The sequence below is a fragment of the Lolium rigidum genome, chromosome 1, assembly GCF_022539505.1.
Source record: "Lolium rigidum isolate FL_2022 chromosome 1, APGP_CSIRO_Lrig_0.1, whole genome shotgun sequence".
NCBI lineage: Eukaryota > Viridiplantae > Streptophyta > Magnoliopsida > Poales > Poaceae > Lolium > Lolium rigidum.
Genome location: NC_061508.1, coordinates 354061873 through 354206051, shown reverse-complemented (window position 1 = coordinate 354206051; position 144179 = coordinate 354061873). Strand labels below are relative to the sequence as shown.

At 43.0% G+C, this 144179-nt stretch overlaps 7 protein-coding genes across 10 annotated transcripts; 3 read left to right on the top strand and 4 right to left on the bottom strand.

The window, feature by feature from the left end:
* The first annotated feature begins 29607 nt into the window (after positions 1-29607).
* Positions 29608-31438, top strand: LOC124702186. Of its 2 annotated transcripts, none has more exons than XM_047234314.1 (2): positions 29608-29739; positions 29862-31438. In XM_047234314.1, exon 2 carries the CDS (start codon positions 29946-29948, stop codon positions 31104-31106), a length of 1161 nt encoding a protein of 386 aa, XP_047090270.1. In that variant the 5' UTR covers positions 29608-29739; positions 29862-29945; the 3' UTR covers positions 31107-31438. The 2 variants fall into 2 exon arrangements, with proteins under 2 accessions (XP_047090270.1, XP_047090263.1); XM_047234307.1 differs by having other exon boundaries at positions 29856-31438.
* A 41495-nt stretch (positions 31439-72933) lies between these two features.
* On the bottom strand, positions 72934-92341 carry LOC124702177. The gene is made up of 25 exons (XM_047234300.1): positions 92226-92341; positions 92009-92150; positions 91834-91905; positions 90895-90996; positions 90647-90815; positions 90414-90512; positions 88505-88654; positions 87180-87219; positions 85642-85699; positions 84745-84833; positions 84200-84298; positions 84011-84126; positions 82974-83092; positions 81268-81338; positions 80695-80797; positions 80153-80292; positions 79501-79659; positions 79304-79407; positions 79015-79190; positions 77430-77619; positions 75289-75388; positions 74731-74899; positions 74172-74254; positions 74012-74088; positions 72934-73743 (listed from the first exon to the last, which is right to left on the bottom strand). The coding sequence occupies exons 1-25, from the start codon at positions 92283-92285 to the stop codon at positions 73572-73574; spliced, it is 2859 nt and encodes a 952-aa protein (XP_047090256.1). The 5' UTR covers positions 92286-92341; the 3' UTR covers positions 72934-73571.
* Positions 92342-109592: 17251 nt separating this feature from the next.
* On the top strand, positions 109593-112207 carry LOC124684650 (transport and Golgi organization 2 homolog). Its single transcript, XM_047218921.1, has 5 exons — positions 109593-109749; positions 110012-110201; positions 110843-111049; positions 111502-111696; positions 111860-112207. Exons 1-5 carry the CDS (start codon positions 109667-109669, stop codon positions 111983-111985), a joined length of 801 nt encoding a protein of 266 aa, XP_047074877.1. The 5' UTR covers positions 109593-109666; the 3' UTR covers positions 111986-112207.
* Positions 112208-112617: 410 nt separating this feature from the next.
* On the bottom strand, positions 112618-114190 carry LOC124665457 (probable tRNA-splicing endonuclease subunit Sen2). The gene is made up of 2 exons (XM_047202877.1): positions 113889-114190; positions 112618-113573 (listed from the first exon to the last, which is right to left on the bottom strand). The coding sequence occupies exons 1-2, from the start codon at positions 114188-114190 to the stop codon at positions 112694-112696; spliced, it is 1182 nt and encodes a 393-aa protein (XP_047058833.1). The 3' UTR covers positions 112618-112693.
* Positions 114191-114284: 94 nt separating this feature from the next.
* On the top strand, positions 114285-117596 carry LOC124684649 (uncharacterized CRM domain-containing protein At3g25440, chloroplastic-like). 3 transcript variants are annotated; one of them, XR_006997093.1, is made up of 4 exons: positions 114285-114704; positions 114808-115212; positions 115295-115861; positions 117178-117596. XR_006997093.1 is itself a non-coding variant. In XM_047218919.1 (3 exons), exons 1-3 carry the CDS (start codon positions 114285-114287, stop codon positions 115484-115486), a joined length of 1017 nt encoding a protein of 338 aa, XP_047074875.1. In that variant the 3' UTR covers positions 115487-115981. The 3 variants fall into 3 exon arrangements, 1 of the variants encoding a protein (XP_047074875.1); XR_006997094.1 differs by having other exon boundaries at positions 117171-117596; XM_047218919.1 differs by lacking the exon at positions 117178-117596 and having other exon boundaries at positions 115295-115981.
* Positions 117597-123858: 6262 nt separating this feature from the next.
* On the bottom strand, positions 123859-127605 carry LOC124665447 (disease resistance protein RGA2-like). Its single transcript, XM_047202866.1, has one exon. The coding sequence runs from the start codon at positions 127603-127605 to the stop codon at positions 123859-123861; it is 3747 nt and encodes a 1248-aa protein (XP_047058822.1).
* Positions 127606-132460: 4855 nt separating this feature from the next.
* On the bottom strand, positions 132461-135819 carry LOC124684648. The gene is made up of 13 exons (XM_047218918.1): positions 135628-135819; positions 135354-135518; positions 135144-135260; positions 134908-134988; positions 134694-134809; positions 134364-134465; positions 134148-134264; positions 133914-133967; positions 133683-133749; positions 133537-133590; positions 133366-133440; positions 133231-133263; positions 132461-132755 (listed from the first exon to the last, which is right to left on the bottom strand). Exons 1-13 carry the CDS (start codon positions 135724-135726, stop codon positions 132657-132659), a joined length of 1179 nt encoding a protein of 392 aa, XP_047074874.1. The 5' UTR covers positions 135727-135819; the 3' UTR covers positions 132461-132656.
* Positions 135820-144179: the final 8360 nt, after the last annotated feature.

Here is a 144179-nt window from a genome sequence, read left to right as displayed (position 1 = left end):
GGCGCGACGCCGCCGCCGTCCTATCGCCAGAGCACAGGATGCTGAAGAGGGTGAGAGCAAGGATCGAGGCCATGTCCCCGAAGAAGACCAAGTTAAGCGGCTCCTCTTCGCCGGTGTCAAGCAGAGGAGGAAGGGTCTGGAGCTCACCGCCGGCGGATGCAGGTCACGCATCATCCTTGTCAGGCATCGGCTCTGACGACGAGGAGGAGAGCTGCTGCAAGGGTGGTCGGCAACGGCTGATGACGAGGCTGTGGAATGCACATGGCCCGGCGCGTATGAACGCAGACACCGGCACCAACGTCGTGGTGTCGCCGTCGCCATCGCCGCGGGCGCTTGTCAGGTCGTTTTCCGCGCCGGCGTCGTCGGGGATTTCAAGCGGAGCAGAGGTGAAGCTGAGCAGGAGCAGAAGCTTCAGTCTGTTCAGAGGGACGATGGCCAGCGGCATCAGTCTGGGCGGGAAGCTGTTGACGACGGTGATGCATCTTTCCAAGAAAAAGCCATTTACGACGACGATGGATTGTCCATCGCCTCCTCAGGATTCCGGCCATTTGATCGCCGGTGCACAGGCAAGCGCTACACCGATCTCTATTTCCGGTACAACAGTGATCACAGTCGTGCCATGATCTGTTGTTGATCCTAAGAATTCGATAGTTTTGTTTACTGAAGATATGCATCGCTGATGTTGTTGCTGTCATGGCAGGGTGATTTCCTGGCCGGACTGGCGCCTCCGAGCCCGGTGTCGCCGTTGGAGGTTCATGGCCGCAGCCCCCGCCATTTCGCAGGTAGGAGCCTGAACTCAACTTTCCCAAACACCTGTTACATCAGGCAGTACTGATGTCTGTACCGATTTTGCTCTGCGTGTTTGCAGAGTCGAGCCCGAGACGGAGTCCCAGGTGTTCGTCAGAATTCGAGGCATCAGTGGTTGGCGGCGAGTCGCCATGGCGATGGAAGATTGACGCTGCATCAGAGAGTGACGACGACCCAGACAAAGCGTACGTCAGGGAGCTGCTGATCGCTGCCGGTCTGTTCGACGACAACGAGGACGGCGTCGGCAGACCATGGGAGGACACTGCAGCTGTTAGTACGGACTCGATGGCGGGGCCGATGATCATGTCCGACGACGTGTTCGACGAGGTCGAGGACGCGTACTACTACCGCCGCCGCGAGGACGAGGACTACTCCAGGGAAGAAGAGGACGAATGGCTGGGCCGTCGCAGGCTGCTGTTCGACATGGCCAACGAGGCGCTGCAGGCCCTGCAAGCGGGCCCGTCCTCGTCCTCGTTGTTGCTGTGCCGGTGGATCGTCGAAAGCGGCAGCGGCGTATCGTCGTCGCGCTTGTGGTTGCGGGGGAGCGAGCTCGAAGAACACGTGTGGCGGCGGGTGGCGAGGGCAATGACGGGGGACGAAGACGCTCCGGCGCCGGCGACGATGGTGGACGGCATAGTGGAGCGCGAGGTCGGGAGGTTGCCGTGGATGGCGCTGCGCGAGGACGTGTGCGCCGTCGGGAGGAAGGTCGAGCGCGCCATCTTCGACGAGCTGGTCGGCGAGGTGCTCCGTCAGGTGTTCGTCCGAACCTGATCGGCAGCTCAGGTTTATTGATTCAATATTTTGTACTGACAAAGAACGCATTTTTTTGTGTACAAGAGACGGCTTTATTGATTCAACGGTGCATTTGGTGCGACAAAACTCGTCGACTTTTATTTTGGAAAAGAAAGGTCATGTCCTAACCTCTACATCCGTCGATGCATACATAATTTTTATTAATTTATTCAGTAAAAATCTTCAAAATCTTAGACCATCTTAGACAGGACACCTTTTGTGTTCGATTTTATCCGTTTGGGTGACCGCCTAGATGTTAAAGAACACGCCAGCGTGCGAGTGTCCATTTAGGTGGCACACTGCACCCAACGCTCCAGGCCTCCAGTGACCCAATTCATTGTTCGTCCTCTTTTTTTTTCCTCTCTATTCTTGCTACTACTAGTTTACAGCACCGACGCTGCCTGGACACCGTATCGGCGTGTTGCCGTCGTGCTCTCACACTCCACCCTCGACTTCCGCCACCGTGGGACGGATTGTGCACTCCTATCATTATCATCTTTGTTTTCGCAATAACTTTCAGCCGTAACCAATGTACTATTCATAGTACTTCCTCCGTCTCGGTTTAAGAGGCACACGTTGTAACATTAGTCTGACAATTATTTTGGTCAATTAAATATGAAATCTATGTTTAAGTTATATTATTCTAAATCTTTTTTGAATACGAATATAATGATATAGATTTTGTAGACATATAATTTATATTATGTTGACTAAATTAATGGTCAAGCTTTGTCTTAAACTACGTGCGCGCCTGTTAAACCGAGACGGAGGGTGTATTACTAATGACTTTGCAGGATAGATAAACTCTCATAAGATAACTAGTTAGAAAAAGAGAATAGTTATAACAAGATAGACATGAAATTCAACTTTGTTGAACACTTTCACCACTTGTGTGGTTTCTGTTAACGGTCTTGTTCTTAATATTCCTAGCATAGACCTTATTTATCGATCTTTCAAATTTCAACCTTTAACTTTCACTTTTCATAGCTAATCGAACCTTCGAGTACGTACCTTTACATTAACTTTCCATTAGAGCATATGTATTTAAATATTTATAACCCTCAGTTTACCCTTTGGTTACTATGCATAACACAAGTATCACATGCTGCCTCTTAACACCTCTTCCTATCTTTTTATCCTACAAAAACACATCCATTCTCCAAATTCCAAATTTAAAATTCATCAAATCATAACTTTCTTTGAGACTTTCACCGGTTCTACCTTTAGTGGTTGTGCCCTCAAGTTCGTGGTCACTCCACAACTAACTTCCGTGTGACAACCATAATTATAAGCAATATTATTTGGAAACTAAATAAAACCCACACATGATAAATATATTTGGAATAGCATTAGCGCTAAACAGGTAGACAATGCTGGAATAACTTAGTTAAAGAGACTTGGATGCACAAGCCTTTGCTTGTTTTCTTATTTTTAAGGGGCTGGCAATAGGGAGAAAGTTGATAATCTATAACATGCAAAAGTGTCCATAGTTCTAATCATTTATTATTAAACAAAGTAAGTTAAAGTTAATCATCTACGCATGTGAATAAAATGTAGTACTAAATAAGGCACTTGCAAATTATTACTCATTAAAGCATATGAAACAAACAACGAAATCCATAACTTATAATGCAACTTTTATTTCACTTTTCCCTTTCTTTAATATATTCCAACTTTATATTTATTTTTATTCTTACAGAAATTTTATTGATAATGTTCTTGGAAGCATGAATCAAATACAAACTTAACATAAAACTAAGATACAGACGCTCCAAGTTTATGGGAAAATCTTATGTTGCTTAAAAACAAAGTTTAGAGGTGTGCAAACCATGAGTGTAATAGGTCAAGTGGGGTGACTTGGATCCCCAAGCTTATGGTATTCACCATTATTGGATAGATCATGGTGTGGTGTTCCTTCATTCCCTGTCAAGACACTTCAACACAAAACTTTCTTCCATCTATTTTCTATGGGGTGAAATTAGTGGTGCAAAGATATATTGCATACTGCCATGGAGTCCTTGAACAAAATTTTGTTTGAGTTATTGATTAGGTATATTATGTTTTATAAATTCCTAAAATCTTAAAATACCCAAAATTAAGCAATTTGGAACTTAATGCATACGACAATAAGAGACTGTCCATAAAAACAGCAGCTGCAAAACGTAATTCTTTCGACTACTTAAACATGTTAGGTAATTTAGCCACTTTTTCATATAGAGGATGAAAAGTTGATACTACATTATTAATATGAGCGCAATATGAACTACATAAAATTTAGAGAATTATTCGTGAACAGTGTTCTGCAGGATACTGCATCTCCGTATGTTTCATCAACTTTTAAACATCCAAATAGGTAAAACTTGGCACTTTATTCTTGGAATATGTAGATATAATCTAAACACCCTATTATAACAGAGAATGAAGTTCATAAACTAAAAAGATAAATAAAAACATGGAGTCCACACACATTCAAGATAGAACATGAGGATAAAACTAAAACATGAGTTTGAAATGATATTACTTGAAATTACTTGAAAGAAGACGGGGATGCATGGAAATTCCCAAGCTTGTGGTTTTGCTAGATCTTGTCCTCTTCTCCTTTCTCACCATATCATGTTTCATTTCAAATAAAGAAGTATTTTCATCTGCATGATACTTTAGTGCCTACAAAATGGTTAGTTCTCATACAAATGATATAATAGTTTCAACCAAGATGCAAACTATCGTAATTATTGGGAAACCATTCAACAATAAAATATATATATATATCACTCTTCTTATTTTGTTTTGTTGTATGACTTTTTTTAATTATATAGACTTTGTAATGGTTCCATTGGCATGAACAACACATGCTCAAGGTTGACCCCAACTTCACCATTGCTCATCCTTCTCATTTACTTTCCCAATTTTTATTTTTGTTCAAACTTATAAACTAATTATTAGGTAACAATATCTAAACTTATTTTACATGTTATAATGATGCAAAGGTGTGCTCAAACTGAATAATATATGAAAGCATAAGGAGCACACCACAAAACATACAACAATTAGCTTTTAAGTCTAACTCTCTACCTATGCATTGATATTTTATATATGAATAAATAGTAGGCTAGCAGCAAATTTGTGATATCCAATGCATAATGATCAGTAGCTTCCATTTTAAATAAGGGGGTAACATAAAGAGAGCTCTTATCTCTTCATCTTTCGTAGAATTTGCAAGCATCAAGAGCAAACTTAACCACATAATATTGAATAGAATCACCACATAAAGACCAATCATCTAATGAGGTTATGGCATCATATATTTGTTTTATATCACTTTAATTCTCCCATATATTAGATACAATTGTTCCACATGGAGGAGTACTAAGTAATGAAGGATCATCATTACTTGAAATAGTATAAGAAGAGGTGTTCATGGAATTTGTTAGGAGTAGGAGATGGTTAGCTACTCTATTCTTCCTCCTCTTGTTCTTCTGTATCCTCATTTTTTTCCTTACTTGGCACTCTCAACATGATTTCTTGCATTCAAAGCATTAGTACCAAGAGGAATATTCTAGCTTATAACATATCTAAAAAAATAATCCTTTGATATCATTGGAGACCATTTTTATTTATTTTTATCTCTCCAATTTTTATGTGTTTTATATTTTATAAGTTAGTTAATGAAAGTAAAGCTAAACGCAAAGCCTAGCACTACGCTCCTCGGCAACATCGCGAGAAAAGTATCTTGATAATCTCCAAGTGTAGGGAACCACCGTAGTACAATTCGATGCATACTTCAGTGTCAAACCCACGAGAAGCTGAAGGTAAACTATCTATTCTCTAAGGCTCTATAAACCACTTATATGGCCTTTCGTGCAAAGCAATGGACTAGAGTGTGTAAGGTATGTTTTACTTCTGTCTAGGAAATGATGAAATCAAATACTACAAGTAAACTAGCTAGTGCAAATATCAAGTGAAGTGAAAGCGACTAACTCAAGTGAGTCAGTGTTTAGGAAAAAAAATGTTATTTTATTTGTTTGGTTGTCACAGTTAGTGAAACACATGGATGGTACTTTTATTGTTTCTTCTATAGAGGAGTCATAGATAGGTGCAACCATAAACATGAGAAATTACACCCCTTATTATTGATCCCAAGACCGTTTCCGAGAAAACTAGGGAGATATTTAGACATAAAGTCCAACCACCGTTGTAAGTTTTATCCCTCATTAATTAACCATGAATTAATATAGCATGCATATTTAAGATATGAGACACGGTTTCTGTCAAGCTCTGGCTATCCCTCCTCCTATCATCGTGTAATGGTGACAACCTTATGCATCCCCAATATTTGTGTGCACACATATATCAGTACGTAATATCATCATAGAAGATAACATATATACTTGTACGCAACCAACAACAAACTATTTCACAATTTCCATAAATAAGTCACTACTCAAACATAGACATATAGACATAATAGATCATGGGAAAGCAATAGATTGCATCACACATCATGTTTGTGAAGAGATTACAAGAGGTAGATGGAGGCTGTTGCTGAAGGTGTTGACGAAGATGTTGATGATGAACACAGAGGGGGTGGAGTCCACCGGAGGCGATTCTGGCAGCGGTTCCCCCTCCGAACTCCTTCCGACGGTAGCCTTCTGGCTTTGTCTTTCTTGTTTTCGATCTCCACCTCGGTATGTTCTGAGGTCGCGTCGGGGAACCTTTTTATAAAAGGTTTTAGGTCAAGACGAAGAGGATGTCGGTGGAATCGACGACATCCGAGCAACGAGGAGGAAAAGAGGGTAGGTGGCGCGACCTAGGTGGGGGCACACACCACCCCATCTCTTTCCCAGCATGTTGACCTCCTGCTGACCCACTTTATCTCATTTTGTTCTTCTCGAAATTTCCGAAGCGTGCTCTATGATCTTGGCCTTTTTTCAAGTCTCGTAGCTCCTGAAAAGTCCAAAATACTAACATAAGAGATAGATTTAGAAATAGAGGAGAGGTGATTGTTTAAAAAATTCCCCAAATCATTAAGAATATTGATAATAACTAATAATATGATGCAAATATGTGGAAATATGTGACAATAAAATACAAAGTTCATGTATGTATTTTACATGCATTAGTTCCATCCCTAGAGAGTGGTGAGATATGAGGAGGCTCAAGATCATGTTCTTACTCTTTAGTAGCAAGTCCGTGTTGAAGTCACAACTGTGGTGGATGCTACACTCGGTGGAGGTGATGGTTGATGACCCACAAGTATAGGGGATCACAATAGTCTTCGAGGGAAGTAAAACCCAAATTTATTGATTCGACACAAGGGGAGGTAAAAAATACTTATAAGCCTTAATAGCGGAGTTGTCAATTCAGATGCACCTGAAAAAGCACTATTAACAAGGGTGATGTGAAAGCGACAGTAGTATGAGAGCAATGGTAATAGTAACACAGCAGCAGTAGCAGTAACACAGAGGAGATGGCACCGGAAAATGTTCCAGTGCGGAGTTGACTGTAGAGCAATGATGATGACAGAAGGACCGGGGTTCCCAGCTATCTACACTAGTGGTAACTCTCCAAATAACATGTGTTGGGTGAACAAATTACAGTTGGGCAATTGATAACTGTGAGGACATGACAATGCATGCTATGATAAGATAAAGGTTACTGTAGTATTTAATTGGGCATTACAACATAATACATAGACCGTAATCCAACTGCGTCTATGACTAATAATCCACCTTCAGGTTATCATCCGAAACCCTTCCAGTATTAAGTTGCAAGCAACAGATTATCATATTAAGCAATGTGTAAAGTAAACAATAGAATTATCCTGACAAAACATTGTTGTTTTCTCCCCAGTAGCAATAGCACATCTACAATCTTAGAAGTTATTGTCACTCTTCCAGAAAACTAGAGGCATGAACCCACTATCGAGCATAAATACTCCCTCTTGGAGATACATGAAACTACTTGATCAGGGTAACTACAAGTACCGGAGATCATGCAAGATCTTTTATAACAGTAGTATGATAATATAATGAAAAATCTGATCACAATTCCACAATTTATCGGATCCCAACAAACACAACACCGATTACATCATATGGATCTCAATCATGTAAGGCAACTCATGAGATCATTGTATTGAAGTACATGGGAGAGAGAGTACCAACTAGCTACAACCGAGAACCCGTAGTCCAGGGGGGAACTACTCACGAACCATCATGGAGTCGAAGTGGAGGCGGTGGAGTCGATGGAGATGGCTCCGGGGGTCAATCTCCGTCCCGGCAGGGTGCGGGAACAGGAACTTCTGACCCCGGAAACTTGTATGGACGATGACAGCGCCGACAAAACTTTTCGTGGACGGAGGCTAGATGTTTTAGGGTTTTTGCATCGAAGGGAATTTATAGGCGGAAGGGCGAGGTCGGTGGAGGCCAAGGTGGCCCACACCACCCCTTGGCGCGGCCAGAGGCCAGGCCGCGCCAAGGCATGGTCTGGCCGCCCTGTGGCCCCTCTTCGTCTCTCCTCCGGACTCCGTCTTCGTTACGGTAAAATATTGACTTCGGCTTTTGTTTTCTGTACAACTTTTCTGAAATACAAAATAGCAGAAAATTGGGAACTGGCACTGTGGCATCTTGTTAATAGGTTAGTGCCAGAAAATGTATAAAAGTGCAACGAAGTGTAAACAAAACATATAGAAATTAGTGTAAAACAAGCATGGAACATCAAAAATTATAGATACATTTGAGACGTATCAAGCATCCCCAAGCTTAACTCCTGCTCGTCCTCGAGTAGGTAAGAGATAACAAAAATAATTTTTGAGGTGACATGAAGCCAACACAATCTTGATCAAGTTATTGTAAATCATTGTAAGCTGGGATCAAAGTACTCTAAACATAGACATGATAGATATAATTCTAACAATAGAGCTTAGCAACTATGTTATAGCAAGAGAAGTAACTCAAACAAAAGATCATGAATAATAATGCACTGAAAGCAACTGTTTGTTTTTTGGCATAGCGAAAACATAGCAAAGTGGTATTCACCTTGTCCTTTATGAAGTAGCAAAACATAAATGACAGGACACCTTTAAACTTTAGAAGGTGACTGGATGCAAATAATTGAGAACAAGCAATAATCATAATCATGAATCAAATAAATAATAAATTTTGGGACTATGCACATTATATTCAGAATGACAACTATGATCTCTTAGTGGTGCATAAAGCAAGAAGATGAAGACTCAACGTAAAAGAAAAAAAGAAAGGCCCTGCGCAGAGGGAAGCAAGATTACTCATGCGCTAGAGCTTTTTATTTTGGAAGCAATAGAAGTGTTAAAAAAATATTTTGAGAGGTATGAATGTCTATGTCAACGAATGGCATCAAACAATATATCATCGTTTCATATAGTGACCTCAAGAGCGGCTCCCATGTAGTTCTCCAATGCACACCATTAGTGTGATGACCCAGCGTACCACTGCATGGTGTAGTACACAAGTCGTTGACATAATACAAGTGAAACACCGTTCCACTCATATTACATCTCTCAGAGTGGTACAACAGAAACATATGCGAGTCCAAGGTATGTCTATAGAAGGATACACAAACGGTTTACAGAAGGTCAACATAGCCTCCTACTTTACATTGAGGTAAAAGTTCAAATAAAGCTCCAGAAGAACGACTCGTAGTCTAACTTATTGCTAATTCTAGCTAAAGAACTACTAGGCTTGCTATAGACATCTAGCTACTTAGGTGCTAGGATTAGGGAAATGTTCCCTTATATTAATAGTCTAAGTTTCCACTCTAGGTGACGCAGAAGTTGACTCCATTGACTTCTTTGATTGGCTTCTTCATCTTGTTGCAGTTGACTCCTTTGTCTTCGAGTTCCACGGTAGTTTCTCCTTCGGTGCCTCCATAGCTAAGCAGGGGATTTAAGAGTGGGATGAGTACGAGCGTACTCAACAAGTTCATATTAGGAAATAGGTGTATCATGCACTAGCTACAGCCACAGACCAGAAAGTCGTAGACGAATGCAAGTTTTCATAAACATTTCTTCAAAAGGTTTATTTTATTCTGAAAACTATGCCTGTCAGTCTTCACAGGTTGACCAGAACTTCATGGAGTTCCTTTCCTGCCGTGTTCGCAGTTCCCTTCCCGGAACAAGGAGTGACAGTCACAATTCAGTATCCTCTGCAGAGGTGCGTTACTTTTCCCATAAGAGAACTTATCCTTGATACCAACCGGGTGATCTTTCCCGTCCACACTTCCTTGGTGTGGGGCCAGGTGTAAGGTCCAAGCCAATCACTGCCTTCTCCGCGACCCTGCAAACCCACCCTTTTGTCCAGCCGTACACCCCCGGTAGACTTCTCCCGATAATACGGCTTTACCCACGGTGTACGTCGGACAATCCATCATAGACCGTAGAGCTCGTTGATACGTCTCCGACGTATCGATAATTTCTTATGTTCCATGCCACATTATTGATGATATCTACATGTTTTATGCACACTTTATGTCATATTCGTGCATTTTCTGGAACTAACCTATTAACAAGATGCCGAAGAGCCGATTCGTTGTTTTCTCGCTATTTTTGGTTTCGGAAATCCTAGTAACGAAATATTCTCGGAATTGGACGAAATCAACGCCCAGGGTCCTATTTTGCCACGAAGCTTCCAGAAGACCGAAGAGGAGTCGAAGTGGGGCCACGAGGGGCCGCCACCATAGGGCGGCGCAGCCCAGGCCCTGGCCGCGCCGACCTATGGCGTGGGGCCCTCGTGTGGCCCCCCACGTTGCCCTCCCGCCTACTTAAAGCCTCCGTCGCGAAAACCCCAGTACCGAGAGCCACGATACGGAAAACCTTCCAGAGACGCCGCCGCCGCCAATCCCATCTCGGGGGATTCTGGAGATCTCCTCCGGCACCCTGCCGGAGAGGGGATTCATCTCCCGGAGGACTCTTCACCGCCATGGTCGCCTCCGGAGTGATGAGTGAGTAGTTCACCACTGGACTATGGGTCCATAGCAGTAGCTAGATGGTTGTCTTCTCCTCATTGTGCTTCATTGTTGGATCTTGTGAGCTGCCTAACATGATCAAGATCATCTATCTGTAATGCTATATGTTGTGTTTTTCGGGATCCGATGGATAGAGAATACCATGTTATGTTAATTATCAAGTTATTACCTATGTGTTGTTTATGATCTTGCATGCTCTCCGTTATTAGTAGAGGCTCGGCCAAGTTTTTGCTCTTAACTCCAAGAGGGAGTATTTATGCTCGATAGTGGGTTCATGCCTCCATTGATATCCGGGACGAGTGACGTGAAAGTTCTAAGGTTGTGGATTGTTGTTGCCACTAGGGATAAAACATTGATGCTATGTCTAAGGATGTAGTTGTTGATTACATTACGCACCATACTTAATGCAATTGTCCGTTGCTTTGCAACTTAATACTGGAAGGGGTTCGGATGATAACTCGAAGGTGGACTTTTTAGGCATAGATGCGGTTGGATGGCGGTCTATGTACTTTGTCGTAATGCCCAATTAAATCTCACTATATTTATCATGACATGTATGTGCATTGTTATGCCCTCTCTATTTGTCAATTGCCCGACCGTAATTTGTTCACCCAACATGCTTTTATCTTATGGGAGAGACACCTCTAGTGAACTGTGGACCCCGGTCCATTCTTTTATACTTGAAATACAAATCTGCTCGCAATACTTGTTTTTACTGTTTTCTCTCGCAAACAATCATCTTCCACACAATACGGTTAATCCTTTGTTACGAGCAAGCCGGTGAGATTGACAACCTCATCTGTTTCGTTGGGGCAAAGTACTTTGGTTGTGTTGTGCAGGTTCCACGTTGGCGCGAGGAATCCTCGGTGTTGCGCCGCACTACATCCCGCCGCCATCAACCTTCAACGTGCTTCTTGGCTCCTCCTGGTTCGATAAACCTTGGTTTCTTTCTGAGGGAAAACTTGCTGCTGTGCGCATCATACCTTCCTCTTGGGGTTCCCAACGAACATGTGAATTACACGCCATCACTCGTCATCACACACGGATGGGGATTTAAAAGGCTATCCCAACCTACGGCAGTGCCTCCAACACCCCGCAGCTCTACCAGTCCGTTGGCGTGCAGAAGGGAAAAGATACAGCTGACTTCCCCCAGAGCCATTATAGATCTTATGGTCAACGCGATATGTACGGCGCTAGAATCACTGGACGGCATTGGTACTTAGTCCTAGATGAGTAGTACCCATGCAATGGAACCTCCACCATATCAACACATACCATGGTTCCATTGCCCACCACATAGTCATATTCATAATTGTAAAATAATATTTTGCTTTTCAATGCATGAGTGATAAGTATAGTACTTTGCATATAGTTTGATAAAAATAATCAAATGACATGAGCAAGCGATGAACATGCCTTTCTTGATCGCAAGATTATGCGAGGCAAAAGCTTCGATACGTGATAACTCCAAATGCTGAAATACCATCATCGTCCAGGTAAGGACAATGTTTAAAGAAGCTGGCAAAGATGCTATAATGCATAGTATGAGATGCAATCGTCCCGAGTGTAACCTAACCCTGATGATTTAAGGTTGATTGAGTTGTAAAGATTTCTTTAGGTGTGTTGCACTTTTAGGATGGTTCTCAAACAAGGTTGTTATTAGGGTTTGATTATAAGACTTGCATATACAAATGATATAATGCATCATATCAAACATACACACAAAGGAATGGTTGTTGTATAACAAATCAAGAATAGTGGTCGAGTACTAAGTTTTACTGAACATGGTTGATGATTATTTATATTATACTTCAAAAGAATAACTTTTGAAGAACACATTGATTAAGAAATAATAAGTATTTCAAATAAGAACTATGGGTTTCTATAGTTTGATTGACATTCGTACTTCAAAAGAATAACTTTTGAAGAACATGTTAAATAAGAAAAGAACTGCTATGAATAGGAGCTATGGCTTCTAGGGTTTACTAATAGGAACTAGTTGGTTCTTAAGTTGGATTGATCTATATGTAGCAAGTATTAGCAGGTTTATTACTATGGTTGATTATGGTATCATATCAAAGGATGATGGTCAAGGTGGTGCTATGAGTTAGGGTTTACTATAGTTTCCTGTTTGTTTCACTAAGTACTCAATAATGGTCTCTATATTAAGTGGTTTATTATTTCCTAAATAGGGTGTAGTTGAATAGGAGCATGTGATATGTATTACTACACAAGATTAGTATTAGGGTTCATCATTATGGTTCTACTAAGGTTTGATGGTTGGGGTTGATTTCAATGGTGTGGTATGATGATCAATGGTGCTAACATATTAACAAGCTAGGGTTTGCATCTAGGTGACACTAATTGGTTATACAAAGTTTATTTAAAAAAATAAAGACATGGAATGATGGCTCATGGGAATTGGTGCTATGTTGGTGGATCATGACTTGTATTTGTTGGTCACATAATAAGGTTCTATAGGTAAGGGAAATTCACATGATCACATGTGATAAACAACTAGGGTTTTAGGGTTAAAGCATTTTCAAATGATCACATACAATAATGGGATCCAGATTCTAACTTATATTAAAACTAGGGTTTCTAAATTATGATCCAATTCTTAAAGTAATACTTGGTACTAGAACTAATGTGATTAAGTACTTGAAATAGAGTTATTAATAATTTTAACATGCTATTAATTTTTAGAGGGTTTAAGAATTAAAATAATTACTAGTTAGGGTTTAATTAGAAATCAGGGTTTCCTAATTATTGTTAGGTTTTACAATAATGACTTGTTAACTAAAGATGTTTAAGTAAATAAGTTTTGATTTACCAAAATAATATTGACTTATAATATTTTCTTGAGTTATTACTATTTAAAGAAAATAGAAAATAGTAATTTGCAAATTAGGGTTTATGAATTACCACTAATAATTAAGTTAATGCAAATATGATAAATAAAATTAATCTTAACATTTTACTTAGTTACTGAATAGTTCAAATTTAATTTTTAAACTTAACTATTTATTGAATTCAAATTGTATTTTAAATAATTGAAATGGCATAATTAATAAAGATAAAAATAAGTAATTTTTTTATTTTGACACATATTTTTGTTTTATATTTTATCTGAATAGAGTTTATTTTTGTGAGCATTTTGATATATTATTTATATTTTTCTGAGTTGAAATGAATTTTATATGATTTTTCAAAGTTTCAGCAATTTACTGGAATTTAAATTAACTGATAATTACTAAACTTACCGGTTCGGACCTAACCACATAGACTGACATGTGGGTCCTTTGACCAGTCAACTGCCACGCGGGCAGAAGACCAGTCAAAGCTTCTGACGTGGCGGTGGACACGTCCTTCTCGCCGTCGGCTCGACGCCGGCGACCAGACGAGGACGGCGCCGCTGCTACAGGGCTTCCGCGGACACGCCGTTTGTACCGCTCGGACCAGGAGACGATGGTGAACCATCTGGTGGTGGCGGAATCGACTAAAGGTCGCCGGAAATACGTCGGAGAACATGCCCTACGGCGGTGCACTCCGACGAACTATTGATTGAGAGCTACAGAGAGATCTAGGAAGCGAAACTTGGTTCATCAGATGCGCGAGCTCACCGTGAAGATGATGGTGTGGTCGGCGACGTCGATGGCCGCCGGAGTTGGGCTTGATTTCGCCATTGCCGGCAATGTACGGAGAAAGGGAACAGTGAAATTGGATCAATCCAGAGCTCCCCTTGATGCACCACTCCTCCAGGATGCTCTACGAGATCAGGCGCTTCTCCTAGACCACGCGGCAGCCTCCGGGGTGGCTCCAGTCGACGGCTAGCCGGAGAACTGGCCGGCCATGGCGGTGGTTCCAGTGAGAGATAGAGAGGGCTAGAGGGGGAATGAAGTGGCGGAGGTGAACAAGAGAAGCACGGCGGTTCTTTAGCTTCTATTTATAGCCTTGGGCGAGGTCCGTATCAGCATTTCACCGGCGGCAATGGCCGGGATGCCTCGCCGACAATGGAGGTCTCTGGGGCGCGAATCTTGGCGCTAATGGATAGGACGGACGCGAGAAGAGTTGGGCGTAGCTCTGGGTGTCTCTGCGGCGTCCAGCTTCATCCCTATCGCCAATGGTGAGGTGGCCGGGGTGCCCCTGTGCGCTGTCGTCGTTGAGGAAGACGACGATGCTCCTTTTCTTCCTCGACGAATCGGTAAGGTGGGAGGCTAGAAAAAGACTGGGAGCGACCAACTAAGAGAGCAATAATGGTCATAATCATGCATAGCGATAAAACATTATTAATCAAATCATAAAGTGATATTACAAGTCAAAAACTAAATGATCATAGAGGCTTAAGGTGACAAGTTTGTAGTCATAACATGGTGTAAGCATGTGCCAAGTCGACCCAATAACAACATCAAAGTAGAATACCACAATACTATGCCTTTGTATGATGGAAACAACGCATGATTCTTTCAATGGCGCATTAAACACTCTTAGATATTTGAGAAAAAAAGCATGCTACAATAATAACTACTAAGCATATAATAAGAATAACATCCAACATGACATGCCAACGTCTATGCCACTATCTAGACAAGCTTCCTTTTGCATCACTATAGACATGAAATATTTTACTCGTCTCCAACACCAATCAACTTATTTGAAACAACTCTCATAGATAAAAATAAATAAAGACCAGAGAGCTAATCATACCTTACTAAATAAAACTAACAAGATCTGAACAAAATATGAGTGGAAAACCAAAACTAAACGCAGTACTAGCAAAAGAGAACACTCGCAGAACAATAAGAGTAAAAACTAGAGTCTTCTATGCAATGAAAACGGAGTGTCTCTCTCTCCAAAACAAATATGTTGGGGTCCAACCATATTCTACAACAAACAAAACAAAAGAAAACTAAAAAACAACAATAAAGATGCTCCAAGAACAACACATATCATATGAAGCAATAAAAATATAGCGTCTTGAAAGATGACCTGATATTTTTGTTGATGAAGAAGGGGATGCCTTGGGCATCCCCAAGCTTTAACGCTTGTACCTCTTGGATATTTCATGGGTGACATGGGCATCCCCAAGCTTGAGCTTTTGTCCATCCTTCATCTCATTACATCATTCTTCTCTCCCTACACTTGAAAACTTACTTCATACAAAACTTCACACAATTCTTATTAGCAGCATTAGTGCAATCAAAATAACAAATCCACTTGGGTTCAGGTTCTAACATATATCAAATATCTATTAAAGCATTAGCTACTGTAGCAACCTCTTCAAAAATCCCTTTTCTCAAAAGAACTAAAAAGAAAGAGATTAAGAAGCAAATACAAATAGTGGCAGAAATCTATCAAAACGGAACAACATGTTAAGATCAATTTTTTTTTGAAAATCTTCTGTTTCTCAGATTAAAAAGTGTTCAACTAACAAAAGTTCGATAATAACCTGGGGCATATGCAAAAAAGTTGACAGCTCAAAATTACGTTCTGGCTGGAAATACGTCGGAGAACATGCCCTACGGCGGTGCACTCCGACGAACTATTGATTGAGAGCTACAGAGAGATCTAGGAAGCGAAACTTGGTTCATCAAATGCGCGAGCTCACCATGAAGATGATGGTGTGGTCGGCGACGTCGATGGCCGCCGGAGTTGGGCTTGATTTCGCCATTGCCGGCGATGTACGGAGAAAGGGAACAGTGAAATTGGATCAATCCAGAGCTCCCCTTGATGCACCACTCCTCCAGGATGCTCTACGAGATCAGGCGCTTCTCCTAGACCACGCGGCAGCCTCCGGGGTGGCTCCAGTCGACGGCTAGCCGGAGAACTGGCCGGCCATGGCGGTGGTTCCAGTGAGAGATAGATAGGGCTAGAGGGGGAATGAAGTGGCGGAGGTGAACAAGAGAAGCACGGCGGTTCTTTAGCTTCTATTTATAGCCTTGGGCGAGGTCCGTATCGGCATTTCACCGGCGGCAATGGCCGGGATGCCTCGCCGACAATGGAGGTCTCTGGGGCGCGAATCTTGGCGCTAATGGATAGGACGGACGCGAGAAGAGTTGGGCGTAGCTGCGGGTGTCTCTGCGGCGTCCAGCTTCATCCCTATCGCCAATGGTGAGGTGGTCGGGGTGCCCCTGTGCGCTGTCGTCGTTGAGGAAGACGACGATGCTCCTTTTCTTCCTCGACGAATCGGTAAGGTGGGTTGGGTCATTTTCTTTGGTGGGCTAGGCTGGTGCTGGGCTTGGTCGACGTGGTGGTGATGGGCTGCACGGCCAGGTAAGCCAGGTGAGCTTTCCCTCTCTTTTCTCTTTTAATTTTTTTGTTTTGTTTTCTATTTTTTCTTGTTTGAATTCAAATTTGAATTCTATTTTGTTTTACAGGTTCTAATATATTTGAATATCAACATAAATTGATAACCATGCTCACTGTATAATCCTGTTATTAAACAAATATTTAGTTTAGGATTTAATTAATATTTTGTGAGGCTTGAGTAAAATTATAAATGTTTTGTTATTCATTTTAATTCCCTTTTTAATTTAGAAACCAGATCTATTTAAATGGTTAGAGAATTTATAACCTGTGCATAATGAACACATGATTAGGTTGAGCTAGTACTTAACAATATGGATTGTTCACATATAATTTTCATTATGGCTAGAGTTTAAATTAAATGGTGTTGAGAATAAGATGAATCATGATTTTATGTGGAGAATTACTTCTAAGGGTTTAAGAAGATGGTTTGATAAACTCTATCTTTAATAATCTTGCTTAGCAACTTCTAGCTTAAATTATCTTTGATAGATTCTATACTCATCATGGTTAACTCAACTACTTATATGAATACTATTTTATTTTATAAAATACTATTTCATTTGGTCCACTAAGCAGTTTCTTTGGGAGCCAAAATAGAATTGGATAATGGTTCACTCAACTCACCAAATGGTATTTAGTTCTTAAATATATATGGCTTGGCTTTTACTTGTGATACATGATACACAAGTTAGGACATGTTATTTTATGTGGGATTGATTCCATATGACAAGGTTTAGGGTTTTGGGAATACTTCACTATTTGAAGTATTAAATAGGCATGAGGTATGGCAGGGTTCTACTTATAATCCAAAGTGATACTTGGATTGAAATTCAAATGTGGTCTAGGGTTTTAGTAATGATTACCAATGTGATACACAACTAGGATTAGGTATGCACATAAGCTTGGTTATGTTTAATTGGCTAGGGTTCCTCCTCCTCACTTAGGTAGATTTCTTGTATTAAAGCAATGCTAAGTTTGTCTCAAATGTTTGGATAGGCAAGTTTAAATACAATATCATCACTACTCTATACAAGGCATGAGTATGGGTCTGGATTAACTACTATTGATTCACTTATTATTTCATGAGAAGAATGAGATCTATGGATCACATATTTAGGTTTAACTTATTTTCTCAATTTATAAAGTAAGATCGTGCATTAGACATGATCCACTTATTCCTCCCTAGTCTCTCTTCTTTAATACTTCTCTCAACACACTCACTTAGATCCTTAGGGTTTATGATCATCACCCAATTTGTAATGATCAAAGTATTGGCCTCATAATAATTCATTAGTGAAACATGGTTCTTCTCTCCAAGATCAAGTATTGGTCCATATACTTGAGTACACCTCTTTAGGTTGAGCTCTTCTGAATAGGTAGGATTCCTCTAGGGTTTATGATCATTACCAAGTTGTAATGATCACAACACTTGCCTCTCTCTTGGATCACTAGTAAAAGATGTTCTTACTTACTATCAAGTGTTAGCTAGGTCAAGTAGGGTTTAATACTTGACTTACATTCTTGTATCATTGGTTAGGATCAACAAGTACCTTAATTGGATAAGGTTTAAATAGTAATCTAGGTTCTATTAAATGGATAGAATAAGCATATGAATGATTCTCTACTTTCTCTAGGTTTAATGGTAGGAGTTGGGAAACAAGGTTGGAATGGTCAAAGTTAATGAAGAATGAATATGAATGTTCTTGACCTGGTTCAAGTATTGTAGTTGAAAAGATATACCATGTGACTCATGGTAAGAACATTTATTTAATAGAAGACATGGATAAGATAAGTACAGAAGAGTGTCTTAGTTAATTGGGTTCTTTGATTTAGGATTGAATAGTTATTCATGTGTTGTTGTAAGGAATGGCATGTTGAGATCCTTTTATAAGATCTTGTAGTTGGTCCTCACTTAAGGTGTTGTTTGTTGTAAATCTACTTCTATTTGATCTAGCCCATAGATCAAATCATCTCTACCCAAAACAAGGTTTTAGCAAAGGTCACAGTGAAGTTTATAGCGCTTGACTTGATGATCTACTTCAATTCCAGCAAGTCAAGTGAAACTTCAGTTCATGTGGTAAGTTTTATTTGAAGCGCGAAAATTCCCTGGATTTTCTATGCATGAATGCAATGCACACTTTGGTGTTCTCTCATTTTATTGCCTCTAAACCTGGGATATTACAGCCTCTCCCCCTTAAACTGAACTTCGTCCCGAAGTTCGAACGCTCTCAGGTTTCGGAATGTGGAACAGACTTGAACGGATCACAATCCTTTCAAACCCCCTAGTGATCTCATTAGATATAATTGAATATATCCCTTGTCTCGATCCTTCATGAAGTCTTCCGATGTCCGGCACTCGATACTTTCTTCAATTCTATGATTTCTTCCAACACTCTAAGCTTATAGGCTTACTCTCCAAAGATTCTTGGATTAGGACATCTTCTTATGCTAATGGACTTTACTAATGGTTGTGGTGACATCTTCCTATTTGGGTACTCAAAGCTTGGTTCTACCAACTGCGGTAATCCAGACTGCGGTGCCCAAACCTTAAGTCTAAAGGATTGGTTTAAAGTAAGGTATTGTTTTTCCCTTACTACCATAACGAATGTAATGGTACTTCGTAAGGTATTTATAATAGGCATGGTCCTGGTTGTTTAGTCCTACGAATGGATTAGACTCATTTAGTCCATCCAATCATGGCTTCTAGTTCATACTAGTTATCTTCCTTTTGGTTTCTTTAGGTTCCATGAAAGGAATCTTTCTAATAGGCTTATGTTTTGGTATGGTCAAACCCTTCGGTATTTTGTTTTCTTAGACTTTGATTGTCCTCCGACATCTTCTTCATCCAACTTCATTAGCTTAGACTTACTTGAGCTCTTCTGCTTCTGAGTAATTATCAATTACCCACTCAAGTTAAGGTATAACCCTTACTTCCTCGAGATATGAACCTCGGCTTCTGGTCTGACAACCTCCTGAGAGTACTATTATATGGATACTTCCACCAATCTTATGAAAATAGGATCGGCCTTCCTCTCAGTTCAGACCTTCTTCTTCGTCTTTCATACTCCAAATCATATCTTAATACTTCTCCTTCAATCTTCCTCTCCCCCTTGGAGTTTACTAATGATCTTCAAACTCCTTTTCTTCTAATCATTAAACTCCAAGGTAGAAGATTGGTTTAAGTCTGGTTTATATTTTGTACCTTCTAAAGTCTCACGAAGAATTCTTTGCGGTGTATCCACACAGTTGTGGGTATCCGATGTGAATCCTCCGACTAAATATTTATTAGCTACGGAATACCAGCTACGGAATCCCTCTTTCCTTTAGAGTGAAAGAACGATTAAGTTGTGGACTATTTGTTACCAGCTGCAGACTATCTAACACAAGATGTGGCTTATTGGATACCAGCTGTGGCTATGTTATGGTTCTAGCCCACATCTACCTACCAGTTGTGGCTACTTTTATAGTTTTAGTTAAGATATACCTTACTTCACATACTTTCTCTTCATGATTATCTTATATCAGCTGCGGTCTGATGATACTAGCTGCGACTTCACTTGTCTATTTTCCTTCTTCTAAGGTTTGTTTTGCAAGATACCACTTGTTGACACTATGAAATAAGTATCTTAAGTGACTTCACTTGCATTCCCTTCTTCCATAATGAATATGGCTCCACTTCTACTGCTCCATATTCACTATTTTCCTCACTTTCATAGGACTTTCATGTTGAAGTATTCCTTGATTAAGGATAGAAATGAGTTTGGATTGGTCCTTCCTTTAGAGTATTGTGGTTGCTTCCCACAATTTGACTTCTTTCTTCCAGTGAACCTTCATCTTGTCTTCCAAAATCTTCAGAATTCGTCACTTCCTCACACGAATACCTTTACCCTCTAGACCTATAACATCAAGTAGGAGCTTGATATTGCAACATGCATTTGCATATCAAATTCAAACTTCATGTATGGATCTAGTCAAACAATGAAAATCCAATAAAATCCAAGAAGATTCAACTTTGTGTTTATAATACACATCCTTATATGCCTGAATATAATAATTGGGTAAGACATCCCTAAACATCAGGATCAGATGTGTAGTATATAACACCACATAAGATAGGTTTAGGTTGTGATACTTAGCACAAATACGTGAATTTCTACTATTTGTCTCAACATTTATCTTAATTGCACATTTGCAATGAGACAAACTTGAAACAAAATGGCTTGGGATAGTTGAAGTTAACCTAGTTTTCTTTGGAAGTACTAACAAAATAGGATACCATATATATGTGCTATTGAGGACTACTTCCTATAATACAATTAGTTCTAACATGTTTACTCTAAACACATGATTGTTTAGAATATACCACCTATAACTCTAGGATTTCTCTATGTGATATGCTCTAAATAAGCCTTCTTTAAATTAAGAACTAGGGTTCTAACATAATTGGTACAGTTATTAGGATTTTAAGGCCTAAGCTTTCGAACTATTCCTTAAATCCTACTCCTCATCATACTTCTGTTAACTCACTTATGATGTTCTACTCCCTCACATCATGATTCTCAAGTGAATCCTATATGATTACCAACTTTACCATGAAAAGTAGACTTAAATACTCCTATCACTCTTCCTTACCTCCTATGATTGACTCATCATAGACATATACTACCTTATATAACTAATATTCTTTACTTGATGTACGTCAATTGGCTTTTCAAATGACTCTTACTTAACCATACTTGTATTGGTATACTTCTTCCAATAGGATATCTTCCTCATGGTTGTATCCTCTCTTTGAACTACCATGTATTGTGTACCAATTGTGGTCTACTACCACCCATTATCTTAAGCTCCAATGGTGTTCTACTAATTTGGAATGAAGCAAGATAACTAACTAACTTTACTTAAGAAAGATAGATAAGAAAGATTGACTCAAGTGTGCCAGGATTATTCTCAAGTGAATACCCATCTCAAGTCAAAAGAAATAGTTGGTTTAGCATAGTTGACTTAGCTAATACAACTTCCTATAGACACTACCAAACCTATAGGTCTCCTTTTAAAGGGTTTTAATCCTAGGGTCAAAGCATTTGCTCTGATACCAGCTGTGATGACCCAGCGTACCACTGCATGGTGTAGTACACAAGTCATTGACATAACACAAGTGAAACACCGTTCCACTCATATTACATCTCTCAGAGTGGTACAACAGAAACATATGCGAGTCCAAGGTATGTCTATATAAGGATACACAAACGGTTTACAGAAGGTCAACATAGCCTCCTACTTTACATTGAGGTAAAAGTTCAAATAAAGCTCCAGAAGAACGACTCGTAGTCTAACTTATTGCTAATTCTAGCTAAAGAACTACTAGGCTTGCTATAGACATCTAGCTACTTAGGTGCTAGGATTAGGGAAATGTTCCCTTCTATTAATAGTCTAAGTTCCCACTCTAGCTGATGAAGAAGTTGACTCCATTGACTTCTTTGATTGGCTTCTTCATCTTGTTGCAGCTTGACTCCTTTGTCTTCGAGTTCCACGGTAGTTTCTCCTTCGGTGCCTCCATAGCTAAGCGGGGATTTAAGAGTGGGATGAGTACGAGCGTACTCAACAAGTTCATATTAGGAAATAGGTGTATCATGCACTAGCTACAGCCACAGACCAGAAAGTCGTAGGCGAATGCAAGTTTTCATAAACATTTCTTCAAAAGGTTTATTTTATTCTGAAAACTATGCCCATCAGTCTTCACAGGGTGACCAGAACTTCATGGAGTTCCTTTCCTGCCGCGTTCGCAGTTCCCTTCCCGAAACAAGGAGTGACAGTCACAATTCAGTATCCTCTGCAGAGGTGCGTTACTTTTCCCATAAGAGAACTTATCCTTGATACCAACCGGGTGATCTTTCCCGTCCACACTTCCTTGGTGTGGGGCCAGGTGTAAGGTCCAAGCCAATCACCGCCTTCTCCGCGACCCTGCAAACCCACCCTTTTGTCCACCCGTACACCCCCGGTAGACTTCTCCCGATAATACGGCTTTACCCACGGTGTACGTCGGACAATCCATCATAGACCGTAGAGCTCGTCATCACACGCGGATGGGGATTTAAAAGGCTATCCCAACCTACGGCAGTGCCTCCAACACCCCGCAGCTCTACCAGTCCGTTGGTGTGCAGAAGGGAAAAGATACAATCGACTTCCCCGCAGCCATTATAGATCTTATGGTCAACGCGATATGTACGGTGCTAGAATCACCGGACGGCATTGGTACTTAGTCCTAGATGAGTAGTACCCATGCAATGGAACCTCCACCATATCAACACATACCATGGTTCCATTGCCCACCACATAGTCATATTCATAATTGTAAAATAATATTTTGCTTTTCAATGCATGAGTGATAAGTATAGTACTTTGCATATAGTTTGATAAAAATAATCAAATGACATGAGCAAGCGATGAACTTGCCTTTCTTGACCGCAAGATTATGCGTGCAAAAGCTTCGATACGTGATAACTCCAAATGCTAAAATACCATCATCGTCCGGTAAGGACAATGTTTAAAGAACTGGCAAAGATGCTATAATGCATAGTATGAGATGCAATCGTCCCGAGTGTAACCTAACCCTGATGATTTAAGGTTGATTGAGTTGTAAAGATTTCTTTAGGTGTGTTGCACTTTTAGGATGGTTCTCAAACAAGGTTGTTATTAGGGTTTGATTATAAGACTTGCATATACAAATGATATAATGCATCATATCAAACATACACACAAAGGAATGGTTGTTGTATAACAAATCAAGAATAGTGGTCAGTACTAAGTTTTACAGAACATGGTTGATGATTATTTATATTATACTTCAAAAGAATAACTTTTGAAGAACACATTGATTAAGAAATAATAAGTATTTCAAATAAGAACTATGGGTTTCTATAGTTTGATTGACATTCGTACTTCAAAAGAATAACTTTTGAAGAACATGTTAAATAAGAAAAGAACTGCTATGAATAGGAGCTATGGCTTCTAGGGTTTACTAATAGGAACTAGTTGGTTCTTAAGTTGGATTGATCTATATGTAGCAAGTATTAGCAGGGTTTATTACTATGGTTGATTATGGTATCATATCAAAGGATGATGGTCAAGGTGGTGCTATGAGTTAGGGTTTACTATAGTTTCCTGTTTGTTTCACTAAGTACTCAATAATGGTCTCTATATTAAGTGGTTTATTATTTCCTAAATAGGGTGTAGTTGAATAGGAGCATGTGATATGTATTACTACACAAGATTAGTATTAGGGTTCATCATTATGGTTCTACTAAGGTTTGATGGTTGGGGTTGATTTCAATGGTGTGGTATGATGATCAATGGTGCTAACATATTAACAAGCTAGGGTTTGCATCTAGGTGACACTAATTGGTTATACAAAGTTTATTTAAAAAATAAAGACATGGAATGATGGCTCATGGGAATTGGTGCTATGTTGGTGGATCATGACTTGTATTTGTTGGTCACATAATAAGGTTCTATAGGTAAGGGAAATTCACATGATCACATGTGATAAACAACTAGGGTTTTAGGGTTAAAGCATTTTCAAATGATCACATACAATAATGGGATCCAGATTCTAACTTATATTAAAACTAGGGTTTCTAAATTATGATCCAATTCTTAAAGTAATACTTGGTACTAGAACTAATGTGATTAAGTACTTGAAATAGAGTTATTAATAATTTTAACATGCTATTAATTTTTAGAGGGTTTAAGAATTAAAATAATTACTAGTTAGGGTTTAATTAGAAATCAGGGTTTCCTAATTATTGTTAGGTTTTACAATAATGACTTGTTAACTAAAGATGTTTAAGTAAATAAGTTTTGATTTACCAAAATAATATTGACTTATAATATTTTCTTGAGTTATTACTATTTAAAGAAAATAGAAAATAGTAATTTGCAAATTAGGGTTTATGAATTACCACTAATAATTAAGTTAATGCAAATATGATAAATAAAATTAATCTTAACATTTTACTTAGTTACTGAATAGTTCAAATTTAATTTTTAAACTTAACTATTTATTGAATTCAAATTGTATTTTAAATAATTGAAATGGCATAATTAATAAAGATAAAAATAAGTAATTTTTTTATTTTGACACATATTTTTGTTTTATATTTTATCTGAATAGAGTTTATTTTTGTGAGCATTTTGATATATTATTTATATTTTTCTGAGTTGAAATGAATTTTATATGATTTTTCAAAGTTTCAAGCAATTTATCGGAATTTAAATTAACTCGATAATTACTAAACTTACCGGTTCGGACCTAACCACATAGACCGACATGTGGGTCCTTTGACCAGCCAATCGCCACGCGGCGTAACACCGACCAAAGCTTCGACGTGGCGGTGGACACGTCCTTCTCGCTGCTCGGCTCGACGCCGGCGACCGGACGAGGACGGCGCCGCCGCTGACGGGCTTCCGCGGACACGCCGTTTGTACCGCTCGGACCAGGAGATGATGGTGAACCATCTGGTGGTGGCGGAATCGACTAAAGGTCGCCGGAAATACGTCGGAGAACATGCCCTACGGCGGTGCACTCCGACGAACTATTGATTGAGAGCTACAGAGAGATCTAGGAAGCGAAACTTGGTTCATCAGATGCGCGAGCTCACCGTGAAGATGATGGTGTGGTCGGCGACGTCGATGGCCGCCGGAGTTGGGCTTGATTTCGCCATTGCCGGCGATGTACGGAGAAAGGGAACAAGTGAAATTGGATCAATCCGCAGCTCCCTTGATGCACCACTCCTCCGGGATGCTCTACGAGATCGGGCGCTTCTCCTAGACCACGCGGCAGCCTCCGGGTGGCTCCGCCGACGGCTAGCCGGAGAACCGGCCGGCCATGGCGGTGGTTCCGATGAGAGATAGAGAGGGCTAGAGGGGGAATGAAGTGGCGGAGGTGAACAAGAGAAGCACGGCGGTTCTTTAGCTTCTATTTATAGCCTTGGGCGAGGTCCGTATCGGCATTTCACCGGCGGCAATGGCCGGGATGCCTCGCCGACAATGGAGGTCTCTCGGGAGCGAATCTTGGCGCTAATGGATAGGACGGACGCGAGAAGAGTTGGGCGTAGCTCTGGGTGTCTCCGCGGCGTCCGGCCTTCATCCCTATCGCCAATGGTGAGGTGGCCGGGGTGCCCCTGTGCGCTGTCGTCGTTGAGGAAGACGACGATGCTCCTTTTCTTCCTCGACGAATCGGTAAGGTGGGAGGCTAGAAAAAGACTGGGAGCGACCAACTAAGAGAGCAATAATGGTCATAATCATGCATAGCGATAAAACATTATTAATCAAATCATAAAGTGATATTACAAGTCAAAAACTAAATGATCATAGAGGCTTAAGGTGACAAGTTTGTAGTCATAACATGGTGTAAGCATGTGCCAAGTCGACCCAATAACAACATCAAAGTAGAATACCACAATACTATGCCTTTGTATGATGGAAACAACGCATGATTCTTTCAATGGCGCATTAAACACTCTTAGATATTTGAGAAAAAAAGCATGCTACAATAATAACTACTAAGCATATAATAAGAATAACATCCAACATGACATGCCAACGTCTATGCCACTATCTAGACAAGCTTCCTTTTGCATCACTATAGACATGAAATATTTTACTCGTCTCCAACACCAATCAACTTATTTGAAACAACTCTCATAGATAAAAATAAATAAAGACCAGAGAGCTAATCATACCTTACTAAATAAAACTAACAAGATCTGAACAAAATATGAGTGGAAAACCAAAACTAAACGCAGTACTAGCAAAAGAGAACACTCGCAGAACAATAAGAGTAAAAACTAGAGTCTTCTATGCAATGAAAACGGAGTGTCTCTCTCTCCAAAACAAATATGTTGGGGTCCAACCATATTCTACAACAAACAAAACAAAAGAAAACTAAAAAACAACAATAAAGATGCTCCAAGAACAACACATATCATATGAAGCAATACAAATATAGCGTCTTGAAAGATGACCTGATATTTTTGTTGATGAAGAAGGGGATGCCTTGGGCATCCCCAAGCTTTAACGCTTGTACCTCTTGGATATTTCATGGGTGACATGGGCATCCCCAAGCTTGAGCTTTTGTCCATCCTTCATCTCATTACATCATTCTTCTCTCCCTACACTTGAAAACTTACTTCATACAAAACTTCACACAATTCTTATTAGCAAGCATTAGTGCAATCAAAATAACAAATCCACTTGGGTTCAGGTTCTAACATATATCAAATATCTATTAAAGCATTAGCTACTGTAGCAACCTCTTCAAAAATCCCTTTTCTCAAAAGAACTAAAAAAGAAAGAGATTAAGAAGCAAATACAAATAGTGGCACAAATCTGTTAAAACGGAACAACATGTAAAGATCAATTTTTTTTTGAAAATCTTCTGTTTCTCAAATTAAAAAGTGTTCAACTAACAAAAGTTAGATAATAACCTGGGGCATATGCAAAAAAGTTGACAGCTCAAAATTACATTCTGGCTGGGAATACGGAGTTTTATGGTGGCAACAATCAGTTTCAGGACAACAACTTCCCCAAATCTTACTTTCTTCCTATTAGAGGCTATTCTTGGCACAAAAACAAAATAGAAATGATAAGGAGAGGTTATTACAGAGGTAATAACTTCCAAGACTCAACAAAAAGAAAAATTACAAAAATAAAACAATGGGTTATCTCCCATAAGTGATTTTATTTAATGCCTTTTAGCTAGGCTTGATAGTTTTAATGATGCCCACATAAGAAATATGAATTGAAGTAAAGTAGAGAATCAAGAAGCAAATTCAAAACATATTTAAGTCTAACCCACTTCCTATGCATAGGAATCCTGTACACAAATAAATTCACAAAGAACAAAATGACAAGCATAGGAAGATAAAACAAGAGTAACTTCAAAACTTTCAGGATATATAGAGGTGTTTTAGTACCATGAAAACTTCTACAACCATATTTTCCTCTCTCATAATAATTTTCAGTAGCATCATGAATAAACTCAACAATATAACTATCACATAAAGCATGCTTTTCATGATCTACAAACACATAATTTTTATCAAGCTAAAAAATAGTGGGATTAAAACATTCAAACCCACTTTTAACAATTTTATAACATTTTTTATTTTTTTTATCTTTGTATTGTCTCAGTACATAAGACCATCATAGAAGAAAACATATATACTTTTATGCAACCAAAAATAAACTATTTCACAATTGCCATAAACAAGTCACTACTCAAATATAGACATATAGACACAATAGATCATGGGAGAACAATAAATTGCATCACACATCATGTTTGACAAGAGATTACAAGAGGTAGATGGAGGATGTTGTTGGAGTTGTTGATGAAGATGTTGATGATGAACACGCCGGAGGGGGTGGAGTCCACCGAAGCGATTCCGGCAGTGGTTCCCCCTCCGAACTCCTTTCGACGGCAACCTTCTAGCTCCGTGTTTTCTTTTCGATCTCCGCCTCTGTATGTTCTGAGATCGTGTCGGGGACCCTTTTTATAAAATGTTTTAGGTCAAGACGAAGAGGATGCTGGTGGAATCGATAGCATCCGACCAACGAGGTGGAAAAGAGGGTAGGTGGCATGGCCTAGGTGGGGGCACACACTACCCCTCTCTTTCCCAGCATGTTTATCTCCTGCTGGCCCACTTTAGCTCATTTTTTCGTCTCGAAATTTCGGAAGCATGCTCTATGACCTTGGCCTTTTTCGAGTCTTATAGCTCCTAAAATGTCCAAAATAGTAACAAAAGGTTTTTCTGCCAGACAGAGTTAGAACCAGTTGAGAGGGGATTGTTTAGAAAATCCCCGAAATCATTAAGAACATTGACAATAACTACTAATATGATGAAACATGTGGAAACATGCGACAATAAACTACAAAGTTCACGTATGCATTTTACATGCATCAATTCCTTCCCTAGAGAGTGGTGGGATACGAGGAGGCTCGGGATCATGTCAAAGAGGGGGTCAAGCCCGTGCTCAAGCCACAACTGCGGTGAATGCTACACTTAGTGGAGGTGATGGTGCTTTGGCTGCAGCGAGTGGCGGTGTTTTACTGGAGGTGCTATCGACGACGGTGGTGTGGCTTGAACGTGCCTTCTCCATCATGGTGGTGGATGATTGGGTGAATATGGTGTTTTGCACATATTTTGGATGTGAACATTGTTGTCAAACAATGTCGTATTATCGCATCGAAGGTCATATTGTTGTATTTGATGATTACAGTTTTGCTTTGAAGTCCACAACATCGACCAGAACCCATAAACCGAAACTATAAAACATAATATTTGGCCGTAACCCATTTGAGCGCAAAAATCACGTTTTTCGGCAACCTGTACTCACGTTTTTAGAAGCCGTGATTTACAAGATCTGCTAGAGTTATTCTCACAACAAGGGGAATTCTTTATCTTTGTCATGGGTGAAGATCCCAAAAATTAGCGCTATGTCTTGCAAAAGATGTTGTATTAGCCGCTTGACCTTTCTTCTATGAAATATGATATGCATTCTAGAATTTAGACGTTCTATTGTTTCATGGAAGGAATTTCACCATGGTGAAAACCCAAGAAATGATGAATCCAATTTTGCCGGAGCAGGTATAAAAACCGAAAGTGCATCTGACAGGAGACCCATCTCTCCTCTTCTCTTGGGTTTTGGTCCTGCTCGCTCTTCTTCCCTTCCTCCCTCCTCCTCACAAGTCACAGCACGGGCGCCGGCCTCCTCATACCACACAAATTCCTCAACAATTCCGCACCGATCTCCGCCCAATCTGCCGAGGTAGGGTTTCTCTTCTGAGCGCCAATTGCACGAGCCCTGGATCCGATTCGGCGAGAGCTTCCGGCGTCTCTGACGATGCTAAAGGGACGATTTTTTCTTGTTTTGTTTCTCGCTAGGGCCAGCCGGTCTCCCCGGGGTGCGGAGAGGATTCGTCGGCTCGCTGTAGCGATCTAGATGATCTGCGCAGGCGGAATCTTGATCTAGGAATGGAGCCGTCGGATCTGAACACGCACCTGCCGCCCCGGAAGCGGCTGCTCGCCGGGTTCAGGACGGCGGCCGCGGCTTCATCCGATGCCTCCGAGCAGTCTCCGCCGCCCCCGTCCCCTCTCATCCTCCCCGACGATCTCGCCGCCCGCCTCCGTGCAATGATGGGTCCCCCGGCCAGCACCCCGCCCTCGCCCGAAGAGATCATCCAGGCCGCCCGGCACGCCGCCTCCGCAGCTGCCGATGCTGCCGCGGCAGCCCGGGCAGTCGCCGCAGACAAGGCGGCCGTGGCCGCCAAGGCTAGGGCTGCTGCTAGGGCAGCCATGGAGCTCCTCGATTCCATCTCCATCGCCAGGTCCAGAAATGGGATCCAGCTCAAGGCCAAGTCCAGGAAGAAGCATGTCCAGGTCAAGCTCTTGTACAGGCCGCCTGGCGATGGCTGGGCGAGTGAGGCGGGGAAAGAAACTGTGGGCGATGATGATGATGCTCCTCCCAGGCCTCGGAGGCGCAGGGAGAGCGATGAGGAGGTCGCTCGCAAGCTGCACCGCGTGATGAACAGCTCGCCGCGGATATCTTTCACTGGACCAAAGAGGCCTAGTGGCATTGACGTTGGCAATGATGAATGCCATGGTGAGGGTGGGGGTGATGCTTGCAATGGCTCTTCGATGCACACATCGCCAACTGAGGTTGGCGGGTTGGTTAATGGATGTTCTGCTGGGAAATCTGGCGAGAGAACTGTTCACTTTACCAAGATTAGGGCTCCAGATGGTGATGGTGAGGAGTCTTCTTGGAACGCTGCAAAGAGTAGGCACATTGCTGATAATGGAGTTGGAATTGGAAACTCAAGCGCTGGTCGGAAAGTGAAGATCAAGAGGAAGCAACTGTTTTTGAACCACCATGACAGTAAAGAGAGAGAAGAGCGTACAGAGCCAGCCGTAGAATCTATAGTATACGATGAATTGAAGTCAAATGGCGCAGAAAAGAGATCGAGTTTTGCAGATTCAAGGGCAGCACGGGGGGATGATCCTGTGCCGATGAAGATCTCCTCCGTGTGGAAGTTCAAGAAGTTCAAGCCATCGTCACACTGCTCTTCCTCCGACAGCAAGATGTTGCACAACGTGTGTTCCTCAGCTGAAGCCTCTGCTTCGGTGAAAGCTGATTGAGTGAGGTACCTTAGCTTATAGTTGGCAGATGCTTGTTGTGAGATTTTGTATGTTGAAATATTACTATTCGGACAAACAGCGAGGGGAGGTAATCTCTCTCGGTAGATTCCCACCTTTCATTTGATTTTTATACAAATGTGCCAGCTTTATGTTATAGAAGTTACTGGGTATTGCTACCAAATTATTTCTGTTTTGTACTTCCCATTTTGTACCAGTAATGATAGAAACTTTGCAAATTTGTGGAGTTACTAGTTATACATGTAGTGAATGCCAAATGCTCTCTAAATATGTAGCTACTGTTGTCATGTGAGTAATACAATGTCTTTGCCTCTCTTAAAGTGTAATTTTGTCTTGTTCTTAAACTTGGGGTCTGAAATAAATAGTAGATATTAGTACAACCTACTTAGATGTGCTTTGCTATTAACTACTAAAGACTGAGTGCTGCTGTGGTAGAATTACTGAATTAGGGTTAGCGATTATTGATAGGCTCTATACATGATTGCTCTTTGAGCGAGTGAGTTTTTGTTGCTTCAATCTAATTTCAATAAGAACGATTTTAGAGCATAGAATGAACTAATGTAGTTAAACTTTGACCATCAGTCTATCTGGAATGCATCACTTAAATAGCGACTATCATATGTACTACTCCCTCCGTCCCAAAATAACTTGCTCAACTTTTTCTAGATACGAAGTATATAGACGCATTTTAGTTATAGATACATCCGTATCTAGAAAAAGTTGAGCAAGTTATTTTGGGACTTCAAAACTCAGATAAGTTAGATTCACACTTTGGGGACAACTACCAGTCTACCTGAAACGCACCACTTAAATTCTCCACTGTGCAATCTGAAAAAACTTCACTATATTCATGGGCGCTGATATTAGCATGGTTTCTTTCCGAACTCGTAGCCATTTGTGAGTTTTTATTCTGTATTTCTCATTTTGTACCAGTAATGATAGAAACTTGGACGAATTTGTGGAGTTAATAGGTATACACGTTGTAGTGAATGACAAGTACTTGTAGCTATTGGTTTCCCGTGAGTAAAACAATGTCTTTGTCTCTCTTACATTATAGTTTTGTTTTCTTCTTAAAAGACTTTCAACTGACTTAGATGTGCTTTGCTATTAATGACTAACTAAAGACTGACTGCTTCCGTGACAGAATTACTGAATTAGGGTTGGCGATTATTGGAGGGCTCTATGCATGATTGCTCTTTGATTGTGTTCTTGTTGCTTCTACGATCTAATTTCAACAAGGATGAGTTTAGAACATGACTATCCGAATGCATCACTTAATTTCTTCATCCTGAAATCTGATTTTTTTTCACGGCATTAATGTAGGCTTTTTCAAATAGTTTGTGCAGTATTACCAATGTTTATTTGCAAACGTGTAGCCATTTACGAGTGTTTATTCTGTACGACTACTGATAAAATGCTGAGAAAATAATATTGACATGGGGATGGCACAACAGTGAAAGCATGGCAGTGTATTATAAGCCTGTCAGTTCCATTTATCGAATGTTGATAGATCTATGTCTCGGCAGTGCCTGTTTTTCTAGTGAAGCCCTTTAGTAAGGAGATATATGGCAATTTGATCTGCTCATAACGTTGTCTCTCTTGTTGACTTGTTGTTTATCTTGCCATGTTATAGACACACATTGTTTGCTGCTATGCTGTGGGCATGCTCGACAGTCTGGCTCCGAAAATAGCATTTGGCAGAGGTTAGAAGGCAGTATGGTGCGAAAATGCGAGTACCCATCTCTGGCCTTGCAGCGATAGGCTAGCCCAGTACGCGAATGCAGTAAGTAGTAGGAGAGTATGGCACTTGGTCCAGCTTAGTGCTTGCTTGGTGCATATCTCCCTGAAAAATAGCAAGTGTTTGACAACTCTGCCTTTTTGCCTGAATCTGTGTCTCCTCTCATTCACAGTTGGCATGCCGTTGATATGAGATGGCTCGAGCTTGTGTTGGTTGGCCTGGGTTTTGACTGATGTTTCGAGCTTCATATCTAGGAAGTTTGATTGAGCTCAGACAGCAGCAGCAGGTATTTGTATGATCAGCTGTTAGTACATGGGCAAAGAATACCTGATTGCATGCTGAACATCGACTCCCACGATCCTGTCTTGGAGCAGGACATACTTGAAGCATCTGTGAAGCAAAGGTGGCAGCTACTTGTCCGACGTGATATGTGAATCATCTGAATCTCTACGGTAGCGCCTCAGGAGTATACCTGATGCCTTCCTCTTTTCTTTAGGTTGCGGTGGCCTGATCTGGTTGCAGGAAAAGAAGGGATACTGTTCAGATGTGAATGAGCTTAAGCTGGAGACTGAAATCTGCACTGATGCATTGTTCAGATCAGATATTGTGCCAAATTGATTGGTATATTAAGGTATAAGCAGCCAGGCTGGCTGGTATGGTGATGCTGCACCAAACCAGCAAGTATGTATCATGTATGTACGTGCGCTGCTCATTCCAGTGTGCACGATCCATTAATAGTCAATTAATTAGTTAGTTAGCGCCAACTCGTCTCCAAAATATCTTCTGATTGCTATTAAAAAGCTACACCATCCGATCCAAATTACTTAAACCTAGATATATTTTAGATAACCTTTCCTAAATCTGCCACAACTAATTTGGACCAGGAGTACTATTATTGGTACTGCCTTGATTGAATTTCTTTGGTACATATGCCTCCAATCATCAAGTTTAAGGTGGATGGTTAGATACATGAATTGGTGTTGCTTATCATCGGAAGGACTACTATTTACCCGGCTGAAAAAAGGAGCCTGCAATTTGTGCAAATCTTGTTGTTTGCCTTTTTATGCAACCAAGATACAGTCTCTCCTTGTGTTAGCGTTACAACAAGCATTAGTCTTCATTAGGTCAATTTTGGTTTCTTCCTCGTTTACCATGCGTGTGTGTTCTGTTGTTTCCGTAAACTTTTGATCACCACTTTTGACTAGTGACTTTTTGGATTTTACCAATACTTAACAATATTTTTTTTTTGTTGATTTGTTATTTCCACATTCATACCTATGCAAATATCATCTAGGCTTTTGTATGTGTTTTCGTGTGAGTAACCTCTTGCAATTTTTGGATTTTCTCTTGTATCATATTTATACTTAATGCTCTCTAATTCTAGCGGAACTCCTATAAGAATTTGTTAGGAGTAAATTCTTTGAACTGATTGGTCCATAGCCTTAGGGGAGAGTCCCTTTTTAACTCTCTACCCTTGATTCCACTATGAGTATTGATCAATAGTATAATAATTCCTTCATAGAAATACGAGACATAATTTAGATGGATATAGTAAGTCTCGTTTGGGTTGATTTAATGGTAGTCTTTACATTCTCTCTTTCACTAGTAGTACGAGAGAAGAGTTGACTCTAAAGATACTACTAAATGATTGAGTAATTGAATTGTTGTATAGACTCTTTTATTTAATCGATCATTTTGCATGGTTTTGAATACTTGTTCCGATACTATCGACTCAAGGGCTACCTACCCAAGGTGAGATCAAAGTGTAGTTTCCTTTCACTAATATTTCCACCATATAGCTCTTGTTCCGTGATCATTCTAGGGAAGGAGATCCTCAATTACAACGAATGGTTGGCCATGCAACGCAATCTTTCGGTTCGACGTGAAGCGATCAATGCGCAACTAGAACGATTTGAGACCCACATCGATGAAAAATATGATGACATCGTCAACAACTTTACATTTGTCAACCGCAACATTCCCCATCTTTGAGAGTCCGCCGACAACTTGGATCGGCACATGGAAGTAAACGACACCAACATGGGTTGCCGCATGGGGCCGCTTGAGCGCGCCATCGCCAACATTGTCCATCGTCATCGACACCAGTGAAGGTCTTCAAGTTCATTCGTTGTACTCCAAGACCCTCAAGGCCACAAGCAAGCTCGTCATCGCCACCATGAGCGTCTGGAGCAACATCAACAACATTGTCCACAACATGGCAACTCCAATGAGCAACATCATGTCATCGACAAGGTTGAACAACCTCCAGATTGTGAAGCAAATGTTGATGATCATGAACAAGGCCATGATGAAGATCAACACATGCATGATTTTGGGCATTGCCTTAACAATTCATCAATGAGATATGAAGATAATAACTTTAACATGTATAAGATAAGCATTCATATAGGCATCACGTCCTAACATAGAGATAATGCAACACATCTCTCTTACAGTCCACAAGATAGGAATAAACTTCAAGCAATCTTGTATCAAGATTTAACAGAGCATAGCTATAATAACTTTGACATGATATTTGAATATCAAATATGCTACCTTGAACAAACAAGATTATTAATTTTGTCACATAGTGAACATAGCACGTGTATTCCTTTTATCCCTAGTGAGATAGCAAAAGAAAAGGCAATGCCATAATAGATCATGAATTTGTTGCCCCTATTCAATCAATAAAACCATGTTATTCCATCTAACACACACACATAACCCCATACATGTTCTTGCATACAAGTTGGATCGGAACCAATACTTAAAAACGAGGTACATAATATGCATCTAACAATACATCTTACACAAAGTATAGCCAAATCTCATAGTATCATATCATAGAATAAACATCCACCACATAGGTATTACAAATATGACCATAATCATGTTGGGCAGCTCATCTGGTAGTAAGAACTAGAAGAACATGAGAGAAATAGATCAACCTACTGCCACAAACACGTAGTCTAGAGCTGGACTACTCCCCTTTATCATGGTGATGATGTGGAAGACGTTGGAGAAGATGGAGATCCCTCCGGCGGTACACCTGGGCATTCCTTGGGTCGTGCCTAAAAAAGCTCGACCTGAAATTCCCAGGCCCGAGCCCAGCCTGGCCCAACCTTCGGGCTTACAAATTAGGCCCGAACCCGGCCCGAACTGCTAAAAGCCCGGCACGACCCGACAAGCCTGGCCCGAACTAGGCTTAAATTACGTTTTCTGCAAGCCCGAGCCCGGCCTTGGCCCGACGTTCGGGCTCCAAAATCATGCCCAAACCTAGCCCGATGTGCAAGCCCGACCTGGCCCGGCCCGGGATTTTCGGGCTGGGATGTCCGGGCCAGCTGACCATGCCCAGCTGTATCCGGCGGAGTCCCCCCCCTCCAATTTTCGTTGTTGCATCCTCTGTTTTTGTACTTCTGTCTTGCTGAAGCGCACTCCTCCCGAGAACTCTTTCGGGTCATATATATAGTGCTTTTAGATCAAAATACGTCGGTGGACGAAAGAATCAAGCGATTTGGATGATCAACGACCGAAAGAGGTCAGGTGGCGCGCCCTACAAGTCTGGGCATGCCACCTAGGCTCTTTTGGGCCTCACTTCTAGGTGTGATTCCAGGGCCCAGGGTGCTTCTCCCAATGAAGAAATGATGCTCCAAAAACCCTAGCTCAATTTGACTCTGTATAGGTCTCTGAAAGTAAAAAAAATACACAGAACAGGGAATTCCTGTTCTGAATAGTTATAATCAAATAAAGGGGATCAGTGGTAAATCACCATAAATCAATGTAAAAAATGGTATTATCATCAAATATGTTGCAAATATGTGAGAATTCATACTAATAACGGACAAAGTCCATGTATGCATTTTACATGCATCAAACACAAAGCTAGATGGGTTGTTAAACAACTCAACTTCAATTTTAAAACTGTGGGGGAGAAAAGAATCCTAGACTTAAACTTACTAGATGAATGGAGAAATGAAGCTTATGAAAGTGCTAGATTATTTAAAAAAAAGTTAAAATTTGGCATGAAAAAAAATAAATAGGAAATAATTCAAAATAGGAGACCAAGTATTATTGTTCAACTCTCGTTTCAAGTTCTCTGCAGGAAAACTAGCATCAAAGTGGCAAGGTCCATTAGTTGTGCATGAGGTGTATCGTTCCAGAGCCATCCGTCTTCATGGAGATTACACACGTAAACCTCATGTTGTTAATGGACAACATCTTAAGCATCACATTGCCGATGAAAAGTTCATAGGAAAGGTGGAGGAGTTAAATTTCCATAGTGCGAAAGCCATAATTGCAAATAATTATCCCCTCCTAGATATCAGAAACAAATAAAAGTCGAGATCAGGTATGTAGCGATCTCGAAATCTCTTCCTATTTTAGGATAGTTATTTTTTTGGAAATAAGAGCGTATCGCGAAAGATTTGGACGAAACGCAGTCAAGATGGGCAAAAGAGACCAGGTGACATAGGCATCCCCAATGGGCCTGCCGAAGAAGGTACCCGGGGTTTACTGAAGGCCCACGAGGCGACGAATATGGAGTTCGGAAGCCCAATTAGTTATCGATAAGGACAGATAGAATTGTATTAGGAAATAGAGAGATTTGTAACTTTACGGGTTGAACTCAAAGAGTCTCCCGGAATCTGTAAACTTGTGTATCACGAAACCCTCGGCTCCACCTCCTATATAATGGGGAGTCGAGGGACGAAGAGGGGATCGATTTCATTATCAACACGACCCTAGTTTTCTAGTAGTCGAGTACTTTTCCGGCTGAAACCCTCGAGATCTACTTGCCCTCTACTTCCAACTAAAGCCTAGTCTACAATCCGTAGGCATTGACAAGTTAATCCCTTGTCAATTGGCGCCGTCTGAGGGAATTAGAGGCGACAAGGAGCTGATCTCGATGGCACGTTCAAGATCGTCGACTTCTTCGGTAGCAAGCAACGCGATGGATAGAGGTAAACAGATCGAAACTGATCTAGTCGATTTTGTTCCTCACCCGCCCTCCCGTTTGGAAGCATATGCGTATCTGGAGGAGCCTATGGAGATGATGTTCGAAAGGTTCCACTTCCGCGTCGAGAAGAAAGGATCGTATCGTCTCGAGGTTCCAACTTCGTCGGGATTGTCGGCGGTCGATTCCGATTTTTCGGACTCGTCGTCATCGTTCGAGACAGGCGATGAGGAGATTTCGCCGCCACGCTTCGTCAGAACTACGACAAGTGAAAAGCTCGCCAAGATCTTCGGTGACACGTCCTTCGAGTCGTCTGCGGACTCCAATATAAGCAGCGACTCGGACAGCATCGACAGCTTCAGCTTCATCGACAGATCCACTATTGTTGGAGAGGTCTTCGCCGATCTATATGACGGTGTCACCAATCTCGACAACGGTCAAAATTCAAAATACCATCAAATCTATGCAATCGGAGATACAAGCCGACCACAGGAGGAGACATCAGAGAACTTTGATAACGCGGGAAATCTGTACGTCGACCCCGCTGATCTTACGCGAGGTTTGGGAACCAAATATGTCGGACCTGGAACACGAGAGATGGTGCAATTTCCGCATGCAGTGTGGGATAGAGTTGCAAGAGCTATTGATGGCACAAAGCCATGGATCATGTAACTGCGACAGCTGAAGAGTTGAGCTCGAAAAATAGAAAGTTGAGCTGGATAGGAGGCAAGCCGCGGCTTCCGTGTCAAGCGGGCGAAGAGCGGAGTTGAGCCGACAATCAGGTACTTCGGGAGGAGACAGTCATAGAGCAGCTCGAAATAGGGCCAGATCTCGGTTGCAACATATACCTGAGTCTGAGAGGGAGAACCTAGTTCAAAACCTCGACATGTCCTTTATGTCAATTGACACCAGGGGGAATATTATTCCCAAAACACCAGAAGCTGGGTACATGGCGACACAAGCTTTCATCCTAGCATCCAGGCCACCTCCCGTAATAATCAAGACATAGGCATAGGGATGGATGAACGGGCGCTGCATGGATAAGATAACTCATGTAATAATCAAGACAAGGCATTTGCAGATAATAATAAAACAGTATCCAAGTACTAAATAACCATAGGCATGTGTTCCGTATATAGTCGTACGTGCTCGCAATGAGAAACTTGCACAACATCTTTTGTCCTACCAGCCGGTGGCAGCCGGACCTCTAGGGAAACTACTGGTAATTAAGGTACTCCTTTTAATAGAGTACCGGAGCAAAGCATTAACACTCCGTGAACACATGTGATCCTCATATCACAGCCTTCCCCTCCGATTGTCCCAATTTCTGTCACTTTGGGGCCTCGGGTTCCGGACAGCAATATGTGTATACAACTTGCAGGTAAGATCATAAAACAATGAATATAATCATGAACCAATAACATGTTCAGATCTGAAATCATGGCACTCGGGCCCTAAGTGACAAGAATTAAGCATAACAAGTTGCAACAATATCATAAAAGTACCAACAACGGATACTAGGCACCATGCCCTAACAATCTTATGGCTATTACATGAACAATCTCATCCAATCCCTACCATCCCCTTCAGCCTACAGCGGGGATTTACTCACACATGGATGGGGGAAGCATGGATGGTTGATGGAGAGGCGTCGGTGACGATGATGGCGATGATCTCCTCCAATTCCCCGTCCCGGCAGGGTGCCAGAACGGAGTTTCTGATCCCGAAACAGAGTTTTCGATGGCGGCGGAGTTCTGGATGTCATCTGGCAAATTGGTCGAACCCCCGTGCGTTTTTAGGTCAAGGGCTTTAAGTAGTCCAGAGGGGAGCGCCAGGGGCTGGCTGAGGCGGCGTCCCCATATGGCGGCGCGGCCCAGGGGCCCACCGTGCCTCCATGTGGTGTGCGCACCTCGTGGCCCCCCTCCGTCTCGTCTTCTGGCTCTGTGGGTCTTCTGTAAAAATAGGCCCATAGCAATTATTTCCGGGGATTTTCCTGATAGTTGATTTTCTGCACAAAAATAAGACACCAAGGCAATTCTAGTGAAAACAGCGTTAGTCCGTGTTAGTTGTATCCAAAATACACAAATTAGAGGCAAAATAGCAAAAATGTTCGGGAAAGTAGATACGTTTTGGGCGTATCAACTCCCCCCAAGCTTAGCTTATTGCTTGTCCTCAAGCAATTCAGTTAACAACTGAGTGCGATAAAAGAACTTTCACGAACACATTTGCTCATATGATGTAAATATTCTCATTATATGGACAAGTACTTAGGCAATTCAAAATAAGATAAATGCAAATAAAGTCATCTAATAGTTATGTCAATCATGAAAAAGATACCAACAAACTAATAATAAGCATAATGAAACATATCTATCAGCAGGATTGCAATGCTCATAAAAAGATATGATAAAGTGGTATCTCGCTTGCCCGTATTTGTACAACAAAACATAAATGTCCAGGCACCTCTGAATTTCATGGAAATACTAGAAGTAAAGATTATCAAAGATAAAAGCATCAAAGTTATACCACAATTAACCATATTCTGGGACAAACATATTACACTAAGAATGAAAATTATGCTCTCAAGAAGGTGCTCAAAGAAAGGATGGTGACTCAACATAAAAGTAAAAGATTGACCCTTCGCAGAGGGAAGCAGGGATTAACATGTGCTAGAGCTTTTCATTTTTAAAACAGAAGTAAAATTGTTTTGAGAGGTGTTTGTTGTTGTCAACGAATGGTAGTGGGCACTCTAACTACGTTTTCAACCAGACTTTCAAGAGTGGCTCCCATGAAGGACGTTATCTCTACCAGCAAGGTAGATCATCCCTCTTCTCTTTTGTTTACACATGTACTTTAGTTTTATTTATAGATGACACTCCTCCCAACCTTTTGCTTTCACAAGCCATGGCTAACCGAATCCTCGGGTGCCTTCCAACATTCACATACCATGGAGGAGTGTCTATTTGCAAATTAAGTTGCTTACTGATAAGTCAGGGTAAAACATGTGAAGAGAATTATTAATGAAAGTTAATTTATTTGGGGCTGGGCACCCCGTTGCCAGCTCTTTTTGAAAAATTATTGGATAAGCGGATGTATATGCCACTAGTCCATTGGTGAAAGTCTGACTGACAAGATTGAAAGATAAAACACCACATACTTCCTCATGAGCTATAAAACATTGACACAAATTGAGAAGTACTTTGAAGGTCTTAAAGGTAGAACATGAAAATTTACTTGGAATGGTTTGAAATGCCATGCATATGTATTTATGGTGGACACTTCGGAATAACTTGGTTTTTAGGGGTTTGGAAGCACGAGCAGAATTCCCGCTCAGTACAAGTGAAGGCTAGCAATAGACTAGGAAGCGACAATCAAGAGAGCAATAACCGTCATAATCATGTTTGCGACAAAATAAAATTAACGGAAGCATAAAAGTGATACAAGAACTCTGAAGCAAAGTAATTCATCGAGGCTTAATTGACTTTTGTTTTTCAGTCATATGCATGCGTGAGCATGTGCCAAGTCAATTCAAATGAATTATTCAGAGGAGGATGCCACAATGTCATACCTATTTATGAATAAAACAATGCAAGCAAATATTTATGACATGCTACTCATTATTAATAATTGGAGCTAAACATGAGAGATCATGAACTACTAGACTTTCATTAAATGACATATACCTCACATGAACCAACTAAGCATGCTCACATGGATGAGTATATGTACAAAAATGAAAACAAATAGAGTTCATACCAGCCTCTCACCAGAGTCGAGTTGTCGTAGATCGTCATTATTGCCTTTCACTTGTGTGGCTTGAATAATATGAAATGAAAAACAAGCTCCAACCACCGGAGACCGCTGAACTCCATAATAAACTTTACAAAACCGAAGAAGAACAATAAATATTTTTGGTGTTTTCGAATTGGAAACAAGAACGAAAGTAAAATCTTTTTGGATTTTCTCATAGCAAACCAACGATAGTAAATAAAGCAAAATAGAAACAAGAAACTAAATAAACAAATGATAAAGAGAAACAACAGAAATATTTTTGGTCTTTTTGTGTTTTAGAAAAGAAACAAAGCAAAAACAAGAGAATGAAAACTAAAAGAGTCACACAAAAGCAAGGTGGCAGAAATCTGCCAAAACTTGACAGCGAAGACGAGTAATTATTTTTTTCGAAAATCTTCTGCTGTTCAACTCGAAAAGTGCTCAACTAATGAAAGTTAGATAATAACCTGGGGAACATTCAAAAAAATTGGCTGCTCAAAATAACGATTTTTAGGAAAAAAATTCAGTATCAGTCGAGAATCTGTTTTTTAGACATCACTTCCCCAAATATCATCTTCCTCATATTAGAGGCAACCATCGGCACACAAATGAAATAAAAAAGTAAAAGAAAAGGTTACTACAGTAGTAACAACCTTCAAAAACTAAAATAAGAACCTACTGAAATAAAAATAACCGAAAGAGAAACAACCAAAAGAAGCGAAACAAGTATATACAAATGACCGGCAATTGTAATATGCAATGAATGAGTGATGCCGGCGTACCTCCCCCCAAGCTTAGGATTTTGTCCTAAGTGGAGATCAACCCCAGCGAGGGTCAGGGTTCCACGCTGGTGGATCATACATGGCGTGGTCGTAATAAGATCCCTGTGCATAAGAAGAGGATGAAGGCTCCACATGCCCAAAATGCTGATGTGAAGAACTTGTTGCGTCGGATGACAAGTCGAGGGGTTCCTCGGCCTCCTCCATGCCATCCCCTGCGTGATGGCCGAACCTCTCTATGTATGCATCAAGTTCATCTTCTGTGACCGACCAACTTTTCCTGGAATCAAGGTCAAAGCAGGTGCAGGCAATCCAACTAGCCTTTCAGATTTAATTACTCTCCATTTTTTCTTGAAAAAGGTTATCTCATAGGACAGGTTATTCAAATTAGACCAATTAGAAACAAAGTCATGTTTTATCATGGAAACAATATCAAGTTTCTCTATAGAGAGCTGAACATCAAGAGAGTGTGGTTCTACACCATGCATAGCTAGCAAACGAGAGGCAATGAGACATCCACAAATTCCTCCTTTATCACGGTTAGTAGCAAGCCTAAAAGCTATCATAGCACCCAAATTATAATTTCTATCACGTTGCAATGCAGCAGCTAAGAAAACCAAGTCATGGATGGATAACTTATTTGCATTCTTTCTAGCAAGAACGCACTTGGTGATAAAGTAAGCAAAATGGCGAATAGATGGGAGTTGAATACTACGAATTTTACCACTCTTATCCGAGAAGCTTCTCCCTTGACAGATCATCTCGTATAGATTCAAGAGTTGCAGTGGCAGCCCCCTAATCTTCTCATGTGATCCCCACTGTGGCACTTTAATAGCTGCACAAAAATCATCAAAGGGAAAGTTGATAGTTTTATTGTAGATTTTATATTGAACCATGGGGTTAGGTTGGGACCAATGGAATTCAAAATCCTGCACCACTGACATGGTTAGTTTTGCATATTGGTAAGGTTCACCAACAACAAAATTCTCTAACCCTGCATTGGAAATTAGATTTTGAACATCCTGAAAAATTCCTGCACTGTTCATGAAATCAGTGCATGGGTAGTAGGAGGGAAATACCCCCTCTTCACGGTGGCCTCTCATAACGTCATGTACCTCCAATTCATGTTGGTTGAGTTGGTGTCTATTCCACTGCATTTTCTGAAATTTTTCAACAATCATTATAAAAGTTGATTTTGAGACATATAAATGAGGGAGACTACTATAGGAACTTGATAGAGTACTAAACATGCATCAAAACTAATTTCTACCACTTAGAACAAGCATGCAAACTCACTTAACATTTCACCTACAGCAGCAAAATAGTCAAGATATACTCAACCAAACAAAATTCTATTTGGATAATCGGAGGAGTCACATACCGGAGAACAAATGCCCCAAATCTCAGCAACAAAGATGGGCTGAGCAAGGAGATCGAAAATCTCGAGCAAGAACAGCAAGAAACTCGGGTTTGAACAATGGTGGTGTGTTTTCCCGTGGAAGAGAGTGGAGTGGTAGGTGGATAAGTGAGTGGAGGGCCGGTGGGGCCCTCCCCACAGGGCGGCGCGCCCCCATGCTGGCCGCGCCGGCACATGGGGTGCAGCCACTGGGTGCCCCACTGGTCAGCCCCAGGCACTCCCAGGTTGCAAATTAAAAATAGGACCAGTGGTATAATTTTTGTAAATTTTTGAAAACTTCGAAAAATGCACATTTCTGCGTGTTAAAATAACTGTTTCAGGGCAGAAAAAGATTTTCAAAATTTTAAACAAGTGTGGAGAAAGAAAGAAATGTTGTTCAGCTCTTCCATGCATTTAAAGTGTACTTGTTAACAAGGTTGATCAAGTCTTGCCACCAAATAAATTTTACATGACATAAGAAGAAATAAACCTCAAATCAATCATGTTACCTTATATTGTATTGATATGGACCCAATCATAATATTTTGATATCCTTCTTTAGGCTCATATATAGGACAATCAATAACTCCCACTTTGATAGTTCTCAAATTAGAAATTGTATTAACTCCATATACTTTATCAATCTTCTTGGGAAAATACACAGTATGCTCATTGTCATCAACATTGAAAGTAACTTTTCCTTTATTGCAATCAATAACAACCCCTGCAGTGTTAAGAAAAGGTCTTCCAAGAATAATGGACATATTATCATCTTCAGGCATTTCCAACACAACAAAATCAGTTAGGGATTTCTAGTTTCGTGCCCCTGGTTCGTTAGTTGTACTCAGTTTTCCCCAGCCCCTTAGTTTTTCCTCAGTTTTCCCCTCCCTCTAGTTTGAAACCCGTCGCAGACGCTCAGACGGGAGGGTTGCCGTCTGGGTCGGAGGCCTTCACCGTTACCGGTGACGGCTAGGGAGCCGCGTTGGTGTTGAATTGACCGTTTCTTTCGAACTCGTGTTGATCGTTGACTGGAGGAGCTCACCCAAAGCTTTCCACTCCGCCCGAGACTGGAGGAGCTCACACACCGCCCCTCCACCGCCACGCCGTCCTGCCCTCCTACCTTATGGCGTCGTCCGCCGCCGAGCCGCCCCCGCCCCCACCACCACCCCCGGGAGGCGGAGAGGGCTCCGCCTCCACCAGATATAGATCTACCCCTTTCGCGGAGTTTGTATGTCCATCTGGTGTGCCAACTGTTCGCATCAGCCGCGGAGAAGATTGGGAATCGGAGGGATCTAACGCATGGATTCCATCTCGGGTAAGCATCGTCTGCCTATGTGAATTAACAGTAGGCAGTTTTTGAGCGCCAATCTTTGTTGCTCAACTAACTGCGTTGCTTTTCGAATAGGATTGATCCAGCGCTGGCTTTTCGGCTGGTGGTTAGGCTGGATTCTAGCTTTACACGTGATTCTAAACGCTATAAGAATGGGTTTTACTTCCCTGCGATGGTTGCAACCACCATCTCGTTGAGGAATTTGAAAGCTAACATCTACGCTCAGTACAGCTGGAGCTCTCACGACGCAGTTCATTTCGAATATTTGCACAACAAGGAGGGAAGATTTGTTCCACTAATTTCCGACGACGATCTGGGAATTCTTTTTTGCTTTGAATGCTTCTCGCCGGTTCGGTAAAATTGGTATCCATGTGGACAGGAGCCGGGCATCATCTCTCTCTGGTGCTGGGGCATCATCAGGTGGTCGGGCATCATGTCTCTCTACTGCTGCTGCCTCTTCTAACAGTGTGCGCCGCGGCGCTCCTTGTAGGTCCACATCAGCACCATCTGTCCCCAGTGCTAGTGGTAGCCAGATCGTTCGTACGGTCGATGTGGAGGACGATGCAGACATTGAGGATCAGTCTCCTCAAGATGATGAGGATGAGTTGATGTTTCCTGAATTGGTAGATCGATGCGATAAGCGTGCAATGGAGGATCAATACATGGAAGATATTGCTTTTGGTGCCAGATTTGATGACACTGATGATGAAGAGAAGAATGAGAATGATGACAGCCTCGTTTTAGCCGATTACGAAGGTGAAGACTTGCCAACAATTGAGTGGAACAGGGAGGATCCCCGGCTTGCGAAAGCACCGTGTTTCAAACGATGATGGACTCGCCGTAATGCAATTACTACATATCACATTCTCACTAAGAATAAGTATGAGGTTATTAAAAGTGAGCCAGGTAGGTTCACAATTAAATGCCCATACCTAAGGTGTAGGTTTAGGCTGCATGCATCCACAATGCACGAAGCAACCTCGGTTCGAGTACTACGCCAACCAGCTTGTGTATTTAGATCACGGTGTAAAATTTGTTATCTATTACCGACATCCCTTATCATTATGTTTCAGATAAAGAAGAATAAGGAGATCCATAGGTGTCCACCTCTAGGGGAGAGCCGGAGCGGAAAACAAAGCTAGCGAAGACTAGGTGGTTGGCGAGATATAATCCTAGATTGGCTGAGAGAAAATCCTTCACTTGGTCCAACATCACTCGTAAAAAGGTGGTTGAGAAGTATAAAATGAAAGTACCTTACATGAGGATGTTCTATGCAAAGGAAATGGCTCTTGACAAGATCAATGGTCCATGGAATGAAAGCTTTCGGTTGCTTTACACTTTCAAAGCTGAAGTGGAGATGGCTAGTCCAGGCAGATGTTGTAGCGATAGACAAGCATACAGTTCCCTACAAATTGAAAAGCGGGAAGGTAATGCACAAGGAATGTTTTAGAAGGGCTTTTGTTTGTTTCAAAGCTTGCCTGGAAAGGCTTTTTGGACGGTTGCGAGGCCTTATTTGGCCATGGATGCATCAGCTCTTCATGGCAGGTTTAAAGGACAGACTAGTTGTCGCTACTGCAGTTGATGGACATAATTGGATGTTCCCTGTTGCTTATGGGGTTTTGGAGGTTGAGTCACAGGAAAGTTGGACTTGGTTTCTGCAGAATTTGCGCGACCTTATAGGTCATCCACCAGGACTTGTTATCCACATAGACGCTTGCAAAGGTTTGGAGACTGCGGTAGAAGTAGTATTCCCTGGAGTGGAGCATAGGGAATGTATGCGACACTTGGTACAGAATTTTACAAAGAAATTCAAGGGTAAAGTTTTTACTGACAACCTATGGCCAGCTTCATACACATGCAGCTCTAGGAAGCATCTGTTTCATTTGGATGTGTTGTATAAACAAAAACCTGGGGTGAAGGAGTACTTGGATGAACATCATGGTAGGGTGTGGTCAAGAAGCCAATTTAATGAAATTTGCAAGTAGACTATGTAACAAGTAACCTTGCGGAGAGTTTCAATTCAAAGGTCAAGTCATTGCAAGGGCTTATGATGTGGCAAATATTTGATAAGATTAGGCAGATGATCAGGATAAAGATCGATCTGCGTCAAAGAATTGCATCCACAAATTATGTTGGCCATCTCATGCTCCCATCTTTGATTAAGTCTTTGCATGACAGGGCAAAACAATTGAGGATGCAATGCGTCAGAAAAGGAATGAAGGCTGAGGTAACCTACACTGACAAACAAAACAAGCAGTGGAGGTATCCAGTGAGTTTGGTTGATAGGACATGCCATTGTAGGGGATAAAGCAGATCCGTGGGATACCCTGCATACACGCATTGTTTTTCATGAGTGTTATAGGGGGTGAAGATGGTGAAGTTGATCAGTATGTGTCAGAGTATTTCTCTGTTGCCAAATTTAGGGCTGCATATGCTATGAATGTTCCTACCTTGTTGGGAAAAGACCAATGGATGAAAGTCGATCCAGGCTTCAAACCTGTACTCTCCAGTATTGACTAGACCGGCAGGTAGGCCGAGGAAGAATAGGATCAGAGCTAGTGCAGAGGGTGGTGGACCGATTCGAAAACGTAAGTGCAAACGTTGTGGAATCCCTGGACACATTGCTAGGCTTTGTGAAAATGCAGTTGACCCAGCTTTTGGAATGGAAGATCAGGCGGGAGCAGCAAATGCAGAGGAGAATGAAGCAGCAGTTCAACATGAGGAGATTGAAGCAGCAAATGCAGAGGAGATTGAAGCAGCAATTGAACATGAGGAGATTGAACCGATGGATCGAGAGCAGAGGGAACAGATGGATGTAGAGCTGCTTGAACCGATGGATAGAGAGCAGAGGGAATAGATGGATGTAGAATGGCTTCAACCGATGAGTCCAGAGGAGAGGGAACAGTATAATCGAGAGTGCCTTGAAAGTAGTAAGGCCCTGATAGATGCTAACTTCGCAGAGTACATGGCAGAAGAAAAAGCACAAGCTTCGCATAAGAAGAAGAACAAGAAAGAGGGCAAAAGGAAGGTAGACACCGGAACTATCCCTGGTAGGGTTACCCGGAGTAAGGTGGTGGCCCCGGCGAGTCACACCAGGAGCAAGAGAAAGATTTTATTCCGAACAACTAATTTGAATTTGTATGAACAATTTGTATTGGGGTTCCCTTTGTATTGGGGATCCCTTTGTGTTGAACAATTTGTATTGGGGTTCCCTTTGTATTGGGGATGCCTTTGTGTTGAACAATTTGAATTTCTATGAACAATTTGAATTTGTATGAACAATTTGTATTGGGGTTCCCTTTGTATTGGGGATCCATTTGTGTTGAACAATTTGTATTGGGGTTCCCTTTGTATTGGGGATGCCTTTGTGTTGAACAATTTGAATTTCTATGAACAATTTGAATTTGTATGAACAATTTGTATTGGGGATGCCTTTGTGTTCAACAATTTGAATTTGTATGAACAACATTTAAGCCACATTTATCATTTTCTCTAGGGTTTAGGGTTTTAGGGTTTTAGGGTTCTAGGGTTTTAGGGTTTTAGGGTTCAATTCAAAATAATTCAAAACATGGTGGAACCTTCCCATGGAGCCTTGTTATGTTACCTACAACCTAGAGAAATAATAATGGAAAAGAAAATATAGAGATATGAAGTTTTTATGCCAAAAGCTTCAAAACCACTTCCTAGTCCATGAGCTACTAGATATGAAGATGCGGGCTTTCACGCTCAATACACCTCCCAAATACCCACTATGCTTACAAACTTTGTCCAAATGAGTCCAAATTCGTCACACTTGTGTATCTTTGAATTGCAAACAATATCTAGTCGGCCAAAATGTAATATATTGTTCAAATAACACAATTTTACAATTTTTATGCCAAAAGCTTCAATTTCCCTTAGTCCCTTTATTATTTGGGTGCCCCTGTTTTACTTAGTGTTACTCGGTTTTCCCCCTCTCGGGTCCACTTGTTTTACTCAGTCGTACTCAGTTTTGCCCTTCCGATAAACATTTCCTCACTTTTCCCCCTCTTAGTTGTACTCAGTTTTCCTAACTTGTACTCACTGGCTGATCTCTGATTGGTCGAGATGTATGTCACACGGATCTTGGTTGGTTGAAAGCTCAATGAACGCTTGCACCGTTCGATCATTTATGATCGGACGGCATGTATATCTCTCTCTACCACGATGGACGCATACGGAGACAAGAGCAGAGCACATACCTACCAACCCTGGCAGTCGCATATTCCAGTCACATCTTCCTCTCTCGTATTTCCTCTCTTACTCCGGCGGTCGCGGCGGCGCGGATCTAACCGTGCGTGCGGCAGCGTGCGGCGGAGCGGATCTAACCGTGCGTGCGGCGGCGCGGATCTAACCGTGTGTGCGGCGGCGCGGATCTAACCGTGCGTGCGGCGGCGCGGATCTAACCGTGCGTGCGCCGTGGATCTAAGAGTGCCGGTGAGGATCTAACCGTCAGAAATAGTTGAAATGTCTCTCTCTATCTCACTTTCGTTTCTCTTCTCAGATCTGTTGAATGATGAAGAACACCAAGACGGCGGCCGTGCCGACAGTGGTCATCGATGCCACGAACATTGAAGCCATCGCCTACAACATCGCTTCGACGATGCAGACCCAGCCTTCAATGTAGGAGCTCGTTGATGTCTCACTTCCGGTGCCGAGAGTGCGAATCGATGCCAAGACGATTGAAGCCATCGTCTACAACCGCGCCGCAAAGCCGCCGATCCAGACCCTCCGCGGATCCGTCGCCGATGAAGTACACCAAGACAGCGGCGGTTCCGACACCGGTCATCAATGCCACGAACATTGAAGCCATCGCCGATAACATCGCTTCAACGGCGGATGGCGCGGATGACCACCCCTCGCCCGCCCGTCGTCCCGGCCTTTCTTGCCCATCGCTGCGCGGCCGTGTTCGATGCCGCAAATTGGGATAAATTATGATAAATTTGTATTTTTCAATTTCCAATTGGGATAAAATTGTTCGAACTACTACCTCCGTCTCAAAAAAAGCTTCTCCACGTTCTTGATGTGTCCATGTACATCTGTATGTATGATTTGAATTCTATCCCAACTTGATTGGGAAGATATTGATATGTATTTGATCCGGAGGCTGGTACATGCTTTCACTTTTGGGATCCCTTCACTTTTATAAAATGTTCATGCATGCTAAAATTATCGTGCGCATTACTTAGCACAAGTAGGAAATTGTACGCCAAAATACGAGTGCTTAGAGCCACAACAAAATACAGTGGTTAGAGCCATCTACTTGAATAACAATTCTATACTAAATCGTCTACCGAACCACATAACCGCTAGGACAGGGATGACACCTAATAAAACTGCACGGATGAATCTACTTTTCTCCTCTCCCATCACTTTAAGTTCATGTTCTAGATTTTCTAACACTTGATCAAATACGGCAAGATCTGTCTCAACTCTCAACTTCTCCTTGCGAATAAGCTCCGAATTCTTCTTTTCTTCCTCCACAATACGCTTCAGCTCGAATATCATCAGGTTTTTACGGGCCAATTCACCACCTAAATTGGCCACCTTCTCCTCCAAATCCATCCTCTGGCTACACCACTGGGTTGATTCATCTTGGTATGCAATGTACCATGGATCATCGGCTTGCCCGGCTAACTGTAACAATAATGGAAAAAAAGAACAACCGAAATCACTCCAACGAGGCCATGGCGGAACTTTCAACGGTAGTACAGAGAGCTGAAGCTAGATACATGCACTTCCGACGAGGTAGGAGAAGTAGAACGTGGCCACGACATGATCGAATCCCCACCCTCGCCGGTGTACCCGCTATGACCAGACATTGAGGACTATTTTGTACCTGCAAACTCCAATAAATTACGGGAACCGAATCAATTAGGGGGCGGGGGAGGCAGAAGCGGAGGTCTTACCAAGCTATACTACCAATTGGTGCGCGGAACAAATCCCGGTCGTCGTGGGCGGTGGATCTGCTTGCGGCGGACTTTCCTGCGGTGGGTACAATGTGTGCAGACGAAACAAGTGCTGGAGCCGTGGTTGACGTGCAGCCGCAGTCCGTCTGACGCCGCCGGGGGACAGAGCCGGCGGCGCGACGAGGCGCCGCCGATGGCTGCTCCGTCCGATGGTGGGGAACGAGCTACCAGCGGTTCTCCGGTCTAGCTTAAGAATAATTAATTAGCGAACTTGTTGCTTCTCTCTATGATATTCTCTAAAGACATATATCAGAGCGGCAATATGTGTCTTTTCCTGAAAAATAGACGACCCCACTGGTCATTGGCTGCGGAGGCCCCACAGAGCGGCGATATATGATTTTTTCTAAATAAATAGACGACCCCACTGGTCATTGGCTACGGCAGCCCCACAGAGCGGCAATATGTCTTTTCCTGAAAAATATACGACCCCACTGGTCATTGGCTGCGGCGGCCCCACAGAGCGGCAATATATGATTTTCTCTAAATAAATATATGACCCCACTGGTCATTGGCTGCGGCAGCCCCACAGAGCGGCAATATATGTCTTTTCCTGAAAAATAAACGACCCCACTGGTCATTGGCTGCGGAGGCTCCACAGAGCGGCAATATATGATTTTCTCTAAATAAATAGACGACCCCACTCGGTCATTGGCTGCGGCAGCCCCACGGAGCGGCAATATATGTCTTTTCCCGAAAAATATACGACCCCACTGGTCATTGACTCGCGGCAGCCCTATAGAGCGGCCCCATTTGTCATTGGCGACAACGCGTATAAAATCATGACATAAAACGGCCCACACGTCGGCGATAGATGGATGGCTGCTCCGACGTGTCTCCCGACCCTACCCGTCGGCACGAGACGGTCGGGGAGGAGCTGCCTCGTGCGGCCCCACCCGGTCAGACTAACGGTCAAGGCCTCTGACCTGACGGCTACCTGTCGTTCCAGCACTTGTGTGTGTTTCAAACTAGAGGAGGGGAAAACTGAGGAAAAACTAAGGGACTGGGGAAAACTGAGTACAACTAACGAACCAGGGGCACGAAAATAGAAATCCCAATCAGTTAATATTAAGCAATTATTAGCAACTTGAACAGGAACATCCTCACATATACCAACAGGAACAGCAGTAGATTTAACAGCCATTTGCAAAGATATATTAGTTGGTATCAACTTATCTAAGTAAAGTCTCTTGTAAAGAGAAAAAGGCATAACACTAACTCCTTCTCCCAAATCACATAGAGCAGTTCTAACATAATTATTCTTGATGGAACAAGGGATAGTCGGTATACCTGGGTCTCCTAGCTTCTTTGGAACCTTGCCATTGAAAGAGTAATTAGCAAGCATAGTGGAAATCTCCTCATTAGGAATTTTACTTTTGTTAGAGACAATATCTTTCATATACTTTGAATAAGGAGGCAATTTAATAGCATCAGTCAAAGGGATTTGGAAGAACAAAGGTTTCATCCAATCACAAAATTTATTATAGCGTTCTTCCTCCTTTGATTTAAGTTTCTTAACAGGAAAAGGCATTTGCTTTTGAACCCAAGGTTCTCTTTCATTACCATGTTTCTTAGCAATGAAATCTTCTTTAGTGTACTTTTTATTTTTAGCATGCTTTTCGAGTTCATCTTCAACCTCTTCTTTATCGAAACATCATTATCTTTATCATGTTCATTACCACTTTCGGTTTCAGCATCAGAAATAGAAATACTATTAGGATCATTAACGAGTTCGAGAAGATTCTACAACAGTTTTATGTTTCTTCTTCTTTTTCCTAGAAGGAACACTAGTTTCTTTAGTTCGTTGAGAATCTTGTTCAACTCTTTTGGGATGCCCCTCGGGATATAGAGGATCCTGAGTAGAAACACCACCTCTAGTTGTTACTTCATAAGCATGTTTTTCTTTAGAAGTATTTTTTAACAAGTCATTTTGCACTTTAGTGAGTTGATCAATTTGAGTTTGAACCATATGAAAATGTTTAACAAGCATCTTAACATCATTGGAGGTTCTCTCCACAATATCATGCAATTTACTAATAGCTTGAGAATTTTCCATTAAATGATTATCTACTCTCATATTAAAGTTATCTTGCTTAACAACATAATTATCAAATTCATCTAAACATTGATCGGGAGGTTTTGAGTAAGGAATGTCTCCTTTATCAAAGCGTTGAAGAGAATGTACCTCAATTGTGGATGAAGGGGGAGTTATCTTACATAAATCTTCTATGGGAGGTAAATTCTTCACATCTTCAGATTTAATACCTTTCTCTTTAAGAGATTTCTTGGCTTCCCTCATATCTTCATCATTTAATTCAATCATACCCCTCTTCTTCAATATTGGTGTTGGGGTTGGTTCAGGTGTAGTCCAATCATCATGATTTTGGCTTATTCTAGCCATTAATTCTTCGACTTCATCCGGAGTTCTTTTCCCGAAAACACAACCAGACACAACTATCCAGGTATGCCCTAGACTCAATGGTTAGTCCACTATAAAATATATCAAGTAAGTCATGCTTTTCCAAATCATGTCCAGACCGAGCTCTAAGAAGAGAGCAAAACCTTGCCCAAGTTTCAGGCAATTTCTCTCCATCTTCCTGGTCAAAACTATAATTTTTTTGCAAAGCAATATGTTGAGCACTAGCAGGAAAATATTTTCGAAAGAAAACATCAAGCAAACCACTTGGACTATCAATACAATCAGGAGGCAAACTAAGTACGCTTCTTGATATCATCAGAAAATAAGCTACTCAAAGTAGAAAGCTCATTCATGTGCTCTACAACACTTTCTTTTTCAGTACCACAAAAAGGTGTTTTCTCAACAATAGATATATGAGAAAAATCAAGAGAAAAATCATAATCCTTATCCTTAATGTTTATAGGAGATGTGGCAAATTTAGGATCGGAGACAGGTTTATATCTAACAGCATGTTGTGCAAGAAGCTTTTTAATGTTACTTGCACCAGTAGTAGCATTACATTTATCAATAAAATCATCATCAAGTTCCACATAATCTTCATTAGGATCATCACTAGAGTGTTCAACAGAATCAGGTGAATTAACAGGTGTAACAATATTTTCATTAGGAATTTCAGTATTTTCAATTTGTCTAGACCTAGCAATTGTAGCATCTAGAAAAGGACCTAATGAACTATTATCATCAAGAACATGTTGACTGCCAAAACCCACCGGCGGGCAGCGGCCTTGTCAACACTGTAGAGCCGGGGGGAGCCTAGAGCTACGGCTGGCTGAGACCCCTCCGAGCGACGGCCCGCAATGCTCTTCTGGTCACACGCGGCGTTGCGAAGTGCAAGGGCGTGCCACCTGACCTATACCTGGTCGGGAAGGTGATGAGGTTGCCTCGCTTAGTTTCTGCGAGGCATACATGTAAACGTTAAATACGAGCCTCGATCGGCTCTCGGGTTATCCCGTGAATCGGCTCAAAGAGCCGATCCACCCATGATCCGTACGGGGTGCACGAATACTTGGTGGTCCTGCTTGATCAAGATGAAGCTAATGAGATCTACGACGATTTAGGGTTTTCACCGCATAACCGGATCATCCTACTCCGGGTTGGGCCTTGCGGCCACGCACGGTGCTCGTAAGCCGATCCTAAACAAGGCCAAAAAACCAACACGAAGTTGATCCTAGGAACATCCCGTTTAGGACTTGCGAACGCCACCCTACGTGCCACTCGGATCCTCCCCCCATTGTAAGGCCAAACTATTGCGGATATTAAACTAATCCTTGTAGAACAAGGAGCAATCGTAACGGATCAGATCTACTAAATAATGATCAAGCGGGGTGCCGCCCCCACACCTGAGATAGGCGTGAGGACGGCTAGATATGCAAGGGTTGCACTACGTAAGCATGCTTAAACGGAGAACAATGCTAACCCTAACACATCTAATGATAACTACGTTGCTCGCCATCAAAAACGCTTCGAGTACGAGCAACGCATGAACAACGTGGGGCTTGTGCTGCCTAGATCGCAAGATGCGATCTAGGCAGCATGTCGCTTACCTGATAGAAACCCTCGAGACGAAGGAGTTGGCGATGCGCCGAGATTGGTTTGTTTTTGGGGTTGAACGTGAGTTGTTGTTTTTTCCATAAACCCTAGGTACATATTTATAGTCCAAGCGGACTCTCTAATGCGGGCGTGCACCAAACCGTGCACGAATAAGAATCTATCTCTAAACTAAAATACGATCTAATATGTTACAGATACACGGGCAATTAAGCCCAACTTGGTATAAAAGGCCGATCCACCTACTTCTTCTATATATTTCTTCACATCCATCTTTGATCGCGGCCCACCTCTGACTTGGTCAAATTCCGGTGATAACACATGCCCCCCTGGTTTTGGAAATATTATTTCCAAAATCATCATGTTCTTCTCTCGTCGGGTCATGTCGTGGCATCACCGTTGCAGTGCCTCTTGTCTCTTCAGTAAGGAGTCATGATGCCGATAACGAAGGCAGCGAAGATTAGTAACATGGCATCAGTGGTATGCAAACAATCGGCTCTCCTTGAGCAAATCGGCTCTTTATCAAAAAACCCTCTTTTAATACTGAAGAAGCGTTCCCAGCCAACCGTTCTGCCGATAGTCGAAATCAGACGACCTCCTTTTCAGTCTCTCTCACAAACACACCGGGCAACGTTGAGCTAGCCATCCTCCAAACGGTAACTCGCGACCTCTATCTGCAAAGACAGAGTCAGATCCCCAAATCGCCGCTCGAGCAGTTCCAATCCAACACCCCCTTCACAGATCTCGACCGCGCGGCTTCCAACCCCTTCAACGCATCCCATGGCGGAATCAGCTAACACTGACACCACGGTCGCCGGACTGAAGGTAATCCTTAACCTCCTCTTGCCGTTTGGTTTTGACACGGGATTAATGCAAACACTTGAATTAATACCTTGTTCCGCCATTAATCTAGGTTTCAGACATTCTTCTGCCCCATCCTTCTCTCGCAAATTCGATGTGCCTCGGCCCTCGTTCTTCCGAGAGCCCTGCCCTGTTGATCTCATGCGAAGCTAACGGAATCCCCTTTGTGAGCCAAAACCTAGATCCGACTTCCGGGCCGACCGCTCGCGAGCCCGGCCCAATCCCCCGAAGGTTGGGTGGCATGGTATAGTAGGGTATCAAAGTCTCACTATGCCACTTGGGAAACCATAGGAATAGCCGATGCCTCGTCATTATCGCTGTCTTCTCTTGAGAAGAATGAGAACATCTTGAAAACCATCGGCTACTTCGGTCCGACGCACCGAATCTGTTTCATGTTTGGTCATGGTCCTATGACTCCGACCCTGCTGGATGTGGCCATGATCACAGGGCTAGACATTGCATCTCCCAGCCCTTCTGCATTCAAGCTGCCAAAGGTCCCCTTTACTCTCTCCTCCAAAAAAGAGTGTACCAGGCTGGGGTGCCTATCTTAATCGTTACATGAAAACCAAAGGCCCGAGTGACGAGAGGGAGCACACGGCCTTCTTAAATTTCTGGTTGGAGCACTTCATTTTCCGTGGTCCGTCACTTGCTCCTACCAAGAATTACCTCTCCCCGGCCTATGAACTCGCTAAAGGCACCCAACTTGGTCCGGGCAAGCTATTCCTTGGAGAGATTTATCGATCCCTTCAACTGATGTCTGTCAAACTGTTCACTCGCAAGACAGTTAAAACTGGCGGCCCCTGGTGGTTCATCCAACTATGGGCCCAACTATACTTCCAAAGCCAAATCCCAGACTTCCCATCGCTGACCAACTGCACCTTTCCGGATGAAAATGGCAAGGAAATTCGGTGTACCAGCTACGGCCAAGCCCTGTATGGTCTCCCGGGTAGCAGATTGATCCCCAAGGAAGCGACGAGGGTGGTATAAGATTTTCTTCCAGGGTTTAGACAACCCCCTGTTCCACCCTTATACTGAATCGGTGAACTTTGAAAACCCCGTTTCTTTCCGATTGGACGACCTTGCCGATGACGCCGGCACACAGCACTTGTACTCCCTCATGATTCGTCCTTGCTTCCTCCCTGTTGGCATGAGCACCTCGAACCGGATCATCAAGCCCGGTTATGAGTGTTATCAACCGATAGTAGCGGCTCGGCAGCTTGGTCTCGGACAGGTGCCCCCACACTTCTTCCTACACCACCCGACGCAAGTAGAGCTGAACCGCTCGACATCCTCACCGCCCAAAGGTGTTACACCTTCTTTGACGCTCCGGCCATACCAATCCCCCACGACCTCCGTTTCTCCTTTACCACCGATGGCTTTGAAACTTGGTGGTCCATGTGGAAGACCCATGTCTTCAGGAGGGCACTAGGACCGCAGCTGAAGGAGCTTGACGCCGAATATGATCCCCCTGCCGACCAGGTACCGTCACTTAAGTATTTCTTGTAACTGCTTTATGGTGATTGCCCGTGAACTGATTCTCTTTTCTTGGCAGCAACAAGATGGCCCCGCCCCTACACAAGCCGACGGCTCCCCTTTCGTCTTTCTTCCTCCGGCACCAGTGGTTCTCTTCTGCCAGAGTTCGCCTCTCCTGAAGAAAGTTATAATGCAGGGTCAGCCGATTTCACCGAAATCGGCTTCCAAGAGAAAAGCGTCTTCGGGGCTCGTTGCCCCCCGAGCCTCGACTCAGGCGAGGACGGCGGTGAGGAAGGTAGCGGTGAGGAAAACCCTGAAGCGTAAAGCTCCGGCCCAGGAAAGCTTGCGTGTAAGTTGGTTTAGACCCTGCAGGCGCTTGTCCGTTTTTTCCCAAAGAATTTGTTCATAACGCACTTGCATCCTTTCCTACAGGCCCCTACTGATGGATCCTCCAGTGGAGCCGAAGAAACCAGCCAGGGAGAATCGAGCTCAGGTGATTCCGAGAGGTCCACTACCCGGAGTCAGACGGCTTCGCCAGCGCCGGCTTCCAAGAAAAGGTCGATCACCGGAACTCCTACTCCTCGAGGCCCCGACCGGATCGGGGTTACGTACGAAGCATCGCTGCGTTAAGAGGGTTCGCAAGAACCCACCAACCTCTCCATCAAGCCGGGAGGTCTCAAATGTAATTATCTTCGTGGTCATGCTCTCATGTTGTCCCGTTATCACTTGGATCGGCTAATCACTTCCTCTTGTAGGTCGCCGAAACTTCTAGCGGGGATGTTGAGGAGGTACAGAGGCCGTCCGCTACCCTGGATCTAGCTGCCCCGACGCCCGCGGCTGTACGAGCGGTCGATCCAACCGAGTCCCCAGAAAAGCCGATCGTCACTGCGCCGGCTGCTCCTTCCCCCTTGGGAGAGGTATGTCTTTCCCTTTTGGCTCTATCAGTTCCTTGTCACCTGCTAAACTCACTGTGTTTGCCTTGCCAGGGTTGTGATCTCTCGAGCTTGCTTACGTTCGACCCAGCATCCATCGATCCCACCCCTTCCAAGGCAAGTGGGGAACCAGACATCAGCACGGTCCGTGGCCAGCTCCAGCGCCTCAAGGACTTGCTCTCTACCTCTATTGAGGCTCTGATTGAGAATCCGAAGAAGTCAAAGGTATCCTCGCGGATATCCATTCTCATCTCCCTATGACCCTGCAAGTGAAGCTTTGGCCCGCCGTCACCCTGTCGGTCTTTAAGTCGCGGATTCAATCAGCTCGCCAAAGGATTACTCTTCGCCACTCCCAACTTCCGCTGAGAGCCGATATTGCCGAGAAGTGCCGACGGCTCAATGAGAAGAAGGCTGCTGCGGACGCCAAGACGGATACTTCGCCACCCGTACCGAACTCGAGACCTTGCACAAGGAGTTGGAGGACCTCGAAGAGAGGGTAAGGGTGACCAAACAGCTCATCCAAGATAAGGAGGCCCTTGTTGCCCGCTCCGAAGAAGAAGCAAAAGGTCTCACGGCCGATCCGAAGACCGATGCTGGCTGAAATCCGTTCCCTGAGCAATCAGCTGGTGACGGGCAAAGACGCAGATGACGAGGCTGAGATCGCTGAGGCGGAACGCATCCGTGTTGACGCTATTATCGCCCTCGGCGTGTTTCTCCAGTAGGGCTTTCATAGACAAATGATTCTGCTTCTCGGTAGGGCCTTGATGTGTTAATCGCTACGTTTGCAACGTTTTGCTTCTCTCCTTCTTGTTTTTTTTTTTTTATATTGGCCGATTTTCCACCGGCTATCGTTTACCATCTGTCTGGCGTGGTGACCGTATGCCTCCCTCGAGCCGAATCTGTCTGGTAACTACAGATATCGGCTTTGCGTTACGCCCAGGCGCTGTACTCGCAAGTCAGCCCCGTTGGGATTCGTGTAGTCGACGTGGCTGCTGTCCGTTAGATTGCCGCTGGACCCAAGCAACCATGTGGTGAACATAACCTCAGCCAGCTCGTTGGATCAAAGCCCTCTCATGAAGGTATCGTAGTTCCCCTCGTGTAAATCTGGGGCACTAGGCTCCGTCGGGAGGACGAGTAATGCGTTCGCATCGGCCGAAGTCTCGCCATCGGCCTTCCTTTGCTTGTTTGTTTTGCGCATCAGCCGAGCAACGTAGTTACCAGGCAGATCCTCGTAGGTGATCGGCGTGCCGTCCGCCATCTCGGATGTAGATGGCGATGTGGTTGATGTAGACGATTGTCCCACCGGGCGTGCCGGAATGTGTTGATCGCCAAAACCCACCGGCGGGCAGCGGCCTTGTCAACACTGCGTAGAGCCGGGGGAGCCTAGAGCTGCGGCTGGCTGAGACCCCTCCGAGCGACGGCCCGCAATGCTCTTCTCGGTCACACGCGGCGTTGCGAAGTGCAAGGGCGTGCCACCTGACCTATACCGGTCGGGAAGGTGATGAGGTTGCCTCGCTTAGTTTCCTGCAGGGGCATACATGTAAACGTTAAATACGAGCCTCGATCGGCTCTCGGGTTATCCCGTGAATCGGCTCAAAGAGCCGATCCACCCATGATCCGTACGGGGTGCACGAATACTTGGTGGTCCTGCTTGATCAAGATGAAGCTAATGAGATCTACGACGATTTAGGGTTTTCACCGCATAACCGGATCATCCTACTCCGGGTTGGGCCTTGCGGCCACGCACGGTGCTCGTAAGCCGATCCTAAACAAGGCCAAAAAACCAACACGAAGTTGATCCTAGGAACATCCCGTTTAGGACTTGCGAACGCCACCCTACGTGCCACTGGATCCTCCCCCCATTGTAAGGCCAAACTATTGCAGATATTAAACTAATCCTTGTAGAACAAGGAGCAATCGTAACGGATCAGATCTACTAAATAATGATCAAGCGGGGTGCCGCCCCCACACCCGAGATAGGCGTGAGGACGGCTAGATATGCAAGGGTTGCACTACGTAAGCATGCTTAAACGGAGAACAATGCTAACCCTAACACATCTAATGATAACTACGTTGCTCGCCATCAAAAACGCTTCGAGTACGAGCAACGCATGAACAACGTGGGGCTTGTGCTGCCTAGATCGCAAGATGCGATCTAGGCAGCATGTCGCTTACCTGATAGAAACCCTCGAGACGAAGGAGTTGGCGATGCGCCGAGATTGGTTTGTTTTTGGGGTTGAACGTGAGTTGTTGTTTTTTCCATAAACCCTAGGTACATATTTATAGTCCAGCGGACTCTCTAATGCGGGCGTGCACCAAACCGTGCACGAATAAGAATCTATCTCTAAACTAAAATACGATCTAATATGTTACAGATACACGGGCAATTAAGCCCAACTTGGTATAAAAGGCCGATCCACCTACTTCTTCTATATATTTCTTCACATCCATCTTTGATCGCGGCCCACCTCTGACTTGGTCAAATTCTGGTGATAACAGAACAGTAGAAGCATCATCAAGATTATAAGAGGAATTTTCAGATTCAGCAGAAGTACCAACATGTGAAGCTTGTGGTGGTGAAACAAGTTGACTTATCACAGATGGTGAATCAAGAGCAGCAGAGGTACTCAGAGTTGTACCTTTTCTTGTAGTGGATGGTAATATGGTGACTTTAGCATCGCGAGGTTTACCCATGATGGAGGATTTGCGGCGAACAATATCAATTCAGGTGAACTTGCAAATAAAGCTATGCTCCCCGGCAACGGCGCCAGAAAATAGTCTTGATGACCCACAAGTATAGGGGATCGCAACAGTCTTTGAGGGAAGTAAAACCCAATTTATTGATTCGACACAAGGGGAGCCAAAGAATATTTGTAAGCCTTAACATCGGAGTTGTCAATTCAGCTGCACCTGGAAACGGACTTGCTCGCAATAGTTTATCGGTAGCAACAGTTTTATGACGATAGCACTAGTGAAATATAAGCGAGCAGTGTAATAAAGACAGCGAGTAGTGATTATAGTAAACAGCGAGGATTAAAATATCGTAGGCATAGGGATGGATGAACGGGCGCTGCATGGATAAGATAACTCATGTAATAATCAAGACAAGGCATTTGCAAATAATAATAAAACAGTATCCAAGTACTAAATAACCATAGGCATGTGTTCCGTATATAGTCGTAAGTGCTCGCAATGAGAAACTTGCACAACATCTTTTGTCCTACCAGATAGGTGGCAGCCGGGCCTCTAGGGAAACTACTGGTAATTAAGGTACTCCTTTTAATAGAGTACCGTAGCAAAGCATTAACACTCCGTGAACACATGTGATCCTCATATCACAGCCTTCCCCTCCGGTTGTCCCAATTTCTGTCACTTTGGGGCCTCGGGTTCCGGACAACAATATGTGTATACAACTTGCAGGTAAGATCATAAAACAATGAATATAATCATGAATCAATAACATGTTCAGATCTGAAATCATGGCACTCGGGCCCTAAGTGACAAGCATTAAGCATAACAAGTTGCAACAATATCATAAAAGTACCAACAACGGATACTAGGCACCATGCCCTAACAATCTTATGGCTATTACATGAACAATCTCATCCAATCCCTACCATCCCCTTCAGCCTACAGCGGGTATTTACTCACACATGGATGGGGGAAGCATGGATGGTTGATGGAGAGGTGTCGGTGGCGATGATGGCGATGATCTCCTCCAATTCTCCGTCCCGGCAGGGTGCCAGAACGGAGTTTCTGATCCCGAAACAGACTTTTCGATGGCGGTGGAGTTCTGGATGTCTTCTGGCAAATTGGTCGAACCCCCGTGCGTTTTTAGGTCAAGGGCTTTAAGTAGTCTAGAGGGGAGCGCCAGGGGCTGGCCGAGGCGGCGTCCCCATATGGCGGCGCGGCCCAGGGGCCCACCGCGCCGCCATGTGGTGTGCGCACCTCGTGGCCCCCCTCCGTCTCGTCTTCTGGCTCCGTGGGTCTTCAGTAAAAATAGGCCCATTGCAATTATTTCTGGGGATTTTCCTGATAGTTGATTTTCTGCACGAAAATAAGACACCAGGGCAATTCTGCTGAAAACAGCGTTAGTCCGTGTTAGTTGTATCCAAAATACACAAATTATAGGCAAAACAATAGCAAAAGTGTTCGGGAAAGTAGATACGTTTTGGACGTATCAAGGATCTGCAAGGCAAAATAGTCCACGACCTACTGCAACGACTCAAGCAAGGGTGGACAGAGCACGACAGGAAAGAAGGGAACGTCGGCACTCACCAGAGGTTGATGAAGAGGATATGTGCGGGCTCCCGTGCTTTACGAGACGAGTCCGCAAAACTCGAGTTCCATCAGGGTTTAAGCTACCCGATAATTACAAAAAATTCGATGGCTTACAAGATCCTGAGGATTGGCTAGTTGATTATCTCGAGACGGTAAAGCTGATGGGTGGAACTAGAGCAACAGCCATGCAGAGCATTCAAGTACACTTGAGTGGTGCCGCACGATCGTGGATAAAGAAGCTGTCTCCTGGGTCTATCGACAGCTGGGAAAGTTTCGAGGATATATTCGTGAAGAATTTCCGATCCACGTGCAAGAAACCGGCATCATTGGAGCAGTTGAGGGCTTGCAGGCAGAAATATGACGAATCAATGAGGACGTATATCCAGAGGTGGAACATCATCAAAAACTCGTGAAGAATATATCTGACAAGAGAGCAATAGATGCATTTGTTGCTGGTATTCGAAGGAGGGACTTTGTCGAGGATTTGGGAAGAACCAACCCAAAGACAATAGCAGCACTCATGGAAATAGCGAATCGGTGGGTGGATGGAGAAGATGTTGTTGACAACAAGCAACACAGGTCGCCTAAGGAGGACCGCAACTGAAACTTTCAAAATAGACGACGATTCCCTCGACAGTTTTCAGATTATGATGCTCCCGGCCAAATATCGGCTGGATTTCGAGGAAACAGCGGAGCAAACAATCGAGATGATTATCAAAAAAGTTGCGAGCAGCGTAGCGACTACAAGGACAGCTCTCGTCCCAATAGTCAAAATAATGGACCAAGGTTTCAGAGGCCATATGTATCACCCGAGGATCTCCTAAACGGACCATGACAAATGCACTTTTACCTCGACAACAATGGAAAGAGGCAGTCAGAGCATCTGCAGAAGGACTATCAAACTTTTTTAGCACTACATAGATTGGCAGGGCATACCAACACGCAGGCAGTAAATAGAAACCCTCAGGGGCCAAGGAGTGAGATCTACCTTCCACCTACACCCGCAATTACGGATGCAAATCGACACCAGTTGTAGTTGGCGGCAGCTCCACAACCAGGCCTTACATCGACATCAATGGTGCGGTCTCGATGATTCAGAAAGGCAGGCCATCCAACAGAGCTCAGAAAGTAATATCGCGGTAAGTCTTTATGGCAGAAAAGATGTCACCACCAACAATTGAGTATCTGAACTGGTCATGGCAAGATATCGGCTTCACTATAGCCGACCACCCGCAACAGGTTCCACGACCAGGACAGTCTGCTTTGATATTACCCGCCATTGTCGCAGGATTCGACGTTTCGCGAGTATTCATCGATGGCGGAAGCAGTTTAAACCTCATGTACGCAGATACATTGAGGAAGATGAACATATCCCTGGCAAACTTATTACCAACGGATACGCGTTTCCATGGTATCACACCGGAGAAGCCGAGTTACCCACTGGGAAAGATCAACCTCAACGTTCAGTTTGGAACCCGTGAAAATTACAGAAGAGAGAGGTTGGAGTTTGAAGTCGTAGATTTCCCGTCGCAGTATCACGCTTTGTTGGGACGACCAGCCTATGCCAGGTTTATGGCGGTACCACATTACACATACTTGTTGTGGAGACTCCCTGGACCCAAGGGACCAATCACAGTAAAAGGCAATTTCGCGTTAGCTGATAAGTGCGACAAGGATTTTCATCGACTGTCAGAGACTTTTGGGATGCAAGCAGAGTATATGGCGTCAAGGCTAACAACTGATTATGATGTGTTGCCAGATGCAGGGAGGCCGCTCAAGGAGCCAACCTTTGACACTACCAAAGATTCCAAGGAGGTGCAGATCCACCCGATGGATCCCAATAAAACGACATCCATTGCAACAAACATGGACCTCGCATAGGAAAGCGCGCTCGTCGAGTTCCTCCGTGAGCGCTGGGAAATCTTCGCATGGTGTCCAGCTGACATGCCAGGAGTACCCAGGGAACTTGCCGAGCACCACCTCAACTTGGATCCAATGGCGAGGCCAATTAAACAACCTTTGCGGCGTTTTCGAAACCAAACCGCAAAGCTATGCTCGTCGAGAAATCAATCGACTCGGAGAAGCCGGCTTTATCAAAGAGTTACATACGAGAGGCCACGTGGGTAGCTAACCCGATGCGGGTCCCGAAGAAAAACACAGAGGTCCATCGCATGTGCGTCGACTTCACGTGTCGCAATAAACATTGTCCAAAGGATCACTTTCCCCTCCCAAGGATCGATCAAATTATCGACTCCACTGCAGGCTGTGAACGTCTTTCCTTCCTGAACGCATATTCTGGTTATAACCAGATCAGATTAAAAGAAGATGATGAGGTTAAAACAGCTTTTATAACACCTTATGGTGTGTTCTGCTATAGAACAATGCCCTTTCGATTGAAAAACGCAGGAGCAACATACCAGCGGATGATGCAGAAGTGTCTCGCCACACAGATTGGCAAGAACGTACAAGTGTATATCGACGATGTCGTCATAACAACAAAGAAGGGGTCAACCTTGATCAAGGATCTGAAGGAAACTTTCGACAACCTTGACAAGTTCTGCCTCAAGATGAACCCGACAAAGTGCTCTCTTGGCGTTCCTGCAGGAGAACTTCTCGGGTTCTTGGTTTCAGCAAGAGGAATCGAAGCCAACCCAGAGAAAATCCAAGCCATCGTGACGATGCGAAAACCAACAAAGTTGAAGGAAATACAACGGCTAACTGGGCGAGTCGCAGCTTTAAGCAGATTCGTCGCCAGGCTGGGAGAAAAGGCGTTGTCGTTTTACGCTTTGATCAAACAAGGAGAGAAGTTTCAGTGGAACGAAGAAGCAGACAGGGCTTTCGAGGACCTTAAGCGCACAATCTCGACACCGCCAATCTTGGTAGTGCCTAAGGAGAAGGAGCCTCTCCTGTTATACATTGCAGCCACGCCTCAGGTGGTCAGCACAGCCCTTGTGGTCGAAAGAGAAGAAGAAGGAAAACTCCACGGAGTGCAGCGGCCGGTATACTTCGTCAACGAAGTTTTATCGCCCTCAAAACAGCGGTACCCTCAGTACCAGAAATTAGCATATGGAGTGTTCGCAATCGCAAGGAAACTACGACACTATTTTTCGGCGCATCCGATAATAGTGGTCAATGAGGCACCTTTATCCAACATATTAAACAATCCAGAAGCTTTGGGGAATAGAACTTTCCCCTCGGGACATCACATATGAGAAAAGAAAAGCAATAAAGTCACAGATCTTACCAAACTTCATCGCAGAGTGGATGGAGCTACAAAATACAGGACCTCCAGATTTGTCGAGAACTTGGACTATAAACTTCGACGGGTCCAAGAGACTAGAAGGAGCTGGAGCAGGCGTGATACTAGTATCACCTCAAGGCGAAAAGTTGAAATACGTGCTACGGATGACGTTTCCAAACGCTTCTAATAACAAAGCAGAGTACGAAGCACTTATACACGGGATGAAGATGACGAAAGCTTGCGGAGCAACTCGATTTAAAATCTTTGGTGATTCACAGCTGGTGGCTCAACAGGTGATGAATCAATGCGACGTAGTCAATGACAGTATGATAGCATACAAGGAAGTATATAATGAGCTCGAGATACTGTTTGACGGGTGCGAAGTAAATCATATCAGCAGGCTTAGCAACGATGAAGCCGATGTTCTTGCAAACATCGGGTCGCAATGTCTAGCAATACCACCTGGCGTGTTCTAGGAAGAGATAGCTGAAAGATCAACCAAGGCGGAGAAACAACAGAAGAAGGAGAAGGATGAGAAAGCCTCGGGGGCTCTAGCAGCATCATTGGAAGGTGAGGAGGAACCACACGTGATAATGATGGTACAAATTCCTTGGATGCAGGCTTACATAGCATACATCCTGAGGAAAGAACTACCCGACGATCCAGTGGAAGCAAGGCGAGTTATCAGACGTTCTAAAGCCTTTACTGTGGTCAAAGGAGAGCTATACAAACGAAGTATTTCGGGAGTACTATAGAGATGTGTCACACTCGAGGAAGGAAGGCTTATTCTGAAGGATGTACACGAAGGGGTGTGCGGACATCACACCAGCAGTCGAGCTATAGTAGCCAAGGTTTTCATAGCAGGATTCTATTGGCTAACAACAATCGAGGATGCAAAGGACATAGTGCGTACTTGCGATGCACCCTGCTTGGACGCGTCACCAGGTGGTCGTTTGCTCCTCGAACTTCCGTTTCGACTCCAACTCTTAGTTTTTGACCTAAAAACCGTCAATATATACCCCCTCTGCCGATCTAATCTCGCACCGAGTCTTTTCGAGCGAATCTTGTTTTCTTTTCTACTAGTTTCACCTTTTTAGCCATGGCATGCTCCAGATCCAATCTGGAAGGAGAAGATCCCAAGAATACGAGTGTGGTGAACCTCTACCTCAACTCCGTGGTGGCACCTCTTAAGACATTGACCTTCAAGGAGGGGGTGCTACTCATGGAGGAGGTGAAGGGTCCCAAGACCGAGGGCACCATGGAGGAAAGGCTGCAAGTTCTGGTGGACACCATCTTCAGGTATGGCATTGTGATCGAGAGTAGTCTTGATGCTCATAACTTGATGAACATTGAGATGGAGAAGAAGGTTGAAGCCTATGAGGCAAGGATTAATTATATATGGAGGAGAAGAGCATGCACATTATCACACAGCTGGATGTTGGGGATATGCCCGAGAGGCAATAACAAAGTGCTTATTATTATATCTTTATGTTTATGATAAATTTTTGCATCGCATGCTATAATTGTATTAACCGAAAACATTAATACTTGTGTGTTTTGTAAACATAAAAGAGTCCCTAGTAAGCCTCTTGTTAAACTAGCTTGTTGATTAATAGATGATCATAGTTTCATGATCATGAACATTGGATGTTATTAATAACAAGATCATATCATTAGGTGAATGTTGTGATGGACACACACCCATAGTAAGCATAGCATATGATCAAGTCATTTGGTTCGTTTTGCTACAAGCTTTAAGATACATAGTAATCTAATCCTTCGACCATGAGATCATGTTAATTACCTATAGCGGATGGATGCTTTGATGACATCAAACACTACTTCGTAAATGGGTTCTTATAAAGGTGGCATTAAGTATTCGGAAAGTATAAGTTAAAGCACGTGGATCAATAGTGGGATTTGTCCATCCAAATGACGGATAGATATACTCTGGGTTCTCTTAGTAGAATGCCATACAATTAGCTTGCAAGAATGTGACTAGGTCACAAGGGATGTCATATCACACTACGAGTAAAGAGTACTTATCGGTAACGAGGTTGAAATAGGTATAGAGATACCGATGATCAAACCTCGGATAAGTAAAGTATCACTCGACAAAGGGAATATGTATCGTATGTTAATGGTTCTTTTGATCATGAAGTCATCGTCGAATATGTGGGAGCCACTATGGATCTCTAGGTCCCGCTATTGTTTATTGATCGGAGAAGTGTCTCGATCATGTCTGCATAGTTCACGAACCGTAAGGTGACACACTTAAGGTTTGATGTAGTTTTAAGTAGATATGGAAATGTAATGGAGTTTGAATATTGTTCAGAGTCTTGGATGGGATCTAGGACATCACGAGGAGTTCCGAAATGGTCCGGAGAATAAGATTCATATATGGGAAGTCATATATCAAGTTTGGGAATGGTCCAGTGAATTTATGGAAGGTTCTAGAATCATCCGGAATAAATCAAGGACTCCACCAGCCCTAGCCGGCCCACCAAGTGGGAAGGTGGAGTCCATGGTGGACTCCACCTCCTTGGCCAACCACCACCAAAAGGAAAGGGGGAAACCCACCTTGACTAGGTTTCCAATTATGGTAAGTTTCCAATAGGACTGTCATGAGGAGTATGATTGGGGATAGGGTTTTTCCACCTATTTAAAGAGGAGGAGAGTGGAGGGGCCGGCCACACTTGAGCTGCACCACCCAAGGGGCACCAAGGTCGGCGCCCAAGCACGCCCTCTCCCAAACTCTAGCACCACCCCTCCTCCATCTATCTCCCACACGGCGACGGTGAAGCCTTGCAGGAGATCTCCACCACCATCGTCACCACGCCGTCGTGTTGGCAGGATTCCGAGGAGGATCTACTACTTCTGCTGCCTGCTGGAACGGGGAGAAGGACGTCTTCATCAACACCGTACGTGTGACCGAGTGTGGAGGTGCTGCCCGATTGCGGCACCGTCAAGATCTTCTACTCGCTCTTGAGAGTGGCAAGTGATCGACTAGATATTTATCTCGTTAATGCTTAGCGATATTCGAGGGTATGTTGATCTTCATCTCGTTGCTACCATCTACTAGATTAGATCTTGGCTTATTATTCGTTATTGCGGTAGGAATTTTTTGTTTTCTATGCTACGAATCCCTACACTGAATAGGTTCCAAACCCTCCTCGGATGCGGAAAGCCAGAACTATGAGTATGAAGATCGCTTCAAGAAGATCGCTAAAGCTGCCTCCACAAAGTTGAATGATCCCCCTACATCCTTCTACAATGGGAGGCCTTATCCTTGGAAGTTCAATGAGTGGGACGCCTATTATGGGGAAGAGGACTCCAAGAAGGAAGACTCCACTTCAACAACCTAAGATTGGGGGAGTTGTGTCAAAAAAAGATTGGGGGAGTTATATCAAGTCTTTTTTATGCTTTTTAGTTCATCATATCACTTTTAGTCGTTATCTTAGTTTGGTTTTGCTTTCATCTAGTATTTATCAAGTCTCTCATAGTCTGGAAAGTTCTTAGATCATTATCATCTATCTTTGGTCAAGTGGTTTTTAATGAAGTATGAAGAATGGTGTCATCCATGATTCTTTTGTCTAGAGATTTATGGGTAACACTCATGTAGATGTGCACCTCGTATCTAGAAGTTTCAATTACACCTTGTCTTGAACTAAATTAACTTGAGCATGTTGGACAAGCATAGAACTTCTCAAGTAGAGCTTGCAACAAGTAGATCCATGCAATAAATACTAATAAACAAATAAAAAGGAAATACCTTGAATTTGTGGTGGAGATTTGGTCTTGGAGAACAAATAGTTAGGAAGAGATAATGACAAGGGGACATGAGATACTCTTATACTACTTAGTAATCAACGGGTAAATTGATGGTCATGGATATTTCAATACATATGCTTAAAACAAGAATGTAATTGCAAAGGTCGGCACCCGAGGATTCGGTTAGCCATGGAAAGTGAAAGACAAAGGTGGATGTAAAGCATATGACATGATTGAAGATTTATGAGTAAGGTTTACACTGGTTTCTAGGGGGGGGGGGGCTATTAACTGACCCCATTCAAAATATGGCAAAGTGTTTGACAAAGTCGAACTTCATGTTTATCTTGTTGTCTGCAAATTATCTTCTTGTAAATAGTTGATCTATGAGAGTTTATCTTCATTACAAAGCAAAGTAAAAAAAACAAGAAAGCTAGTAAAAAGCCAAGCATATAGAAAAGATATATGAAACTTGTTCAATTGTCCAACATGCAATGGTTAGTCTTGTTCAAATGGTAAGGGGTAGTAATGCTCGTATTTTTTATTATCAACCATAAGATCATTGATGCATGATATGATCTATTCGTTTATTTGCTCAAGGACGAGCAAACGTTTAAGCTTGGTGGAGTTGATACATGCATTTTACATCATCAATATTGTTACATATATGTTTAGTTTTCATTGATATTTGCCATCATACATCATTATTTATGCATTTTAGATGATTTTAGGAACTTTCCTACAAGTCCCTTTCATTGGTATTTAATTTGTAAGAGGCAGAAAACCTCATTTTTCATATTTTACTGTTTCAGGAACCTTCTAGATACCTAAAAATCAAAGGAAAAATACCAGTCATACGTCACCAGAACCTGCTTCACCCAAACTGGTAAGTCAGGCTCAATAAAGACATGACCTTCTCCTTCCCCTTTTTATCTGAATGACGCCGAGCCTCCGCTGACCCCATTTCATATCTTGTTCCCATCATCCAGTAAAAAAGCAGACCACAAACCAAAAACCATACTACTTCCATCCCAAAGCCTAAGGTTTTTTTTTTGAAAAGTCAAACCAAGTAAAGTTCAACCATACTTTAGAAGAATCTATCAATAAATATGATATTTTGTAGATACCATATGAAAATATATTTTATTATCTATCTAATGATATTGAACTTGTATTTTGCATGTCAATGATTTTTTGGTAAAAATCTTAATCAAACTTAACATCGTTTGAATTTTTTAGAAGTAATGCAAGCCTTAAGCTTTGGGGTGGAAGTAGTATGTAGCAACCGCTGGGAATTGCACTGTCCACCATTTTCGGTAGTGTACATGTATTTGCAAGGATCGCCAATTCTACAACATTTTTTGTGGTTTCCACCACTTCTACGTCTAATCTGTGGCACATTCCACTAATTATTTGATAATACATCAATGGAAACAAACTAGCCAGATTGACTTGTAGTGCCAATGCCAGACTATCTTGCGACGCCTGACGCCTTGTGGTGTCCGCGGCGTCGTGTGTCTTACGGTTCCGTGCCGGACTGCTTTGTTGGGTCCATGTATGAATGTCTTGGGGCAGTAGATAAATTTTGTAGAGGAACTTGAGGCTCATTTCATTCATAGGATAGAGAAACTATAGGAATAGGAAAAATCATTAGATTGAGATGGCATTACTAGTTGAATGCTATGGGAATATGAGTTCTCTTTGATTGTACCACAAGAATTTTTATGAGGCATGACCTAATATTTGTTTATATAGGATTTGCACCAAAAGATTCCTATAGGATTAATTTATATACTCTGTAGGATATGTTCCTATGAATCAAACATGTAGTGTAGGAATAATTTCCATAGAATCTAAATCATACACAAATCATCAAAACTTCAATAGGATTCATAAGAATCCAATTCATACACAATTCAATCTAAAACATGTAGTTTTTTCCTAGTTTTGTTTTTGGTTATTTTCAAAAATTAACATTTTAAATTTTTTGAATATTTCCAAATTTAAACATTTTTTTAAATCTGAACATTTTCAAATATGAACTTTTCACATTTTTAAAATATGAACTTTTAAGTTTTTTTAGATCTGAACTTTTAAATTTTTGAACATTTTCAAATTTGATCTTTTTTCATAGTTTGATTTTTTTTGGATTTGAATATTTTCGAATTTCGAACATTTGTAAATATGGATATTTTTCAGATTTTGGACAATTTTTCAAATCGGAACTTTTTCAAATTTTTAACAAATTTTGGAATTGAACATTTTTTAGGTGTGAACAAATTTTTAACAAATTTCGAATCTAAACCTTTTTTTCATCTTTTGAAGTCTGAACAAATTTCGAATCGTCTGAACAAAATTTCAGATTTGAACTTTTTTAGTTTGAATTCTCAGCCGATTTGGTTGTCCCATACAATTTTTAAGAGAGAGAGGCTCTACCGTAGTTGAAACATTATAGGACAAAAATATCCCGGAAAGTTACTTTGGCTCGCGAGCACCAGTGCTCTCGGCATATTAAAAAAATAAAAAATTACTTTTTTTACATTTTCAAAAAACTATGAAATAGAATTCTAAAAATGGCTAATGATATATCCTGTTAACGTGCAAAACCTTAGCTTTAAATGTTTTGTATTCTAAGGTACACAAAAATAACAAAATCTATCTTTTTTAGAGACGTGAAATCACTATGTTCAGACTACGCATATTTTTCAACTGAAAATTTACACGTTTGTGAGATACCTTACTGGGGCTACATTATGATTTATTTTCAGAATTTTTAAAACTTAAAAATATAATTTACAATTTTTTAAATAAAGAAATCGCCCATGTGTACTAAATCTCTGTCCAAAAATATGGAACGAAAGAGCCAGCAGTGCAGAACTGAACGCTGCCACGCGCTTAATTACTCGGAATCGGGCCGGCGCAACTTGGGATGTGTCAACGCGAAGGCGCCCACGTTATGCTGCCTGCGTTCGTTGCTACTCATGGCCCATCGAGCGACGCGGCGGGGGCACGTATCTCCTACTGCTGCATTGTTTGCTTCATCAACTCCGTCTCCTCTCTATCATCCCTCTGGGATTCAAAGGACATTGAAGTCCCGTCTGCGCTTTTCGTTTTTCAGTTACTGCAAGAGGAGGTCTACTGTTCCCTCAAATGAAGGGGAAAAAATGATGTACACCAAGACAAACCTATTTGAATCTGTCAAGACTTCTACACCAAGACACCAAGGTGTTCCAACAAATTCAGAAAGGGTGCTTCACATGAAAGAGACACTTGAAAGAAATGGGAAGAGAATCATCGGATTGTGAATTCTAGACATTCTGCAATATGAAGGACTCATACAAGATGTAATACTCTGTCCCATAAAAAGCTGCTCAACTTTTTCTAGATACGAATGTATCTATAACTAAAACATGTCTATATAGTATATACCTAAGTATCTAGACAAAGTTGAGCAGCTTTTTTGGGGACGGAGAGAGTAGGATATTCATACTGACTGCAACAAGCTACTCTACCCAAATCAAGGTTATCACCAAAAGGGAAGGAAAGTAGTGCACAGGTATCATGTTCAAGGCCCTCGAGGGCAAGATAGAACCACACTTCCGGTTTTGGTAAGATATGGTTAACCCTGCCTTCCTCTCCCTCTCCCTCTCCCCCTCCCCCTTCCCCGCACATGCTCTTGTTCCACTCTTTTTACAGCACTTTCAAATATCTGCTCTTCTAATATGAAGGGCCCTGGACCTATTGTTATCTTTAATTGAGGGTCGAGCCAGGGTGTGTGCTGCTCAGCCATGTAGTATTGCTCATGGTCTGTCTTGTCTGAGTTTTTAACTTCCACCAGAAGCTATCACCCTGGTACAAGCGCACTCAAGGATCAGGTCCTACAAAATTGTAAACCCAAGTTGAAAATCACTGCACTCAGTTAATCTTGGGCTTCGGCCTCCTTGGTCGCAGAAGAAACCAAAGCAACACAAAAACAGCAATGAACGCAGGGATTGTTGTCAAGTCTAGCTGCATATCAATCTTCCTTCCACGGGCACATTGCGTAGGGTGTAGATTTAAGATGGTTGAGTTCACAGCATGAGAAAATCTGAAAGGGCAAAAACAACATCAGAATACCAGACAGGTAACTAATCATTCCAGTCCATTTGTCGAACACCGTCCTGATCTAATTTGATAAAACGGGCATAATGAGTAATAGATGATTTAAACGAGCTTGCATTTTTTGTCAGCAATATATAAATATTTCACAAATAAATATACATTATGACATTCTCACATAACAAAACAAGTTAAATAAACAGTAAAATAAAGTTTGAGTACAAATACAAAGTATGCAAAGCTCAAGGACAACTTACCCATTTGAAGCATCCTCAAGCGATGACATAAGCTTCACCACATCACCATACCGCAATCCTTTAGACATAAATGTGACCTATACATAATATATATATAAACATAGGTCCCCAGTACCGTAAACAACATGTAGAGAAGGCATAATAGCTGGCAGCAACTTACCCTTCTCCACACGTTAACAACAGAATTGTACTTTTCAACCATCACGCTTTCCTTGGTCTTGAAAATTTTGAAGCCTTGTTCAGCTACATATTGTTAAGGTTATTAAGAAAAAGAGTGATTAATGCAAACATCCCTATTGAAGGAAAACCCATAGTTTCCAGAAGTCATTGCAGCACTCTTGGCCAGGTTTGAGGCACAACCTCCACTATAGTACAAGTCAGACCAACAATTACCTGCCATGGATGCACATTGTTCAAGAAATATGTAGTAGCAGAATAATGGAAAATATATGGATGTTGTAAGCTGTACAAAAAAACATATTTTTGCACAAAAATTGGCAGTAAACATATTTGTTTGCAGTGTGCATCCATGATATTTTGCGTATTTTCAAAATGTGTGTGGTTTTTGTCAATTGAGAGCAAGTGCTCCTGGTTGCAACTACGAATCATTATGTAAAAATTCATACTACTTCTGTCCAGTTCAAAACACGCATAAAGAATTATTCACAACGAACTTTCAAGAAACTGAATAACGAGCAACTAGACAACTATTAGGATACTTGCTCTCTCTGTTCTCAATCTTTGAATTGCTGAATTGACTACTCGTATAGATTCCTCCACTGCGGTAATAATATAATTCCGAGCAATCACATCTTGCTGAAACTCTGAAAGTTGCCAGCCTTCAGAACTCACAGATAAGGGATTACAACCCACAGACCATGTCCAGTCCTAAAAACATGAGAAAAGTAAGAAGGTACTGAAAGAAGGAAGAAGCTTGTGGATTACACTGGCAAGCAGGTAAAATAAGGGGTTACATGCAAAGATTGATAAGCTGCAGTCAAAGAGAATACAGAAGTTATGAACAAGTAATGATGGACAACTCAACATGATTAAGTTATAACTAAAGGAGGGTACATTATACAACACTTATGGGCCCAGAAAGATGTTTAATGCCACAATTCTTTTCTTATCTACGCTGTTTAGCAGATAATTCTCTAATTTTACTTTGGCAATTTGTGAAGTTATGGACAAGTACTCAATGCAAAATATTGGCAATTTATGGAGTTACTCATTAGTCAACAAATAGTATAACTAATAAACATGAATGCGTAACAAACCTCAAATGCAGTTTCATGAGCTGTGCTATAAACCAAATGTGATGGAAGTAAACCAGATACATATTCAGCAGATGCAGCAATAGCAGCCTTAACTGGTTTCCTGTTTACAGTGAATTATTAGTAGCATTAGTACATTTGAATCAAACACAAAATTAGCAAGAAGACACTGATTGAGGGGGAAATTGAACTTGCTAGTCCAATTTTCAGCTATAGCTATAATGTCTGGCAAGTTAAATTTACTTGTTTTTATAACTACGATGGAGCGATAAAGTTCACTGTGTTATTAAGCTGACTTAATCACAAAAAATATGGTGTCCCTACTATTGTATGCCATAAAAAAGTTGGCTCAACAATTTAGCTGCCACAGAGCTATGGTCAACTTGTGTGACAAATGAAACAAATCCGATGTAGTCATGTAACACAATTAACTATGGTTAAAAATGATGCCTCTCCCACTTGTGATCTCAAATCAAGCACACTAAATGTGGCACCAATTTGAGTTCATAACACAAAATAGGCAAGTTACAAGTAAACCTGGAATTGGATCAATGTCAAGTCCAAAATTAAAGTATCCAACTGTTGTCCAAATATACTTATGCAGTCCACATCCTGTCCAAATAACAACGAATAACATCCAAATCCGGATATCCAAATCCAAATGGACTCAATCGTGAGTTTGCGCTTGTGTTTGGCTATTTATTAAAGCAAATTGCCCCTTGTTGAAGTGTATAAATAGATTGCCTAGCTCTTTCCATCGGTTCGGAATTTTGGTTGCATTGGCTAGTGCATGAAGCTTAACATGGTATCAGAGCCTAAGGTCTCAAATTCGAGTCTTGGCTTTCGCAATTTATCCTAAAATTGTTGTTGCCCCCTCGGTGTCCTTGTATATGCACGTATAGGACTCTTGAGCCTGCCTCTGACTCTACACGTGTTGACCTGTCTTCCCGTCACACGTGAGGGGGTGTTCAAGTGCATAAGTAGATTGCCTAGCCCTTTCCATCAGTTCGGACTTTTCGTTGTGTTGGCTAGTGCATGAAGCTTAGCATCCCTCACCTAGCGTGCCATCCTGACATCTTCTCCATTTCTTTTCTTCTGTCCTCCACTACTGCAGCTCTAGAGCTCCAAATCCTTGCATCTGAGTTCGGTTCTTGCGAAGTCAAAGCGATGCTTTTCTTCCCGGGCAGAGGTCCAAGACCCTTCTCCAGGAGCTCAAGCTAGTGGTGGAGATGTCCACGGGCGTCTACTTGTGCATTCATGCACGCCGAGTAAAACGGTGCCAACCTCGGCGACCTTGCGTCCGACCACCAACATGAGCTCGTCCACCTCATCCCAGGCCTGCAGCCTGTCATCGGTGAAGAGGGCGCAGCGCGCCCAGGCCACCATGCCACATCCTGTGACCTCGCGCTCCGCATCACCATGCACCACGCTTGTGACGGCACCGGATCCACTGGCTTCCCACACACCTGGGCGGCCGCCTATGCTGGAGTTGATGAGTTGCTCCTCTGCCTCCCGCCATCGCTCGTCGTCAAGTCCATAAAAGACCTATACGACCAATACACCAGAAACCTGCCACATACCGACAAGATCGGGTTCATCAAGATGCCGCCGGACCAGCTCCTTTCCATGTTCACGTAGTCTGATGAGCAGCTGCAGCGCGTCTAGGAAGCTGTGACCAGCGAGGCCGTGCGGCATGGTGCCTAATTCAGTCGCGGACGACGACTCAACTGCTAAGAGGCAACGTCCATTGGATCGTGGATGCCTATCCTGAGCCCAACAATATCCAATGTTTATTGGACCTTAGTTTAACAGATCTCCAAGTCTAATATAGTCCAGTCCAACATGGTCCAAGGTTAGTTAGGTCCAAATCCCATTGGACGGTGCAGGTTCAGTCCCAGATTTAATTGTCTATTTTCAAATGGCTAATAAAGTCAATGAACTGGACTACAAATTTAAATAGAAATAGAAAGTTAAAACCTGCCATCTTTTAGAAAACATGGATTGCTTAAGATTTGATAAAAGAAAAAAAGCTAGCACACTGCAAGTGGAGCTAGCAACCCCAGAACTCAGAGCTCTAGAATTGTGGATCGTAGCTTAGCACCATTGTGTTCATAAAATTACGGTATAATACTCAGCAATCGTACCTCAAATCCCATAAGATTGACTTCCCATTGCACTGTAGGTGACTTTCCCACGAATCAACATCTGACTGGACTACGATGACCATGTTTGAAAGAGCCTTAGCTTGATAATGTTTATCCAGTATTAGGGGGTCACTATGTATGAACCAGAATATTGGAACCTCCAATGTTGACCTATGATTTGAATGTTCTCCTGCATAAAGAAACAAAGATAATCAATCATATATTTGTACAACAAGCCAGCGGCTTGGGAAGTCATTAGTAATACAAATGCACTTCAACATAATTAACACTTCCTCCATTTCTCTACTAACAAAATAGAAAGTACATCAGTTCTTGAATACACAGTGGATGTTGACCCAAAAACAATGCAGTTAATGTCCAGAACAATGCTGTGGAAATGGTATCAGTAGGGCTACAACAAAATCCAGAAAGTTACAAGCAAAACAAAGTATTTACATGGAAATATTCTTATTGTGCACTAGAACTGTTGCCTTTTCCATGGAAAATGATTTGTTTTATTACTTTACAAAAATCAAGAGTTATCCCTACTTTTGGCACAAAGAATGTTACCAGTAGATTTTTGTTAAGTTCTGCAAATGTATAATTAGAAAAGGAATGGACAAATGGGAGTGTTAGTACTAAGCATGGTTTTAAAGGCGGCCCAAGGCGCTGGGGGGGGGGGGGGGGCTCAACGCCTAGGAGGGTTGCAAGGCGACGCCTTTGAGAGGGCTGCGCCAGGGGGAGGAGTCGCCAGAAGCTTGAGAGGAGCTCCCTCCTCGCTCTTCTCTCCCAATCTGATTTCCCTGGTCTGTTCCCCTCTCTCTTCCCTCTCTTTCCCTTGTCCCTGGCCCCCAATTTCCCTCCCTGCTCCCTCCTCTCTCTCTTCTCTCCCGCCCCCAATTTCCCTCCCAGCCCGCCAATTTCACTCTCAATCAGTCGATTACTGTGAGTAATTGGTTCCTCCCTGTCTTGTCTCTCTATTCCCCTCACTTCCCGCGGCCAATTTCCCCAATTCCTGCTCCAATTTTGGATTCCCGCTCGGGCTGCTCCATTTCCTGCTCGACCAGGCCATGGCGTCCAAAATCGCCCAGAGCGACGCCTTCCTCGCCTAAGCGACGACCTGGACGCCTAGGCGGTCCATTGGTACTAAGTTGATGTCCAAAGCAACAAATAAAAGAGAATGAAGGGAGGTAGTGTTGCAAAAGCAGTTCATGAATTTCTGAATTCTATTTCCTCTAACCAAAGTCCCACTTCCATTTTAGCCTCCACATATCAAATAGCACACAATTCTCGCATGAATCCATGCATGATGTTTTTTCACTCATGGTAGTGTCCAAAAATACCCATCATAATGGTTCATCATTGTATGCAGGACTTCTATCTGACACACCTAAAGACATTGGTGCAATGTTCCTCTACAAATATGAGCAACTCCATGCAACACTCAAAACACAATCATGCACCTGAAAGGTCAGCAAAGCATCATGAACTATACAAATACTTGCCTGAACCGAAAGGCATTCTTCAGGAAAAAACAGTGTTAAGTGTATAGGATTATGAGAAACAAAATCCTAAAAATATATACCTTTAAGTGAAGTTTGCCCACTTAACTTCTGCAGCTGGTGTTGGAGAATAGCAGAATCAAGATATGCACGAACTGTGGACCTATAGGTACCGTTAACCAATAGAAGTGGGACCGCCGCTGCACGGCATGCCATAGAAAACGCCATCATCAATGCTGGATCCTCTGACAATGACAGCCTAAAATATCAACATGCATAACTCAAAAATGTAAGACTGAGGAAAATATGTCAACATACGAAGGTAAGTAATAGGCCTAGCAAGCCAAGATTGAGAAAATGAAGAACACGTACATGTGTTGGGTAAACATTGACTTCTGAGACCGTAATAACAGAGAACTAAGGCCGTCCGTGATGGACTTCACATTAACAGGCAACTGCTTTATATTCCTCACTTTCTGAGAAAGAAAAGACAAGAGTTTAGGCAGGTAGAAGGGGAGGGGGTGGCTTTTTGATATACAAAAGACAGGCAAAAGAAATTGAATAATTACCTCTTGCGTGACGAAGTACAACTGAAATGATAACTTCTCATAGTAATGGTATGATCTGTGAGAAACAGATGGAGCAATTACATGCCTCATAGAGCCCCATAATGTTGACCCCAGGTGTGCAAGAAACGAATCGCGGGCCACTGTGTAACTATGATGTTCCTGGAATTACAAGATTTAAGTTCTGCTATTAGAATACTCGTAAAAACATTGCTATTCGATGAAGAAACCGAAGCGGCAGGCAAGCATCGAAGTTGTGCAACCTCCTGCTCAGGGGCGCATGTCATGACACTATACATTACTACCTAGTTACATCTTGATTGTCAGCCATCTATCTTACAACCTTTAGTGTTGATGACAGCTATCGACTTGCTCTGTAAAGCAATTAGTTGGGGCCTTCAGGCTGGAAACTATGGGCTTAAACGTCCATCTAATCATTATATCTCCAAAACATATGCAATAAAGGTCTTCTTTTGTAAGTCATTCATACGGTACACACTGGTTCAAACTGAAACGGTTCAAATTTTGGTTTAATAGTTGTACTCTTTTAAACATAATAATAAGATAAAGTACAAGAACTCTATCTCCCATTATCCAAAATTGCCAAAACTGCATGCTCTCTGCTACATAGTAGTAGTAGTTGGACAAAGCTAACCTCAGAGGTTTCTTTAAACAAGTTCCATCTTTCCATCCTCTTCAGTGCATCAAGAGCTTTCTTCTTATTAGTTTCATCAGAATCTCCACTATTGTAACCCTCCAGTTCCTTTTTCAGATCATGCATTCTTTCTTCAAGTTCTGTGATGAAAAGAAGTTAATTAGTAAAAGAGTGACGTTTCTGGAAAAGCAAATAGTATGACCAGTACAAGATTCAAGACCAGGTGGTAATAAAAACTGAAAAACTCAACAAACAAAATAACATTGACAACATTTTCAAGGAAAAAACAACATCAGTAACTTGGTAGCAATTGCAATTCATGCAAAAACATGATGTCATGCTTTTTCTTTGGGTGGGGCAGGGGCAGGGGTATATACTTAATGCCTGGTACTAAACATATTTAGCTTCTTTAATTAATGATTATATGCAGAAATGGATAAATGAAAAAGTATCAATATCACCTGCAAGTTTACCACTATGTAGAAGTACTCCCTCGGAGGGAGTAAAAAAAAGGGTTCAAATTTATGACCATCTGGAAGTACCTTTGCAAAGGGCAAGTTGTATCCTTCTTCCCACGCAATGCTTGAAAGAAAAAAGTTCATACACATCGATCTCTGCCAATAGGATATCCACGGCATGGTAATCCTGAAACCAATAGTCCATATACAGGTCAAGAGCTAGCTCAATTTTTCAAGATGTGACAACACAATACAGAAAAGAGAAAAGGTAGCGCGAGTCCATGCAATGAAAGGCATAAACAAGAAAACTTATGAGAGGTTGGTTGAGTAATTAGCAATGGCAGTTGGGGCCTCATTATCTGTGAGAGATTAATGACTTCAGGTACCAGCTGTAAGTGAATTATCAATTGTTCTGGCATCAGAAGTATCGTGTATCCCAGATCTTTCTGCTCCCTCACTTCCCTCTCTTCTATCCTTTTGCACACCCAGAGCTCTTCCTATCACTCTAATCTTTCATTTATATCTTCTCACTCTAGTGGCTGGGTTAAGACAAAAAGGGATGTGGAAAACAGCACACTATCCTTTAGTACAAACCTACAATGGCCATCAAGATCAGAGATAATATCTACATGGATACTGAAAGAGTGATGACAGTACCTCGCCAACAGAAGAAAATCTTTCTCTGATTGTGTCTTGTAGTCTTTCTTCAGCCTCTTCTTCTGTCACTTCTGCATTGATGATCAACTACAGTCACTTGATGCTGGATAAACAAATCACAGAGCAAAGCACTTCTGGACATGCACTAAAAAATCTAACAAACCGCTTATTTCACTATAGCTCAACCTGCCAACTGGACAGCCTACTTGCTAGCTACTCACCTGGGCCCCCTTACCTTCTTATGTCAAAAGAGATACCCCACAGTTGCTCAGAGTTGCTATATACAACCCTTAAGGATTATATACTATTACTCTAAATTTGCTTGTCCACACATCACACCACTAATTGATTGGCCAGGGAGTTGATGCACCATGCAGAAGGGCTAATGCCCTCAGCATTCAGCAACAAATAGCATACAACAGGAAATGCCTCGAGCGCACCGAAACAGTTTGCCATCCACGGGAGAACATGTATTCGTGCTGATGCAGCAATGGTCATGATCTAATAATACTAATAACACCCACAAGACCCAAAATTTGCTAAATCAGCAAGTCACTCGGCTATTTGTCGTTGCTTCATCCAAAAGGGCTAACCTGAAGTTAATATCTTAAGACCTTGAGGATTATTAAAATTACTCTTTGAAAACTCTGTGAGAACCCCATATGAGACCGGCGTTTGCTCGTATTTGGGGGGGGGGGGGGATTTTTTATTATAGGGGGGTATGGACCCAGCCACAACCCCCATTTTCGCCTTTTTTGTGGTCCCGTAGGACGCGTGGCCTATTTTGTTGGGCGCGACCCTATGGGCTGGGGTTGGCCTGGGGGCGCCGGATAAAGAAAATTTTGCGCCGGCGCAAAAGTTGTTTATAGGGGACGCGGCTGGGCGCGTTTTCTCTCTCCGGCGCCCCTATTTTAGCTTTTTGGCCCTTTGGGGGGGGGGGGGGGGGATGAGTGGAGATGCTCTAACCTCCTACTAACCACCAGAATGTGCCTCTTGGGCCATCATTAATTGGGCACACCTACTGCAAGTATTGGGTTGGTTACCGGGCTTCCAACCCTTGCATGCATTCCACTAATAATTGGGATTGAACATCCAGAGAATAATAGGACGAGACTAGATAGAGCAATTCCTTGTTTATGTCATAAAAAGCATGATAAATTAACAATTTTAAGTAAGCCATCTATCATACTTTTAAGATAGTGTGCCTGTTAACATTTTTTTATTTTCAGCTCAGTCAACCAGTATATACCTGTCTTAACTTCTGTTCAGACGTTTATCAGTTAATAGCTCCAATATTGTTATAACTTATAACTGGTGTAGTCTAGTCTATATGAAGCTAACAAAATTTGAAACTAACATGATGAAATGAATACAATACAGATTACGGAAGTGGTTTGCTAAAAATGGGTGTATGGCATAAACAGGTGGACATGATTTACAGATAACTTTTGCTATGAATAATTATAAGACAATTTGACACTACATGATGAAATGACTTACTGTTTGTTGGCTTCTCGAAAAAGAGCAAGAAAAAATAATATAACATTAGGAACATACTAGCAGCCAAGGAAATTAATGAGAGATAACTTTTGAAAAGATCAAACACCACGCATACGTAATGCATGCATAAGCATCCAGACTCTGGACTATAGAAACAGATAGAAATGAAACATAGTATGCACAGAAATAATTGGGGAAAAAGTGACCTGCAACAGACCCAACAGTCTTTGCCACATTTGGCAGACTAAGTTCTGAACGAACACCATCTCCACCGACAGCAGGGCCCCAGGCAAATGGCCCGGCACTAAGATCAACAAAAGCAAACCTGGAAAGAGAAGTTCTGATCAGAAGAAAGGGAACTAACCCAACCTCAATAGTAAGCACAGGAAAAAGTATATACTGCCCCTGAACTTTGATGGTGTATCTGCTTTACCACCAGAAATCGAAAGAATATGGTGGTCCTGATAATTGTGAAGGACCCAACAGACTAGCTAGAAGAAGTGGCAGTGGACCACAGTGGACCATTCTTCCTCATCTCCTCTTCATGTCCATAGGCCCCAAATGCGATATTGCTTTGCCACATTTATCTGCCACCATTGGTCCATTTTGCCTGCCTACTACACTATTGTTTGCAACCACCACTAGTTCCCATCTACTCGTCTACTGTGCTGATAAGTTTCCATCATTCCCTTACATTGTAATATGAACTGAAACATGTCTATCCAAGTGCAGGGATTTAGACGATGAGAGTGGGATGGAACTGTTCTACTATTTTGTCGAGTTGGAAGAGTTCTGGAACAAATATTGTGATCTTGTAGATGATGGACAGGCCACAGCACTTGATCTTTGGGGCAGACTGGCAGCGGAGGAGCGTTTGAGGACCCAGCAGCACAGAATGTCATGCAGCTCTGTGGCAAAGTGGCAAGTGAACCAGTGGCCATGCCCTTTTCGACCTGGCCATAGGAGTGTATCTAAATTGCACACCACAGCTGATGTTGCCCCTCCATCAGTGGAGGATGAAGAGAGAAACAGATCAAAAGAGAAAGGTGAAGCGAAAAAGAGTAGGACACAGACATGACGTTGTAAAGAATTTGTACATATCTGATTAGCCAAGTAGTTCCCACTTCGTAGTCCATGCAATTGACCAGTGGCAAAACCATTTAGATGCAGAGCAGACTACCTTCTTTGAGGGGGCAATATTGACATTTTCCAAAAGTAAAAGCAAAAGAGAATCATAGCAGACCTGTTTCTGCCAATCCATATATCTGTAAGGCATTCAGCATGGAGACCCTTCAAATCACTAGACATGAGAGCGCTCTCTAGAACATCATGCAGCTCATCTTTTGCACCATGTAATATCTAACGAGAACATAAGATGTTATGTATATATATGGTAATATATTAGCTTTGTTCACTGATATAAGTGTGGCACCTGAACAGCTTTGTCATAAACAATGTCATATTTACTCTTTCCTGCATTCAAAAGTTCAAAATTGTGTAAGGCTTCCTTGCACTTTTGTGACCAATCCCCCTGTACAAGACATGAAAAAAAAAGGTTATACGTAATATTGCCATGATTGGTGTTTGTATTTGTGTAACTTTAGACACGTGATAATAATTCCCCTGGACCGATACAGTACACCTTTTCAACAAAACTAAATGCACTAAAATTAAACAGAGTACTTCAAAAGGAAATCCGGTTGGACCCTGAGTCCTCACTAGCAGTCCAAAATAACTGGTGATAATTTCTACTGGCTTCATAACTTTTTCCTTGCATAAGATTAAGAAACTGAATATCTAAACTCAAAAGGTTCAAGTCCAGCCTCAAGAACACAGGGCAAGTAATCTAAAGTGACTGACAAACAAACAATCACATATATGTCACTAGGTCAAAAGATGGAGCACATGCAACACCCAGATTTGGGGATATAAGTAGAAGATGAATAATGTAGCACAAACAGAACTGAAAAACAATACCATATCCAACTTGTCAGTTGTGGTCCACGAAAACGATGACAGAGGATGACTTTCGTACAAGGGCCTTTTGTTGACTCCCTTTTCTATATCTGCTTAATATAGAGAATACAATTACATATAGCAGTTAAGTAGTTAAGTAGCATGCCATAGTTAAGTAGCAGAAAAGCTCAACGTACAATTGTAACAAACTATAAGTGAGCTAATTACCGAGTGTTCTCTTGTGAAAGGTTTGTAGCGGCAAAAACTACAACTTTGCATTTACATGCATAGAATTATTACACAAAGTAAAATAATGAGTAAAAGAAACACTGTTTCTCAGTCGGAAGACTGGATACATAAAATCTACTTTGAAAAATCTCAGTCGCTCAGTGCCCATCAAACCTGAACAGAGACTAGTTTTTCTAACGTTCAATCACTATGTAGTATGCATGAAACGACTGCAACAAAGCAGCTGCCTTATTTCACATATTAACGCAGATGTTTGAGCACACTCCATGCTAATGTTGATTGCTGATAAGTGGATAAAAATATAGATTACTTAGAAGTTAACACTACATACACTAAGTATCCGACGAGAACGGAAAAAGTTCAACATGGATGTCAAAGGAATGTTAGACAGAATGTACATGACTTTTCATGAACAAACTAGGGAAGTTGTACAGAAATTATGTTAATCAATATCATAACTAACTTATGTAAGTCAATATTGTTAGATCTAATAACTTAGGTAAGCCTACTGGCTTTGTATCCAAGAACTTTTATATATCATATTAATGTGATATGTAGACGGTCATTACTCAGAAACCTAGTTTTCAGTTTTGCATTTCCATAAATGTTTTCATCTTTAATAATACAGATGCTCAGAAATATAGCATAAAAAAGAGATAGAATATTTACCAAGATAGAGATTTTTGCCACTTCTAGATTGGAGTATCTGAGCTTGCAGGGTCTTATTCTGAAAAAATGGGCACTAACATGTGATGATCCAACAGCTGAGCTTTACTCACCAAAGAAGTAGAATACATTAAGGATCAATACGGAAATTCACATTAAAGTATTAAAGTAAACATAAAGTTGCACACTCAAGGTTTCTGAGTCGCCGGGCCAAGTCAAGTTGCCAGCCCTCTGGTTAGTTGCAAGTCACTGTATAGTCAGTGATTAGTCGACAAAAGTCACTGTATAGTCGCTGATTAGTCGCGAGTCGGCCTGATTTCTACAAGCAACTTGGCGATTAGCCAGCAACTAATCAGCATCTCAGGAACCTTTTGAGCACAATCCACTTATAGAATAAGCATCGCATGGCATCATTAGGCAAGCACGTTCAAGATTATATGTATTTAGCAAGTAAAACACAAGGATATGTAACAAAACCCAGACAGAAACTTTTGCAAAATCAGTGCTGTTCAGACAAAAAAAACTGATACTAGCCTACTAAGAACCAATAGAAGGTCGCTAGTGCATTTGCTATAGAAGTATGTGAGAGGAAACCTCATATGAACACATGCAACTGATGACTAATATCAATTCTGCATTGCTTCCTTCTCAGAAAGTAGCTTATGCATTGGTTAATAACCTTTCCCTCTGCCTATCATATCCTCCTTACAATTATTATGCATGAAGCCTTGGCGTTTAGCCATATCACCTTCCTATAAAGAACCAGTGACATCTTCTCTAATAAATTTATCTGAAAGTACTGACTGACAACAACTGATTTCGCATTTCCAACAAAAACAAAAAATAATGTAAGTCTATTAAGATTCCAAAGAACTCCATGCACGCAAACCAAGGATGTCATCCCACAGGCCCACACTCTTGAAGTCTTGTTGACTTTCAAATGAGAGCAGAGAGAAAATGTAACTGGAATAGACTACAGTTACAACCTGAATATATCTCTTTTGGCAAAATTATAACCTGAATAGAATGTTAAGAATGACATGTGTGATATGACCGTTCGGGGATCCTGGAATGACATTCGACGGTGCCACACCTCTTCTTGCGACAACAATGCACTAATCACAACCGTGCATATTATTCCATTGCAAGCGAGTTACAGGCCAATGGGCCACAACTAGAGCCCTAAACCAAGTTTTTGGTCACATTCACTAAGCCATCCTATATTAATGCATCACACGTCAAATAGAACTATAACGAGTACAAGTATCCAGAGAAGTCGTGATGCCCTCTTGTTGCCAACAGCTACCAAGTGAAAATCTTTATATGTACTCCCTCCGTCCCATAATATAAGATGTTATTATAACAATATATGAATATATTGGTTGTAATAATATCTTATATTATGGGACGAAGGGAGTACCAGATGCCATAACAACAATGTGCACACCAGAGAGATTTACGAAATCAATATTCAACAAGATATAACTACGGTGATATTCCTCAATTCCTGGCAGGAAGTTTGCTAAAGCATGCAAGCATACCTCCCTGAGCAAGTTGATCTCAGACTCGGAGAAGCCCTTCCTGTGAAATAAATGGCGCAAGGAATTAGAAGATGTGCTATTGTTTGCCAAATATGTACCACTTACGCTTGAATGATGAAACAGCATGGCAGAACACTGAATCGACAATGTGTGCAGTTTTTTTCTATCCATCTTAGCGACAGAATATGGGATTTTGAAAGAAAGAAAGATGATTTCAAAAAGGGCAATAGCTAACTTAATAGATGTGGAGAGAAAAAAAGTATTGCCTTGCAATGTGAAAATAAATGGTACTGAACTAAACAGTATCTATCGCATAATTCTGGGCCACCCTAGAACACATTGTCCTAATGAGCTCTCATGCATCTTTTTCAGTTTGATGTTACTTTTCAGTTTTTGTAGTCCCCAGGGTGCAACTTCAATACTCCCTCCGATTCATATTACTTGCCACTAGTATGGATGTATCTAGAATTAAAATATGTCTAGATACATCCATATTAGTGGCAACTAATATGGGTCGGAGGAAGTACTAATTTTGTATACCGTAATTGTAAGAAAGTAGCAATATTAGGAAGGAAGAAGTATTGAAGAAAAAAACTACAATTTTTGCAACTGTAGTGACTCTTTTACATGTACTAGTGGTCAAAGTAAGAGAAGTTTGACCAGATGCTTTTCAAGTTACCATAACATGACTTAATAGAATTAAAAAAAAACTTAGTTGACAATAGAGATACGATGTAGTACAATTGTTCGAACAGGTAAAATACTGTTCTCTATATACTATCACACTTGTGGCAATTGCTCCAAGTTCACGCATCTTTGGAAATGAGATGTAACCTGAAGAGGACGTGTGTACATGATACATGGCACCATTCCACAATCAGATTCATATATCAAAGTAGATTTTAGGTATACTTGAGTAAGATAAGAGTTTAGGACTATTAAAAAAATAATTTAGAACTAAGATGTGCGCCGCACCAGGGAATCCAGCCGGCAGTGAAGATAAAACAAAATAATCTAGAACTAAGATGGTGCCATTTAGAGAGAAGTTGTACCAAACCAATTCTTCAAGAATGCAAAATTCGGGCATTCAACTAAAACAAAACTACAAGCCATACCGACTCAAATGTCAAGTATACTTCAAATCCATTGCAGCACAGCAAATGAAATTCAACAAGTTCATACCATGAAAAGTTACAAAAGATGACACATCATGCTCTTGTTTTATCACGGTCTTGTCGCTAAATGTAAATGAGTTCATCTTAAATCAGAACCAGATTATGTTAACTGCACATGCTGCAATGTAATAGAAGTATCTGCAAACTCACCGATAACCATACTGATTACTGTTCTCCATAGGTTTGGGGTTAAGAATGAAGATGTTGTATGCTTCTTGTATCTGAAGGTGATCGACAAGTGTTGAAAATAAACGCTCCATTTGATCACTGTCCACCTGCCAAAATGGCACCCCATTTTCTCTGTGCAACATAAAGCAAAATAATATTTTGGATCACATAAAATGGAGGGGATACAAGGGAGCAACGTAGAAGTGAGATTTGCAAAAAAAACACCACAAAGGGTTCTCCAAGTAACTGCATGGAAACTGGTTAGCAGTTTTAATCATGCAGGTGTGGCGAGAAGCCTATGAAGCAGATCAAAGAAAAAGTAAGCAAGTTAGTATGATATAAAAGGTAAAGCAAATAACAAATTTCATCTGTATAGACCAAGGCATATATCATCAGATAATTCCCTGCTACTAAAGATTCCAGTTTGTGGTCATCCATTCACTTCTAGATGTTCTAGTTCTCCACATCATCCTCTCAGCCTGACATGTGGGACCATGCAACAAGTAGTTCCTTCTTCCCCTAGAAGTTTTAGTTCCTCCTGTTCCCAATCCTTCTCCTGCCCCCGGTCTTCAATTTACTTCAGCTGGGTGCAAAATCCAAATCGCCATGCTAAGTCTTAGCTCCGCCTGATCCTCTTCATCGCTGCCTTGTTTTATTTTACCACCGCATCACGTCACACTAAGTCTCCAGCAGGGCCATCACAGGAACCATGTCATAGTTTGTAAGGCGACGCGCTGGGGCGTCCTCTGACGGCAAGGCGTCGAGCTCGCCTTATACAGCAGCATAAGTCGTTCGCCTTGAAGCGTCTAGAGCACTCTTCAGGCGCGTAGGGTGTAACGGTGTCCCCTGGGACAAGATGGACGCCATAGCCAGAGCAGCAGCCAGCGGAAACCAGATTTCTCGAGCGGGAGAATGGGGAAGAAGAGAAAAGGAGTGGAAGCTGTGTCCGGGTACCACGTGTTGCATGTGATTAGCGAGAAAGGGTTGTACATGGTACTGATTGAAGCGGATGCTCCAAATTTGGTTAATTTCCTTTAACTCTAATGCTTATGCTTTTGCCCTTGCTGGTTCTGTCTTCAGAGAGACCAAAGCCTTTAGGCGACTGAAGCGGATGCCCAGTGGTGATTTCCTTTAGCTCTAATGTTTATGATTTTCCCATTGCTAGTTCTATCTTCAGAGAGATCAAGTCCTTCAGGTGGCTGAATTTCAGTAACCCTTTACCCCACGAGCTAGCTACTTCGGGTGCTAGTGTTGGCGATGACCAACCACTGTTTTGGTATGAAAAAATATCAGACTTTTAAGTGAGCTGGTGGCAGGCGGTTCGCACTACCCATCTATACAAATGAATACTTATGTTATAATACTGTGAAATGTGTCTGATTGTGTAAAAGGATAGTTTGACATGTTAAGGTAATCAAACTTATTGATCCTTAAAAACGCAATGGTATTCAACTACTAAAAAGGGGCAGCCCGGTGCATGAAGCTCCCGCTTTGCGCGGGTCCGGGGTGGGGTCGGACCACATTGGGTCATTGTACGCAGCCTTTCCTTGCAATTTTTGCAAGAGGCTGTTTCCACGACTTGAACCCGTGACCTCCTGGTCACAAGGCAGCAGCTTTTACAACTGTGCCAACTAGTAAACACGCAAAAATCTTGAAATTCTAAAACAACGGAACTTTGGTAGTGTTATGATTTAAGCACTCCACTGCATTTCTATCAATAGAGCAAGACTAATATTATAATGTTATTTTGGAGGTACAACCATATTTGGGTAACACACAAAGGTTGTTTTTTCTGGCGGTAATAGTCTAAAGTTGCTTTCTCTGCTACGCCTGCACTAGATTTACCAAATTGTAACTGCAAAAAGGTGTGTGTGTTTGAAGAACGGCTAACCTGGGATCCATGAGATCTTCTCTGCGTGATAGAACTTTTATAGCATGTTCAAAGACAGACATGACATCTTCACCCATGTGTATGGCATGCACAGAAAAACTGCACCACATAGAAAAGAAGATGAAATAGTTGGATTAGAAATTATGGTAGCAAACCATGGGCCTAATTACAGAAAAACGTGAAAAGTTTGGGCAGTAAATTGGATCATTGCCATAAGTGTAGAGATTCTTTACTTGTGATTCACATGGCTCACTAAAGGAAGATCATATTGCTTTAATTTATTGACACTAGTCTTGTAGAACGGAGTAAGAACTTCTCCAACTGGAGGAATTCTTGTGTGCTCAAATATGTGGTCTATTTTTGTAAACCAGCGCTCCATTTCTTCAGGACCCAACTTAAACTCTGAGCATACAAGGAAACTGTTAATTCTTGTTTGAACAAACAGATAAAGACAACAGTATTATTGCATATAGATAATTACCATGGCCTCCTTTTCCATCAAATCCCATAAAGATGAAATTCACAGGGATTGGAAGATATATCGAATCAACTTCTGGCAGATTCATATAGTTTGCAAGGGTGCCTGAATAAAACAGAAGAATATGAGAGGGTTGGCACAATATTGAAGAGATCTTATTTTTCTGATAAGCAGTTTAGCTCAAAATCGCAACTCCTACACTAACCATATCTCATGTAAAACCGATTGATTCAGATGCACATATGTTAGTCATGCTGTCACTCGAATCACCTCACCACAAAGAAATCAAACCAAACATGTAATATATGGTTCTCAGCATGAAGCAAAATTTTAAAAAAAAGGTTGCAAAGGCCACTGTAACAATATTGCCTTAAAAATATGTGTGGTGGGTTGCATTTGCCATATACTCTGCTCATTAATTCTCAACTACATACAAACTGCAACTTTTCCTTTGTTTTTTATTAGCGCTCTTCATAGGGATGTGGAATCGTGGACCACCTACTTCCCTTCGTTCTCCACCCTTCATGTAGCCAACTAGGGAAATTTCATGTTTACTTACTGTAGAACTTAAACTCCCATAAATTCACAATAGCATCCCCGTTTAGAAACCAAAGGGTTGCTGGGAAGAGTGATTCAACATATACTCTGATCAAGTCAGCAAATTCTACTAGGTACCGATATTGTTGCTAGCAGGTTCTATTAGATTACAGTGGTATAAATGATTATAGCACCCTAATGGCGATGGGCCCATGAGCAGGAGCACAAAATAAGCTTGAACCTACAGTCCTGGTTGAAAATATCACGCGGCCACGGCAACATCCAAGGATAAGACAAGTATCGCTGCAGGGGCTATGGCTTATAAACTACTGAAAACTGAAGTTTCCGACAAAGCATTGGCGTGGTTTAGCGCTAAAAAAATGATGAGCCAACACAAAAACCCACCAGCTCTTGTGAAGTTGAGCAGCAAATTGATGCTGGAGTCCCGCGAGGCTGCGGTCTCCAAGTCGTCGAAGTCTGCCAAAACCAACAAACCCATACATAAGTACCATCGACCAAACCATGCGACGATCAAGCAGGGAAAGACAAAAGAAAAAAGAAAAGAAGGAAGGGATCGAACCTGTCCGCATGACCGATTCGGTCCAGAACTTGCTCCGGGGCTTGAGGTTGAAGAGCGAGAACACCGAGGAAGGGGCGGTGCGGCCGATCTTGCGCGTCTGTGCCCCCGGCGTGGTGGGCTCGGCCGCCTCCGGGGACGGAACCTGCTAGAGCGAGGAGGGGCAAAATGCTCAGATCTAAGCAGAAACCTAGGTTCGCGTGGGAGCAGAGCGCCGTACCAGAGCGAGCAGCAGCAGCAGGACGAGAGGGAGGGCGCGCGGCCGGATGGGGTTCTTCATCTCGGCGGCACGGCGGTGGCTGCCTGCCGGAGAGACGGACCGGGAGTGACCGGAGGCAGGCAGGGGGAGAGGGGAGATCCTACGCCGGGGTTTTGGAACTCCGTGCCGGCGCTATGTTTTGGTCCGCGCTACTACAGTATAGTTTTTTTCTTTTTCCGAAAACCACCACGGCGATTTATCATTTAAATTAATTTTGGAAATACATCGTTCGAGATTACATCCCTAAACAATGTTCGAAAACAAGATTTATAAAAGGAGGAAGTGCTGGGCGTCCACGGGATCTGATTCTCCAGCCCCGGGTCCCAGCCATCGGATCAACCATCTGAACGGTCAGATCTACATGTAGCAAAAAACCACCCCAGCAGCAACTTCATGTAGTAAAAAACGGTTCGTCTAGAAAAGAAAATAAAAAAAAAACTGGGCTCGCCGGAGACGCGCCGGAGAGCGTGTAGCAAAAACCAATATCGTCGGAGACATTGATGATGGGCTCGCCGGAGAACCTCGCCGGAGACACCACCAGAGACCTCATAGCAAAATTTCTATACTAAAGTAGCAAAACAACAAAACAAATATAGCAAAAATAATATAGCATCACAACATTTTTTACAATGTCTCCGGCGAGGTCATTGCTATTGTATGAAAACAACTTCGCCGAATACATCACCAGAATACTTAGTAACAAAATATATACAATAACATAGCAAAACCATAGAACGGTTGTAGCAAAAAAATGTTCACATGTAGCAAAATCTACAGAACGAAGAAATTGACGGAGACTTCGCTAGAAAATTTGTATCAACCGCCACCACCGTTTGCAGCAATGCCGCCCGCCCGAGGCAGCAACTCCATATGACCAAGGTAGCAACGCCAACCTCGGCCAGCAGCAACGTGATGTGCCTAAGGTAGCAGTGCCCTGTACGGCCAGCAGCAAGCCCCTAGAAACGCGAGTGGCCAGCACATGGAGGTGCTTGTAGCACCCGTAGACCCTCCGTTGGGGCAACCTCTGCTCACCGATGGTTGCAGGGGAGGAGGTCGGCGAAGATAGCGGACAAGGGCGGAGCTCGGCGTGGGGGCGAACAAGGGTGCATAGGATGCAGCGGTGGTCGCCGTCGTCGGAGGGAGTCGGGGCCAGCCGGAGTTCCGCGGTGAGCATGGCCCTCCCTTGATTGCATCGAAACAGAGAAGCGCGACGAGCTCCAGGCGGCGAGACGCCCGAGATCCCCGCGGCGAGGCGGCCGAGCTCCCAACGGCGAGGCGGGCGAGCTCCAGGCGGCAGGTAGATTGCCGGCGCTATGTTTTGGTCCGCGCTACTAGTTTTTTTTCTTTTTCCGAAAACCACCACGGCGATTTATCATTTAAATTAATTTTGGAAATACATCGTTCGAGATTACATCCCTAAACAATGTTCGAAAACAAGATTTATAAAATCTCCGGAAATACTTTTGCATGTAATTACACGTATGGATTTGAGTGTTTCCATCACCATTCGTTTTGAAATTCGGATAAAAGATGGAGAGAGAGCTTTCTTTCACCTACCAGATCGAATCTCAAGGAATAAAGTACGATACAAACACATCCACGCATGCACGTGGGTGTACGAAATCCACTCTCATAAAATCTCTACAGAAATAAATGTAGTTCTCATATAAAACAGCGGCATGGCCACAAGTATTGCCTCCATTCACCGTCACCTTGATTACCTCATAACAATCAGAGTTCATAATCCATCTGTTGCAGCTCACAGATTCAGCTAGTATCATGTCCTCCCGAAGAGTTGTCGCTTCTGTTGTTGCGATATCTTCCACAAAATAAAAAAGAAATAATGAAGCAAATGCCCGCAATCAAGACTCCGTTCCCATCTCTAAGGATTGACCATATTGCACATGATCCTTTAAACACGTCGAAAGCCGCATCCACATGAAGCTTGGCGTAGTCCTTCTTCGGCTTCTTCCACCCATGTCAAAATATTCCACGCTTTTCTTTCTTTTGTGATCTGGTATAATTACACATTAATGATGCAACAGCTTGAGTTGTATAGGACTGGCGAGGGGTAACCTCGGCAGTGTCGATGCATTTATTTGCGCTTGTGATGAACTTGGTAGTCGTATTTGTGGATGTTTTATAAATTGAAGGTCTAACCTTTTTAATTAGTTCGGATTTAAATGGTATAAGAGTCAAGGTCTCGAGTTTGAATCATGTGTAGCTCATTTTATCCTAAAATTGTGTGTGCCCCTTCTGACCTTGTACAAGGCTTCTTGCCTACATCCGAGTTCCAGGCGTTGAATTTCTCTTCTCCTATCACACGTGGGTAGTGTTGTAAATGAGTTGAGTTCGAGCGACTTACACTAGGCTCAGCTCAGCTCGTATTAAATTCAAGCAAGTTCTGATTGAGTCGAGCGAAAGGTTGAACCGGAAAGTTGGCTCATGCTCAGCTTGTATCGATCTCGAGTCGATCTCCAGCTAATTTCGAGCAAAATTTGACAACAAAATTCTCATATTTAGACGTAACTTTTAACTAGTAAGACATATAGTCGTATCAAAACAAAATTGTATTCTCGTGGAATCAGCCAATCATTCGTCCATGTATACTCAATCTTTCTTTTCTTCCTGAGTTGCACTAGTAATCTGCGTATCACTTGCTACTTGCACAAATCTTCATTTTCTTGCTAATTTTACCAAAATTTCTTGCTAGTTCTAGCAAATCCAAAATAACTTTTATTCTTCTTATTTGACAACATATTATGATATGTCAAAGAGACAATGTCAACTATTTGACTCTCTGATGATGGAACCGGAATGAACTAGAGAATGATGTTGCATGTGATTACTCACGTGTGTTATTTTGAAGAAACTATGCGCTATCACACAGCTAAAAGGCTAGGTGCGCCATGTGTTGAAATATTGAGCCCACATTTATTGGTCCACATTAGATTTCAGATTTTCCTATAAATTTCAAAGCCCACATAGTGGCAGTCCATGTGAGTTTGAGTTCAAGTGGGTGGCAGCTCACTAGGGAGTGGCAAGAGGTGGGAAGTTTAGTCTCACATGAAAAGTTGGGAGGAAGTTAGACCACCTTATAAGGTGGGTTGTTCTACCACTAGTAAGTGAGTGAGAAGAGGAGTGGTTCACGCGCGCTCCTCATCCTCGCTCGCTCGTCTCGATACGACACGCGCCGCGCTCGTGGTGAGTGGATTGAGCCTCGAGCCGAGATTTTCCTTATTTTTTGCAGTTCAGGAAAGCAAACAGAGTTCTAGTCAGACGCGTCGCAGTTAGTTGGTTCGGGTCGCTCCCGGATCGTGGGCTATCTGTAACCGACTCGAAACGTGCGTGCGACGTGACCTTGGCCCACGTTGCCTAGGGTTTTCTGAGCCTATATAATCTCTTGCCCGGCTACCGCAAAAATACATCTAATACACGACTTAGGGGTTTGCCACCTCTCTCTGCTTGCGCCGCCATCGTAGCCTACTCCATCCCGCGCGCCCACGTGCATCGGCGAACGGGAGAGCAGGTCTCCGGAACCTCTCGCTCTTGTGATCGTGTACGAGAGAGGACGAATTAGGTTTTTGGGAAGCGCTCTGCGCGACTGCTCAAGTTCTTCATCACGGGTCGTCTTCCGTCCAAGTCGGGTGGTGCTGCCTACTTGTCTTCAACGCCCTCTACTTCGACCCGTCGTCCATGTCGTCAACAATGTTACTGCTGCGACATCATTTGCTACACCTCCACCGCCACCTCCACTAGATCTGTACGTGCGGCATATCTCGATCTGTTTAGCGATGGATGCTTTACTGTTTGCGCTGCTGCTACTCCTGTGGATTAATGCATCTAGTATATTCGAGTTTCACATGTTAGTAGTTGTTTTCATCATGTTTTATATTCTGGAATTAATCATGGAAATTGTGCCTAATTTGTACTAGAACAAGTACTTGTTTCCAAGTTTGGACAATTTATTGGTAAATACTATGAGTACGGAGGCTTGTTACACTTTTCGCTTTCTAATTTCAGTAATAAGTCTGTGAACCATATTTGTGGCAATGTTAGTGATGATAGCAGTGTTTGGTATTCTCGTTTATGTTACATTAATTTTGGTTTAATATCTCGGCTATCCAGTTTGAATTTAATTCCGAACTTCGCCATTGCCAAATGTCACGCTCCGAAACCGGGCTAGTCGTGACAAAGCCACATATTTATAATCTTGCGATTATAAACATGTAAGACTCAAAGAAAACATATATTTACAAATTAAAAACAAGGAGAGACTTTATTTCATTAACTTTTCTGGTACAAGTCCTGCTACAACTAAACTTCTTTGTTGTTCATCACCCTTCCCGTAAAACTAGCCCTACTCGTTGGCATCAAGTTCAACAATACCAACTTCTGCAAAAGAAAAGAAATGTAAGGGATGAGTATGAACACATACTCAACAAGCATACATGGAAAGGAAAAACTTGATGGCACCAGATCAAAATAAAAAAAAAATTAGCGGAGTCAAAGATAATATAGTTGTAGAATAAAACGAGTTCGAAAACGAAGGAAGAATATCTGGCATCACACATGACAGCAAGCATCCCAACCCGGGAATCACAGGGATGAAATTTCACATTTTTACACTCTGCAGAGAGGTACTCCGATATCGATAGTCTTGACTAGCTCCATCGGCGCTAGCCAAGCAGTGCCCATACCAAGTAGTAGAAGACTAGTACTTGTACTAGAACAAGTACAAAGCCAACACATCTGACCTCCTCTTGCCAGGTTAGCTTCTCCTAAAAAGATCTTGTACAAGTACTAGTCTTCTACTACTACTCCACTACCACACGAATGAGTGTATGCATGTACTACTACAGCTAACTAACTACTTCTAGGTTCTAGCTAGCTCCATCGATGCATGTATGACTACTAGTTAGTCACAAACAAGGCAGGTCCTGAATTTATTAAGAGTAGCTCCTTTTAAGCAAAGACTAGCATTTAATACAAAAGGTCAGCCAAAAAGAAATCATAAGCAGCAAATTATCGGTTAACGTGAATTAATTAATAACCCAAAAAACTGGGTTATCACACAAAAGGTTCTAAGTGTTATAGTTGTGTACAATCAAAGCAACCTCGAAAGATTCACAAGGCGGCCGAGGAGACAAACTTAGCACCGCTAGAACTCATACATTCTGATCTATGCGAGATGTTGATAAAAGGTGGAACGAGATATTTCATGATATTGATTGATGATGAGACTAGATTTTGCTATGTTTATTTGTTGCGAACTAAAGACGAAGTTTTAGACTACTTTAAAATTTATAAGACCGAAGTTGAAAATCAACTACAGAGAAAGATCAAGCGTCTTAGGTCGGATCCTGGTGGTGAATATTTTTCTAAAATCTTTGATAAATTATGTGAGGAACATGGTATTATTCTTGAGAGTCCGTCTCCCTACTCGCCTCAATCAAACGGGGTTGCCGAGAGAAAAAACCGCACGCCGACTGACTTGGTGAACTCCAATGTTAGCCACTGCTGGTTTATCAAAGGCGTTGTGGAGGAGGTTTTGTTGACTTCATATCATGTCCTGAATAGAGTTCCTAACAAGAATAAAGATAAAACCCCTTACGAAGAGTGGGTTGGGAGAAACCATCACTTTCGTATTTGCGCACATGGGGATGTTTGGCGAAAGTCAATATTCCAATTACTAAGAAGCGCAAACTCGGAACAAAGACAATGGATTGTATCTTTCTAGGTTATGCTCCGCGGAGTGTAGGCTATAGATTTTTAGTAGTTCAATCTGAGGTACCTGATATGCATGTTGACACTATTCTGGAATCTCGTGACGCAACATTTTTTGAGAATAAGTTTCCTATGAAAGATATGCATAGCATTGCTAGGATTTCTACTGAGATAATTCCTGAATCTAGTACTTTTAATGAGTATTTTGAACAATCACATGAAGATGTTACTGAGAAAGATGACAATGAAGCTCCTATACGGAGCAAGAGACAGAGGATTGCAAAATCCTTTGGTGATAATTTCATTGTGTACCTTGTGGATGATACTCCCAAATCCATTGCAGAGGCATATGCATCTCCAGATGCAGATGACTGGAAAGAAGCTGTTTATAATAAGATGGACTCGATTCTTTCTAATGGAACATGGGAGCTATCAGAACGACCCCATGGATGTAAGCCTATTGGCTGTAAATGGGTGTTCAAAAAGAAGCTAAGACCTGATGGTACTATTGAGAAGTACAAGGCACGACTTGTAGCAAAATGCTACACACAAAGAGAAGGCGAAGATTACTTCGACATCTATTCACCTGTCGCTAGAATTACCACCATTCGAGTACTACTATGCATGGCTGCCTCCTATGGTCTTATCGTTCATCAAATGGACATAAACACAACTTTCCTTGATATGGAGAGTTGGAAGAGGAAATTTATATGGATCAGCCTGATGGGTTGTAGTAAAAGATGAAGAAAAAAAGGTGTGCAAGTTGCTGAAATCTTTATATGTCATGAAACAAGCACCTAAGCAATGGCATGAGAAGTTTGATAGAACTTTAACTTCTGTATGCTTTGTTGTCAGTAAGGCTGACAAGTGTGTTTACTATCGCCATGGTGGGGGCGAAGGTGTTATACTGTGTTTGTATGTGCATGATATCCTCATCTTTGGTACAAACATGAAAGTAGTAAACGAGGTCAAGACTTTCTTGTCAAAGAGCTTTGATATGAAAGATCTGAGAGAAGCTGATGTGATACTGAACATCAAGCTGATTAAGAATGAGAGTGGGATTACTTTAACGCAATCCTATTATGTTGAGAAGATATTGAGCCGGTTCGGCGATATTGATAGCAAGTCTTCTCCAACGACTTATGATCCCAGTGTGACATTACGCAAGAACCGGAGGATTGCCATCGATCAATTGAGATATTCTCAGATTGTTGGCTCACTTATGTACTTAGCGAGCGCGACTAGACCAGACATCTCTTTTGATGTTAGCAAGTTGAGTAGGTTCATGTCAAACCCGGGTACTGATCATTGGCATGCACTTGATAGGGTCATGCGGTACCTATGTGGTACAATGAGTTATGGAATTCACTATTCAGGGCACCCAGCTGTGCTTGAAGGATATAGTGATTCAAATTGGATCTCTGATGTAGCTGATCGCTACGCTACCTGTGGGTATGTATTTACCTTTGGAGGTGGCGCATTGTAATGGAGATCTTGCAAATAAACCATATTGACGAGTTCAACTATGGAAGCATAACTAACTGCTTTAGACACAACCACTATTGAATCAGAATGGCTGCGTGAGCTCTTGATGAACTTGCATGTGGTTGAAAAACCTATACCGACAATCCTTTTGAATTGTGACAATCAAACTGTAATTGTCAAAGTGAACAATTCTAAGGATAGCGTGAAGTCGTCAACACACGTAAAGAGACATTTGAAGTCTGTCAGAAAATTGCGAAACTCCGGAGTAATAACTGTTGTGTATATTCAAACAGACAAAAACCTGTCAGATCCCTTTACAAAGGGAATATCACGTAATGTGATAGAAAGTGCATCGAGGGAGATGGGTTTGAGACCCGTTGATGTTACACCATAGTGGTAACCCAACCTTTGTGATCGGAGATCCCGTAAATTAGGACATGGGAAGAACAAACTAGTAGTTTAATTGAGGAGAGTATTATGTAACCCTCTATATGTGAAGATGCACAACTCTCAATTGTTGTAAGGCAGGTTGGCAACAAGCTTTAATGTGTTTATGTTTGCTATTTTTAGCAAAGATGTTGTCCTACAAAGCACTCTTGAAAGAACACACCTATATGAGTCTGATTGTTAAATATCGCAATCTATGAGATTTGGGTGATCTCTAGAAACTCAAGAATAGACCACGAAGTATGACGCATATGATTCACCCGCGGGGTAGGCTACAGGCGGCCATGTACTGGTTATGACTTTGAGTGAAACCTGTTCATGCAAAACTTGCAATTCAAGGCTTAGTCTATTGTTCGAGTGTGAATAGATGTAGCTTAAGGTTCTAGGCAGAAGTTCAACTTAACAGTCTCTTCTGAAACACTGATATATAAACAAGCAGCAAGTATTGGTAAATCTCTAAATGAGTATTTGAGATCTGGTGGGGGATTATTGAAATATTGGGCCCATATTTAGTGGCTCATGTTAGATTTCAGATTTCCCTATAAATCTCAAAGCCCACATAGTGGCAACCCATGTGAGTTTGAGCCCAAGTGGGTGGCAACTCACGAGAGTGGCAAGAGGTGGGAAGTTTAGTCCCACATGGAAAGTTGAGAGGAAGTTAGACCACCTTATAAGGTGGGTTGTTCTACCAGTAGTAAGTGAGTGAGAAGAGGAGTTGTTCACGCGCGCTCCTCCTCCTCGCTCGCTCGTCTCGATATGACACGACACGACGCGCACCGTCCTCGTGGTGAGTGGATTGATCCTCGAGCCGAGATTTTCCTTACTTTTTGCAGTTGAGGAAAACGAACAGGGACGCTTCGCAGTTAGTCGGTTCGGGTCACTCCCGGACCGTGGGCTATCTGTAACCGACTCGAAACGTGCGTGCGACGTGAGCTTGGTCCACGTTGCCTAGGGTTTCCTGAGCCTATATAATCTCTTGCCCGGCTACCGCAGAAATACATATAATACACGAGTTAGGGTTTTGCCACATCTCTCTGCTTGCGCCGCCATCGTAGCCTACTCCATCCCGCGCGCCGACGTGCATCAGCGAACGGGAGAGCAGGTCTCCGGAACCGCCCGCTCTTGCGATCCTGTACGGGAGAGGGCGAATTAGGTTTTTGGGAAGCGCTCTACGCGACTGCTCAAGTTCTTCAACACGGGTCGTCTTCCGTCCAAGTCGGGCGGTACTGCCTACCGTTGTCTTCAACGTCGTCTACTTCGACCCGTCGTCCCTGTCGTCAACAACGTTACTGCCGCGACATCATCTGCTACACCTTCACCGCCACCTCCACCATATCGGTACGTGCGATATATCTCGATCTGTTTAGCGATGGATGCTTTACCGTTTGCGCTGCTGCTACTCATGTTGATTAATGCATCTAATATGTTCGAGTTTTACATCATGTTTTATATTCTGGAATTAATCATGGAAATTGTGCCTAATTATCCTACACCATGTTGGGTACTGCTACACACTTCAAAGTCCTTCGATGAAGGTTATTTAGTAAGAAAATATTATTCTGTTGTATATATTTGTTTTTCCTAGACCTGCTAAAAATCGCGCATATACATATAATTGAAATTTCTTGGAATAGAATATCCCCTCCATTGTTGTTCCCGAAGGCCTTCCGTTGTCTGGTGACATCGCACTTGTGTGGCATCCTAACATTGCGGTTAGAGGGTCATACACGATTTCAAAAGATTGCATTAGGGTGATGGGTGGAATACATTTGTTAAGAGGGACAAGTTCCTGGAATCTGAAGACAGGTTGCTCTTGTTCTACATATTAGAAGTTCAGTGCTTTTCCTATTTGAATTTTATGTTCCCACTATATCTGCAGAAATAAAATATGGATGTACCGAGGCAACTGTTAATCTAGGGTAAAACTATGTTACCCCCTCTGTTTTTATATATAAGGCCACTAAGTATTCCGTGCTAAAACTTTGACAAATAATTTAATCAATAAAAAAGTTATATATAATACCAAGAGCATATTGTTGGAAACATCTTTCAAATGCGAATCCAATGGTATACTTTTGATGACATATAACTCATATTATGTTGATCAAATTGTTAATCAATGTTCTACCTCGAAATGCTTGTATACTAAGATTTTATGTTGTTACATTGACTATAGCTAAAATCAAATCTCAGCCGAGCGGTAAAACTTCCCGCTAAACCCGTAATTGTAAGGGTATATTGCCCCTATGTGTGGTTTTGGTAATTAATGACAACCCCTATGGACTAATGTTTTCATTGAGTTTATATGAAGGAATATTCCATAGGTACTACTTGTATTCCATGTGTTGGATTCAAGTATGGATGCCATGAAGATAAAGATACACCTTGTGTATTGGCATCAAGATCATCGATTTGAAGATATATATGTGATATGATCAAGAAGAAGAAATGAAGATGGAGTTCTTATGTGGAACTCAATATTAGCCATACTGTATCTTATGTGATAAGCAATGGATGATCAAGATCTTGAGAGCTTGATTCCAAGTGAAGAATTCTTTATATACATCTCAAGATAGTATGATAGAGTATGAGAAGATACAAGGTTGAGTAGGGCAAGTTCAAGATGAGCATCTCAAGTGAATCACATGCTTAAAGCTTGCCGTCCATTTGGTGATAATGGACATGAGAAGATGTGCATCAATAGAGCTTTCCCGTCATGGTGTATGGGGGAGCATTTGTGAGTCTTCACGAAGCAACAATGATCAAGTAAGGCATTCCGGCTTGAGTGGAGCTCGAAGAGTTATCATCAAGATCAAGCGGGATGCGCAAGGCAAAGGTATGACCTTGCTAGGTTTTCCTTTTACCGGTCTCAAGGTGGATGTTGGGAGACCGGATTATAGGATAGATAGCCGCACTATCAAGAGGGGCTCTCGGTTGGGTAACTTGATCACATCGTATTAGGGAGCTCAATCCTTTGCATACTTTGCATATCTTTATTGCTTCTTGGTGTTTCTCTGTGTGAGGTTCTTGAGCTTGTTGCTAGCTTTTCAACAAGCCCAAGTTCATCGAAAACGGAATCCGCATGCATCTTCTATTGTGTTTTCGAGTTTGGACGTCTTCACCGTTTCTTGACGGTGGGAGACTCCCTCTCTAAAATCATCTAAAAATGTTCTGTGAGGAGTCTCCATATTTGTTGGGTTCTATTCGTCGTTATCTTTCCAACAAAATTGGTTTCATGTCAATCGGGGTCCGGACACAAAAGTTATCACAGTTTTTGTATACCATGTTTTCCTGCTCCCCCGGTCAGGGACCCGGTCGGACCGGCCCATGCGCCGGCCGGTTCCGGTCTGCCGCCCGGTCAGCCGGCCTCCCAACCGACTGGCCCGGCGTGCCGACCGGTCGACCGGTCGCCAACCGGGGGACAACCGGATGACCTCCTGGATGACACAAAGTGACCCCGGTCGGGGTCCGGCCTACCGACCGGTTTGGACCGGCTGGTCCGGTCTGTGGCCCGGTCTGATCGGACCCTGGACCGGACGGCCCGGCCCCAGGCCCGGTTGACCGGCCTCCTCGACGGTTGACTCAGCCCAACTTTTCCCCAACGGTTATATTTGCTCTTGGGCTATAAATAGCCCTTCTTCCACCTTGGGCTGAGTTAGTTCTTCTATTCTCTCACATCCATTGTTGCCTTTGAAGAACTTGCTCTCTCTCTTGTCCCCCCCCCCATGATTCTTGTTCATTTTTGAGGGATCTAAGAGAGGAGATCTAGATCTACACTTCCACCAATCCATTTCTCCTCTAAGTGAGGGGAACTCTTTGGATCTAGATCTTGGAGTCTTTTGTTGACTTTCCCCATTGTTCTTCCTCTCCAATCTCATCTTAGCATTTGTTGCTTGGGTGGGATTTGAGAGTGAAGGACTTGAACACCTCTAGTGTTCTTGCTTTGCATCATTGCATAGTGTTGAGCTCTCCACCACGATTAGTTCGAGTGAGAGACCGTGAGCTTGTGGAGACCTCCTAGTTGGTTTGGCGGTTGGTGCTCCGGTGATCTCTTCAAGAAGATTGTGAAGAGGCCCGGGCTTCTCCTTCGTGGAGCTTGTGAAGTGGTTGTGGAGCTTGCCATCTCCGGAGCGGAGGAAAAGCTAACCATAAGGAAAGGGCCATTATCCTTCCTGGGTGTGGTTCGGAGAATAGGGTGAGCCTTCGTGGTGGGGGGAATCCTTCGTGGGACCTCCACTCCTCCAAACGTGTCGTACCTTCGTGCAAAGGAAGGGAACACGGGAATACATCCTCATCTCCGCGTGCCTCGGTTATTTGTATACCCGAGCTCTCTTTCCTTGTGATAGCCATCGTGCTTGAAGTACATATATCTTGCTATCACTTGTGCTACATATATCTTGTGCCTATCTTGCTTAGCTCTAGTTGCTATTGTTACACTTAGTTGAGCTTAGCATATTTAGGATTTGTGCTTGTAAACTAAACGATAGTTTAATTCCGCATTCTTACAAGACAAATCCGCAAGAGTTTGTAATTGCCTATTCACCCCCCCCTCTAGAAGGCGTAACACAAGTAAGTTTCTCAGAAACTGCATAGATAGACTTGAAATATTTGGTACGCTTTTTTAAATTGCAGTTTGGAGAACATGGTAACTGATTTCGAATTGCAGTTTGGAGAATATGAGAACTGATTTCGGTTGTGATTATAACTTGATGTGACCCTAGGCCTTGGATTCCGGTCTACCATTTTCTATTATTATTATTATTATTATTATTATTATTATTATTATTATTATTATTATTATTATTATTATTATTATTATTATTATTACTACTACTTCGACTGTAGCGAAGTTCAAAATTTCAGTCGAGCAGCGAAAGCTCCCGCTAATTAAATATGAAAATTTTTAAACGCATTTTTAAATTTTGTTAGGAGAATATGTAAGTAACTCTTTTTTTAGATGATGACTTAATGTGACCCCTGGTCTTAAATTGCTGAGAAGAGCTACTACGTAGCATGGTCTACCGTTTTTATCTTAGTATTATATTATTTGAATCATAGCCATATTCAAAATTAAATCTCAGTTGGGTGGCAAAATCTTCCGTCAATCCTGAAATATTTTCAGATGGTTTTTGAATGAGATTTTGACGATAGATCATGATCATCGTAACCGATATCCAACATGATGATAATTTGATGTGACCACTCGGCCTTAAATTGTTGAACAGAGGTATTATTACTGTCTCACAGTTTTGTATTACTTATACTTGGACTTGGCATCACTCCTTAAACGGGCCAGCATATAAACTTAATGCACCTGCTAATCATCCTAACTATTGACCGGTCAAAAAATATTATAGTTGGACCGGGTCACGTACTAATTCTGGTTGCAGGGAGAGCCAAAGGGTCTCACCAACTTTTTCCTCCATCGGCTCTTTTGTTTCCAGAGAATTGATTCGCATGCAGTTCATCACATGCATTATTGTTATGGTAGCAATAACTAAGGCTGCATGACGGTTGGCAAGAAAATGTAGTTAGCCATTGGCAAGCAAAGGATGGTCGTCGTACCATACATATATATGCATAATGGCAGTGCATGGTGAGAGAGTAATTGGGCAGCCGACATTGTAGGTCGGAGTGAGTGACCCCCAACCTACGGATTATCCCTCTAATTTCGCTGACCAACAATAAATGTTTTAGCTGTTCTTTTTTTCTTTTTCTCTAGGGAGAATTGCAAGTTAGGAATAGGTATTTTTCAAAATTTGAAAACATGATTTCAAAGTTTCAAAAATTTCTACGAAAAATTCTAGGCATAGATAATGTTGTACTCTACCAAGATGCAAAATGTCAACCTGAAATACCTTATATTCTAGGCTTAACAAAATTGACAAAATTTGACAGATTTGGGAGGTTTGAAAATTTGTACTGTTCATTACTTTAGATGTCAGACTTTGTCATTTTTGTGCATCCCAAACTACTGGGTACTTCTAGGTGAGATTTTTTCGTGGTGGTAGATTATATTTTTCTCTACATCTAAATTTTTCGGTAAGAATTTTCTGAAACTTCACAACCCCACTTTTGAATCGTTCAAAAAACGAGTTCCCTGTCGCCTGAGCCCTAAAAGTCTATTATTGTGGTATGGGCAGCACTAACAACAACAATCAAGTGCATACCCAACAAACAGTATAAAGTTATCTGCTTAGACTGTATTAGTGAGAGTCAACCATTTCCCAACTCGATCGTCCACACCAGATGTCCGGTATCGATAATCCTAACACCAAGAAAATTACGCATCAATCATACCACATAGCTAAATGAAGCCAAGCATTGACGGAGACAACCCAGAAATTAGAGGTATGTGGGTGAAATTCAGCAGTGAAGTTCTGATAGGATCTGAGATCCTACCAGGCCGGTTACGTAGATTGTAGGGGTGGAAGTGTGCTAGACGAGGGAGAGGAAGGCGGCGCCGGCGGCTGGCCGCGTCGCGAGGTTGGAGGAAGGCGGCGCAAGGGAAGGAGCGGCGGCTAGGGCAGGGAAGACCGACTCCTCAAGGAGTCGGCAATAACGATCTATAAGATCTCGTTTATTGCTTGATCGATATGGTCTATTACAACTTGTATTTATAAGAGAATTGCGAAACCCTAATCTGCTAACTTGGGCTAAGCCCCTAACTTAGGCCTGGCCGGTTGGGCCACCAGGCCGGTCATAACATCTCTCCCCGCCTTCTCAAACAGCTCGTCCTCGAGCTGGATAGCCGGAAACTGCTCGGTGGAACTCATCCCGGAACGGTGTCGGCTCGGGAGACGGCCGCGTCGGCCGGCCCAGCTGCGACGACATCAGCCGCAATGTCGTCTCACGGTCTCCAAGTAGAACAGGCGTGGACAAACGTGGCCCGGTACATAGAGCTCGTCGCGGTTGAAGCATAACCCTTTACGACGGCGCTCGAGCTGTTCGGCCGTGGTCAGCCGACGGAAAGGCCGCGTCGCGGACTCGGATCGGAGTACCCCGCATGAGTCACGGCCGTGAGCGCCTGGCTCTGGTGGTGTCGGGGAGGGCGGTCGGCTGGCCGAACGTCGCCGGCCGGGAAGGCCTGGCCGCATGGACCGCGCGCGCTGCTCGAAGGCGCGAGCGTAGTACATGGCCGACCGCAGTGTCCCGGGGATCCCGCATCTCCACGTCGACGCGAATGTGGTCCGGCAGTCCGCCAATGAAGAGCTCGGCGCGCCGCTGCCCCGTCACCCCGGGCGCATGGCATGCGAGGGCTCGGAAGCGGTCGGCGAAGTCTCGCACCGTGGTGGTGAAGGCCAAACGCCCGAGTTCCGCCAAGCGACTGCCGCGAATCGGGGGACCGAAGCGTAGAAGGCAGAGCTCGCGGAAGCGGTCCCATGGGGGCATGCCGCCCTCATCCTGCTCGAGGGAGTAATACCATGTCTGGGCGGCGCCGCGGAGGTGGTACGAGGCGAGCCAAGTCCGGTCCGAGGCGAGGGTGCGCTGCCCTCTGAAGAACTGCTCGCATTGGTTGAGCCGGCTGAGGGGTCCTCGACGCCGTCGTACGTGGCGAAGTCGAGCTTGGCGTAGCGTGGGGGGTTGGGCCGGCAGCGCCCGGTACTCCGCGCGTCCGGCGGAAGGCTCCGCCAAGCGCGAGTATGCCGGCTCCGGAAAGGAGGGCCTCGGAGGGTCCCCGGCGGTCGTGTAGACGGGAGGAGGCGCCGATGCGGACGAGTAGACGGGCGGGGCTCCGTCGCGGTCACCCACGCCGGAGCCGCGAGGGCGACGGCGGGAACGACACCCGCCGGATGGGGACGCCCGCGGGGCAGCGAGGCGGGCCCGGCGCCGGGGGCCGGCTGCCACGACGACCACGGCGGTGGGGGCGGCGAGGTCGGGGCGGGGCGGGCACGCCCGGACGGGCGGAAACGCCGGCGCGGCCGAGTAGGCGCTGAGGGCCGGCGGCGGCGGCGGCGGGGTCATCCCCCGAGTGCCGATCGGTGCGAGCGCGGATGCCTTGGACGGCGGTGGCGAGGTCGCGGATGGCCGTCGAGAGCTCTTGCTGCGAGAGGAGGGGGGCGGCGCCTGCGACATCTGCGCGGGCGCCGCGGCGGAGGAGGCCGGCGGCGTCTCGGAGGCGGCGGCGGTGGTGGCGGTGGGCTGGCTCGAAGACATGATCGTAGAGGTCTCTGATACCAAATTGATAGGATCTGAGATCCTACCAGGCCGGTTACGTAGATTGTAGGGGTGGAAGTGTGCTAGACGAGGAGAGGAAGGCGGCGCCGGCGGCTGGCCGCGTCGCGAGGTTGGAGGAAGGCGGCGCAAGGGAAGGAGCGGCGGCTAGGGCAGGGAAGACCGACTCCTCAAGGAGTCGGCAATAACGATCTATAAGATCTGTTTATTGCTTGATCGATATGGTCTATTACAACTTGTATTTATAAGAGAATTGCGAAACCCTAATCTGCTAACTTGGGCTAAGCCCCTAACTTAGGCCTGGCCGGTTGGGCCACCAGGCCGGTCATAACAAGTTCAGTGCATAACAATAACCAATAATTTTCCTGAACCTTGTTTGGTATGCCATCCAATCCACGGCAGCTCTAAAAGGCAGTGGTGTACTGGATATTAAAGAGCATGGTGGCCAGAATGTTATCTTAAGGAGGTATAATAACCCGTGCCAACAGGTTACTAGTTGCCCTTTCTCTTTCAACAGTATAAAATAAACAGGTTGGCATACCATACCAGTGGACACAACAGACGATCCCTCGGCAAATCCTAAAACAGCAGTGTTTGTGTTATCTTAGATGATCTCCCAAAAACCTTGCCAAGGATCAGTATTTTGTAAGCACTCTATTTGACATGTCTATCTGAAAAATGGCAAAACAAAGAAGAACAAATACCTGGCAGTACACAGATGAAAGTGTCCTATCTGAAAGCAGATAAAGCATATGACGCATGGCTGAAAGGCATGTTGTTTCGCTGGAGTGACACGTGTGGAATGGAACCATCAAAGCCAACTACCCACAGGATGCAGCAGGTAGGCGGTTTTCAATAAGCTGCGGCGCCGAGTCATAAGCTTGGAAAGAGCAGGACGTTGTTTACCACTTGTGTATATCCAATTCCAGACCAATCTAGGAGAGTGATCGAGTCAACATCAGCACTTCCAATTCAGATATAGATCAGCGAGACCATTTCTCCAGAGCCTGCAAGAGAAATAAATAGGAATTGCAGACATCAGAGTTACAGTGATTCAGGTGCTTTCTGTCCCAAGAAAATATTAGAACAGTGAGTTACAGGAAAAGAGTATCAGAATTGCATCTCTAAAAAGGTGATATAGTCAGTGTTAACAGTAACAGAAGTTGTCCCCATTCTGAGTTAAGAGCGTGGGCCAAAGTGGTGGTTATCCTGAAAGAAAATACTAAAATATTTCCCCAGTCATACACAAGACAAGGGGGTCTATGTAGGGAAGAGGTTAGTGGTAAGTAGGGGACCCTTATGAACTGAGATGACAGGTAATGACATGGTAATCGAACAGGATGGAACTCTGACACAAGAATAACAGACTGCAGAGCACCTGGTTGCAGGCAATAATGTAAGACTCTCTGTGGGCTCCTATACTCCTTCCAGCCTTCTTCCTATAAATACAAAGGCATGCACGGGGAGAAGCCTCAGGTAAACACACAGACACACAGAGACATAAGGTGCACGGTTGCAAAACAAGAGAGATATTTGGAAGCAAGGAGTAGTAGGGAACACAAGAAGCCATGTGTATCGCTGCATGGATTTGGCAGGCTCATCCTCAGCACCAGCTCCTCCTCCTGCTCAACAGAGATGAGTTTCATAGCAGGTAGAGGATTTCATTTAGTTTCACTGATCCTTGCAGTACTCCAGGCTGAAAGTTATAGCTCTGCATCGTGAGGTCTCATTTTGTTTTGGAGTATAGCTCATCTCCCTTCTGAATTGCATGTTCCAAGAAAAAAAGCCCCATGAACCACAAGTCACCTTGTTCACTCTGCTCATCTGCTGCATAGAAAAATTCTTAAGGAAAGCATTTTCTATTGCAGAATAACAATGTTGTGTTTTCATCTGCTGTTCTTGATGAATTGCAGACCTACAAAGGCAGTAGGGTGGTGGGGGGAGGGCTCAATCAAGATTCTTGGGGGCAGGGATGTGCTTGGTGGAGGGACATGGATGGGGAGCACCAAAGATGGCAGGCTTGCCTTCCTGACTAATGTGCTCGAGCCTGATGCGATCCCTGGCGCACGAACTAGGGGAGACCTGCCCCTCAGGTTCCTGCAGGTAAATCAAAAGTTCAAAACCCAACTTGGTGGTTCTACTGTAGGAGATAATTACATGATAAGGATATATTTTATTTCTTGTGCAAACCAAGTTGTTCTTCTCTACTATGCTTTCTAGTCAGAATCAGTTTTTACCAGTTGACATAGTCACTATCGGGTCACTGTCTGTCTAGCGTTCATTCCATTGTTCTCAGTTCTGACAGTGATTGGGCCAGAGATTACAAATATGAAGACAGAGACATGCATTCCCATTTTTAGAAATCTGAAGTTTACCTTTTAAAACAGTTTAAGTAGCTCCTATAACAACCGTTGAACTATAATTGTCCCTCCAAAATAAGCATTCATATCATGATTCGTTGTTTTACAACTGAAAACATTCCTAGGATGTACCTTACGGAATCACCTTTAACTTATACCCCTCCACAAATAAACAGTGGCAATTGCAGCAATCTGGCAAGATTTTGGCCTACACCCCACCTCAAACTTTTTCAACTTCACCCTATATATGTGTTGGACTCACAAATTTTCAACTTCAATTTTATTGTGTACATGGCTGCTTGGGTTGGTCATACCTCAAAAAAAAAAAAAAATGCCACCTCCGCTACTGCAAAAGCATGATCCGGCAGAATCTGTATTGTGCAGGGCACCAAAGGCCCGCTTGAAGTTGCAAGTGAAGTGGCAAACGAAGCTGATGAGTACAATGGCTTCAACCTTATACTAGCTGATTTAACCAGGAATGTCATGGTCTATGTGTCAAACCGGCCAAAGGGGCAGCCTGCAACGATTCAACTCGTCTCACCAGGGCTCCATGTGCTCTCCAATGCAAGGCTAGACAGCCCTTGGCAGAAGGTAACCAGAATTACTCCATATCCAATTGACACCCTAGAGATAGATAGAACTCTCAGAGTGCTCCAGGGATAGAAATGCACAGGATGCTGTATTGCTGTTATTTGATCAATCCTGGAAACATCAGTATCAGGCAAGAAATGTTGGACATCCAGTGGGGTGTCCTTCATTGAATTTTAGTTTAACTGCACCAAAGCTAAGAATCATAAAGGGGATTTTTTTGAGCTGGAAAAGCTGTGAGAAAGCAACATGCAAGCTGTTTCAAGTCTTCCTTCCCTAGTTATAGGCAGCAATGCATTTAACTCAATTAATAGCAGCGCAAGTACAGGAAGCAAGGCAGTGTATATAACACATGATTGCAAGCTACTCTGTCCTAGGGACCATTTAATATACTAATAGTGTGCCCAAGGAACGAAATGCAGATAATTTTTCATATTTGCGTATATTTCATGCAGGCGATTCGCCTTGGTAAAAACTTCAGGGAGCTTCTTAGAAAGCATGGTGATGAGGAAGTTGTAGCGAAGGACGTAGTTGAGAGGCTAATGACTGACACCATAAGAGCTGACAAGGATATGCTGCCAAACACCGGTTGTGATCCGGACTGGGAGCACGGTTTGAGCTCCATCTTCATCGAGGTGCAAACTGACGAAGTGAGTTTTCGACCGAATTTCAGTTTACAAGTGCAATCAGAGTTCAGTTGTCTGAATAAATACACATACTAAAACTGAAATAACATGTTGATGTTCTAACCCAGAAGCATATATCAATACTATATTTATTTACATTTTTTCACATGTTCCTATTTTTGCAAAGGGGCTTTACGGGACAAGAAGCACATCAGTTCTTTCAGTGAACTACGATGGTGAAGCTAGCTTATACGAGAAGTACCTCGAGAGTGGTCTATGGAAGGATCACACAGTGCATTACCAGATAGAGTAGGCAATGCACAAATAAAGAAGGGAGCCTCAAATAGGAAGAAAGAATGAAGAACTACCCCACTGTGCATGCTGTTACTTCCACAGTTGCCCTTAAGATCACCTAATGATCCTCTAATTATGGTGATTAAATTATTTATTGTAAGAAGATTTATCATTTCAGAGACAATTCCAATCAAATTATTGAATATATACATAATATGATATGTGTAGTTACAGACTGCAAGGTGCCATCATTGTAAGCAGATCACCTGTTCTACTACAGAAACTGTATATTCATTTCTTTATATAGTAGATATCGACTCTGATGTTGCAAGATGTATACTGAAGACTCAAAGTACTAAACATTGCAACTATATGGGGAAAAAATTCTTAAGGGTACTTGAAGAAAATGCGTTTAGTGTACCTCTTCTCTTCAATAGGCTGGAGTGTGGTGGTGGTGGTCAGCTGGAGACTGAAGTTTCTTGTCCTGCATTACTTGAAATACAAAAATGCCTCTCCAGAGCTGTTCTTTGAGATATCTAGAAGATTTAACCGTATAGAATAATATTGATAGTGTGTTCCTCTGCAGTCAAATCGAGTTGGATGGATATATGTAGGCACCATTTCTAGAAACCAAACCAAGACTCACAAGGGTAACAGCACAAGATTGCATTAAGATGAAAAGCTACACCTCACCAACAGAAGCATACAGAAATATTAAGCTTTACTGTCAAAATCTCAGCTTGTATACAAGTAAGCTGGAAAGAACTGTGAAGCCTAGTATTACACCCCAATAGTTTAAAACTACAGTTTCTCTTGTGTGACCTTGGTCTTCCTTATTTGCTTCTTCTCTGCTTGGTTTAAATCGCTGCTCACGGCACTGCTGGGCTATCCACCTTGTAATTGTCCTCTCATGAACGACCAGTAGTTCCAAACAATCTGGTGATCTCAGTTCACAGGTACTGCTGGAGACGGTAAGAACCAGCAGTGTCTTGGCCACGCTGCCAGAGGCTCGGAGCGCACACAGTAGATCAGACCACACCTTCAGTCGGCCACACCTACCGCCGAACTCCACTCCTTCCGGAACAACAACAACAGCAAACTCTGAGTGGACGAGCGCTGGGTGATGACGGTAAGCCACAAAATCCGTACCATACTGCAGACCCGACCGCACCACCCAGTTCTTCGATCTGAGATGCGCGTACGCCTTGTACATCTCGGGAAACGACTCCGACGCGGAGCAGAGGTGATCCCACAGCTCCGCTTCGCTCAACCCCGTCTCGCCCACTGACTTGCAGACTGAGATGCACTTCAAAGCATGGCAAAGATAGAAGACCTCCTCGGCGCCCAGCTGGAACCAGTGTTCCTCTGCTCCAGCATTTTCCAAAGACCGGCCAAAGGCGGCACGGTTCAGAAGCGTAGCTTGCTGTGGGTTCACTGCAAGAACCGCGTCCCCGCCCCGGCTAGATAAGGTTGCCAAGAGCGTAGAGCGTTTCAGCGAAGACTGAAGCTGGGCAACAATGCTTGACATGGGGCTAGCTGCTGCTAGAGCTGAAAAATCCTTGCCATCCTTGCCTTTCTTCCATCTCGGACCCGCCATGTCCAGTAAGCTGAGAACACAACAACACAAGTGTTAAGATATGGCCTAAGGCAAAAGACTAGAAACAGTACAAAGTAGTGTTAAACTTGTATTTGTCACTATTTTTTGCTTCAAAAAATCGGCCAATTAACCAGTTAACTCGCCGATTAATCCCTACTCGGAGGGTCACCGAGTAGCCAATTAACTGATAAATCGGCCGATTAATTGATTAACTGGCCGATTCCCAACTCACCAACTGACCGATAAATTACCGGTTAACGATTTCCCCAACATTGATTTGGTTTGGTAGCACTCGAGTTCCGCAGGAATTGATGGTTCCTCTGACCCAGCGAGCGCCACTGCCATGGAGTAAGCAGCAAAACACCCACGGAACCATTCTAGACGGTGCCGTAGGTCGTAGTGTGAGGGAGTGGAGGAGAGGATTATGGGGACGAACCTGGCGGCGTGGACGAAGCAGCAGCGAGCGTCGAGAGAGGTGGCGAAGGCCCGAGGGAGGGGTGGGGAGGCTCGCGGGGATCCAGGCGCCTCGCCTTGCGGCGGTGGCTGGCGGCGGCAGGCAGGGGAGTTCCAGGGAGGGAAGACAGGGAGCTGAACTGGAGGTAGCCCAGCCCAGAATAACCATCCCATGGAGCGGCCCTGGTAGCCCACCCAAACTCACTCGGCCTGCCTAAAACCCACGTCTGTGGCCGCCGGAGCTGAGCATTCCTCCGGCGCCGTCGCGATGGCGTCCATCCTGCCCCGGCTGCTCCTTCGCCGCCGACGGACTCTGCAGCCCTCCGCCACGGCTCTGTTCTACCTACGGTTCGTCGCCTCGTCTCCTCACAACGGTCCAACCACCATCAGTCCCCCACGCCTCGGCGCACTGCCCGAGCGTTCCCGTGCGGCTGCTGGATTCGCGACAGCTGCGCGGAGACAGTCCCCGGCGAGGCGCGGGAGCACGGCGGTGACGCTGGACACGGACGGAAGCTTCGCGCGCTTCTCGGTCGGAGACGAACCGCGCACGACGCAGCCGCAGGGGAAGAAGAAGCAGAAGATGTCCAAGAAGTCCAAGGTGAACCAGCTCAAGTGGTTCCGCCTCAAGGCCAAGAAGAAGATGAAGTCGCCCAACCCCGAGGTCCGGATCAGATACAAGCTCGACAAGGTTTCTCCCCTCCCTTCATCCTCAACATTCTTCAGATTGAATTGAGAGAAATGCCGAAATGCTGCATTGTAAATCTGCTGTTCTGAATGCGGATCCGGTCCAGGCGAAGAGGAAAGAGGAGTGGCTGATCGAGAAGCTCCGGAAGTACGAGGCGCCCTGGAGGGGTCCGGCGCCGGTCCATGACCCCGAGATTCTGACCGAGGAGGAGAGGTTTTACCTCAAGCGAACCGGGGAGAAGAAAAAGAACTATGTCCCCGTCGGGAGGCGAGGGGTGTTCGGCGGCGTGGTCCTCAACATGCACCTCCACTGGAAGAGGCACGAGACCATGAAGGTGGTTTGCAAGCCCTGCCGGCCTGGCCAGGTGTACGAGTACGCCGAGGAGCTGGCCAGGCTCAGCAAGGGGACCGTCATCGATGTTAAACCGGATAATACGATTATCTTCTATCGTGGGAAAAATTATGTGCAACCGAAGGTTATGTCGCCTCCTGATACTCTGTCCAAGCAGAAGGTAATCATCACTACCGAAGCCAATTTTGCCATATTCATTTGATAGGTTCAGCTGATTGACATTTTTTATCTGTACTACATAGGCCTTGGAGAAATATAGGTTTGAACAATCTCTTGAACATACCAGTAAATTTATTGAGCAGCTGGAGAAGGAGCTTGAAGATTACCAGAAGCATGTTGAGTTATTTAAGAAGCGTGAGGGGGCTATTGCTGAGGAGATCAGTGACGGAGACGCTGATGTTGATGATCTCACATCTAGCTCAGATACTGAATGAATCGTCTTCTTGATCAATTGTCACCTCGGCGCAGATCCTTTCACAATGGAGATTTGATATGATCTTGCTGCCCTAAATTTGAGTGCATCTGGTTTGCCACCAAACATTCCCAATTTTTTGGAAGACAGGTGTGGCAAGCATTCGGTCTTCTCTAGCATTGTGCCCCACTGTCATAGACTGAGCTCTAAGAGTCGCACTGAGAGATAGTGAAGTTCAGAGTCAGCAGCATTTGAATACAACATGAGCTTTGGATGCTCATGGCGGGCGAGATGAGTTGTGTTTGCAGCTTTCATCAGAAATGAGCTTCCTTGGATTGTCAGTTATGAAAATCAACTTGTGTGTCTTCTGGAGAAGGATCTGCTCAAATATAAACATGTAAGATTTACCTAGCTCTCAATTAGATCATAGTAACATACGGAATTTTGATGCTTTTAGATCGAAATGTAGTATTGTAAGATTATTATTAGTTACTAATATAAAGTAATATTCTAGTCTTCAAGATACTTTCAACTGCGCAAACCATCATTATATGGTAGATAAATTTTTAACATATATTTCATACCTTTTACTCACCAGATACAGTTTGGACTACTTATTATTTTCTTTACGGTAGTCCTGATTGTGCTGGCCCTGATGTCCAAAATCCTACAAAAGTTACATGGAGACAATCTAGTTTCATGCTAAATTGTTTATCAGCTGACTAGCCACCTTCAGGAACAAATGATAAAATCCCTAAATAAAGAAATTTAAACATCAAATAAAATGCTCATGGTTGAGAGGAAAAACGTATGGAATACCGCTAACAACAATAGAACATACTGGATACCATGGCGGCCTTGCAGCCTGTAGTTGGTAGAATGCATCACTGTGGACAGGTCATAGTCTTCTTTCATTCCCAACATAAAATAATTTCAGAATAAATGGTAGGCAATTCCAATAGCACATACCTTTTGGAAATGAGCCAATTCCACCACTCGTCTCAGATTGGCAAATAACATTGTCAAGTCACTAAAAGTGCGCGACAACAATTTTTTCCTTGAATTCAGGATATATGAATGTATATTCATCTAGCATCAAAAAAAATGTGAGCAACAATTAAATAGCGTACATACTTCTGGTGAACAGTGAGCAATACATGACAACAAGTTAACACAGCTCGATTGATCTCATGACATAATTAGTTTCATAACCCGCGTAAGGAAGTACCGACTTATGTGCCCAAGATGGAAGGGTTCATATTCTCCTATGAGCCAAAGTGGATTTCCCCTTGCGCTTCTTGCCTTCAGTTAGTGCAGAAATTAACTCCCTTATCTCTGAATGCTCCTTCAGTTTGGTTTACTGTTTGTCCTGTCTTTTCTCGATATTGGAAGTATCACTCAGTGTTTTGTTTAGAAAAATATATACTGATAAAAGTTCTTGTTTACTGATGTGTTATGTTGCAGTTTGTTTTAATTTCAGTTAAATTTCGTATGCAAGCAGTTGAATTTGTTGTGATTTAATACGGATCATCTAAGACCGGACCTGTAGTATACATTTTCTTAAATGTCACATGTATGGTTACTGATTTGTGTGTCAAGGAGTTGATTTGGCACCCTTTCACTTCACAAAGTTTACCCGTTTATAGGTGTATTTACTTGCTACTAGTATGGCAAGTTTTTCATGGTTTGAATAAATGCCTTTGTAGTGTCCAGGCTACTCAAGTTGTTGAGCTTCTTCAACAAGTGGGCGTTGATTCAGCAGCAGCAGGGCTTTGGCCCTGATTGTGGAGCAAGTGTGAGAAGCTAGCTATGTCCGAGGAAGCGGAGACGTCGGCGAGGAGGATGGTGGGTACACCACGATTGTGTTGGGGAAAAAGATGTGGTTCATCATCCCCTTGCGCCTAAAAAAAGGTTATATTTTTTGGACAACTCTAATTGGATGACTCGGTGCTTATAACATGAAGATGATGAGGAATTGAGAACTTGAGATCAATTTCTTTTCTTTCTATTTCTGTTTGTACTCTGTTACTTGCGATGATTTTGTAAGGTGCAAGTTAACTGCTGTATTTTCCTTATTCTAGGAGATAATCTTGCTGCAACTTGCAAGGAAATTAATTACTTGTTGCTGTTAATTTTTGGCTGATTTCGAGCTGATGATGTGCATATATTTGGCTTCAGAGGAGTTAATTAAATGGTATGCCTAGGCTGGCAGCCTCTATGGTAGGCTAGGAAAGTTAACTTTTTAGGCTTATTATGGGGAAGCTAGGGGCCGTAGTGGTTATCTATGTACTGCCTAGCTTATTGTTAACTTATTGACTTGCTCTTGTTGAGTATACACTAGGTGTCTGTGATATGTGGTTGCTTGTTATTGTGTTTGTGACCTGTAGTATACGATTTTCCTAAATGTTACCTGTATGGTTACAGAATTCTGGTCCCTGGGTGTGTCAAAGAGTTTATTTGGCTACCCTTTTACTTGACAACGTTTACCCATGTATAAGTGTATTACTTAAGTATTTCAACTTTATTTGTGTTTTGAAACAACTACTCGGTGTTGATTCAGTAACAGTTTTTTTAGATAAAAGGCACTAAATGCCCGACTTTAAATTAATAAAGCCCTTAGGTTCGACATACAACGAATTTAACATCCTGCGGCATACAGCTTTGCCAAAGCAAACATGTTGCGGCATACAACTTCGTCAAAGAAAGAAAAACTACTTGTGACGGCCTTCCCCACAGTTCGAAAGGAGCAGGAGCATCTTCAGTTCCGTGCTACAGCACTCTTCGTGCGGATGCGTCGTGGAGGTGCTTGAGCTCGGTTGTCATCCTTCTTAGCCACGGCCTGTCTAGCGGCTTGGCAAGCAGGAATAGCATATATTTGAAAGTTATGTTGCCGGGTGTTACATAAGTTTGGATTCAATAATCATTTTATTTCTAAAATGCCAAAGAACCCAGAACTTGGCCATGAAAAGCAACCATGCTATGCGCCTAAATCTACCCGAAAGACTAGACACAATGGTGAATAATTGCTGGAAATTCGCCGGGCACCAACTGCAAACCTTGACGGCGAGCAGCCAAAGAAGATATGAGAGGCGTCTTCCTCCACTCCACAGATATTGAGGCTGGATGGTAGCCTGTCGAGCACCAGTTGCCAGGAGAAGATCCTGATCTTGAGAGGGATTCTCGCTGCCCAAACATCCTTAATGTGCGCAATCGAAGCCCCTGCGGATAGTTTTGTGTACATCGAGCTAACAGAGAAGCGACATCCACCGCTATCAAATATATCTTTTTGTTGTTGTACCCTCAACCACATACACACACTCACAGTGGTTCAAACTACTCAAGAAATTTAGGATCGCCTAGGGTCACGAACTCACAATCTTGCGGATACCGTCCAGAAAACCTAATTGTATTCGAGTTGGTAAAGTATGAGAATTCACGTAATTCCTTTGTTGTTATTTTCATTGAGCATCTGTGGCAGTTTATATAGGTACAAGTTTTGGGAGGGCAGGAAGCCTCTCTTAGATATAAGATTGAAACTTCACAATCAATCCTTAACAAAACATATCCTACCATAACCGATGCTCTAACAGTCTACAATGCAACTGAAGAAGCAATGTCCATTACATGTGTTCCATCGGATGCAATGCCACCTGCTTGCGACGCCTGACCTGGCCGGGCACCCATTTTGGAAGAAGGAGTGCAGACCAAAGAGCAGCCATTGGGAGGACGACCGCTCGGGGCCAGGCAAGGGGGGTCAGACCGGGACCAAAAACCAGGCTAGTGGTTGACGCAGCGAACGAAGAAGGCCGTCGCAACAACGCGTCTTGGCATCCTTTTTGAACAGGTGCTCATCTGGAACGGCATTGCCGTGCCTCAGAACTGCACCATCGGATCAGCCAGGATAGCTTCTCTGTAAGCGGTTCACCAATCACCAAGTCCCGGAAGCAAAGAAGATTCAAGAACTACCTGAAAAATGTGGCACATACCGATCACTTGACTTTCACATACAAGGCAGAGTACATGCATGAGCTATTACTGTGTGAAAACTATACCTGCAGCCTGACAAAGACAGATGCATATGCATAGTCCGCGTCGCTATCGAACTTAGTCTCATGTAACGCACATGCCTGCATGTTCAGCAAGGCTAAACATGGGCTGTGTGGCCTTGGTCTTCAGAATTTGCGTACCACAAGCAGATTCTAAACATCCAAACTGTAATACTACTCCGTTTCTAATACGAGGTAGCGCGCTGTGATATGAGTGCCAGCAAGAGCTGCCAAAATGTAAAGGCAGAAAGAGGCTGTATAATAAGAATTATAGGGTGGTTCTATGTATGTATAAATAAATCCAGAAGAAGAACACGTCCGGGACTGCGAAAAGAAGCAGATCAGTTGAGGAGCTAGCACAAGATTGGTTTTCCATGTACTACCAGCAGATCAGTTGGCTTGCACTTCAAGAATACCAGATGCAGATCTAAAGTAATGCAGTCACCTCCGTACAATACAAGGCAGAAATGATTCACAACTTATGTACACATTGACATTGTAGTTGAAGTGCGAAACTATGCCTGTTACATTGCAAACAAGTATATAGAGTAAGAAATGTAGGATTTCAATGACAAGAACAAAACGAATAGCAGGCGGACTCAAGTGTTACCTTGGACTAGGAATTCACCCGTGATTATATTCTGGGTTTGTTCGTCCATATCACAGCAAGTTGCTATGGTTTCAAAAGCATACGCACCAGCTGCAGGATACCATTCTAAAGCTTCAGAATGCCACCGTGGTCAACAACTGCAAAGTCGCGAAGACCTTGACTTCAGCCTTTTGTTTCGATTGGTCGGCACTCAGCAGCCCCTACATAACAAGATACCGAAGTCAGAAAGCATGCAAAGACGAGATTACTTGAGATCCAGTCAAGCTGATTACAGGTCTAGAGTTCGGAGTTTGTACCTCTCCGTTTTAGCAGCTGATCTGACGAAGCTACACTTGTATTTCATGTTGGATGTGTATCAACTTTGTCATGGGCGCATCTTCATGACTCAGACCCGTGAATGGTGCCATTTTTCCTCCATGAATAATCTGCGATACATCTGAATAAAGATGAATAGATGATCCTGTGGTTACAACTTCGCTGGAGTTATTACTGTGGTCCTGACTGAACAATACTATGTGAATGAAATTAAACCGTTGCATTGAGTAAACATAACGGCTTATACATCCTTTCTTTGTTCAATTTTGAGAATTGAAGTCTGACAAAGAAAAGATACAGACACAGGGCCCGGTGGCAGTGGCGGCAGGGTCTCATCTGATCAAGTCTCACATCTAGTGACATGCCTAGATGATCTGAACGTTCCTCAACAATTATAATGCCGGATAATATGTATAAGACACAGAAGCATATAGGAAGTGTACTTCCAATGATATCACGCTCAAGGAGCTCTAGAAGTTGTTTTTCCTTGTAACTAAGAGCATCTCCACTCGTCCCCCCGACGAGGCCCCCGGCGAGCCTTTTTTCATCCGGACGGCGTAATTCGGCCCAGTCGCGCCCCCGGTTCCTCGTTTTCGTCCGGATTTGGGCCTAAATTCATCCAGCGATCCCACGCCATCCCCAGCCCCCCGGGGAGCGCTCGGGGACTCCGGACGAAACGAAAGCGCGGGACAAAGACTTGCGGCATGGAATACCTTAATTCAACGGCTCGGGGATATTCAATTATCGGACGAACCGGACGAATTTAGATGGAACCTTCATGCCAACGGTGCTTTCTCTGTGAAATCTTTATACAACGCGATCCTTCTTTCGATCTACCAGTTGATAATAATAAAAAGATTTGGAAGATGAAGATACCATTAAAAATTAAAATTTTTGGATGGTATCTTCGTCGAGGGGTAATCCTCACCAAAGATAATCTTGTTAAGCGTAATTGGCATGGAAGTACTCGATGTGTTTTCTGTCATCAGGACGAAACAATCAAGCATTTGTTCTTCCAGTGCCAGTTCGCGAGATCTATATGGTCAGTCATCCAAGTAGCGTCTACCCCTGTACCCTCCGACCAGTGTTGCCAATGTTTTTGGTAATTGGCTCCATGGGGTTGATTCAAGGTTTAAGTTGCTTCTTAGGGTGGGGGCGCTAGCAGTTATCTGGGCGCTTTGGCTATGTAGAAATGACAAGATTTTTAATGATAAAAATTGCTCTTTGTTGCAGGTCATCTGCATATGTACATGTATTCTCCGTTCGTGGTTACCTCTTCGACGACTGGAGAACCGAGACCTGTTTACGGAGGTGTGTACACGGTTGGAGGCTACGGCGAGGGATACTTTTTCCCAACATGGGTGGCAGCATAGTCTACGGATAGATGCCCCACCTATTTCTTAGGCGTTATATGTTTCATCTTGATGTGTATCTCGCCTAGTTTTTTGCTTTTTATCACTTTCGAACCTGAGACAACATAAACGGCTGTGTGCATCCTGGTTATGCAGAGGCTGGATGTAATTGCTTATAAAAGTAATGAAAGCATCCTTTATCGAAAAAACGAAAGCGCGGGAAATACCGAGGAAACTTCCCGCGCGTCTGGTGGCCCCAACTTGTCGGCGAGAGAAACCGATCGTCGTCCTCATCGCATCGTCTTCCGCGCGCTGTAAAAGCCTGCCGCCGGTCTGCATTCGCCGGCCACGCGGCGAGTTAATGTCGTCGTCTTCCGCGCACGCATCGTCTTCCGCGCGCACTAAAGGCTGCCGCCGGTCAGCTCGCCGCGGACGCGTCGCATTACACGCGGCATTAATCCCCCGCGCCAACCGCGCCTATATACGCCGCTCCGCTCGCCGCGAGGCGTACCCCGTGCTCCACTCTCCCTCCACTCTCCCTCTACTCTCCCGATGGCGTTCTACGACGACGACGGCGCAGCCACGTTTAAGCAGTGTAGGCGAAGCGCGCGGAGGACGCCGCGATGGCGGAGGCGATCGCCAGGTCGCTGAAGGACATGGAGGAGGAGAAGCGCGCAGACGACGCCGCACTCGGATCGGGCCGGGCGCGACCGGGAGCGCGAGGAGGCGGAGCGACGGCGGCGGCTGCCCGGACCGGCCGCCGCACGCCAACTCGCCGCCCGCGCCGCTCCAACCGCCAACGACGATGTCGCGCGCTACCGCCGTCATGCGACACCTCCATCCGGCGTCGCTGTCCCCGTCGTCGACCTCGAGTCCTCCGACGACGAATGGTACAAGCCATCCCCGGGGTGGGGAGACGCCGGCCAGGGCAGCAGCAGCCAGGCCGCGCAGCCGAAGGTCAACGACGACGGCTCCGACGACGACGGCGGCGACTACACGGTGTTCTACCGCCATTTTGGCATGTAGAGCGCCGTGTTTTAAAATTAGCATTTGAATTCCCCTAGCCGAATTCGAAATATAGTCGAATTCGGCCTCTATGTATGAACTCCGCCCGTTATATAATAAATATCATTAAATTTAGTCTATATTCACCCGTTTTTAGCCGTAGTTTGTCAAGTTTCCGTTTTTTAAATTCGCATCGTCGACTTCGCCCAGGCACGCGGCTGGGAAACTACTACTCCCCACGCCAAATCTTCCTCCAATCCGGACGAAAATTTCGCCGGATTTAGGCGTGGGGAGCGCCAACGAGTGGGGATGCTCTAACCAGCAGACCGCCTGACGTGTGCACATGTGAGTAGGATGAAGGATGAATGATTCACAGCTCACTTGCAGTTTCAAATGAGTAGTTGAGCCCACCAAGCCTGCCAGACCGCCTAACGTGCACATGAATTAAAGTAAGGCATGCTCTCGATGTTCCTTCAAAAAGGTTGCGGAATGTATTTCCTTATATACAGGAGCAACTAGATATTGCATGTTTCAGTTTGCAATGTTTTACTTGATGGTATTCTTTCAGAAACTGAAACTACAATTAGAGAAAAATGTAGATGTTCACCTTGTTCTTCAGAATTTACGTGCCATGTTCCTTATAAACACGCCAACTGTAATTAGAGAAGAAAATGTATTTCCTTATAAACATGCCAACTCCAATTCAAATACTAGTCGCGTGTGCACTGGAATATGAGACACCAACAGATGCCAAAGCTGTACAGAAAAGGACACCGAGAATGTAAGAGAAAGAAATCAAAACATATAACCAAAGTGGTTTTGCACTGCGAATGAAATCGAGTTTATAAGAGCAGAAGTTGCTCTTTCCATGTACTAACCGGAAGATGGATTTGACATGCAGGAAGTGTCATCTTCAGAAGAGTGGGACGAAAGGACACACACTGCAGGTGCAATGAGAGTAGCTGTGCTGGCAAGCCTGTCACATTTAGAGGTCAGTATAAAGTAGAAATAAGGGGATCTTTTGGAGAAAAACAAAGAGAATGGCAATTAAAGTCTAACCTTCAGGCTAGTAGGCAAACACCCGTAGTTCTGGGTTTGTTGCTTTCAATTTCCTGGCTTGCTCATGTATCTCGGTGCTGCACTCGCTCACGATTATCTCATACAGTGAAGAAGGGAGACCTCCCTTGGGCAGAGACTGTATCTCAGGACAAGCCTCGACTTTTAGTTTCCTGAGAGAAGAAAGGCTGCGTAACCCTCGAGGAAGGGATGGTAGACCTTGGCAAGACTCAAATTTTAAGGATTGGAGAGAGGTGAGCATCTGAAGCGATTTCTCTTCATCTTCCGTCAAGCTTTCCACCCGCTGATCCCAAAAGATGCCTAATGTGTTGAGTGTAGCAGCGAGGAGGCTGCAGACAGGAGCAACAAGCACCGCTGACATGCTATCCACCGTAAGTTTCCCCAACTGGAAGGAGCCTGCCGGCAATTGTTTGGATCTTCTTGCCACCTCTGCGAACAGATCCACTGTTACAGAGCGAGGATGATCCACATCATTAGCAACCACCAACTTCTTTAGGTTGACAGATGCGATGAGAGAATTGGACCCATCCACTGCTATATTCTCGCAATTGAGTAGTGATAGACTGGTGAGAGTCGTGAGGTTTGAGCTGAAAGCCATTGGGCTTGAGGATCCGAGAATAGAAAGCTCCCTGAGGGAGGTTGCCTTTTGGAGGTCTGTCCATGAAGTTATTGACCCCATGAAAGACTCGAGATTCACTATATTGCCCATATTGTGGAAGGCTAATGCGCCGCTATATCCAGTCAGAGTCAAATGATTTTCCTTTAATTTCATAGCCGCATAACCATCTACCTTAATATATGTTAGTGAGGGAGCAGGAGGCATGGGTGGCAACAACAGCTCGGGGCATTCAATAATTTTTAGACTGCGCAGACATGGATAATGTATGACCTGTGAAGAAGAGATGGAGGAGTCTTTGAAGAAGGGCAGTGCAAGCAAACTGGGACAATTGCTGCACTCAATCCTTTCAAGCACTGGAAACAAATAGCAGGTAGGTTCCAAAGTCCACGTTTCAAGAACTGGCATGTCAGCAATCTCAACTTCCTTCAAGTGCCTGAAACATTGGTTTGTACCAGTATCAGAATCAGGTCCTATATGACGCACTCTGGCAATATCCTTCAACACTAGTGTCTTGAGATATTGTAGCTGCCCAAAAGGTGGAAGAGTGACCCAAGACACGCCCTCTAGGGTGAGAGACTCCAGATGTGTAATGGCTATGTCACGATACAACCAACTCGGAGTACCAGTGGCCCCACCATGATCTTCAATGCCAAGTTCTCTGAGACTATAATGTGGTTGGAGACCATCAACAACATCATCATCTGCACCCAATTGTTCTCTACCCCAAACCAGTACCAATTTTTTCAGATTCCTTTTCAAAGCCAAATTCGCTTTACTAGCTTCTTCCTTCGTTGACACCCTTTCAAGATTACATACTCGGAGTTCTCCTCCAAGATTTGACAAGTTTCCCAACTCTTCGAGCTCAAAACCAACACTCTCTTTCTTAACATGGAAATCTTTTAGCTCCTCTAGATGCTCTATCTTTCCAACCTCAGGAACATTGGAGTGGAGTTCAGGATTTGCAATGAAATGGCGTAAATTAACTAGGCGACTAAAGTATTTGGGCAAAGTAGTATGACGAAGCCAACCTTCTAGGTCTAAGAATAACAAGTGATAAAATCTAGGTAATGTGCCAGGTAAACTCAATTTTGAACGATAAATTGGTATAAGTCTTAGGTATCGAAGGTGGAGAAGTTTTGAGAAGTTTTTTGGCAAAGATTCTGATGACATCATTACTATAAACAGGACACGGAGACCCTCTATTTCATTAAACGTGCTCATTAGAATCTCTGTAATTCTTTTATCATATTCCCTAAAAATCATCAAAGTCCGTAATTTTCCAATATCTATCCTGCTCTTCAATTTAACCATTTCTCGACTAAAATTTTCATCGTATCTATCTTCTATGGTGACAGATAAGTGCCGGATAGATCGAGGGATATCATCGGCACTAAAACTTAAGCTACTTATATTAGTGCATTCTTGTGATGAAACATTCCGAGATAGCTCATGCAATAAATCGTGCATCACAAAGTGTTGACCATCTTTCTGCATGAGAAAACCATTGTCCACTAGTTCTTCTACGTAGTTTTTATTTTTTGTACTAGAGGCCATGATGCCTATTGCATTCCAAAAGCAAATAATATCTAAATTTTTAAACAGTGTATCTTCAGGAAAAAGAGAAAAATAAGAAAAACATCGTTTGAGGTGGAATGGAAGGTAATGGTAGCTAATTTTGAGGGCTGGCATGATATCATCTCTATCTGTTTGATTTTGCCACTCATTGTTTTCAAGAACTTTCATCCAATGTTCCCACGATAGGTTGGATTTCAATAACGGAGCAACTGTTTTGGCTGCTAGCGGCGAACACTTCAATTTCTTTGCAATCTCTCTTCCAATATCAATTAATTCATTGTATTCCTGAGCATCTTTGTTTTCATCGAAAATACATGCTTCGAAGAACTCCAAAAATTCCTTAGGATCCAAACCTTGCAGATTTATTGGATCAGTAGCTTTACTAACCAATTTTCCTATTTTAGGAAATCGGGTTGTGACAATAACCATGCTGCCTTTGGATTCCCCTCTTGTGAACGGAGCTAACAGTGTGTTCCACTCAACATCACTGTCGCACTTCCATATATCATCCAAGACAATTAAAAACCTTTTTGACTTCAATCTATCTGCAATGGATATCTGAAGCTTGTCTAAATTGTTTATTTCACCGGAAGTGTTGTTTCTTTTTTCTTCTTCAGTTGGAGGTATGCAGCTACGAATCTGCTGGGTGAGCTTAAGCACATCAAAATCAGTTGACACACATACCCAAACCCTAGCAGAGAAGTGGTCCATGGTGGTTTTATCATTATACAAGTGTTGGGTGAAAGTTGTCTTTCCAATACCCCCCGGGCCAACTATAGGAAGGACAGAGAGTGTTTGACCATGATATGTCCCACTGGTGATATCTTTTATAGTTTGCTCAAAAATAGCACTCCTCCCATACAATTTATCGCGTACCATCGATCCTGTGATAGGACGTTTTGGGGCATCAGTTGTATGTGTTGTGTTGGTAGTGCTTGGAATTTTGAGCAAGTCAGAGACAGGAATGCACTTGGAGTGTATGCCCTCTATTACTGACTTGATTTTAATGGACATGGCCACTCTATCAAATGTCAACTTATCAGCATGACCACTACCATTACAACCATCGGACTCGGACTTGATTGTGGTCGGTAGGGTTTCAATAACAGCAGTAGCAGTAGCAGAAAAATCATCATCTTGTGTAGGAGAACAAGAAAAGCACTGAAGCCAGTTACCGATAGTGTGGCGGACAGCATTACGACCATGTTGAACTTTTTCCTGGAGGTCACCTCCCATATCAGGCGTCGCATGCTGCGTGCCGTCGAGCTGGTCCTGGATCATGAAGTAGTGGAGCTCATCGAGGGCGTCCTCAGCATCATCGGCCTTCCCGCTAAGCTGTTCAAGCAGCCATTTGAGGCCAGGGTTGTCATCCCTGCCCTGGGCCGCGTGCAGAAGCGCATGCGTGTACATCAGGTCCTCTTTTATCTGATCGGCATTGAGGCCGAGCTCGGAGCTGGCTAGGTATGCGGCCACCAACTCATCGGACATCTTGTTCAGCACCTTCCCGACGAGCCAGCTTGCCGCTCCGACCGCCGTCTCCATCTCCTCCGGGCGCAGCAGGGTACTTGGTTTGTGTGGTGGGAGTTTTGGGTTAATTGGTAGCTATGTGTGTGTAGAAGAGACATGGATGGCTCCTTTTATATATAATTTGTTATCTGGCAAGCTTCCATGTGATCATGCTGAGACCCAACTTAATTGTTGGAGCGTCCCTTGAACTACGTACTTGGAAGGCCAACCATGACCCCATACCTGCGCGATCACTGAGGGATCCCATAGATGCTTTCATCTAAAAACAAAACTAGAAGTCAACTTGAATGAGCCAATGAATTCACATGATGGCAGAGCTGGGAACAGCCATGGGAAGGTGGTTGCGGGATGCGCGTGGTTAGCAAGGAACAATTAAAATATCAGGACTTGATCATTTGCTACACACATATGCAGAATGATTGGTAGCTTAGCAGCAAGGTCTACTATAGCGGCCATTATCGTGTACAGCCACGTGGGACGCATCTCGTCTGAGAAAATATATTCCCTCCGTCCAAAAATAAGTAACTCGTGACTTTCGTGTGTCATTGTTAAGATGATACCGTGCACTGCATGACTTTTGTTGGTCTAGAAGAAGATTTATAAAAGTTCATCCAGTCTAGATCTAATTAAGCTGGAGGCATGAGCTAACAGTTCCTGCACACACATTCACTGCTCACACCGCCCGCTACTACAAGTCATTGAAGTCAATGTGAAGAGTGGTGGCGGCGGGAACAAACTATACCTAGTCGATCACTGGCCGGTTAAACACAAGGAACTTGACCGTGCTGTAGAAAGAAATGCACCGGATCAGCTGGAACGGGTAGGTATACAAGAAGTATTGTAAACTAAACTAATCTAGATCTAAAGTTGAAGAATGAGCCAGCATGGCCAGTGGATCGTACACCACAGTCACAGCTCACACCGGCAGCTACGTACGAGACCATGTGAAGGGCGGTGGGTCTGGTCTTCCACAAATTGTACATACCTGATCGATCATTGACTCGGCTTGTCAAAATCCGTGGAAGTAAAAGGAGGATCCGATATTTCACACCACTGGTTGGCTTGTCAAAATCGACCCGCCTTGGCCGCAATCGTGCTCCGCCGCGTGCAACGTACGGTTCAGAGAACGGATTGTTCAGGGGGCGCCAGCCAAATAACTCCAATTTACTAATATTTTCTCCTAGTTCTAGAGAAATATTGGCCAGCCAAATAACTCCTGTGGCCAGCCAAAATTGGCAATGAAACATCTTATTTTCTGCTAGTTCTTGAAAAAGATTCTTATAGATTATATAAGTAATGTGAACAAATATATACAGATTTTTTTTTTGTTTAGGAAAGTTTCTTTCTCTGCTTACTGCAGCAATCCGCACGTCTTGTAGTTACAAGTCAATACATAAAAATGTATTGGCCAATCATACCAAAACAAAAACAAAAAACATCTCACTTATCTCACTTTTTAGTTTTCTTTTGATCTTTGTACTCCTTGTACATTGTAAACTCCTTTTATAATCAATAAAAATTGCAGCCCCACTGTTTTACCCTCAAAAAAATAATCAGCTACATATATACTAAAACTACCATTCCTAGATAACCATATTTCCCTCTATAAATCACAACCCACATATATATCAAGCAAGTTTCTGGTATATACCATAACCATTAAACCATGGCCCATATACCAGAATTCCAAAGAAAACTGCAGAAGGACAGTTTAAGTAAGCATGTCTCAGGTTCATCATTGTCACAAAAAATGCATTCACTACTATCCCTCTTTTACTCAACTGATTTTTATTCCTAGTATAATTCCACCTTTGACAATGTTCACAGAAATATAATCCGGCCAAGAGCTTGTCAGCACACACGGTGTGCACTGGTGGCAGATGCTCGAATATATGCAATCCATTACAGTCGCTAAGTCGCAATGCTGAGATGAATGACTGATATTGCAGTGAACTTAAAGTTGAATGGCCAATGGCAGAACCATCGACACAACAAATGACTCGAATATATGCTTCTTAGGGTGGGGGCGCTAGCAGTTATCCCGGCGCTTTGGCTAAGTAGAAATGACAAGATCTTTAATGACAAAAATTGCTCTTTGTTGCAGGTCATCTACAGATGTACAGGTATTCTCCGTTCGTGGTTACCTCTTCAGCGAGTGGAGAACCGAGACCTATTTACGGAGGTCTGTACACGGTTGGAGGCTACGGCGAGGGATACTTTTTCCCTATATGAGTGACAGCATAGTCTACGGATAGAAGCCCCACCTACACCTTAGACGTCATATGATTCATCGTTCCGATATGTATCTCGCCTAGTTTTTATATTTATCCTTTTTGACTTGAGACAACAAAACGGCTGTGTGCATCCTGGTTATGTAGAGGCTGGATGTAATTGCTTCTTAAAGTAATAAAGCATCCTTTATCGAAAAAAAATCATAGAGACATACCTCTTAGATGACAATGTGGTGCTCTTTGGAAAAGGGGATCCAATGCACTCCAAAGAGTTGAGCAATCATCCTGGAAGAATATCCTAATGAACCTACAGGCTACAGCACACGACTTGTGATCAAAGTGTGACCGTAAACCCATAATGCTCGCCATGCTGGCCTGGCTAAAAGAGAAAAACCTACTAAAGCTTCTCTCTGACTCCTTTCTCTACTCCTCAGTTCATGTAGATCAAATTGTAGTCCTGGATCAAAAGATATATATCCAGTAGCTAAATGGTAAATTTTACAGCATCCAATACAAACGCATGAACGCCAACGTGGTGTGTAGATCAACATGTAAAGTATGAGCCGCATTCACAAGCCAATGCACAAGCATTAATTTCTCTCTGCGTGATGCTAACAGAATCCTTCGTACATCAAAACTAAGTAAGACATTTTAGAGACCAATCTCAAATAGACACATAAGAAGCCTAGTAGTGTAAATCAAAGTACATCTCAAACACAAAAAGGTACAAAAGCAATCACAAATCACTTTTTTTGCGGGGGAAATCGCTAATTTGATAGTAGTTTCGAAAACAACTCAGCGAGACATGGGTAGAAGGAAATGGCTACCTGAATCAAAAGTTTTGTCCAGTAATAAAATCCCTATTTACCCACCACTTGTTCCAGAGAAGATCAAGGAGGTGCGAGTGCATGAATGATTTGATAAAAGTCATATTCAAAGAGTAGTACTAGGAGAAAAAATACAATTACAATAGAACTAAGGCACACATTTTATTTAGCAAAAGAAAAGATTGACAATTGATCTAGTTACCTGTTTGTACGGAACCAGGATTTCTAACATGCGGGCAAATTGCTGCTGGAATTCAACCAATCGGTGCAGACGATCCTGTATCCATCAATAACTTGGGGTAGGTTCGGTTGATCTCCTACCCAAGGGAATTGGAGTGGATTGGGGTGTATTTTGACTTATAGGGATTAAATCTCCCTCAATATCTTCCTGCCCACTTATAGGGGAATTCTTCTGAACTGAACAAGGCCGCCTTAACAAGCATGCTGTATTCTCGATCTGGAGTGCATTTACAAGCGGGGGGAAATCAGAAGCTTGCATCTGTTTTCCAGTGTTGAGAATCAAATCAAGCCTTGCGCCAATCAATCAGCCTTGTAGAGGGTCGGACTCGTGCGCTAACTTGCCGCCGGCCCCAGTCCGCAGGAACAGGAGGCGATCCGCGGTCTTGAGGTTGGCGCCCGGGGTGCGGGACGGCTGTCCAGTGCGCCGGCCGTGAGGATGTGGGAACCTGGCGGGTACGCGGCGGAGGCGGGCGGCGGCGGGAGTGCGGGGAGTTCTCGGTTCTTTTTTTCTTTTTCTGAGAATCATTCGCTGTTTTTTTACTGTTTCCTGAATAGTTGATAGCCTGATTTGAAGAAGGCTTGGCTTAATGCGATTCTTTTTTTTTCTTTTTCCGAGAATCATTCGCTGCTTTTTATTATTTCGTGAGAAGCTGATAGGCCGATTTGAAGAAGGCTCGGGCTTAATGCGATCCTCTCTCTCTCTCTCTCTTTCTCTCTCTCTCTTTTTGGCAGAAGGCTTGCGCTTACTACGATTCAACAACTTTTAAGTATTCTCTAACAAAAAAAAACTACTCTCTTTGATTCATAATAAGTATTGGGGTTTAGTTTAAATTTGAGCAGTAGTTCTTTTATTTTAGTTTTGTGTCCTCCAAAGTGTTCAAATGACACCTCATGTGAAATTTTTGACAAACTTGTACCTGTTCTCTTACATGGTACCCTCTTTTCTAGTCGTGCTTTCTCGAGCTTGTGCCCTCTTTCACAACTTTTGTCGAAGTTGTTTTAGTGGGGCCTAATCATCATTAACTAATGTGGCAGTGATTTCTCTAGAGATTTGCCCCTGATGGTCGTCGCACCTCCTCTCGAGTGTGGCCTCTAACACTCTTCTTAAAAAAATCCCATGCTTAAACTCATGTACGGTGGACTAGAGTTCTTTCTACTTTTTATTCAAAAACTTACTACAGCTTCACTAGTTGGGATATGCTGTCTCGCCTTGCCATTTCAATGTCTTTTCCAATTGCACTTACTTTTCAAAATAAGTTGTGATGCAATGATAGCGGTAGCATATTTGATATCTTGTAGAGGGGATAATATTTGCAGCACAGTTGCTTGGTGGAGAAACCTTGGCCTAGAGTGGGATTGTCTATGGTAGTACCATTTTTTAGAGTGGGCTTGCCCCTATTTGTATTATTTGTATCTGCTTTTCGCTAGTTTGTTGCAATTGATCGAGCAACCATCTTCTTAATCAATGGGGAAAAAACAAAGCTTGTGTCTTGCTATATTCCAACCTGAAGCAACCCAATCTTGGATAGTTCAAAACAAATATAATAGATATAATAATACCTAAAGCATCTCATCCTTCTATAGCAAAAACATCAAAGCCTTCTTTGTGTGTTAATTATCTGGTCTAGAATTAGTATCTTCTTGTAATTTATAAGGGAATGGCATCATAGCTAGCTATGTTAGTTAATGGTCAAATATCAGTTACATCCTCCAAAAGTATGGCTACTAAAAAAGGTAGGGGTCAACCCCTAGAGGTTAATTATGTAAACTAATTCAGTGTTGATGACGATCTGTTGGCGAGTTCCTTGTCCGCATTGCTGATTCTGGTATTAAAGGCTTTCAGCTCCTCAATTTGACGATTTCTTACCTAGAAGCAGCATACACACACAATTATTTTAAGGGTATAATTGAAAGAACTAATACTACACAACTTTTTTGAAGCAAGGCAATTTTTTTTTGCCTATTTGATTAATTAAAATAGCTTTAGAATACGACAAAGTTGCACGGCGTTGATACATTATAAGACCTGATATCACGGCATGATGGATGTCAAATGTTTTGCGCCCCTACTCCTAAAGGGTAGCATTTTGCTTAATGCCCGAGATGTCTACGAAGTTTGAAAGCCTTTATGTCATGATTTGTGTTAATGAGTATTATGTGACAGGAGTATTAAGTGTTTGGTCACTAACACAAAGCGACATACAAAGACTCTAAAACTCTAGCTTCTCACACGGCATTATTGAATAGCAATTCTCTCTTCGTTAACACATAACCATATATGTGTTAACCATGACTAGCAAAGAGTTGAAGTATTTTGTGAAGAAACTAAAACATATACATACCTCCCAATGGCCTCCTGGCTTTTCTTTTTCACCCTGAAGCCAAAGGAAATACAAGCATGCAAAACAATCAGCGTAAAAAAAACCCAAACAATCAATGTTGAGAAGCTACATCTGTTGAGAAACTTGGACAATCACCTCGCCTTGGAGCGTGGGAATTGCACGATGGACTACGTACTGCGCGTCTACGACGCCAATCTGCTCTTCGGGGTCCTGCCAAATTAAAAATATAACAAAATGTTCTTAAGTATTTATACATATCATATTTTTTCAAACGTGTTTCAATAGTTATTATAGGGCACTGCTTACATCGACGCATCTCCAGAAATGCGAGTCAATAGGCCATCCGTGAACGAGGTCATTCTGCAAATGAAACCAACTCTTCATTTCAGATGCCACACTTGATAAATCCCAATTCTGTGATAGCTAAAATTTCGACAACTGTACGTATGTACCTGTATCATATGCCACACGCATCTCCAAGCATCCCTGGAGAAGACCGGCGCCATGACCTCCACGAATCTGCATCCATATGTACATGCTTGCATCACAATTATCTTAATTAATCCCATAAAAATCTGATAGGTCATGAAAAATAAAAGATTCTAAAATCATTATTTTCAAACATAAAAAGATCATAAATAAAACAAGCTGAATGTGACTGAGCGAAGAATTCAATTAATTACCCGCTGCATGGCCGCTCGTGCACGTTCCAACAATGCTCACCCCCTGCATCTGTCCTGTTGATTCATGACAGACAACCAGAATTTCAAAGAGTTCACGTCATTATCCAAAACATCAACTTCTCAGTAACCATGCTTTTGGCAGGTTACTCATGCGTGCACCTTCATATTGTGCTAACGAACTACAAATGTACTTTCATTATAGGTGCATCCTGCGTGCACGACCAGCATGCTTACTTGTGCATCTCGCTGCCATTCTTCTTGGCTGTGACATCGTACATTGGGGCCACGTTGGTCGCATCCAGCCCCGGCTGCGAGATCTCAAGCCCATGCTTCCTCACGATGTCAAGGTACCTGCAACCATGCACAACCTGAACTTCATCATCCATCACCACAGAGAGATATTTGGAGCTCGGGGAAAGCATAGGAGGCATGTGGATCACAAGGACATACGCCTCCGCATTGAAGTTGTCGACGCCAAGGTCCTCGTCCCACACGAAGACATACTCGTAAGGCGCCACAATGCTTGGGTGCAGGAACCTCTTGGCGAACCACCTTTTTATTTAGGTAAAAATCTGAAGATTGTCAGTGCATTTGTTTGCAATTTAGAATTCAGATATATTTCGGGCACCACTGAAATTTCTATAAATTTTTTGTTTTTCAGTTCAGCCAGAGGACTGAAGTTTCCAACTGAACTTGGCTGAAATCCAACCCATGTTTGAGCACATTTGCCAAAGTTTGGATTCTAATTGAATTTGGCTGGAATAGACGTGTTATGTTTACCATTTCGTCTGCTTCCTCGCACTGATATGGGTGACCTCGCGAGACCACTCAAATTCATCCCACTCCGTCGTGTGACCATCGTAGTGGAACAACACGATGTCGAAGTTGTCGGAGAACTGTATATATTGTGCACACATGTGCCATTTGAGTACCATGGAATTAATATTTAGAAACATTTCAAACTTGACCAAATCTCATGTTGGTAGTTCTTTACCTTGTGAACGGTCGCGTTGATATTGGCTCGCTCGTCGTACCCTACCGCTAGGGCCAGGAGGTACTTGCGAGTTGGGCTGTCCTGCACATCACATCACAGATATCGGAGCCAGTCATCCTCGGAAATAAAATTAACCATGAAATGAAATAAGATTCATATTCAGAGTGGACTGCAATGTCAGGCATGAATTCAGTCAGATTCAGAGTTCAGAGAAGGAAATAGCATGCAGAGGGTACCTCTTTTGGGGATCCCCAGAGCCGGCGCAGGTGAAGGTCCGTCTCTGAGACCACGATCCCTGGCGGCAGCCTCCTCTCCGCACCGGCTTCAGGGTTCCTTGTCACAACCTCTGCAATCTACAAATTACCAATGTATTGTTAATTTCATGCATCCACTGACCATTTTAGCTGTGAAGAAACCTGAACCATTCACAAAGTTCAGAAATTTACCCCTGAGCTGGTGGCGTTTGTGGCGGGAATCTGATTTGAGGTGCTACTAGTGATGTTTCTGCCGAGTGGTGCCCAAAATCTGCCCAGCGAGCCGATGTCGCCGAAGCTGCAGTTGGCGGCGGCGCCAGTACTGCTGCTGCTCCAAGTCAGTATACCACACTGAAGCTGCAGGCATGCACATCAATCTTAGTAGCTCAGAGAACTTCAAATCAATCTTAGCTGATGGTGTGAAATCAAAATTAATACTATACTACCAAACTGATGTTTTGTTTACCTTTGGCGTGATTGCTGCAGGAACAGAGATGCCGAGGAAGAACCCGAACGCCGCCGCGAATAACACGGTCAGAGCCGGGCCAATTGCTTTTTTCTTCATCCTCGCTCACAGCTCACTGGCTCACCCACTCACCCACTCACTCACTCACTCACTCTACGTAGGTCTGTCTGATGTGAAGTAGGAGAAGAGCTAGCTGTCATAGGTTGTGATGGAGAAGAAGACTAATTTTTTCTATGTGGAGAAAGGAGATGAGGAGCCTAATTAGCTTAACTAGTCCTAATTTGCGTCGATCATAGAGAGGCGTAAGTTTGACTTCTTACGCCCATTAACTGCAACATACATTGTTTCCTTCGATTAAAGGAAACAACACTTTTCAATTGGATAGAAATATAGAATGGAAGCAAATCGAGAAGTTTGCTGGAAGAGACCGGTCAACGTGCTCTCCTCTTGTTCCTTGGGCTTGGCCTCGGCCTTAGGACACATCCGATGACAACAAAGTGTGTGCAAACGAGGCCTCTTTGCAAAATACTCCGTGAATCAAATTGGCAATACTGTAACTACATCAATCCACACTTCAACAAGTGTTGGCATGTTTCTTTGCTTTGGAGCTTTGCTCGTGAAAGAGGGCATCGGTGTTTTCTTTTCTTGGAATGAAGGCTTAGCCCTAGCTTTTCCATCGATTAACGCATGCGGCTCTTTTCCATGAACACACTATCTTGAAATCAAAACGCCAGTGTTGAACTACCTTATTTATATAGGTCTTGCAGACTTGCATGTGTACCTAGTCGCCAATTTGACCTATATAATGTGAAGTATATTATATAAAAATTATACGATTAGAAAAGATAAGATCTAAATGAAGTTTCTAGTGATATATATTTTTGTAACATATAGCTCACATTAACTTGGTTAAATTGACAATCTATGGCTACGCGTAGAATTAATAGACTGGTATGGAGGGAGTAAGTAAAATATGGTTGCATGATGCTTCATACATATGATAGGAAAGTAAAAATATTTTTTCCTGATGAGAGAAACACAAAATTGTTGAGAAAAGTCTATGTTCATAAGGCGGATGTCGAGTGGTCCGTCTTTATGCCCGACCCATAACCTTGTACATATTACAGAAAAAGTTATTTTCTTTTGGTCTTCTTGTAGTGTCAGTGTGTCACCACTTGGTGTTAAGAAAGACAACCCTACGAGAAGAACAAAAGATAAGGCTTCGGTATTTTCCGATGATAGGCCTTGTGAGTCTACCTAGGACCAATGACTTAATGAGATGCGCACACAAAGTTCGGTAAAAAAAGAATATATTTTTGTGCCATGTGTAAAAAGAAGCTGTTTTTGATGCTCTAACATGAGTATCCACGAGACATATTTTTATCTTTTTACATGTCTCAGAAAATGTTCTTTTTTCGCAAAACTTTGTCTATCAACATAGAATGTCCAAACGTATATGCAGTTCGTTTTTTTTTGACATTTTAAGATGTGTATTTTTTGTATTTTCCACAATAGATACATACACACCTAGGAGCCATAATACCAATTCTGAATGCGCAATGTTTCATTATTCTATAGGATTGTCAAGGCTTGGAAGTTCCAATGCATAATTCGTATTCTTCTAGCACTCGTGGGCTGCAAGAATACTTGAAATGAAGCATGAAGTGTATGTGACAGACGTTGTATGATAGTTATGGTGTTTAAATGTATTATAGGGGGAGTTAGTAGTAATTTTTGTTGTTCATTTGAATTACATATGTGTTTTTATTTCAGTATTGCAAACACGATATTATCGTTTTATATATACAGGTGGCACAACGAAACACACCTAAGGTTCTAGTAGGGTAATACAAAAAAAAATCATTTTTTTTGCAAAACTTTGTGTATTAACATAGAATGTCCGGATATACATGCAGATTCGTTTTCAGCATTTTTAACATTTTAAAATGTGTATTTTTTATACTTTCCATAATATATGCATATAGGCCTAGGAGCCAAAACACCAACTCTAAATGCACATTGTTTCTTTATTCTATAGGATTGGCAAGGCTTGGAAATTGGAATACAAAATTATTATTCTTCTAGCACTCGTGGGCTGCAAGTCTCACTTACCAGGATCTATAGATTGTACATGTTTTTGTCCAAACTGCTAATACCTCCCAGGTGGCGTGAATTGTATGTGACAGACTTATCTAATAGTTATGCAGTATAATAGGTGGCTTTATTAGTAATAAATTTAGCTGTTATAATTGCGGATGTATTTTTATTTGAGTATTACAAACATGATAGCAACGCGCGCCTAAGGTTCTAATGGAGTAATACTCTTGAGCTTTTTCCGTTTTGAGAAATTAGTGTTTTTAGGGTGTTTTGAGAAATTAGTGAAAAATGTGAAGATGCAATACTGGTCTGACCCAGTTAACATTAGTCCATCTGGCCCATAACTCAGTATTACAAATTGGGCTTGGCTCAGTCTGTTGTATTTTGAAGGACTCGGACAGCCCTTTACGCTATAAAATGGGCTGTACCAAAATCACAGTTTTTTGTGTGTCTGTGTTTCTTGTTTCTGACCGCTATCAAAATGAGTTAGTATTACTAGGAAATTTGCCCGTGCGTTGCTACGGGTTGAATTTTATATGATATAGCTATTTTTGGGTACGGAAAACCAGCGGTGTCCCTATTGATTCGTTCCATTTATCAGCCTGATCTATCATGGGGAGAATTTCCGACGTGCACTAACACTCCTAGCTACGCGTCGAATCGCCGCCTCCACCCATCACCAACGCATGGCTCTGCCCCACCCTTGCTCATTGGCCCCTAGCACCACCCCTTTTTTTGCTCACCGGCACCATCCTCCCCTCCGTCCCTCAACTTCCTCGAATTCACCTTGATGCTTCCTATCTCGAGGAACCGTCGGTCTATACAAGTGCCATCTGTATGGGGATAGCGGTGGCGTTCCTCCGCGAGCCGCCATAGAATGAGCCTAACAACCTGTATCGACGGGCAGTGGCGGTGGCGGAGCCGGGTGGGTGGAAGGGTGGGGTGAGGCCCACCCCTAGATTTGGCCCAACCCATATATCAGCTAGGAAAAAAATAGGAAAATGGAAAAGGGCCAAGCCCAATTTAGATGCTCAATATCCGTTGCGACCAAACCCGCTAGAGAGTAGATCAGCCATTGGCGGTGGTAGCAGGAAAGTGTGTCGGTCCCCGCTCCGGGTCGGTACGGTGTGGATCCCGGATGCAGTGCCGAGTCGCACGTCGGTGGCCACCAAATCGATCCGGCGGCAGCGCAGATCCAAGCACCAATTTCCAGAACTTGATTCATGAGACTGGCCATGGAGAAGTGTGAGCGGTATTAATGTTGCAGTACGTTCATCCTCTCCAATCAAATTTTGAACAAAAACCGATCCAATTTGCTGATGTGGTCCCCTATCCTTACAACGATGTACATGCCCAGTAGCAACAAAAAGAAAAAGGAGATGCTACCTATTGCTGCAGCCTAGTGTTGTTCAACTGCTTGTGAGTGAATCAATAGCATACGATGGCGTGGTTCAGATCGAAGTCCAAATCATCTTGGAACTGCACTTTAAAGCATGATGCATGGGTAGACACATTGGTATCCCAGGAACGTCGACCGTGGAGACAGTGCCTACCGCTTCACAACAATGGTCAGGTACCAAGCGTCGCTGATCACGCCTAGCGCCTTGCATGCCCCCGACGCCGGCCTCTACCAAGCGTGCTCTGCCTCAACGCGCACTCGCTCCCGCTCCACCAATAGCGTGTACAGTATGTTCCTTTATAGGGGATGCCGGGCCGAATCGAGTATGACACGGTTTAAGCTCAGAAATCGATCGCATGAATCAGTACGACACCAGGACCTGCTGATCGATTGACCTGGGCCGGCCTTTGTAGCGCTCGACGTTTGGGCTGCTGGACCAGGGCCAACCAACCAGTCGACGGGGGCTGATCGTCTTGCGCGACGGACACCGCGAATCGTTTTTTCAACTAAAGCGGTGGCATCTCTGTAATTTGGATAAAAAATTAGGGCTAAAAACAAACGGACCAACAAGAAACCTTATTTTCTTTATTATTAGGTATAGATATAAATAGAAAATTATAATTAAAATGACCTGTACCAAAGCAAAAAATTCTTTTTGTGTCTCCCTAGAACTCGGAAGCTGCATTTATTTTGATTTTGAACTGCAAAAGCTACAACTGTTCATTCTTTGTTTACTAGTCGTTGATCTCATGTTGCTAACGTTTGACATGTGGATCCATTTGTTACTCTGTATTGGGTTGATCGAGTGTTATTTCATTTTGATGCTAACTTTTGGCAGTTGTTAAGATGCTAATTGTGTTGGTCGATCAGTTCCACCAGGTTTGGTTATCTCTACTCTTAAAAAGGAAGCAATGAATGCCTTGTGTAACACTTCTCAGTAATTTGCAAAAAAGACACCGCACAACAACGCTTTTTTGCATGGTTAGATCATTAGTTTCGGGGGTGAGTTCGCGATCCTTGGTAGGTCGTCTCCATCCCACCTCGATTGGCGCCTCTGTTGGAGAAAAAAACGTGACATGGCTACAACTATACCTACCCTACCTACCATGCCCGACCCTGTCCCTTATCTAGCCCATGCATGCCATTGGGCCGGCTCCGTCGCCTTTGTCTTGCCACCTCCGTCGACACTACATCTAGAAAGATGTCGAGGCGCGACGATTGGGAGGCTAGCTCATTCCACTATGGCTTTGGCCGAAACCATTTCATGGTGTCGCAGGCGCACGAGCCCACATACCGGGTATCCTAGCCCTACCGCCAGCCAAGCCCGAGCTATGAAATTTGGCCTTTGTTTTGCTTCAAATTTCATTGTATATATTCAAACTGCTTTTACTAATTTTGTTTTTCTTTGAATTTAAATGTTTTTAGAAAAGTACAAATAGACGGGTGGTCTGTTTGGGGCACGCGTCCACATCAGGGTATGTGTCCGAATGCCACCAAACAGACAATATGTAAGGCCATGTGCTGCTTTTGAGCGACACACGGTACGGCTGGTTTACAAGTTGGTAGGATGATGTGCGATTCTGATCATGACCTTGACCTGACGCACACGCTCGCATTTGTGAATGCCCCCACTCTGCAGATATTCACCACGTTGTCTTCGTGATCAATTATTCATTATGTGGGTCTAATATTTTTTGTTCTGATCATAAGACTATGTTTCATTGTTCTGTTCTGGTCTGAATATTCCGTAAACTCATGGTCCGAGCTTCCCCTAATCACCAGCCGCTGTGAGCAACCGTTTCGCGCCTCCCTCAGTTTAGCGACAGAGGCCATGGACACCATATTCCTTCTAATCTCCACCGGGCAGGGCGTTGATCCCCTCTCCCTCCACTTGCTGCTCTGGCGGCAGGAGCGAGGGGGATCTCGTTCCACCGTTATGTAGTTAGGGTTTAGGGCTTGTCAGCTATGGTGTCTCATTGGGGTGGTGGGAGTATCGTTTGAGCAAATGAATCTGCCTCAACTCTACTCCTACACCGGCGGCGACCTTAATGGCAACGTGTAGTTGTTGGTCTTTCAGATAGGCGGCATGGTCTTCTCGACATTTCTTCTAGTCTGGCGAGACCTGTTTCTCGACGTGTCGCTGATGTTCATCGTTATCCACGGTCACGCTCGGGGCGGAGCGAGGTGGATACTCTGGAGCAAGGATGTTGGTCCGGAGGTGGTGATTCTATCGTTATTCCCCTACTTCGTCGTTGGGTGCAGTGGATCTTGGTCCAAGATAGCACGGGAACGTCCATGGTCGACGTGCCACAATGACATGTGCCTCGTTGCTTGCAACGAGCATGTTCATCAACTCACAAAGATTTTTTTGGTAATGATGCTCTTTTGGATTTGGAAATTTTGGAGGCTCGGTGTCTCTTCCAACACAAGTCTAGAAGGCGTTGGAGTTCGGCGACGAACGCTGGCTTCCGCGAGCGCATGAAAGCCTATGGATAGTTTTGTATCTTCTATCCTTTAGGATTTTTTTCTGCAAATTTTCTAGGACAACCCTTTTTTGCATGGCATGTATGTTAGTTTCTACGTTTGTTTACTCATGTAACTTGATTTTTCTATTAATAAAATACGCTATTTCTTTTTTAAAAAAATCACCATCTGCTGTAGGGTTCGTTTGTTTAGCAGGATGGAAAAAAAAGTAGCAACAAGAAAGGATTGTAATGACATATCATATGAACCAATTTTTATTTGATTCCACCACAGAAAAAGCTAAGGATTGTCAAAAGGAGGTATTAGTGGATGTTAGATTTTTTTTATAGAGTCTAGTGCAAATTGATTGCTTAGAAAAAATTCTTATAAATATCAATCTTATAAATCAAACAACCATCATTGGAAAGTTCTTACAAACTTTAATAACCCTACAAGTTTTCTATACAAATTCTTTGCACCAAATAGTGTCTTAACTTCTAAACAACGACGTAGCCCACGAAAATATGGAAGCCACAAGAACATATTCCATACCAAATATCGATGTCGGGAGCTATCCGACTTGTGGATACAAGCATGGCATCCGAATGTGTGCGGCGCTTAACTAGCTCGTACCTGCGTCTCTACGCCTTGAATTTTCTGCATGGCCCGCCCAATCACCCACACACACGCATACGCCATACATACTCTCGATTGGGCGCCCAATCAATCACACAATCGCCACTGGATATTTTCAACATAAGCTTCTTCACATCAGCCACTTGGGCAAGTCGATTGCCAGCATTGTAGGGATATGGGAGCAGCTGACAGCGCCCGATTGACTGTGACTGGATGTATTTCCAGTCACTTTTATGGAGTAATAACAATCTGGAATATATAATGCCATTTTCGTACCACAAAATGCGAACATATGTACGTGGCAGGTGTGCCTGGTTGCTTTCAGTCGATCGACCTCTCCGATCGCTACGCCGATGAATCTCGATTACCCATCTAGGTACTAGTACACGCCAAATAGAAGATTGTGTAAACAGGTCGGAAATGCACTTTTGATCTCATCTGCTTGTTTTCTCTTTATCCAAGGAATAAATTTTAAAAGGTAAATTTTTTGGATTGTTTTTAGCTCATATAACTCCACATCCTATGTGCTCGCTTAATATTTCGTAAGAAAACTGAAATTTTCCGTGGCCTTTATAAAAAAAATGCCTCACAAATAGCCTGATTAGAAACAATTGCATGAGCTAGTAGCTCACTGGCTAGAGCGTAGAAGTGGCGTCTCTTGGCTGGCCAGAGTTCGAATCACGTGGGTGTAATATTTCGCGTGGTTTAGCTCCGGTCCTCACATACATTCTACCCTTAATACCGATGCCCCGGTCTCCGCCCTGGTGGTCTTTTTTTTATTAGCACCAAAAAAAAAATTTCACCAGTTACTTAAAATTTGGTTTTCTTTAAACGACTTCGTGAGCACGTAGGATATGCGCATTTAAAAAAAATACTTTGTTTTTTTAATATTCTTAAAATGCATTTTATATAAAGGCATCATATACACCGAAGATAAAAAAAATCCATATCCAAGCAGTTTCGCAGCTTAGCTCCCAAACTTTGACCGTTCCTTTGCGATCGACGACGGCTGTAGTGCTAGAAGTCATGTGAACAATGGAAAGAAAATAAATTCTTTGTTTTCCTAATTTTTAGATGTTTTTTCCTTCCCCCCATGCATTAAGTCGCCATGCTAACGAGCATGCGCAAATTCGTTGGAGACTAGATGAAAATTAAATGTTTGACATGTTCGTCATTCTTCTGTTACATGCAACTTGCAAGGTATATTAGTTTTCTTCAGTAGATTAATTTCTGGACCGTGGATAAGACAAGGATGGCGTGAAGCTTGTGGTGGTTAGCGTTAAAGGGAGGGACACTAGTTAGGTTAAGGAAGATAGCGCGGCGAGGGTGGAGACAAGGCTAGATGGAGATGTTGTGCTTATTATGTAATCGTTTGCATTGAACTAGAGATAAAAGAATACATGAAGTGGTTAAACATAACCTAAACAGGAAAAAATGTTTCACAAACAATATTATCACAATATACAGCAATGCAAACACAACCCCATAAGAATAGAGGTGTGAAACAAATGGATCAACGATGTCCATAGTTGGATCGGGGCCAGATCAGATAGTTGTGGCATTGGAGACGATGGTAAAGATGAGACCAAGTTAAGTTTTTTAAAAATGTGATTAAGCCAACAAAAAAGGCCAAAATTATATTCAAATCTTAATGGTGTAGAATTTTATATTAATATTCAAATCTTGGGCAGGACAAACTATTATATATAACCAAAATGCAAAGTCGGCTTAGAACTGGAGCATTTAAGCGAAATTATTTATCAGGTTAGATTTATGGAACTAAAAAACCACCCTGGCCTGCAACATTTTTGGTAGAAACTGCATGTCAATTAAGTATAGCACACCGGTAAAACTGTGTCATTTATTTTTAACTTGATAATTACTAGTTTTTTAAAAGTTGTAATAGTTAACTCTTGCAGAAGTGACTAGTGGAAGAATATATCTTTTGGAGCAAAAG

Excerpts from the sequence above, each read along its gene's own strand:
- LOC124702186 (XM_047234314.1), top strand. The coding sequence starts at position 29,946 with ATGGAGCCGTCGGATCTGAACACGCACCTGCCGCCCCGGAAGCGGCTG.
- LOC124702177 (XM_047234300.1), bottom strand. The coding sequence starts at position 92,285 with ATGAAGAACCCCATCCGGCCGCGCGCCCTCCCTCTCGTCCTGCTGCTG. Across the intron at positions 85,700-87,179 it reads AGATCAACTTGCTCAGGGAG|AATAAGACCCTGCAAGCTCA; the intron begins GTATGCTTGCAT and ends CCATTTTTTCAG. Across the intron at positions 83,093-84,010 it reads ATATGGATTGGCAGAAACAG|GTTTGCTTTTGTTGATCTTA; the intron begins GTCTGCTATGAT and ends TTCTCTTTCCAG.
- LOC124684650 (XM_047218921.1), top strand. The coding sequence starts at position 109,667 with ATGTGTATCGCTGCATGGATTTGGCAGGCTCATCCTCAGCACCAGCTC. Across the intron at positions 109,750-110,011 it reads AGAGATGAGTTTCATAGCAG|ACCTACAAAGGCAGTAGGGT; the intron begins GTAGAGGATTTC and ends GATGAATTGCAG. Across the intron at positions 111,697-111,859 it reads TCGAGGTGCAAACTGACGAA|GGGCTTTACGGGACAAGAAG; the intron begins GTGAGTTTTCGA and ends ATTTTTGCAAAG.
- LOC124665457 (XM_047202877.1), bottom strand. The coding sequence starts at position 114,190 with ATGGGATGGTTATTCTGGGCTGGGCTACCTCCAGTTCAGCTCCCTGTC. Across the intron at positions 113,574-113,888 it reads ATGGCAGTGGCGCTCGCTGG|CTTACTGGACATGGCGGGTC; the intron begins GTCAGAGGAACC and ends TTGTGTTCTCAG.
- LOC124684649 (XM_047218919.1), top strand. The coding sequence starts at position 114,285 with ATGGCGTCCATCCTGCCCCGGCTGCTCCTTCGCCGCCGACGGACTCTG. Across the intron at positions 114,705-114,807 it reads TCAGATACAAGCTCGACAAG|GCGAAGAGGAAAGAGGAGTG; the intron begins GTTTCTCCCCTC and ends GATCCGGTCCAG. Across the intron at positions 115,213-115,294 it reads ATACTCTGTCCAAGCAGAAG|GCCTTGGAGAAATATAGGTT; the intron begins GTAATCATCACT and ends TGTACTACATAG.
- LOC124665447 (XM_047202866.1), bottom strand. The coding sequence starts at position 127,605 with ATGGAGACGGCGGTCGGAGCGGCAAGCTGGCTCGTCGGGAAGGTGCTG.
- LOC124684648 (XM_047218918.1), bottom strand. The coding sequence starts at position 135,726 with ATGAAGAAAAAAGCAATTGGCCCGGCTCTGACCGTGTTATTCGCGGCG. Across the intron at positions 135,261-135,353 it reads CAAACGCCACCAGCTCAGGG|ATTGCAGAGGTTGTGACAAG; the intron begins GTAAATTTCTGA and ends GGTAATTTGTAG. Across the intron at positions 133,264-133,365 it reads TTCCCACGCTCCAAGGCGAG|GGTGAAAAAGAAAAGCCAGG; the intron begins GTGATTGTCCAA and ends CTTTGGCTTCAG.